This window comes from Chaetodon trifascialis, chromosome 24, assembly GCF_039877785.1.
Source record: "Chaetodon trifascialis isolate fChaTrf1 chromosome 24, fChaTrf1.hap1, whole genome shotgun sequence".
NCBI classification, from domain to species: Eukaryota; Metazoa; Chordata; class Actinopteri; order Chaetodontiformes; family Chaetodontidae; genus Chaetodon; species Chaetodon trifascialis.
In genome coordinates this window covers 13165542-13304065 of record NC_092079.1, presented here as the reverse complement: position 1 = coordinate 13304065, position 138524 = coordinate 13165542, and the positions used below count along the sequence as shown (strand labels likewise).

At 46.1% G+C, this 138524-nt stretch overlaps 7 protein-coding genes across 10 annotated transcripts; 5 read left to right on the top strand and 2 right to left on the bottom strand.

Annotated features, from left to right (window-relative positions):
* Positions 1-469: 469 nt before the first annotated feature.
* hpxb (hemopexin b) lies at positions 470-3796 on the bottom strand. Its single transcript, XM_070994041.1, has 10 exons — positions 3732-3796; positions 3071-3096; positions 2797-2892; positions 2548-2705; positions 2290-2443; positions 1716-1928; positions 1529-1621; positions 1010-1140; positions 777-924; positions 470-696 (listed from the first exon to the last, which is right to left on the bottom strand). Exons 1-10 carry the CDS (start codon positions 3794-3796, stop codon positions 470-472), a joined length of 1311 nt encoding a protein of 436 aa, XP_070850142.1.
* A 25448-nt stretch (positions 3797-29244) lies between these two features.
* On the top strand, positions 29245-32945 carry nhlh2 (nescient helix loop helix 2). Its single transcript, XM_070994066.1, has 2 exons — positions 29245-29829; positions 30605-32945. The coding sequence occupies exon 2, from the start codon at positions 30644-30646 to the stop codon at positions 31013-31015; it is 372 nt and encodes a 123-aa protein (XP_070850167.1). The 5' UTR covers positions 29245-29829; positions 30605-30643; the 3' UTR covers positions 31016-32945.
* Positions 32946-41334: 8389 nt separating this feature from the next.
* LOC139352018 (vang-like protein 1) lies at positions 41335-80226 on the top strand. 2 transcript variants are annotated; one of them, XM_070994032.1, is made up of 9 exons: positions 41335-41467; positions 50020-50288; positions 56207-56333; positions 67285-67716; positions 68215-68390; positions 74177-74337; positions 76908-77055; positions 77181-77415; positions 77543-80226. In XM_070994032.1, the coding sequence occupies exons 2-9, from the start codon at positions 50218-50220 to the stop codon at positions 77801-77803; spliced, it is 1611 nt and encodes a 536-aa protein (XP_070850133.1). In that variant the 5' UTR covers positions 41335-41467; positions 50020-50217; the 3' UTR covers positions 77804-80226. The 2 variants fall into 2 exon arrangements, with proteins under 2 accessions (XP_070850133.1, XP_070850134.1); XM_070994033.1 differs by having other exon boundaries at positions 41357-41467; positions 74177-74310; positions 77543-77838.
* Positions 80227-82396: 2170 nt separating this feature from the next.
* Positions 82397-88159, bottom strand: LOC139352021 (calsequestrin-2-like). Its single transcript, XM_070994037.1, has 10 exons — positions 87668-88159; positions 86127-86211; positions 85783-85883; positions 85048-85156; positions 84294-84367; positions 83864-84040; positions 83694-83748; positions 83513-83613; positions 83288-83362; positions 82397-83208 (listed from the first exon to the last, which is right to left on the bottom strand). The coding sequence occupies exons 1-10, from the start codon at positions 87908-87910 to the stop codon at positions 82999-83001; spliced, it is 1230 nt and encodes a 409-aa protein (XP_070850138.1). The 5' UTR covers positions 87911-88159; the 3' UTR covers positions 82397-82998.
* Positions 88160-88611: 452 nt separating this feature from the next.
* Positions 88612-92998, top strand: poglut1 (protein O-glucosyltransferase 1). Its single transcript, XM_070994040.1, has 11 exons — positions 88612-88688; positions 89147-89237; positions 89406-89549; positions 89650-89785; positions 89878-89999; positions 90105-90164; positions 90340-90439; positions 90554-90612; positions 90701-90868; positions 90976-91032; positions 91113-92998. The coding sequence occupies exons 1-11, from the start codon at positions 88616-88618 to the stop codon at positions 91267-91269; spliced, it is 1167 nt and encodes a 388-aa protein (XP_070850141.1). The 5' UTR covers positions 88612-88615; the 3' UTR covers positions 91270-92998.
* A 180-nt stretch (positions 92999-93178) lies between these two features.
* Positions 93179-99423, top strand: timmdc1 (translocase of inner mitochondrial membrane domain containing 1). 3 transcript variants are annotated; one of them, XM_070994054.1, is made up of 8 exons: positions 93179-93721; positions 94502-94824; positions 95691-95856; positions 95956-96044; positions 96314-96381; positions 97063-97141; positions 98378-98488; positions 98591-99423. In XM_070994054.1, exons 2-8 carry the CDS (start codon positions 94523-94525, stop codon positions 98739-98741), a joined length of 966 nt encoding a protein of 321 aa, XP_070850155.1. In that variant the 5' UTR covers positions 93179-93721; positions 94502-94522; the 3' UTR covers positions 98742-99423. The 3 variants fall into 3 exon arrangements, with proteins under 3 accessions (XP_070850155.1, XP_070850154.1, XP_070850156.1); XM_070994053.1 differs by having other exon boundaries at positions 93186-93359; XM_070994055.1 differs by having other exon boundaries at positions 93192-93359; positions 94440-94824.
* Positions 99424-103089: 3666 nt separating this feature from the next.
* Positions 103090-111897, top strand: LOC139352012 (ATP-binding cassette sub-family C member 4-like). The gene is made up of 30 exons (XM_070994025.1): positions 103090-103160; positions 103253-103373; positions 103499-103723; positions 103799-103888; positions 104035-104198; positions 104285-104410; positions 105782-106031; positions 106181-106288; positions 106367-106456; positions 106541-106732; positions 106986-107080; positions 107278-107364; positions 107439-107535; positions 107655-107873; positions 107965-108090; positions 108181-108218; positions 108294-108403; positions 108522-108668; positions 108755-108834; positions 108915-109065; positions 109156-109275; positions 109359-109469; positions 109548-109648; positions 109732-109923; positions 109994-110149; positions 110235-110324; positions 110405-110577; positions 110734-110839; positions 111154-111288; positions 111409-111897. The coding sequence occupies exons 1-30, from the start codon at positions 103105-103107 to the stop codon at positions 111421-111423; spliced, it is 3771 nt and encodes a 1256-aa protein (XP_070850126.1). The 5' UTR covers positions 103090-103104; the 3' UTR covers positions 111424-111897.
* Positions 111898-138524: the final 26627 nt, after the last annotated feature.

Sequence of the window (138524 nt, the reverse complement as noted above, 5' to 3'; positions counted from 1 at the left end):
TTTCAATGAGTCATGCTTCTTCATGTTATTAAGATGGAGTTGCATTAAATCTCTATTAAGACTCTGTTAATGCTGTTGATGTGTGATAGTTAATCTGATTCTCTCATTATTTCTAGTGTAACACATTCATTTGTGCAGTAGGTCCTCTAGTGGCCAAACAACTGCATTACTTTTAAAACGTTAGCTCTTCGTTTGCTCAGTTTGTCAGATGTTTCACATGCAGTGAACCAATAGAAATCGACTTTCGAATCACTGAAATGAACACAATAGCTCCAGATGTCCACTTTTTATTCATCAAAGAAAAAATCCAATGACTGCCTGATCTACATGTTCTTTTAGTGGTTTATTCCTGTGGTTAACGCTCTTTCATCCGGACTGAACCACTGTGCGTTTGGCTGTCACTGTCAGGTGCTCTTGCTCTTTATTGGTCGGATCAGATTAATGTGAAATATTCTCTCATATCTGGTTCCTAATCCTGACATCCCATCAGTGCTGAGGTGATATTTTTAGCCATAGGGAGGATTCTGCTCATAGCCAGTGTCATGGCGCTCTCGTATTGGTAATACTGTGAGCCCTTGAACAAATCAATTCCGTTTATGCCGCACAGACCAGCATCAATGCCAGACAAGGGCAGGGGGATCTCTTGGGTCACGACCCTGGGCGTGGCGGTTAGGTCAACATCCCGAATCCTGTCTCCTGTTGGAAGAAACACGTTTAAAGATGTTTGTGAATCACTCGCCTGGTCAAACCCAAAATAAAGCACTCTGTAACCTTACCTTGGATTATATGAACCATGTGTTCATTGGGACAGACAAAAGCAGCGTCCACGTGTCCTTCAATGCCGAGTTCCTCCTTCAGGCTTTTAGGGTAACCTTCAACCAGGGTGTAATGAGCAGGTCCTTTGTAGATGTACACCTGATCACTCTGCAGTTGTTTGGCAGAGCAGGAGCGTTTAGTTTCAACTTCAACACGGCTCATTGTTTCTAATGTCAGCTGGAGGGAGGTCTACCTTAATCAAGTAGATTTTGTCAGTGTAGGAGAAGACAGCGTCCACTCCGCTGGCCACCTCCTTCCATGCCCTGGTGATCGGGAAGGCGTGAAGGCCGTCACGACGGGTGTCCAGACGCATGTACATGGGGCCTGAGCAGATTAGTGAAAGCTTTACAACAAACTCGAAAGACAGACAATAAAATCCAAAGGAGTCGTTTCACATACTGGGAGATTTACTTATTCACCTTTTTTATGAGGAGTTAAATCAGATGATTGATAGCTCTCATGCATGTGAATTAAAGACGCCATTTAGCTCGAGCCTGCAGGCAGTTAGCTTAGCTTAGCATAAAGACTGGAAGCAGGTGGAGACAGCTCGCCTTGCCAGTTTCTCTAGCATCTTTATGCAATGCTAAGCTAATCGCTTCCTGGCTCTAGTTTCTTCATAATTTAACACTCTGAAAGAAAATGAACACTGTATTTCCCAAAATGTTATAAAAGTTAAACTTTTTCTTTAAAGACAACTTTTTTTCCACTTTACCTGCAAAGAAATAAGTTTTGCCTGTATCATCAGTAGTGACGGCGTCTAATTTGACATCACTGCATTTGGGGACTTTTGAATTCCCTCCATGACCTGCAGTCAAATACAGAAGATTTATCAGAATCAATAAAATGAATAATGCAACTGTAAGATCTGAAGCACATCTGACTGCTCTCGGTGAACTCACCAAAGTTGGCGCATCTCATGAAGTAATTGCGGGCGTCCTTTGGGTAGGTACCGTTCACCTCTCCGGATACCGGGTTGAACCTGGTGAAGCTGTGTCCGTGGAAACAGTAGTAGTGCTCCAGCCAGCGTAAAGCAGAGGTGCAGGCAGGCAGGTGGGACCACGTCTTGGTCTTCACTGCCTTTGTGGTAATGTCATAAATGTGAACATCGTGTCCTGTGGGGGGAAATGGATTGATATGCTTAAATCCTTACTGCTTGATAGATGCACTGTTGGCATGCAGCATTTGGACACATCAGATAAATCACTAATAAATTCATGCAATTTGTGTGTGAAAGTTAGTTACAAACACGACAAACAAAAGCTTGCAAATATTATTTTACCCACTTCAAAGCTACTTGCAAACTTTCTCCTGCTGCAGCTCATGTCGTCCACTAGGGGGCAACATTACCTGTATAATACTGAGATAACCCACTGTTGTAGTGGAAAATGAATCTCTCTTCACCTCATTCCCTTATTTCTTAATTACAGTCTTGATTTATTGAGCTGTATATTTTTGCAGTGAATGCTGAAATACCCTTGAAGAAGAGGACCGAGTCGGCCGTGCACTCTCCTTTGGGACACTCCACCGCTGCATCCAGGTGAGAGGGAACTCCTGGGAAGTCCTCCTGGATCTGTTTTGGATACCCGTCTTCCAGAGTGTGATTATAATAGCTGAACACCTTGTCATCCTGGAGATTAGATCAGAAGGAGGTCAGCAGCAGGTATTGCTCTGCCGCTCTGTTTTAATCTATAGCAGGATCTGATCACAGTTGAAAGCATCTCTGCGTCCTACCAGGAAGAAATAGATGTGATCGTGGTCGTCTGGGTTGTCTGCGTTGTGCATGCGGAAGGCAGCGTCAACGTGGCCGATATGATGGATGTCATCAAGCTCCTTGAAGGACTCATTGGAGAGCTGAGCTGGACCGTGGTAACCCTTCCACAAGTGGGGGCCTGAAAGGAAAATATGAGAGTAGTTTCTTTACACTGCAGTAAATTTAACAACATTTAGGATATCCAAACCTCATGTGAAAGAGACTCATACCTTTGAAGAAGTAGGTGTCCCCTTTCTCGTCTGGAGTGATGGCATCAAACTCAAGACCTTCACAGCGGTCTGGCAGAGCAGCATGAGCATGTCCATCTGTATTTCAGGGTTAAAAATAGGAACATTAATGTGCATTAATGCACTTGAAATAATGGTAAATACAAAAAAATGTGCATTATTAGACAGACAGCCTGCAGAGGAATGGCTCATTTCTGTGACCGATGAGAAACTAATGAGAAAGCTTCTGAATTTAATACGTTTATCAAAAACTCACCATCTACTGCTGCGTCGTGTTGGTGCCTGTAGGAGATAAAATCATTTTTCTGCAGTTACATTTCATGTCCACAATCCTTGAGCCATGACAACTGGGGCTCAATCAGTGGCACACCATCAAGGTGATACGATGACTATGCACTCTTTGTGTTTGCTCAATCAATCGAACAGATGAACTTTGTTAACAACAGTTTACAAAGTCGGTTACGAAATGACTGAAGGCTGACTTGGGTGTTTGCACTGCACTGTTTAAACTGATGAGAGTGCATACAGAACAGCAGGAATGATCCAAATCAGTTACAGAGGGTGGACAAAATAATGGGAACACCTTACAGTTAAATGTAATCCAATGCAACAAAACCACAAAGTTCAGCTTCAAAAATTGTTATAGTACATCTTTGTTTGCATTATATTCTATTTTTAACACATTTCTATTTTACAGAACAGACAAAATTTTATAGCAAATATGCATATAAGCACATATCAGTTTCTTAGCCTAAATAAACGGTCAGCACAAGCACACAAAGGCTTTGAAAAACTCTTTAAAATTTCTTGGAACATGCACATGGTGTTAGCAGTGGAGGATTTGAGGATCAGGACAAGCGCATTCTGACCTTTTGAGAGTTATTCAGTACGTGATGAAGAGGTTCATTAATACTCACGCAGGTGCTCCATTAGTGAGGGCAAGCACTGAGCACAGAAGCAGGGTTTTGGCGAACAGCTCCATGCTGAAGTCCTCTGATGTGAGTCTCGCTGTAGCTGTGCAGGAGCTGAACCTGCGCTGTTATACCTGGACGTGTGTGTGGGTGGACATGTTAGGAAACTGTGTGTGTGTCGTGTGTGTTTGCATTGGAAGGGTGTTGGAGTTTCTGCTGTTGCAAAATGAGGCTTTGGCATGATCATCTTCACATTACAATTTGCTCATTTTGCGATATTTTCTATCTCAAGTGACGTTCTGCACAGTCAGTAGCTGTCTTGAGACACCTCCTCTCTGCTTTGAGAGGAGGTGAAAAGGAGAAGCGTTACTTTGCCTTGCGATGTGGATTTCGTTTTACATTATTGATCTGTCTGGTCAACAATTTACAACATCTAACTATGTTTGAAGCTTTGTGTTTGCTGGATCAGGGTCAGCAAGTTCTCTTTGTCTGATGACAGACTTTCTGGTAATACAGATATTTTTGGGAAAACAGGGAGACCAGACTGTAGCACTGATGACAAAACCATGCTGACACAACCACGTGGCCATCAGGGAGCAATGCAAGGCCCCTTGGGCTGTTCAGGTTCTCACTCACTAGGGGCCAGCCCACTCCTGTGGATGGGTAGAGAAGAACACGGTGGTGCTGCTTGCCCCAGTCCGCCACCAGGACATCTCCATCGCTGTCGATACAGAGCCCCCAGGGGCAGGTCAGAACAGGCCCCAGGCCAGAGCACACGCCCAGGATTCGGATAGTGTTCCAGCCAGGCTCCAGGACCCGGATGCAGGGGACACGTCCAGTCTCATTTCCTCGTTCGGATAGTGCAATCAGCCCAGTGGTGAGACAGGCTGCCACCAGGTAGGGTCTGTGGTACCCGGTCACCACTGTGCGCTCCAGTCTAGCCCCAGTTTTAGGATCAAGCTTCAGGGAAGTTAGGGAGCCACGCTTGATGTCAGCAACCAAGAACTCATCTTGACGAGTAACAGTCACCCCTCTTGGAGCGTCCAGCTCTTCAGTGTTGGAACCAATCATTGTGCCTCCAAATGTTTGCAGGAGGCGTCCATGACGGCTGAACACCAGCACAGCTCGTTCAGCAGCACAGGTCAGGGCGATGAGGCCCTTTGAGTTCACAGCCACATCAAAGTAGTTGCAGATGCGGGAAGACCTTTCTGATCCCGAAGGAGACACCTGCTGCACAACGTTCTTCTGGAGATCAGTCACCTGAATGCGGGCGTTTCCACAATCCACCACAAATAGCTGCCCTTTGACAGCTGCATGGACGCCGCTTGGTAGGTTGAAATCTGTGCGCCCTGATCCTTGTTTTCCAAACTGTTTGACCAGATAAGCTGAGTCAAGTGCAGTCGAACCACCCTCTTCCTCCAGTTCCTCCAAAGCTGGCACTACTCTCTCTTTCTTGCTGTATTGCTGTGATTCCTTGACTTGGTGTAATTTGTCTCCTTCAATTGCTGACATGGACAGAGACCTGCTGACACGGTTTAAACCCTGTGAAACACGAGTCTGGGACCTTGATGGTCGTTCATCAGAACTCATGGTGTTCCTGTCAGATTCTGTGCCATTTCCTTGGCTTTGCTCAAGAGTTGAAGGCTCAGAGGCAAGACGCATTCTGTTGACCTTTCTACGCTCACCCTTGTTAATCAAAGGCTGAAGTTTGCCAGAGAGGTCAGCAGTGGACAATGAGCGGCAGTGCTCTTGCTTGAGGGATCCATTGACTGGAGTATTCACAGTATAGGTGTAACAGGAATCCTCACTGTCCACTGGGGATGGAGGGCTTCCACTGTCCATCGAAGATTCATTTGAGCTCTTTTTCTTGGGTAGGGTGTGTTGAGAAGGTGGATGATGTCTGGGGGAAATATCTACAACACTGTGCCTGGATTGTGATCCTTTGTGCTTTGTCTTTGGAGACATTGCCACATCACTGCATTTTTCATCTCTTTCTTCAGGAGGGCAGGATGGCTCTTCACATGAGACCAAGACCAGGGCCTTTTGCTTCCTCTTTCCCTTCAGTGTGGAGCGCCTCTTTGCTCCATTTTGTCTGCCATCAGATTCATCACCTTCAGATTCTCCTTGACTGGACACCGGTGGGATTGCAAGGAAAAGGTCTTGCCCCTGTGTGTCCGAACACACAGACTCCACTTCCTCCTCTTGCGATGACTCTGATACACCACGATGTCTTGGTGGGGGGGACTTTAAGGTGGGTGATTTACGATCGTCCTCATTCTCTGTAGAGCTTGACAGACGTAGTTTCCGGACAACACGCATGCTCCCACTGTTTGCCTTATTGCTCTCCTCTGGACTGCACCTTTGCCCAGCTCTGCTTGTTTGTGGTTCTTTTCTAATTTCAAGAGGGGTAATGTTTGAAAATGCTGCATCTCCTGAGTGCAAGGCACACTTTTGTCCTTGGACACCGCAGACACCAATTGGGTAGGTCATACCTTGCTCACGGACATTGACTTCCCCTAAGCTGAAGGTTGTTGACCCAGGGCTTGGTGAGAAACTGACCCTTTTCAGGGTTAGAGAGATTTCCCAAGGTTGTGTGACCTCTGCCACTCCTCTTTGGAGCTGATTTTTGTTGGATCCACCAGCAGTACTTCCCCATCTCTGTATCTGCTCTTTCAGTTGTCCAATTTTTCGAAGTTGCTGATCAACAAGCGACTGCACAACTCGTGCCGCTGCAGCATTCTCCCTCTTCACCTGACTAAGGTGCCGCTGGGCTTCTCTGTGCTCCTGCTCAACCTTCTCAAGAAGCCGACGCTCCTCTCTCTGAGCTTCAATCACAGCGTTGTCCAGCTCACGGTTCACCTCCTCCACCTCAGCCTGCTGTCGCTCCCTGAGGCTCTGCAGCTCTCGTTCTCCTTGCTCCAGGTTGGAAAGGGCCTGAGTCACCCAGGGAGGTGGTGACATGAGAGATACTGGAGCAAAGATGGACTCCCGAGGAGTGAAGGATTGGGGAGGTGGAGAGGTCTCATCTCTCTGTTTTGGAGTGCTGTGTGTCAGCAGGGCTGAAAACCCAAGCAGGGCTCTTCTCTCTGAATGAGATCGCATTAACATCGTTGAGGGCAGACTTTAACAGTCCTCATGGGAAATGGGGTTTCGCTTTTCACTGTGTTTTCAGTATGTGTCTGCAAAATCAAAAGGAAAAATTATCATCAAACCATGTAGTTACCATGGCATTAAAAACACCCAAGTCAAAAATTACAACATTTAAAAAGTAAATCTGACACAAAACTCAGGATTGTAGGCGATACAGAGTTCTCAGTTCAGAACATCAGTCATTTCCTCACCGAAATATTCAACCTGTCATGTTTTGCAAATGCACCTGTTGACTCAGGTGTATCACAGAAACCCTGTGAGGACTTGTGTACATTTCTGTTTTAAAACTGGGACACAGGCGCCCTTTCGTTGCAACTTTATCCGTCCCACACAATATTCAGTTTCTCACGAGACTCTAAAGTGCTCTCAGGTAACCGCTGTCCTGTTTCCCTGAGGTCGACGCTGTATTCAGACGTCAACGCTGCTGGCAGCCACTGCTCACTTTAACCATGAATGCTCTAAATTAGATTTTGCCGTCAATCACCAGAGTAATCTAAATTACACAATTTAATCAACTATTTCTGCCATTATACGATAATTGAGTGGTCATACAAGTTGCAGCAGAGGGGCTCGCGAGTCTTTGTCTGTCAGGTCACTTCTCTTAATGTCAGTCATCATGAAACCTCAAAGGTCTCAAATAGTTGCTTCCGAATGAAGAACAGACTCTCATTGTTACTTCAGGGGGAAACAGCAGCGCTTATCTGCTCAAGGCACTGAAACTGAGCTCTGTCTTTCAACACCAACACAAGGTATGTGACAGAGTGCCAGGAAAGGGGTCAGCTCACTCTTTTTTCTTACCGAGTCTTTATGACCATGCAAAATGGATCATATTCTGAGTTGTGAATTGTAGGTACCAGCGTGTATATGTTAACAGTGTAGACCTAGTTAGAGAGACCTAAGCCCCCCCCCCCCCCCCCCCCCCCCCCCCCCCCCCCCACCCCCGGAGCAAAACAACAAGGCTTTTGCAAGGATGAAAGGGTGAGGTGTCAGTTTTCCTCTGCATGAATAAGGTCCCCCTGGAAACATGCGACCTCACAGTGTCAAAGGATAAAATCTGTTTCCCATGTTTTAAAAAGATGTTTAAGATTTTATCTATGGGTGACATTTGCTGCATGTGGCTCGGGGACTTTTACTGAAGGAGAAAGGAGCCCGGGATTATGGAAAACATAACGTCGGGTACAAGCTCGATGTGGAAACACTTCATGCACAGGTAAAAAGGTAACGAGCGATCAATCTGTTTATTGGAATGAAGGCGAATGCAGGTTATGTGTCAATAACAAATCCCTGTCACTCTCCAGGAGTGAGGCCGCTGGGTCTCCTCACGTTACATCACTTCAATGTTGAATGAGCAGCACTCGTTGCTAAGTTACCGGACGGCCTTTGCTGAGGTGCTGAGACTATAGAATAAATGATACCATTCATAATTGAGAGGATTATGCAGGATGTTCAGGAGCATTCCAGCGTAACGAAGGCAAACAATGGAGCCATTCAGCGCGAGCCACAGAGACAAAGCTCGCAGGTAAAGGCCTCTTCAATGAAAGCTACATCAGTCAGTTAAAGAAAGAATTCGTCTGCAGGTGGCAAACTGCCCCAGACAGTTTAATTCCTAATTATTTTAGGCTTTTATTCAGATTTTAAGATGCAAAAAAAAATCACACGCATGCACAAACAAAATTAACACTTTAAAAAAGAAGTTAAGACCTACCTGAACTCCAGGTGTGTGCTTCTTCCTCCGCTGCTCTGTCTGCTCTGTCCTGCAGCCTCCAGCTCTTCCTCCCTCCACCTCTCTGTGTTACTCCCCCGTCTCACCCCTCATCCCTCCCTCTTTCTTTTCATTCTGCACAGGTGACTGTCTTATATGACTCAGAGCAAAACAAATTCATCTTTGACTTGAACACGATAAACTTTGTATGCATTGATTGAATATATAGACGTGAACAAACTTTACTTCAGGTGTCAGTTTTGGGAGTGATGGCAGGTTGACTGTTCTCAGATTCTGTAGAGAGGCATTCAGAGCCTTGAAGCGTAAAAGGTTAAACGAATAACGCAAGAGGACATCTTGGGATTTCATCTGAGGAATTGAGTCTGGTGATATTTCTGATGTGGACTTTGAGTCTAAAAGCAGACGGAGGCTGTTTGTTTTGGTGCTTCACAAACATTACTTTGCACCCGAAAATGGAAAAACTGACACCACCATCAAATAAAGGTAGCTTTACAAACTTAATCTTTAATATTTTGGATATTTGTGCAAATATTATCTATGAATAATTACTTCCAGAAAAGGGACATTAAACTTCAGAATTCAAATTCTGAAATTCAGCCGACAAATGTAAATCTGAAATTTGAATCTAAAAATAGGAGAAGTGGCACCAGATAAAATGAGTTCTTACTTTTGACTTTCTTCTTAATATGTTGGATATACATTAATATATTACACATTACTTCATATGCTGCCTGCTGGTGAAAAACCACTTGTTCTCCAGTCTTTTTACATTGACATAGTTTAACTACTTTTCAGTCTTTGGCCACTAGATGTCAGCAAATACAAAGCTTCAAAACGAGCACAATCCGTGCAGTTAATGCATTGTTCTCTCTCAAATCAAATGGGCTTTAAATAAGAGATTATATATTACAACAAGTATAACAAGTCCTTGATTGTAAGTTTTATGTTGTACTGGCTCTAAAAAACCTGAATCCTGCAATAAAAGCAGGAACCATAACTTTAAGTGGTTTGATGTGCAGAAAGACATCACGTCACACATTTAAATGCAAATTAATGAGAGAAATGACTTTTTAAATTGAAATAATGTTACACCAGTAAATTTCAGGTTGCATGAATTGTTGCTGTTGGCTGACTTGTATGTACTGCAGGTGATATTCGCTCAGCTGTAGTTTAGCAGGAATCTGTCTGAACGCTCAAAACAGATTTTTAAACAAAGTTTGGTCCCAATTAGAAAATCAGACATATCTACCTTCATATGCTGGCTTGTGCCGTTCCATTCACATTTTAAAATCTGTGCAGGGTGGAAGCTCTGGGGCAAAAATAAACGTGAAACAAATTCATTTAAATCAGTGTTTGTGATGCAAATCTGCAGGTTTCACGACTGATGTCAAAGCTCTGTGTGTTCAGCATCTTACTGTCGATCTTCAGCTGCGTTCAGGGACCATGTAAGCTCTGATCGGGTACGGCAGGTGAAAACCAAGCTGCCGCTGGGCAGTTTTCCTCCTCACACAGTAGTGAGATGTTGTTTTAACACTGTGTGAAAGAAGAATGTTCTCATAGCTGCTAATCTTCATCTTCTGCTATCTGAATGCCTCTAATCTCACCCCCGAAACATGGCAAGATAGTTAATTTGATTTAATTTGTGACTTTTAAAAGCAAGTGTTGAGTAAAAATGTCCCTAACCTACTGCTGAGCTCACATAAAGGCCACTGATAAGTCATTCTGGGTATCTACTGTACAAGCCTTCAAGCAGTGTAACAGATTTCTCTCTTTCACTCGTCTTATCGGATCCAACATCTTCTCACCAATTATCCTCACACACACACACACACACACACACACACACACACACACACACACACACACACACACACACACACACACATGCACACACACACGCACACACAGAGCGTTGCCCCCTGGACACAGATGGGTCCGGAGCCATCAGTGTTGTTGGATGTCACACGAGGTCCTACAGGCTGCCTGGCTGGTGTTGTGACTGATTATTTCTATCTTCCGCTCTGTCAGGAGAGATGGAAAATTATATCGGCCTAAGGTGTCGCTCCGTTATTGATATCACTGTTAAAACTCTCCAATCCAGCTGCTCGCCTCGCCTGCAACATCACTGCAATTAAATCTGCACGCTGCTTCCAGCCTGTGTGTGTGGCAGAGAGTAATGGGCCCAATAGTTACTGTAACAAAACAATAATGTGATTCAGCATGGCAGCATAACAACCATATATATATATTTATATATATAAATGTGTGTATATATAAATATCAGTGCGATCTGTGACAGGGAAGTTAATGGCTTATTATTGCCACTCCCGAACAAATGGCAGCATCACAGCGAAGCAGGTATAAGTGGACTTGTTGCAAACAAACAATTAAAAAGAAGTCTGCGAGCTTTCTCGGACAGAATTAGAAAGGCGGTCAAGAAAGTCATATTGCACTCTTCTCTTCCACTTTGCATACAGCAGGCAATATTAGGTGATGAATATGGTAATGGTCCTCATTCTAGTGGGACTATCTCCTTTCAGAGGGGAAGATCTGGTTGTGCTGTTAGATTCGATTAATTCCTCTTCATGCCACTCCTCATTTTTGTGTCCCCCTCTCTCTGCTGCCACCCCCACCCCTCCATCCCTCTCTAACACTTTCAGGCCTATGATATTAGATGAACAATCGCAGAAACAAAACGAGCTGGAACAACCAAGATGGGAACAGATGGCACGTAATTGCCTGGTGGAGGAAGCCAGGGAGTCAATTTTTACCCATCCTGGGGGAGTTGCAGTTGCAAGAAAGGAAAAAAAAGTGCAGGTGCATTTGTTTTGATCAGATATGGCCTCGAGGAAGCATCTGAAAAATATTCATCACATGCACATTAGGGAGAAGAATTTAACGAAAGTGTTGTGGGCGAGACCTGGGATGCAATGGTGAGCCTTCATCAGGGCAAGGAGGAAGAAGTGAGGCTGAGTCAACAGCAGCAGATGCATCACAAATTAAAATCACACTGAAGTGTTGCAAAAACTGTAAAAACTTTCAGATGGAAGCAGTCTGTCCAACACTTGGCAACCTCATTTTAGGATTTTGTGATATAGAGGCAGTATAAATAGTGGGTGCACTTCCTGTATTCCTGACATTTCTGTTCAATTCCTCCAAGAAACAATAATTATGCATTCATTTAAACTGTCTTATTTTATCGTCTTCCAACAACAAATCATTTTAAATACTTCCAAATCAGACTCTGTAGAAACATTTACCATAATTCCTATTAAATCTTAAATTTATGCAATAGTCTACATGCTATTCCTAAAGGCTGAACATCGTCCATAACTGGCCACACTATGAAAAACCTGTTAGAAACCATGAATGGGAGCTGGGTACATAGATTCAACAAAAGCATTAAAATTCAAAATGCAACGATCTTCTACAGAAAAAATAGAAACATTTCTGAATAACAGTTAAATATTTTATTCCACTTGCTCGTGCTGAAAAAAATCTGTCACACTCTACAGTCTGCAGTCATGCTAGCAGCTCTGCGAGGCTGCACTGAGGCACAGTGGTGCTTTGAACTGTGTGCTAACGTCAGCATGCTAACACGCTCACGATGGCAGCGCCAAGTGATGTTGCTGATGTTTAGCAGGTGCGATCAGAGATGCAGCTCTTCAGTCTTTTCCTTTAGGCCACACGTCGCTGTGATGTGTTGTTTTGATGTGTGATGTAAAGCAGTGCTAAAAAGAGATGGAGGGTGGAGGTGACCACGCCCACTCAGGAGACAGGAAGTGGACCATTACAAACCATCAGCTTGTAATGCCTCATCTTTTCACATAGTTGTTGTTGAACTAGTTGAATAGAGGATCAGCAAAGTCCTTAAGATCGACCCTCTGGGAACCATGAATGCCTGTGTGTGTCGAAATAGCCGATAGCTTAGCATTAGCTTTGGACAGAGCGCTGTGTTTAACTGACAAACGAGTGCGGTATCAATCAAACAAAAATGGCAAACCAGTCCTTGAAAACCAGAGGGAACTACTTGGATCATATTTTGCTTTTCGTTTATTTTTCAAAAAATCCTTTATTTCAAGATATGTGTGAACTTAATCAGTCTGATGCAGAACTGTATAATTTCCTAGCAGGGGGGCCATGACTACAAAGCTTGATAATACTATTTGTCTGCACCCACTTCATCCTTGGACATGAATCAGTCACATACTGCACTAAGATGAATTCCTCTTTCTCCGTCCTCTAAGCTCTGACCACATCTGTTCAATTACCAGCATGGAAAGTGCATTACCATTGGCTTTGTTGTTGGAGATGCTTGATTTTCTTAGTAAAAAGCAGATGAATTTATAATGTTGTGATCCCCTCTGTTGTGAATCTCTTCAGCAGACTGAGGCCCGGGATCAGAATAAGCATTTTGATGAGCTATAGGCCGTCTCTTCTTTTTACAATCCCAAACTTGCGCTGCCCGCCCAATATCAAACTAATAAATTACAGCCCCCGTCTCCCACATAACTCACTGATAAATAAAAAAAAGGGTCTGCCATAGTGTGCAGCTGTGACCCAGGGTTACCTAGCAACAGGTCATGCCCAGACGTGATGCACAAGGTAGAGATACACCTCTGAGGAGCGGGAGAGGAGGGGGGGGCGGAGATGGAGGAGATGGAGGAGCTGGGGGAGGGAGGGAGGGAATGGGTCTCATCCTCACTCTCTATGACCCTTGACAGATAGAAAACGCACTCAGAGGAAACGGCGTTTGATTGACAGGGATATTTGAGGAACCTGAGACTCCTTGGTTTCTCCATTACTGCTTCAGGCTGGACTTCACCCTGGAAGAAGTAGCCAGAAAGCTGATTTGAGCAGTTTTATGAAGCTATCGTCAATCCTGTGCAATCAGCTCAGCCGCGTCAAGTCGCTTTAATTTGCAGCATGAAGAAAGCGATCAGACTGTGTTGTTCTTATTTCCCTCTGCAGGCCCCCCCGTCTCGTCCTCTATCTCCTGTATTCATGCATTAGCACACACGGAGAACACGTTTGCCTCACTGAAGTACACAATCAGCTTTCCAGCCTCTGCGCCCAGAGAGTTGTCTGATGAAAACCCTAACTGACAGGCCTAAAAAGATTGAGCAATAGCACAAGAGACGCACATCCACAGCGGTGTACAATGTCTTTGCCAGAACAGTGCGGCATGGAAATGAGTGTTCAGTCCATGCTACCCCCCCCGCCCTTCCTCTGTTGCCTGTGCGACAAACCCTCAAGGGGACTCTGCAGCTGTGTGGGGTTAGCACATGGTCGAGTTAGGGGCCACACACACAAACACACACATACACACTGACAAACACAGACTTTGTAAATATGGAATATTTATGCTGTGTAAACTGCAATAAGTTGTGCTTTACTGCTGCTGGAAAGCTGCAATTTAAAGCTGCTATACTCAGAATATTTACGTTAACAGTGGATCCGATGAGCATGTGGATATAAAGTGTAGCGTATGGAAATGAGCCGACAGAGATGTATGCTATAAGGAGCATTTTCACGTCTTGTTTTGGTTTTGCAGCCCGTAACTTCTCATCACGCAGCAGCTCTGATAAACCTACTGAGCTCTACCTGCTCACCGTCAAACAGGCGGCAGACACGGTTAGCAGCTAGCTGGTGAACAAAGTGGAGCATTTAAGAAACCAAAATGGAGCTAAAACATGCTAATGTTGCTACATGCTAGATGCGTAAATGCCATCTTAAAGGTGATGATGTGTCAGTCGTGTGTTTACAGCTTGTTTCCTCTGTTTCAAAGCAAACAGAAAATTAATTCATGCCGATTTAAATACTTTTCTGGATTGGAGCAGGTGTGAAGGTGTCACTTTATTTTTATTAATAGTAACTCCACTCTTTTCTCACTGGTTTGGTCTCTAATTTCAGCACTATTATGCACGTGCATGTCCTGTGCGGCTTTGTAGAAGACGAGGAATCAGCGTCAATGTCACCGTCAAATCTTAGTTTTATCGATGAAATCTTAAAATCAATCTGAAAAACAGAGTGTGAGGCGGCATAAAAATGCTAAAATATGTGCGGTGCGGTCATGCCATTCATTTCTGATTAAAGGAATGACAGCTGAGTTCTGTGCAGTCTGTAAATGGTCTAACATGTCTTAGTCTCTCGATACTGGGGAGCAATCTGTCATAATAATAGCAATAATCAAGGTGTGAGAAAATACAGAGGAGCGTGTTTGACCATGTTTAAGTCTCCACGTGGAGTCTCTGTCACTCATTCCACACGAGTGAGAAGCAGGAAACAGAAAAGGAGGAAAAGGCTGCTGTGCAAACGCTCTGACCGTCCTTCCAGAGCGAGCGTCAAAGCCATGTGTGGCTCTCACCTTGTGCTCTCACAGACAAGTTCTCAACTTCCCAGAAGCTCAGCATACAGCAGTGGAGGCGATGTGGTGGTGGTGGGGGGGGGTGTGTGCGCCTCCTCATGCAGTTAATGGACAGCACACACATGGTGATAATTCACAGCTAGCAAACATGACGTATGCCATCAGAGGCTGGTGTGAGTAAAATGGGCATCCATCACAGATGCTAACAACTCTGATTAAAAATACATAATCTGCAAGCGGCCCCCTGATACCGCCGTCAAGCCATTTTGGGTCTAATTGCAATTGGTCTCCGTTATGATCAAAGGCAAGTCACACCTGCTCGCCTTTAGCTTTCGTTTCGCTGATTACACTTTCAAATTTCATCAACGTCAAGCTGATAGATATGAAATTATGGGCTAAACCTGTTTACTCCTGGTCAACAGCATCCCAATCCCAAATCCCATCTTCCTCCTGGACTCTCACGCCGCCTCTCTTTGCTTTTCTCTGGAATCGAATCAAATGCTTCATAGTGCATCAAAAAAAAGGTAAAAGGTTAAAGAAAGAGCAGGCGTGAAAGACACAACGGAGTTCACAGTCCTGACACGAACAGAGGAGGGAGTCAAACTGCGTCTCCCCCTCTGCATCCTCACCTTACCCACCACCTGTATCTCATGGGGTGTGAGTGAGTGACAAAGCATCGAGAGGAAGAGTACCAAGCCTTCACTCACAAGGCTTTGCACCCAGCGCTCACCCAATTTACACCTCTCCCTTTCCTGCAAACCCCACCCAGCATCCCCTGGTGACAGCACCATGCTAACCGTCACCTCCCTGCTGGCGTGACAGTGTGCGTGTGTGAGGGTGTGTTTGAATGTGTGTGTGTAAGATAGAGTGGAAGAAAGCGGAGGAGTGTGTGTGTGTGGTATCCTTGTGGGAAGCAGGTTCAACCTTCAGACTGGGAGCATTTTCTGCACGGAGAGGCCATTTTGTTCCCTCTCCTCTTCTTCAGTGGACGCATGGAGAATGAAAACTCGGGTTTAAGCTTCAGCTTAAGACTGAGTGAGGGTTAAAGCTAACATTAGGTTTGGGTTCAGGGGATCCTGTTTGTCGAGGCTTGTTATTTTGCCTGCTTGCCTGCCACCAGCCTTTCCTCTCACATTCCCTCACCTGCCAGCAGTGACCCTCACCTTTTCCCACCAATCCCCAGTCACCTGATCCTCACCTGTCTTCACACCTGTGCCTCTTCCTCTTAATCAGCTCCCTGGTTAGTATATATATCAACCACTTTCCGTCCGTGTCTTGTTCTCTGCCTGTCTGTTAGGACCTCTTTGTTTGGACTGACCTCCTCACAACAAACTTTCTTCTTTTGTTTCCCCTCTGCAGCCCGGTGTCACATGCAGTATCTGCGCGTGGTATCGCCAATAATAACATCAATCCTTTATGTGGCGAGGCGGACACAAAGGGTACCTCCGACACCTCCCTCACAGCTTTCTGTGTCTTTAAAAATGTGGATGCTACCATCCAAGACCCTTGATTAACTTTCACCTTTTTATCAACCTTAGTCACGATCATCCCTAACCTTAACGTTGCTGTAGTAATCCAGAGTGTGCTTTTACTGTCTTAAGATGTGGGAGGCGGTGCAGGGGGCTGGAGTTTCAGCTCCAGGATGACACCCCTCCACAGCTTATGTCACTGCAGGGGCTGAAGCACGGAGACTCTCAGCCGCCTCAAACAATAATCTGCACACTCACACTAAACCCACTCCCCCCCTGAGCTGAATCCCAACTTTACATGATGAGTAAAGGGGCTGAAAAAAACCTAAAAAACTCACTGACAAGGTTTGAAATGATGTACCTACTGTACGCAAGGCCTGTTTAAACATCTTGACAGGATTAGAGTGGAGTTAAACTGCTTTGCAGGCGCAGTTAATTGAAGCGGATGAGGTTTTTAATAAAGCGTGCAGTGTTAGCAGCTGACAAATGGCTGGGCTGACACACAGGGGAAATTGCATTTAATGGCATCAGGTATGTGCTTTGCTGGAGCTTATCACATTACACTGGTGGGTGCACACACACACACACACACACACACACACACACACACACACACACTTGCACACAGGCACACGTGCATAAACATACACACCCTGCTTTCAGGGTGTGCACGCTGGCCCACATAAACAAACACGCACACACATTAATTTACGCTTACCTGAGCCAGTCAAGGTGTTTTCCCTCGTGGATTTCAATTATGGCTCAGCAGGATGCCTCGTGTGGAGCAGATAGGTCGGTATATGGATAGATGGACAGGCAGAGACACATTGGACCTACTTTAACAGGAGTTTCAGGTCAGCTCGGGGACAGACGTGATTGGTGGAAAAACTCAGAGGCTGCATTAACGCTCGCATGACGTGTGTTGACTTTATTTAACCTTGCAGAGAGGATCCTCCTGAGACAACGACAGCACATTCACTTCATAAACATCAGCACGACTCAATGAGACAATGAGAGGAAATACAGAGGCAGGGCTTCAGAATAACTGATGCTTTCATTAAAGCATCGCCACTGTTTTTAAGCAGCTACATTTCATTTATTTTCCTTATTTTTTACTGATGCACCTCGTTTCACCGCAGCCGCACCCTGTGATTGGTTCCTTGCTTGAGATTGTCATGAGTACACTGCAGGTCCAAGGCTGGAACGCTCAGTTCATGATGGCCAGTATGTCAAGCGTTCTCGAGCAAGAGGGAACATTTGTCGGGACTATTTTTATCTGTGGACTAATGCACATGTTTTGCTGTAGTGAGTGTCTCCCTGTGCGACGCCTCTTTCATGTGTTTTTACTTACTTGGCATTAAAGTCCTTTTCCGTGATGTGCCTGGCTGGCCGCTGTGCACACACACACGCCTGAAGGAGAGCAGAAAAAGTGTTTGCCATCTTTCTGTTTTTCATCTGAGAGCTTGTGTATCCATTTCTCTCTGATAAAGTTGTGTCTGGATCCTCTGGACGCAATAAAGGCAAGAAACTGTCAGAAAGGACAACAAGACAACATGAATTATTTCAAGTGATATGTCGGGAGACCGCTGCATGGATGCCCTTTAGGAGTTGTCAGTTTGATATCTCACCCAGTGGTGCACACACACACACACACACACACACACACACACACACACACACACACACACACACGCGCGCACACACACACACACACACACACACACACACACACACACACACACACACACACACACACACACACACACACACACACACCCACAGATGCATACACAACACACACCCGCACAGCATCCAGAGTCTGGGCCCATCACAAATTCCTCATATAAGAGCACAATTAGAGTGTCTCATTTTCCCCTAATATCAATCACACAGCTCATGAATAAAGACAATTAGGTCCTCATGATTCCATACAATTGCATCTGCCCTTTGAGCTCCCCCTCCGATTTGGGAGCGATGCCTCTTGGGTATATGGCGCTCTCATCACCGCGACTCAGTGTGAGCCACCGCAGTCAATAATAGGAGACAAAACAGAGGAGGCAAGGGCCCGGTCTCAGACTAGATCAGATCCTCCGGACGCGTGTCACTCTTCATTAGGGAGGCGGGGTAGCAGGGGATGCCCTTAAGGTGAGGATGGCCACAGAGCGGAGGGGGTAAAGGGAGGAAGGGAGGGGCGGAGTGGCAGCTGTGGACAATGACAGAATCTGTGTCCAAGGGCCCCTCAGGCCAAACACCAGCTCTCCTCCACCCTGAACTGATCTCTCGCCTCTAGACCCATGGAGGAGGGAGGGAGGGAGGGAGGGGGGAGGAAAAAGAGACAGAAATAGACCAGTCACACTCAGTGGACTTTCTATCCAGACTTGCTGTACTGAAGACTCGGCTGACATTGATGAAACACATCACATCAATGTGTCTAATGCCATATTCATAGAAATGTGATTGGTTTACCTCAGGCATGGGTGGTTCCCCTCACAGCACAGCAGCTTGGATAATGTCAGGTATTAATCTTTCATAGCCTCCATTAAATTTAGCACTTTGATTCACTTATTATTAATTTATACTGATTGCTGCAATGTTGCCATACATGCTGGCAAAGGCAGTTACTGAAGGATATCCCTCCCTGGGATTGCCATTTGGATAGACAGTGATCTTTATTAAGTGGGAATCAACGCTTCTCAGTCCAAGCATTTGCACTAAGTTTTCACTGCAAATGACAGATCACAGATCTTCTGTTGGCTTCTAATCCTTCTGGATGCTCTTTTAATGACACAAACATTGAAGTTGACATTCTGCAGATACGACAGCAGTTGTGTTAAATTTTGGCCCCATCCCATCATGCATCGCTCTGAGCCCTGCAATATCAAGGCAACTGATGTTTTAGCAACACACAGGTTTTTTTGTCATCAGCAATGCATCAAGCTAATAACCTCATCTAAAAGTGGACAACAGAGCCCGTGACGGAGGCTGCGGCGCTCCGCTGCCACATGTAGGTGGCACACACTCGCCTTATTAGCCAGGTCAAACATAATCAGTGATAGACACGGCAGGGCTGCTTAATTATGGCTGGCAGCTGGCAGCGGGGGCCTTCCTTTAGGGGCCGGGTTATGCCCATGCATGAACCCCTCCTCCATCACCACCACCCACCCACACTGCCCCAAATGAAGAATAAATCTAACCTCCCTTTTGTTTGGAGTGAAGCATGTGGCAGCCCCTTCATTTAAAGCGAGAATAAAAATGTGGACAGAATCCGGGATTAATAGAGGGGAATGGGGCATTAAATTAGTGTAATTGTGGGGTAACAGTGGTGCATGCGTGTGTGTGTGTGCTCGTGCATCTGTGTGCATAAAGGTAATAAAAAACATCCCTCCAACAAGAGCAAACCTTCTTCTGAGAACAAACCAACAAAGCACCTGAGCTATTAAAGAGCTCCGATTTTTCAATTTCATAACACAGAGAGCCGACAGCCTGTTTGCTGCACTTTGGATGACACAACAGATGTATTCACAAGGCAGCTTCCTCCCAACTAGCAGCAACGCACCCTGAAAAGGCACCTAAGCTCCTGTCACAAAAAGCTTGTAAATCTGCACTTAAATGAGAGCAAGCGAGAGGCCGACTGCTGCCTGCCTGCTGCGCCGCTGAAGAAATATGGCTCCATGAAGTTTGCAGCCAACACAAGTGGGAGACAGAAGCAGTGGCAGGCTGATATACTGTGTGGTTATACTGTTTCTGCACCAATATGCTGCTCCGATCAAAACTCCATGCTTGTGCATGCAGAGAAAAACAGCTGTGTGTGCGAGAGACAGAAAGAGAGACACTGCTTGAAGCCGCAAGCAGTTGTGTGCTCTGATCTCCCAAGGCTGTCTGTCCACACACACACACACACACACACACACACACACACACACACGCACACACACGCAGACCCCCTGATTCAGCCTCCTCTGGTATATTGATCCATTTTATTCTGCATCAATGAGATGCAGACAGCATCCCAGCGCCCACACCGCTCATAATCATGATATAACACTCAGCTGCACTGAAACCTGCCATAGGAAGGCAGCGGCCGGGATAATGAACAATATCAGGTGACATATCGACGTTGTCATGCACAGCCCATAATGGCACATAAATGTGATGTTAGGCTTGGGTTGGTGTGTCCGTGCAGCAGCAGGCACACAGCTGCAGACATGTTTTTGTCCTTAACACTGCTCAATACAGCGAGCAGGGAAGTTATGAAAGAAAAGGAGATGTGCACTTTTCAAGCTGGACCTTGGACAGCTTCATTCAGACGCTCTGCTGTGTGTGTGTGTGTGTGTGTGTGTGTGTGTGTGTGTGTGTGTGTGTGTGTGTGTGTGTGTGTGCGTGCGTGCGTGCGTGTGTGTGTGTGTGTGTGCCTGAACTTAAAATCCACTTTCCCCTGCTCCCTTTTCCCTTCAGCCTCTCCCCATCACATCCCAGCGTAGCCATGGCAACCATCCTGATCGATCCAGTGCCATCTAATACCAAATGTTTCTCCAAAGCAAAATTTAACAATCAGGCAGCCGTCAGCGGCTCGCCGGTCAGGTGACGGCTCCAGCAGAGGAGGATGATGGGAGCAGGGTCAGAGGCAACGTGCTGAGTTCAGCTCAGCAGAATTGAAATGATTGTTGTCCTAAGACAGAAATGCGCAGAGGAATAAAAGAACTGCTGAGACAGAGATCATTAATTTACTGTGAGTTTATGTGGAATTTAGAAACACAGAGTCTCCTGCTCCTGCAGCCTCTCTGCGTTTGGCTCTTTGTTTTTATTGGCCTTTGTGCGTTTGATTGTGTTTTCTCACTTTGCAGCTTTTTGTTTTTCTAAATGCTCCGCTTGAGTTCTTAAATTGGTTCAGATGTTGTCTTCATTTGCGTGTTTCGTGCGTTAGCTAGCTGCCAGAGCCACCATATAACACCAATGAAACAAAGAAAATAAAATGTAATGCGGGCCAGCAGCTGGAGGGGGTTTGGGTTTGTGCGAGGAGGGATGTGTCACGTTTACTTTATGTCAGCAGCCATGGATAGCTGGTCAGGGTTCAGGGTTCATGCTGTGATATTTCACCATGTCTCTGTTCCCTCCACTCACAGCGTTTGTATCCAGGAGCAGCGCGCGCTCTTCAGCCACGTCTCTCCGTCTTTCTGCGTCTTTTCATGTCTTTTGTGCGCGCGTGCGGAGGGCAGAAACCCTTCCAAAACACGAGTGGAAGCAAACACGCAACACAGACAGGAAGAAGACGTGGAGACGAGGGAAAGAGAGAGAAAGGATGAATGAAGAGAAAGCTTATTACCAGAAAACAGATGGCCCCCCAATTCACAGCGGCCCCGCGGGGACCTGGAGGGACAACTCTTTGCACCTCCGGGTTACCGGTGCTGCGGAGAGGGGTGGGGCGCTTAAACACCACTCCGTGTGTGTGCACTTTTGTTTGTTAACTTGTAAACAAAAAGCAAATTTGTGACATCTCTGGCAGGGAGCCACTCCGAGCTCCACGCGGTTTTTAAGATTTCCCAGGAGCTCGTGTTTAAAGAGCGTTTCATTCGGATCCGCAGACGACGACGACAACTCCGCTGCCCCTGAGGAGGAGTTGCCTCTTTTTCCACCACGGATGCTGTGAAACTGTCGGACTTGCATATTCAAAACGGCGGAATAATCCCTTAAAAAAAACCCCACACACACATATTTGGCGTCACCTTTTATTTCATCAAACCCATCAGTCAACATCATCGCTGGACGAGCTAATGTCACAACATCCGTAAAATGAGATCTCACACGCGCTCAGACATTCACACCCTTTCAGTGTATGTGTGCATATGCAACTGTACGAGTGGACACACGCACGCACGCACGCACGCACACACGCACACAGATGACAGGCAGCGAGTGGAAATGAAGGATTTGGAGTTCTATCCCGTTACATTATGCAGCAGATGGCGTTCAGGCCAAGCCCGGCCAGGCCTCTCCCAGGAGAGAAAGAGTGAGAGAGAGGGGAAGAGAGAAGATGGGGGAGGTGTAGAAAGAGGGGTGAGGGACAAAGCTGTTGTCTTTTTTTTTTTTTTTTAACTTGCGTGGATGCACGTGTTTGTTCCCTGTTTTTTGACGGGCTCCCTCTTGGGTCGCCTGTGGGACAGAATCCTCGTCGTCTCCTCTCCTCTCCTCACCTCTCCTCCCCCCCTCCTGGCCAGCTGAGGCTCCACCTGAGCCCAGCCACGGAGGCCCCGACCCCAGCTGACCCACTGCCAAGAGGAAGGAAGCAGAGGACAGAGGCGGGAAAAGGTGAGAGTGGAGGGAAGTAAAGAAGTGAGGCGGTGAGGCTGAAGCTGCAGGTGGAGCGCTGCATCAGAGGTAATGGACGGAAAAGTTGCATTTGTGTCATTATCTCTGTCTGAAAAGAGGAATCTGCCTGTCAGGAAAGCAGCTGTATACCTCCACTAATTTGAAGAGAATTCACACACACATGCACCGCAGTTGACTTGATCAAATGCCACAATCAATACGCACACACACACTGATAGACACACATACAAAGCGGCCTGTTAAGTCCCCCCAGATCTTTGCCCCCAGCGCTTTTTGTTTTGTGTTTTCCGAATTAATTGAGCCAACGCTCAAGTGTGGGGCCAGATGTCACTGTGACCTGTGGGGATTATTAGAAATCTGTTTCCCTCATTGTTTATGTGGACCCCTTCAAACCACGATTCCTCGCGCTCTTCCCGCTGAAGTTTCAGGGAGAAACAAGCCCCAAACCAGATTGCTAATGTTCAAAATCACAGTTTCCGGCTCCAAGAGCGGACACAGAGCCTGAATATCGACATCTGGGACATTCTGGGACTTTTCTGTCCTGCCTCCAATGACTATGGTCTGTGCCCAATGACCACCAGGGGCCCCCTGATGGCCTCCTGGTTTGGCCCGAACAGCGCTATGCTCCTTGGCAGAGCTCTGGGCCTAATGAACTCATCAGCCAGCTGGAAGCCCTGGATGGAGCAACGGGGGCCACTTGGGGGAAACTGGGGGGCCACAGGGAGAGAGAGAGAGGGGCAGCCGGCCGGGGTGCTAGGTATGAGAAATATGGAGGTGCGGGGTGGATGAGGAGAGCTCAGCTACTCGGTAAATGAGGCAGGTGCAGCTTGAGAGTGGGGGCTGGGGGCCAAGACAGGGGGGTCAGCAGGCAGGAGGAAGAGGTAAGGGAGGCGCTGGAAACAGAAAATGTAGGTCTGTGCAGAACAGGAGGGGAAGAGATGGAGTCAGGACTGGATCCAGTCTTCACAGGTCCAAACTGGACCTGTCTATTACTTGAAAGCTGGAACTCAGACTCATACAGAGCAGTGAGAGAAGAAATGTCAGCGCTGACTTCACAGCTGATCAAAACTAAACTTGTCGTGTCTTACCTGATGTGACGTTAGCTGTGCTGGCCATGACGCACAATTACCAAGAAGGATGCAGGCGTCCTGTTACTCCTCCTGCTGATTGAAACACCTGGTTAACATGCTCCTTATTCCAGCTCAAGACTCCACTTGGTGTCACGGTGACCGATGACAAACTGATTTAGAACCAGCTTTGCAGCATAACGATATTTCCATGATGATGAGTGTAAAATGTAAGAAGTTGTTGACATTTGCTGAAGCAGGACACTGGCTCTATGTGAAATGCAAACAACTCGTGATCTTTATTTATGGCGAATGTAAGCTGGCATAAGTTTTTCCGTGTAACGAGGGAGTGAAACGTGGTTTTGTGTGAACTGCCGAGCACAGCTGGGCCGTTTGCTGACTAATAACGCTTCCTCTTGCTCTCTGAAGTCATCACACTCATGTCAGCATCGTCAACAAGACGCTATCATCCTGTTCGCTGCACAATCAACAAACTCATCATCCTTCCTCCCATCGCTCACTGTTCGCTCCCAAGTGTTTTCTATCTGCTCCCACTCTGTGTGTGTGTGCGTGTGTGCGCCTGCACATCCATGCGACAGAGCGAGAGAAAGTGAGCACCTTTGTGTGTCCATATGTGTCTGGGTGGCGGAGAACGCACTGGGCGCCCTGCTGGGAGCACAGATGGTGCCGAGGCCTGCCACGGCAGCGCTGACGATGGCCACATTCTCACATGGGACCCCCAGCTTTCTGGATCCCACACCTCCTGTTCAGGCCTGAACTGACACTCCCCCACCCCCCTTCCTCTACCACACACACACACACACACACACACACACACACACACACACACACACACACACACACACACACACACACACACACACACACAAGGCCAGGGTCCAGGCCACTGCCTATTTCACTACCCTGGAAGAAAAGACAGAACACAACACATGGACGAGTTGGCGGTCACACACTGCCCAGAGTGTTCCCCTGTGCGTGTGTGTCGCAGTGATGTAAGCGATGCAAATGTGACGAGTCGAGCTTCATCACTGTCAGCTTTAGAGTTTCTGGGACTAAACGCTCAGTCGCCACAACTTTCTCCTTTTTGTGTCTTGCACTTGGTCTTCATTTCTGCACTCTTTCATTTTTCTGCTCCTCTCTCCGGCCTCCGATTCCCTCCCTCTCCCCTCTCCCCTCTCCCCTCTCCCCTCTCTGGTCCCGGATGCCCCCTGTGGCTTGCCGTGCACCTGAGAGAAGCCTCATACATCTCCTGACAAAGTGACTAATCCTTCCCATTTCACAGCTCCATCCCACTGCTCCCCGAATGTTCAAAACTGTGTGTATGTGTGTGAGTGCGTGATGGGTGACAGGTGGGATGTATGTCACACAAGTTCAAGGTGTTTTTTTGTCGTAACAAGCGGCTCAGACAGCTGTGGGGTCCGCTGAGCTCTGACTGATTAGAGAAATAACTCCATCGCAGGCGTCTCATCAGAGTGGCATCTCTTCCTGATGACAGCTCCTTTAAAATGACGACCACCCACACGCACGAAAAGGGGATTTTTACGCTCTTTAAAGTATTTCAATTTTGGATCCTTTCCAAAAAATCAGGTTTCAAATTTGCATCTTATTTCTGCAGAAACTCTGCAATATTAGGCCTCAGCTGCATTGGTGATATAAGCCCTGCAAAGAATAATCATAAGCACAAATCAGTGTGCAGCTTCCTGCGTGTCTGCCAGTTCTCAATGATTATGGGAAGCACAGCGAGGGGGCGTTTCAGCCCAGACTAAACTTCTGTCCCTAAAGTGGTCTTTTTAAAGGAACATTTCACCCTGAAATGTATAAATGCAGCCTTTTGTGTGCTTTTTACAGGTGTAACAAGTTGGATTTGTTCATTTCAATAGCTTGCAAGAGCCGAAATGAAACATTTCACCACGCAGCCTTGGGGTTGAAATATTCCTTTAATGCAACAATAGTGACCTCTTTGAGTTGTGTGAAAAGCATCAGTCGTCAATAGGCTGCTGGATCAGCCGCGCTGAATGAGTACGCTGGGTGTGTTTTTACATATTTGTGAGCCGTGTTGAAGACAAATTAAACATTGCTGTAAAATAAATGAAAAAGAAGAGAAGAGATAAACGTTTTCCTTGAATATGGAGAGCGTCTGCTATCATCATCTCACATGTTTTATTGGATAAATAGAGACAAAGTGATCTGTGACCTTATTCCTTTAGACAGGGTGCTGAGACGCACTCATCTTTTTCTTGACTCAAAGGCCTCGCAGACGTTCTACCTCCCAGCATTCACTCTCCTTTAAGCTCTGTGTTTGGTCTCCACCGGCTCCTGAAGGAAACATGTGGCTCTTCAGCTGCTGAACGCTCACCAGCGAGCAGCTAACTTTGCCTTTTTGCTGTTTGCCAAAACTGAAACGTTGCAGACAGTGAAAGAAAAACACTGAAAGATGCTGAAGAGGCTCCGCTGAGCTGAACCGCAGTGTCGGGTGGTGTTTCTCTGTGGGTTTGTCACTGCAAGTATAATTTTTCACACACAAGTTGTCATTTTGATTCATTGTTAACATCGATCAGAGCAGCCTTAACTACAAGATGAAGCCTCGGAAATTAAAAAATACTCAATCGTGTCATTAATGTTCACAGTCTTACGTCCGATCGCTGCCTGTGTGTCACAACAGTCATTGTCTCATGCAGAAGTGTGGCTTCATGTGAGCTTCAGTGCATAAAAACAAATGTCTTTTCCCAGCAAACGTCATGACTAAAGCGAACGTCATCCTTCTGACTGAAATGACCGCTCTCTGGTGACTACACCTCCCTGCAGTTTGCCTCCCTGTCCACACAGTCAGTACATCAGCTGGGGGATGTAATTGCAGCAGGCACAAACAAAACAGCCTTGGAGGGGTCCTTCATGTCTTTGGCCGAGGGCCTTACGGACTGAGGAGGGGTCCGGGCGACGCAGACCACCAAGCATCTCCACTTCTCCGTCTGTGGAGCAATTAGGGTGGTGGGGGTGTGTGTGTGTGCTGTGTGTGTCCGTGGGCTCCAGCTGTCAGGAGGCCTCTGTCTTCTGGTCCTGACATGTCTCCGATACACCCCGCTGTGAGTCTCTCTGTGTCACACACACTCCACGGACCGGCCGGAGCCCAAGGCGAGCTGTCCGTCATCTCACACACATGTGCACATTCTCTCTCACGCACGCACGCACATGCATGCTGAGCCTTCACTGATATGGTCCTTCTGGCACTGTTGTAGTACTTCTCTCTGTCCCTCACAGTGTGTGTGTGTGCGCGCGTGTGTGTGTGTGTGGTGGCAATAAGCATGGCGGTGGCTGCAGGCCACGGCAAGTCATCCGTGCTTCCCCTTATCGTTTTAATCACCTCGTTAGGCGCAGCTAGTCCCCACACTCACTGGCCACTGCCCCTCCTCTGGAACCATGCCCTCCTGACCCAATGCTGGTGGTGCCAGTGGGCACAGGGATGCATGATGGGAAGAGCGGAGCAAGAGAAAGAGAGAAGGGAAGGCTCGGTCAAGATTTCTTTAAAAATCGTTGCTCTGGCGCTGCAGATTTGTGTCTGTGGATAAATACAGGCAACGTCAAAACACATAAATCTACATTATTACAGCGTTAAAAATACTGTCAGTTTGATCCCAGAGCCAGGGAGGCTGTGTCTCTGAGCGTGTGTGACAGGTGGGCAGCAGGACTTGAATAAAAGTAAAATATGATGCGTCTGCTGATCGTATGAAATTACCAGCAGATAAACCTGCAGTAAGCAAGACAGCGTGCAGGAAAATGGGAACGTTTCTCCCCGTTGCTTTAAGAAAAGTACATTTCAAGCCCAAACCGGCAAACTCAGAGTCTGCTCTCAAATATTTTGGCAACAGCACCTGAAATTTATTATTAGAGTGTGACAATTATTTTGAATTTGATCAGATTTGCTTTTCCATGAGCCTAAAAAACCATCTTTGCACACCTGAATGTGTGACAGATGCAACAGGGGGCAGCAGGACGCGTTAGTCCCACCCATAAGTGTAGCCACAGCCATCTGGATAAGCGCACACATCCAGGGAAAATATTCCTCACAAATTAGCAGAGTGATTGCATTTTCTGCCACTTTGCACTGAAATTCAAAAGGAAATGTTGCACTTAAACTGCATTTATTTGACAGCTGCGGTTACTTGTTACCTTGCAGATTCATATCTAACATTAAAGTCCTATTTGAAAACATGAAAATACGACGTAATGCTGAAGAAATCCAGTCTCTCCTCTCGTCTTTAATCCTCTCATGACCCTGCAGCTCTACCTTGTGACCCTGGAGGGGCCCGACCCACAGGTTGGGAACCACTGGACTGAACTAACTGCATATAAAGTAGTTCACCTGGCTCCACCTGGAGCACCTCCAACAGGAAACACACTGATGCATCAGCCAGAGAACACAGTGATAACACATCTGTACTTTTACTTTTTATCCTATTCTATTCTATTATTTATATCATCAAAAACTAATACAGCGATCACAAATATATTTGAAAGATGTGAAGAAAAAATGTTTAATTTTATATGAAAACGAGGAAGCAAATATGAAACGTTGATGTGTGTCGTGTGAAGAAAAGGAAAAATGATGCAGATCTAATGACACAAACACAAAAGGTAGAATTATTGTTTTAATCCCTGCTTTTATTAACCAAAGCACAATGCTCAGGTGTGTGACTCAGGTGTGCCAGTGAGGAAATAAAGGTCTTGCAGTCCCACCCACAGGTGTAGCAGTGTCCAGCTGCCACAGCTGGTAGGAATCATTAAGGACTAACAGTGACAAATCAAACACGTCGATGAGTAAACTCACCATATCTCTATGAAAACAAGGAATCAAATATGAGCAAAGAAGAAGTTTCATTTCAGTCTCTGATGCTCTCACTCACAATCAAATTATACACTTTGATCGTTTTCCAAAAGCTGTTGTTGAATTTTACCCCCTGGGGAAAATGATCCCTTATCTTATCTTATCTTATCTTATCTTATCTTATCTTATCTTATCTTATCTTATCTTATCTTATTATGACGGTGGAGAAAAATAAAATCATTTTTGGAGTTAATTTTTTTAATCATCTCTATGCACCGACACCATGCGCACGTGCACAAACTCACAGCGTATTTTACTTATTTATTTATTTCTTTAATTTTTTTTGGCCATCCTTTATCATGCACACATCTCTGCTTTCCCTTTGCCCACTACTCCCACGGGAGGGAGAGCGCTTGAGGGCTGAGGGGCGTGAAGAGAGAGGGAGGGAGGAGGTGTGTGTTTGTGAGTGTGTGTGTGTGAGAGAGGGGGGGGGGGGGGGGGGCGGAGGGCGAGGGAGGGAGGGGGGCGGTGTTAGACAATACCATTCCTCAAATATATTCCATCCCCTCCGTCCCTGAAGTGAGCCTTTATTAGTCGGGATCGTTTGGATCTTATCTCGCATATGACACTCGGTGGAAGAAAGACTGGAGGAAAACAAGCAGAGAGGCGGATTATCTGCGCGCCGCTTCCGATCCGCTGCCTCCCTGACGCGGCGAGCCGCGCTTATCTCGCCCCTTTATCTCCATCTTCCACAGGCGGATGGACGAGTAGCCCCGGCCGCACTTTCTCCACTATCTGCCCACCTCATCTATTGTCTCTCCATCGCCGGCATCACACGGGGCGCTGACTGATCCCCGCGCACACCCTCATCATCCTCTTCCTCTCGCCGCCTGATCGCGTTCCTCTCACTTCGGGACTGTTTGACGCTCGGCCTCGTGCGATGCCCACGCTGCAAGTTCGCGGGCTGAAAAAGTAAAACTAGTTTGTTTTTCTGAATCTTCTCCATCTCTCGTTTCCGTGAGGCTCGTCCGTGTAACACCTGATGGTTGTTTGCTCGCTGGAATATGAGTTAATTTGGAGTTGAAGCTCCGCTCAAGAGCGTTTTTTAAGTTCGTTTCCAGACATTTTTTTTTTTTTGCCTCCCAACTCTTTGTCAAGGTGAGTCTCAAATGTGGGAAAAATCTGCACACACTTTGTTTTAAAATATCTGTCCCTCCATCACCTATTTGTGTCTTTTTCTGCTCCACTCGTTCTTCTTATTTTTACTTTCCTGCTTCTCTAAAAACAAACATCACGTCCAGCAGATGTCAACATTATTTTTGCCGTCTTATGCCTCCATGCTGTCAAGTCACTGTGGCCTCAGCCAAGCAGATGTGTTCATCACACTGTGACAGATGGCCAATTCTGATTATGTTAATTCACAAAAAAAGGGGAGTTTCTCCTTCATAAATGATCACAACCTACATTATCTTTATCTAAAAGGCGAGCAAATAAAAAATGAAGCAGAAATCTGATCAGACACTTTGAAAATGTCGTGTTTTTACCGATTGCTCGGCCCTTTTTAAGGCCTCGGGCTTTGATAAATTAACCATTACACGACTTTTTCGAGCCATTCATTATTTATGGAGTTTAATGTTATTATGCAACGAACGTCGACTGCTTTTGGATTTATGGGGGGCCCTGGCACTCAAACAAGCACCCGCTGTGGGATTTCTCAAACTGTGGCCCCAGGATGGAAAAAACACCCAAAACATTTACATTTAACTGACATTTTTAATATTCTTCGTGAGTTTCGATCAGACGTATTTAGAGGAGATGCTCTGCAGGCTCCGTGCAGAAGATTCAGAGCACGCAGGTGCAGCTCACCTTGGGCTGCGTGGGGAGAGAACAGCTCAAATCAGTGTTTTAACTCTTGGTTTTGTCCACATTGCAGCTTCTTAAGGAGGAGTGACTGCCAGCGCCGAGAGCAAAAATGATGCTGAGCCCGGACCAGGCTGAGGCGGACCTCTCCTGGACGCAGTCCGACCCGGAGACGATGCTCAACGGCCTCAAGTCGGCTGGCTGCGGCTCGGACGAGCCGGCGGAGGGCGAGGAGAGGGCCAAGTGCAAAGCCGACCAGCCCCTGAGCAGGGAGGAGAAGAGGAGGAGGCGGAGGGCCACGGCCAAGTACCGCTCGGCCCACGCCACCAGAGAGAGGATCCGGGTGGAGGCGTTCAACGTGGCCTTCGCGGAGCTGAGGAAATTACTCCCCACCCTGCCCCCAGACAAGAAACTCTCTAAGATCGAGATCCTCAGACTGGCTATATGCTACATCTCCTATCTCAATCACGTGCTGGATGTCTAAAAGTGAGACAGAAACGGCTGGGTTGGTAGTTTGGACTCAAGCGCGTGCTGGGCGTCAATTGGCCAATGGCAAGGTTGACTGATGACGGGGAAATTTAAAGCTGGTGTTTTCAGAGCTTCCCACAGCTGAGGGTTTGCGCAAACCTTTAAATTTGATCCATTTCCGGGTGAAACGTCATGAATTGTATTCTTGACAGCCGGCTCCCCCTGAGATAAATTACAGAATCAAAATAATAATAATTCACGGAAGACAGAAAAATTACACTTTGCCCGAGATTTGAGCCTCGTGATTGGCTCATTAGGCTACATATGCGCTGTGACACGAGCTCCCGGCTTTGACTTTAAGGACTTTAATTAAATCTTTAATGACACCACACTAACAAACTTGAAATCCTTTAAAAAAAAAACAAACAAGTCCACCAGTTCAGCCTTCAGGGCCTAAATCTATCCATCAATCTGACGCCCACCTGTTCCCGGATGCTGGGACTTTGCCGTACCTTGATTTGACAGAGCTGACCCCCCCAGTCTGAGTCCAGTGTTGCTGACTGTGGCGTGAAGTTTGCTCCGGGTGAAAGCCTCCAGACGCCCACTGAACGAGCACGAGTCGTTTGAGATGCAATAATGAGAAGAAAGATCCTTTTCCGTTCATACAGTGAGGGAGGACGAGCTGCACGAGCCCGCAGGCTTTCATGACCCCCCCCCCCCAAAAAAAGATCCAGTGGCGAGAATGCGTGTGTGTGTGTGTGTGTGTGTGTGTGTGTGTGTGTGTGTGTGTGTGTGTGTGTGTGTGTGTGTGGTGGGGGGGTTATCATGAATGTCAAACAGAAATTTCCAGAGAAACTTTAATTTGATCTCCACATTAATTGATCAGTTTAATCCCACCTGATGTCACGAATATACAAAAAAAAAGCCCCCCCCCTCGCGCCCCCCCCTCCTCACTGTGTCATTTCGAGGTGTCATGAAACAAACACTGGGGCATTTTTCAGATCGAAACGAAAGGATGTAAACGAGATAGCTGCTTTAGATCTAGTTTAGACGATGTTTTCCGTAAAGGAAGAAAAAAAAAAGGATTCAATGCGTAAGTGCCACTTATGACATATAAAATTGTGACCTTAATCATTTTTAAAAAGTGTATGAATTATTTATTTAATTGTGTTAATATTTAAGGCTGATTTATTTATGTTGATATCATAGGCTGGCGTCTTTTTGTATAAATGTATATTGTTTGTTGCTTCTATATTTTAGGCTGTGAAATTGAACTTGGAAAGTGATGGTGTTCTCTTAAAAATGGCACTTTCTGTTAATCCATAGCATAACTTATTCGTTTGATGTATGTTTGATGTCTTATTTTTTTTTTAATTTGGGGTTTTAATGTCACGTCTGTTGTCTATCAATAGCAACGATAAGCACTTCAAGATGGAGCTCCACGGCCCCATAAATGTTTGTTTCCCTAATTTGTTGTGTTCAGAGGTTGCTCAGAAAACGAATTGGGCTGCTTAAAAAACAAATCATTCGATTAAAAAATGACAGAATAGTGTCATCATGCGGAGAATGATTATGTCAAACAGTTTCTACCACCAAGGGGTTATCACACCGTTCAGAGGCAAACCTCTTTTTGCTGTTACCAAAAAATAATATGAATAATTTCGAAAAATAGCCTGAATTTATCCTCAATGTTTTGATGTTTTTACTTTGATGGATCGGTTTATTTATTTGTCTGCTTTGTATTACGAAATTCAATAAGTAATTTTATAGTGAAGAAGAAAAAAAACATATCCTCTATCCAAAGATTTTTTGTCTCTTCAGGGTTGTGTAGGCTACTTGTTGCTTTATGCAGATCTTTTGTAGTAGAGGTATCGTGACAGCTGGTTTCTAATGGACAAACTTTTCATATTTTCCGGTGTTATTTTTAATTAAAACGGAAATACTTGAAAAAAAAAAACCTTTCCTGTCTTGAAACTTTTTTTTTTTTAATGTAGAAAATAATGAGGGAGCAGCTCTTATTCAGCTGATCGCGGTGATGGCGCACGGTGACGTCAGGGTCACGCTCCTGTAGAACGCGTGCGCACACGCACGTGTGCCGAGGTGATATAAGTTCTCATGCAAATCAGCGCACAAGCTTTCAAATGGCTTCCTGAACACACACACACACACACACACACACACACACACACACACACACACACACACACACACACACACTCACATTTAGCCTGTTGTACACACACATACACACACACACACACACACACACACATACACACTGACAGGGCAAGGTGAAATAAGTGCAAACCAATGCAGATAGCAGAAAACTCACCCTGCACACACACAGTGGTCAGCAGCTAAAGGCAGTGGTAGCCTACATGTGTGCTCCTGGCTGAAAGGCTCTCTGCCTCCCCAGAGAGGGGGCAGGTGTTACTCCAGACGAGCCAAGACAACCAAATTACTGGCCGTCTGGCACCTCCCGTGGGAAACCCAGGGAGAGAGGAGGGATGGGAGAGATGGAAATTTATGAGCGAGCGAGCGCCGAGATGTAATATTGCCAAATGGTATGAACAAAAAGATCCAAATATTTATATTCATTGGTGATATAGACGCCTATTCCCTTCGACCGCGCTATAAAAAGCTTGTAGATGAGCTGCAGAAGAGGAGACGTGGAGGATGTGCCAATGCTTTTATCCAGGCTTCATTAGATTATCATGAGTGAACCTGTTTTTTCCTTCACAAGCACGGGTGGCCCCAGTGGGAATCGAACCCTTCACCCTGGAAATGCCACAGTTAATCTGCTCCGATTGAGCAACAGAATGCATTATGTCAAAGATGTGATTAGACACCATAAAGGTCCATCTATCTATCTATCTATCTATCTATCTATCTATCTATCTATCTATCTATCTATCTATCTATCTATCTATCTATCTATCTATCTATCTATCTATCTTGAGGTGGCAGCTGCAGCGGTTTTAGCAAATCTTTTTATGTGTGGAGACTGAAGGCAGCATGAAACGTCCTTTGCTTTCAGCTCAAGGGCCTCCTGCCTCGTCTTTTTTCTGTTTGGCATCTGTCAGTTTGTCACTCACCTGGCCGACTCTCTTCTTCTACCTTCGCTGCGCCCACACAAACTTTGTACGCTGACAAGGCTGCTTTTACTTGTCAGGCTCACATTTTGGAGATCAACTTAAAGCGAGACTGTAACTTTTGGAAGAAGAAATAACACGTTCCTCTTCTTAGGAATGAAAAGTTCAATTCATTAGCGACACAACACACCTTTGCTATATTTCAGTGACTCAGGGGTTTTGCTGCTACAGCACCAGTTGGTCTGGTATGACCAGTAGCTGCTGGCTAACATTAGCAAAAGCCACATACAGTGTGTATAATTGCTATTTTTATAATAGCAAAGGCTCAAATTCACCTGAACCTGCTTTATGGAGATTCAAAGTGAGTTTCAGCTCGTTGTTCAGCTGCAGTCTTACTGTTTTGTTTCACCCTCATCGCTCTCATGGTGTCGTTTTTTGACTGTTTCCTGCAAAGACAGCTCTGAAAACCCACCGTGCACCACCTGCTCAGCAGCAAACGGCAGGCAGACACAGTTACAGGCTAGCTGGTGAACACAAATATTAGTGTGGGTGGAGACCAAAAGCAGAGGTAAAAGAAGAGCAGAAACAAGAGGAGCCAGTTCAGCATCGGTCTGCTCTCAGGCCTCAGCAGAAACTCTGCTTCTTCTTCTCGCCTCTTTCGCTCGACTTTACATGCAGCGGCGCCGCCTCGACGACTCACTTGGCGCGCCGTCTGATAGCACAGTAACAGAAACATGTCTCCCAGCAGAAGAACCATCACAGGAGCCGCAAAATAAACCCGAAGCTGGCACCGGCGTCAGCCCGCATCACTTCAAATGTTTGCTAATCATTTGATTTTCATTAGAACATTGAAACGTGACTGGCCCAATATTTCAGACAGCCCCGTCGAGGCTTTTACCAAAACAAAAAGAAAGAAAAGAACGCCAATATGTTGCATCAACAGATTGTCCTCTTCAGAACACAAAACAAGCTCTGCGATTCTGGCATGGCGTGGAGATAGACTTCTGCTCAAGCTTATTGAATGGAGGAGTCCATCTGCACGTCGCCGTGAAGCACTACAAGGCCATTTGTGCTCCTCATCCCAAAAGCTTCCGCAGCATCAGTCCTCTTCAATTTATTCTTTACAAACCCCCAGAAGGGGCAGGGGAGAGGAAAGTGACAGGCGAAGCCCAAACTGCTGAGGGCACTGAACAGCCTGGCTGACAGTGTGGCCGGTGCACGCCTGTGTGTGTGTGTGTGTGTGTGTGTGTGTGTGTGAGAAAGTACCACGTTTCACCACAACCCCCCACCCTCCTTGCACTGTGGGCTTATGTAATGGTGGAGGCCGCGGAGTGACCATATGTCAGGAGGTGTGTGCAGACAGCAGGGGATTATACAGCGGCCATTATCAATGTTTGGACATCCTTCTCCTCATCATCATTCAGGTATACTCAAAGCCAGGAGGAGACACACAGACACACACACACGGCGCTCGACACACACCCATCTCATTCTGAGAGCTCACTAGCTCTGTGTAAATTGGACAGAAAGAGTATGACAACAAACAGCCATATGTTCGCAGTGCGAGGAACAACATTTGGGCTTTTTGTGCTGCCTCGTTTTTTCGCCCTCTCTTTTATTCTCCATGTCGTCGGGTATTATGGAAGTGTTCATGTTCAAGGCGAGAACTCCCCCGTCAATATTGCATCTCTGCCCCCCCTTCCTCCCTCTCTCATCGAGGTGTGTGTTTGTGGGAGTGCGTGAAGCATGCACGTCCCTGTGAGGGTGTGTGTGTGCAGCATGAAGGGTGCTCGTGTGCAGAAGTACAAAGCCTGGTCCATGTGTTGAAATGCAGCCCCCGGGATGGGCCGTATTATCCCTGCCTACTTCACCAGCAGGGTCCCGGGGCTCGAGCTGGCTCGTGGCCTTTTGTCTCCAAACAGATGGAAATGGGCAGAGGAGAGGAGAAGTGGAGAATCGGGGGGGGGGGGGGGGGATAGAATGGACAGAGGAAGGAGAAGGGGAGGGGATGGGAGGGAGAAAGAGTCAGTCTGTTCTCATTAAGTGCTGTATTGAAGACGACGTCCCCCAACAATGCGTCAGCAGCCGCGGATGGTCCCCCTCTCATTCAGGCTCACGCTCGGACCATCTGTACCGCCGGCCTGTCGTGAGGTGTGTGTGCATGCATTAGGCCCCGGCACACGGCCCAATCTGGCGAGTTAAAACGCGGATATTCATTGGGTTTCAATTTGGTTAAGATCTTTTAAATCCAATTGTTCGGGCCTTTGTTGTGGACGCCTCATTGGTTGTGAGTCAGCGTGAGTCAGAAGAGGAGTTTATTCAACATCCTGCTGTCCCTTTTTGGAGTCTCAGAGGGCACACACACACACACACACACACACACACACACACACACACACACACACACACACACACACACACACAGCCAAGATGCAGATTTATAATTACTGAATCATAAAGACATTAAGGAAGAATTATCTCAACTTTAATCCTCTGTTATTATGGCTGAAAAATGAATTATTTGCTCATCGCTGCCCCGTCTTGATCTTAATTCTCTCATTTTATCATTATTGCAGAGCAGAATGGTCCATTAGGACTGCAATTAATGACTGTTTTCACAATCGGCTAATCTGCAGATTATTTTCTCCATGAACCCGTGAGTTTTTCAGTTCCCAGAGACAGAAAAACCGAAGAGCTTACTCTCATAAAAGTCAAAGAAAATCAGAAAATACTCACATTTGAGAAGCTGGAAGCGGTGAATTTTACACCAATCTTACTTTACAATTCAGGTGCATTTTAAAATGCATTTTTATTGTCTCCCCACATCACTTCCAGGGGCCTGTTCAGCCTGCTAGCCGTGGGCCCCTAGGAACTAGCTAAAAATGCAAGAGCTGAAGGCCCCTTATCATTTCACTACTTTAGTGATGCATATTTGTACTACACAGGTTTGCAGTTAAGAGCTCATCAACTTAAGGCCTCAGGGCCCCTGAAGGTCAGGGGCCATTTCCCCATTTTGGTGATGCAGCCTTGGTTATTTGTCACTATTTTTGTCTCGACTTTACAATTACTATTGATGTCAGCGTATGTGCATTTGTAGCTTTTATTGCATCATGGTATTTTTTCTTTAAAGTGCTGGAGATGAAATGATAAAATGAAACCTATAAATTACAGCTTATACATATTTTTTCATGTCATTCCGTCTCCATGGCCCACTCTTAACCATTGCATACAGTAAATATACCCACTCTGGAAAAATGCGGGTTGGGCCTTTAAAGCTAATTTGTCACACACTGAGCGTAATTGGCCCCTGAACAGAGAGTCTCATCTGGCTGACTGTGAAGACGCCCTGAAAAAGCTCTCGCTCATCCCGCTGCAGACAGAGTCTCTGGATGTGTGTGCATGCGTGCGGTCTCATAAACTGCATCTCTTCCCACTTCGTCTTCATTTTAATGCGCTTTCATTTTTCTCCTCTATTTACCAAAAACCTCTCTAAACTCATAAACTCCGTGTCTTTGGGGAGGAATCCATCCATCTTCCGGACACCAAATTGAATTGATCTCAGGGGCCCCTACCTCGCCTTCTCAATAGGGGCCATCTGCGCGCGCGCTTCCCACTTTGAATAAACATGAAAAAGTGACAGCACGTGCTGCTGCTGCTCGCCGTCACACGACGCGCGTGCCTACGAGGGTGCCTCGCGCTCCCAGTCAGCTGCGTAATCTGATTTCACCGCTTTCACTGCAGCTGATTGATTCACACATCCGGACATGGAGGTCTTCTCTTATGTGGTATAGATGATATATTATTATTCTAAAAATAGTTTTAATTAGTCATTTCATCATAGTATTATTATTATTTTACTTTTAAAATTGCAAAATTATTTCTGAACAAACAAGCAGATTGACACAAGAAGAACACAAAAAACTGTGATTTAAGTCAAGAGGCGGATTTATTATTCATTTTAAAATACTCAAAGTGTAAAAAACAAAAACAAAACATATTTAGAAACCATTCATTAGTCATTTATCTAAAATGTTTTGATGAGCATTTTGAAGCTCGGGTCATGTGATGGCGGAGAAGTGCCACATGGTGGCGCACTAATGTTAAACTAGGATGCTTGAAAGCTGCTGATACAGATATCCTGGGAGAGAATCAGCATGGAAGAGATGTTTATCCATAGAAAATGAAGCTAAACTATAATTAAAAAAGAAAACAGTAGCCTGTATGAGAAGTCATTTTTAAATGATTAATTTAACTGCTGAATTCTGAAATCTTATTAAAGTAAACGTTGATACTGTTCATGGTCTTTGTTTCATAAAAGTCGAATACATAAAGTCACTAAAGGAGAATTAAACTTACCCCTGCCCATCTCCCATCCCCCATCTTTGACACTGCACTGCTGTTTATTTGGCTCTCCATGGGGAGGGAAAGGGGTCGTGTCCCAGTCATGACCTCCATTGTGTTCTGGAGGGGATGAGATATATCTAAGGGTGTGTGGTGTGTGTGTTAGAGTAAGCATGCAGTTCAGAGGAGGACAAACTATTGATTCATACAAAGCCGTGTAATTGCTGGAGGCATCTGTTGCCTTGTGGTTTGAACTTTCCTGTGTGTTTAGACCTGAATGAGCCGGCCTGAGAGCCACCTTTGTCTCTTGACACGATAGAGGACGATTGCAGAAATAACAGAGAGATGTGAAATCAGTCGGTGGGGATGTGTGCTGTGATTGATTTTGTGTAACCTCAAGTTAATCAGATGTACTTATAGAGGTTAAAGGGGCCGTAGTGTAGGAATTATAAATCATGTCTAAATGTAAAGAAACAGCATTCTTACAAACATGCAACCTTTAACAGGCTTTTTGTTGTTGTTTTATTATTGAGTGCAACAGCTAAAACCTACAAATTAAACAAACAAGGATTTAATAGTAGACATAATAATCATTATAATAACAGACATCATGCAGTTACTGTGATTTAAATGAGTTTAATTTAATTATTGGTTTAAATGTTAGTGGAAGTGTGTTAAATACGGCATGTGTTTTTACATGTAGGCTGTGTGTATAGTAGTAAAGTATAATGATAATAGATATTGAAACATAAGTAATCAATAGGTAATAATAAGGGAAGAATGGAAATAGCCGACTATATAAACAGTTTGTATGCATATGAAATGTCAGTTATTGAATGAGATCCTGGTATGGGTTGAGGGGCGGTGTGTGTGCGTGTGTTTGGATGTTTGTATGAGGGGCAGTGACGTGTGTGCACTTGTGAATATTATCATGCTGATAAAAGTGTGTAAGTACACAGTTTATTTTAAGTCCCAGGGGCCTTTTGTCACAGGGACCAACGCCATGCTAACATCCAGGTTAGCCTACAAAGGGACGTCATCCCCGCCGCTCTGTTCAAATCAACGCCTCACACCCTTAGGGGCGTCCTGAACCCCAGGTTGAAAGCCACTCCTTTGAACAGACATTTTAATCTACTATTAAACTGAACAAAGTGACAAAGTCTCTTCCTCGTGAGACACTCTGCAAATAAAACATTCCTGTGTTTCACCTCAGTGCCCGAAGCTCTTTGTGTAACACTCAATGCGTGTTTAGTGAGTTATGGTGGTTTTAGCAGCAGGGGAAGGTCAGCGCAGAATATCAAATATTCCAGAAATTATCTGACAGAGAAGATTGTTTATATTTCCTTTGAAGAGCTACTTCAAGGCCTCAGTGACTTCATTGTGTCCTGTTCATTGACTGTGTCCAGACCAGATTGCTATCATTCAACTGTTTACCTTTTTCAACTCCATGAGCTGTGACACAAACACTGCCAGCGAGTGCGTGGAAGGAGAATAGGGACTGCTGCTTTTGCTCTTGTCTAAACATTAAAAAAAGCCGAACTCTGTGAGTTTAATATATAAAAACTCCCTAAAACTGCTCCTGTCCACATAATGTTTTCAGTTCCTTCTTTGGAGACAGAACAGATGCTGTTCCAGCTTGTTTCCATGGCATCAATCATGTTATTGATCAGTGTCAACATGTGTGATATCAAGAAAAGAAAATGACGAGAGGAACGTGGTGGTTTATGGGTAAAATGTGCCGTTTTTTTGTGGACTTTCCACAGGCTGACCTCCAAGAAGGCAGAGGTAATCAATTTAAGTTTTAATTATGAATACTGTAACTTGAACCCTCATTCTTCTGAATTTTTTTTTACAAATGGGGAGTGAAAATTAAAATGATCAAATGCGTACCAAATGTGAAATGAATGTAAATGTGAAGAAATGAGTTTTGCAGTCAGTTTATTGTGTTGCAGTTATCTACTAAAGCTAGCATGCTAACCAGCTAGCTTGAGCATGCCCTGCCTCGTAACTTATAGTATAATTTATAGACAGTATAGCCAGGCCTCGCCTGTAGTTTCAGCTGGCAGATGTAAACAGGCAACTAGTTAGCTAATTTCACAAGCTCTCTTCGCATTTTTAGTCAAATAAAAAAGCAAAATACTGCTTCTCTCTATATTCTTAGCTGTAGCTATCTAGCGCTAGCTAGCTGCTGTTAGCAAGTTAGTTAGCTCAGCTGTGCAGCCAGTGGCTGCAAGTTTATTTTGTTTATTTATTAGACTAAAAATGCTAAGAGGGCATGTGAAAGTATCAAACTAGCTGCTTGCTTACATCTGCCAGCTGAAACTACAGGCGAGGGCCGGCTATACTGTCTATGAGTTATACTATAAGTTACGAGGCAGTTAGCAAACCACAAGGGGGCAGCGCATCATCAGAGGAAACGCTAACTGAGCTAACTAAATAGCTAATAGCAGCTAGCTAGCGTTAGATAGCGGCTACAGCTATGAGTGTAGAGAGTAGCAGTTAGCGTTTCCTCTGATGATGTGCTGCCCCCTTGTGGTTTGGAATACCTACTACAGGTGGTCAGTTTTTACACTGTAAACCTTTTAATTTGAGTTTACAACATATAAATGTGGGATGATTTTGTGACCTAATTAGTTTGGAAGCTCATCATGGTCCAGATAATTTAAACCACTTCTCACTGGGCGCCCACTTTGAGAACCACCAGAATAATCCCCACTCCTGTACACAGCACATCTGGAATAATCCACCTGGAGACACAGCGGGTCACTTCTTCTTCGTGTTTTGTAGGTTGGAACACTGGCTGTGGCAAACTGGGGGCTCTCCAGTTGAAGACGCCCCCCTAGCGCCATGTTTGCGTACTACACCCCATTTGCCGAGAAGCACTGCCCCCTGTGAAATTCCTGACTGCCAGGGTGATTCCTACGGTTACCAAGGGCTGCTTCCTACTGTAGCCTACCGTGTGCTGTGGGGCAAAGTATTTTATAACCTCTGGATAAATTATCAACCACGGGGAATGATATCTCCGCCGACAAAGGGTGAGTTATGTCTTAATAACGCGGCAGATAGTGTCGGTCATACGTATTCTGCAGATGTTAGTGTGCGGGCTCAGTAGTGTGTGGAGCTGTGCCTGACAGGCTTTAACGTCCTGCCTTCATTCGTTAAGGCTACAAAAATCCACAGTACCGTGTCTACCTGTTTGTACACACACGGAACAAAGGCTGTTGCTCAGATGTTAGGCTGGACGTGTGTTTTGAGGGAAAGACTTGGGAACACGCCCTTGCTGTCTTGCCTACCTGTATGAAAGGGAACGCTTTCAACTTCATGTGAATGCCCTGAAACTGCGGTCAGAGCCGCGCACAGCCCCACACCAGGGAAGTGAGCCGCATTTGTCAATTTTTCGCTCTACTTTCGAGTTTGTTGCAGTGTCACTGTGGTCAAATGTACATTTCCACGGCGCCTTTCACCACCAGAAACTTCCCGAGCCACTGTGAGACCTTGTAAAAAGTCAACTCTGTTTCACACGGTTGACTTGATCCGCATTACCCCGGCTGGTGCACCGCAGCTCAGCTGTAAACTGTAACCTGCGGCGGTAGAGTTGACGCGGACGGATACACGGTAGCAGCCCCCCCGGCATCTGAAAGCAACCAGGAAGCCAAAAAAGCGTACCAAACCACGTTTGAAACCACCGGTTTGCGGTGCTTTTGGCTTTCAAGTAGTCGCACGAATAGGCTGTTGAGGTAAGGGAGACCAAGAGGGGGGGCTTTCGAGGCCACGGCGAAACCAGGGAGTTTCCTGCCTCCAGGTCCGCCAGCCTGCCGGGTCACAGGTAGGGGCTGGGCGGGTAAACCTGCTCTGGAGCTCCGCCAGGCAGATAAGTGATAACGCGAGACGTTTATTCTTCTCGTAGACTTTGCTTAAATTATTACAACACGACCTTTCCTTTTGGCCTGACTGTCTTATTTTCCGCAGGATTTGACTTAAATTAAAATGAATTAAAAAGCCAGTGACCCCCATGGTCAGTAATATTGGTCAGAAATGCTAAGCAGGTGCTGCTGTGGCACGCGCTCTTGACCGTTAACTGATTTGAATTTGACCCATGTGTGACGTCTGAGGGAAGAAACTTTATTTAAACAATTGTATAAAAACAGTATGGTGACTTGTTGGGCCAAGGATTATTTTCTTTATAATTTGATCCATTTTCTGAGCAATTAGTCATTTGGTCTGCTGCTGAAATGTCAGGAAAAACACGTAGAAAGAGCCCATGATATGAAACATAGAAGAAAAGCAAATTTCACATTTTACCAGAAATATTACTATTAATCAACTGTCAAAATAATCAGTCTATTCATTATAGGTTGTCAACTTATGCTAAGCAAAAAGCAAAGACTTTCTCTAGTCATAGTTTCAGCTGATGATTTAGTTGTTAACTTAATCGCTTCTGAAGTGCACAAATATGATAAACAGACTGCTCTTAATTTAGCCATCAGAGTCATATCGAGGTGTATTGTCCACATGTTGTTGCTGTGTAGTAGACAAGTGACACTATGCAAAGGCTGCCTGGTGACATAGACCGACATCAGCCTACATCCCAGAGCTCAGAGCCGTGCCGAATGATGACAACTTTTTCATCTTCTCCATAAATTTTGCAAGACCCTCATTATCAGGAGGTCTTGTATGTTCTGGAGGAGATCAACATTTGAGAGTTGTGTGATTCGTCTTCACTTTCAGCCCCAGAAAAAGCTGCAGAGAGCACGATCGCAGTGACGACACCTGTTCAGAGCTCTCGGATGTGAGGTGTGTGGTCGCCATGATTGTTAATAGTAATTGAAAGCATTTAATGTACAGATTCCAGGGTCGTTGTTGGACGTCTGAGCTTCTGGTTTGTTTTCAGTGTAACCATACATTAGAATAAGAAGCTACAGAAACACCCGGAGTATTGTCCAAATGCTAAAAGCATGGCTATAAATAGGAGTGACCTTTTTTCATGGAGCTCCAATCAATAGTCCAGAGTGAGCGTGGAATATAATGTGTTATTTAAATATAATTCAGCAATTTTCCTCTGTGCTTGTTTTGTCACATGATAAACAACCATCATGAATGACATCATGTTTAAGTAAAGTCAGCTGTTTCTGCTGCCAAAGTAGAGGAGAGAAGAAGAAAGCAACGGCATCTTAGTCTGCTAATTAACAGCCTTGTTTTGGTATTTACAGTTCAGTTCACTTCAATTACATTTCAATTAGCAGCAGTGATGGAATAAGAGCAGAACATCCAGCACTCCTCTTGGGAAAGAACGAAGCTATAATCCTCATTTAGGTGTTAGTTTAGTGAAATAAGTTTGTTAGAAACCTTGTTTTAATCTCAGAGTGAACATCAGAGCAGTCCTTCTGTCGTTTACATCATTATCATGAAAGGTCCGTCAAATCTGACCAGACCAGACCAGAGACAATGCACATGTGTTTCTATTCAGTGTGACTTTCATCGAAGTCATAGCGAAAAAGACGCACCTCATAATTACAGAACTTGCCTGAGAATCATCACATTTTTAAGTTTTCTTCAGTGTCAAAGTAACCCAGTGATGGCTGTCCGTACGTCCATCAGCACACTGCGAACAGGAGCTGCTGGTCGATAATTCGGCAGCTTTTAATCCTCCAAAACTTTGAAAACCCTGGTTCATAACAGCTAGACCACCTCACTCCAGCTAATGCAATCATCCACAGCTGGTTTATTGACTGACCACTCAGGTCAGCTCATTGTGGTTGCCTAGTAACTCCAGCACAAAGATGCAACAGGTAGAGGCTAACAGCGTGAATCAAGCGTGAGGTGTGGAGTCAGTGTTCGTCAGACATGCTGAAGGAAAGTGAAAGCGCAGTCCAGCCTCTTTAAACGCTCACAGAGACTGGATTTGAATCTGTTGTTGTTCCCCTGTCACAGTGTCTCTGCGTCCATGTGCCTCAGTCACGTCTTCCAGGACACCGTAGGGGTTAATTTCAGTGTCACTCGAGAATGTTGATTGAATTCCACAGAATTAATGACCCTAATTTACTCCATCATGGACAGCAACAGAGAGAGCATGTGACCGGGCCAGACTTCCAGAGTGACTGGCCTTCATGTCCCGGCATGTCTCATGACTGCAGCCGTCACAGGGTTACCTTCACTCGAGCTGAAGTGAAGTCATTATGTTGCGGGAGCTGGTCGCCTCTTATTATGGTGCGAGGAGACGTGTTATCACGGTGATAATAGAGGCAGAGCTACGAGGGCGTCGTGGATGAGGTGATGGGGAGAAGCGTCAGCGAATCAGACGTTTGAGCTCCACGCTGACGGCTGGAGGGAACAGAGCAGGCTAATTTCATTTTTGTGAGTCACAGAAGCAGATATGGTGAACAGATTATGTCAAAAGTGCAGCGAAATCCCACCGCCTGGTTATCCAGAATAAGTCATTTGGTAATTATGTTAATCCCCCGTTTTGCATGTAGGAGAGCTTTTCCACTGAGTAAACATAAGTCATATACACCATGAGCTCTAAGCACCGATGAGCTTTAAATAGCATCTTTGCTCAAACTGGCGTTTCTCCAAGACCACATGTTGCATGCAAATTCAGCCCCGATGAGGAGAAACCTGAACTCTTCTTCGCTGTGGGTTATTATGTTTCTCGCTGTTGTTTCTGTAGCAGATGGGTGTCAGAACTAGTGCTGGAATGGCGCAGGAGTCAAAGACGTGCCATAAAAGGCGGTGGGCTTTCAGGATTAATCACAGCAGAGTGTGAATGAGCTGCAGGGGTCTTTGCTCTGCTACTCTGCAAAAAAGGAAGAACGGATGAACGGCTCGCCTGAAAGGAGGTTTCCAATGAAAACATGACGGATCATCTTATCTGGTTCATTAGATGCTTAATTTTCCGCTTGGACACATGGAAACTGGAAGTCTGCCCCCTGCTCCTCGCTGACTCCTGCTCATTCATTGAATATTGGAGTCTTCGTCAGTGTGTTATGGGGCCGGTAAGTGCAGGAGGTAGAGTGTCAGCCATGTGCTTCAACAGCTTCAGAAAGGTCAGCCTCATAAATTACTGTAACGAGTCCTTACAATCAGGTTTTTTAAATAAATCCGTCTGTGTTTGCTGGTTTTGTCCAGGTCCTTCGAGCTGGTGTGAAAGCAAACATCAGACCAAGACCCTCTTCTTCAACTGTCTCTGTTGTTTGTGACGTGGGTGGCATTTAGGTGCATCAGTGTGTGGATCTATCACTGTCCCGCATTAATTTTACAGTACAAGATGCCTGTTTTTGTCCCGTTTGGACCTTGTTTCAACATTATTTGTGGCTCCGCTAATCATGCTCATAATCAGGTATTTGTTTGATCGTGTCATTATTAAATGATGACTCAGGATGACAGAATGACGTTACCTGCCGGCCTGATGGACTTGGTGCTTCCAGCATATTAACATGTAATATGTGGTGTGATAACGTCTATTTTCTACATAGAGTGGGTCGTGTCTGTGTGAAAATGAAAATATTGAGAGTAATGATGTTTGAGTTGTTACACTTCATGCTGCCACAGTCGGGGTGTCACGGCGTCCATGAATTCACTGGAGCCGTTGATAATTGAATGTGGCCACGCGGCACGCTGATGCTTTCACTGGACGTGATGTGAAAGGTGCAGCCGGGCAGCACTGATTTGTTTGTGGCAGCCGACAGCAGATGTCTCGTGGCCCCAGTGCAACTTTGCTCCAGCTCTGCGCTCACAGATGAAAGTATTTTCTTGGGCTGTTTACGTAAGGTTGTGTGTTTGCGATCCCAGTTCAGGCCGCTGGATGTTTGTTGTGTCGCCGTCCCTTCAGCCTCCGCTCAGGTTGTTACACCTGTTAGCTTTGCTGTATTTTATTCATTTCTCGTAGGACTCTTTTTAGTGTTTTGTTGGAGAATTTGAGCTTTGTAGTAAAAGGCCCAGGTGTTGTGTTACATCAAGTTTTCCTGAACAATGACTCATGTGTTCACAAAGTGAATAAAACGGCCCTGTGAGAGATCATACCCTCCATGTTTGATCGCTGCTACGATGTCGCTCTTCCTCCTCTCTCGGCCCTCGTTGCCAGCGTTTGCCAGGACAAACAGACAAGCCGGCAGCTCAGCGGGGGTCTTGGATTACTGTGAAGAATCTAGCAGGGCTCCCTCCCCTCCAAAGCGGGGGATTCCTGTTTCAGCCTCGGACTCTCTTTGCAAACTTGAAGTGGTTCCACTTACCAATTTTCTCTGCCGTGGAAAAGACAGAAACCACATGTGAGGACAGCCACATATCCTGTTTCACTGCGGCGTGGACCTCGGAGCCCGGCCTCTCGCTGGGTGGGTGTAGTACATGTGCAGGACGACGCTGCACAGTTTGCTCAGCGTAAACGGAGAGGACGTGTGGACGCAGTGAGTCCTGCATTTTGTGCGGAAAGACGCTGAAGCAGGAAGTAATCGATCAGCTTTTAACCTCGCTGCTGTCTGTACTGGCGGCTGCACTCTGACTGAACCTGGACCACGCACTCATTTAACCCTATTAATCCCTGATTTAGCTGCGTGCCCTCGCCTTTAAGAGGATTACAACAGGTGATGGAAATGCCTTTGTGCTTGTGTTCAGCTTGCTTGGCAGTTATTACTCAATTGAGAGAATGAACCCCCCCAGACCACCAGGCCCACAGCACAGTTTTATATGACGCCCCACTGTTAATGATTTATTGTTGTTTTTAAGTCAAAAGCCACAGAATCCAAGCATAAAAATGGCTTTTCAGTTGTTTTTAACTCACTTTCTTGCTGAAAGTTAGATGAGAAGAAAGATATCGCTCTCATGTCTGAATGCTAAATGTTCACATGCATTTATCCCAAAATGTGGAACGTTTCCCTCAGCAAGATGAAACATGGTATTTTCTACCGAGTAAGCCTGCACTGCAGAGCGACATGACCCGTGCACTCTGGGTAATGGGAGTTTGAGACCCCTGCTTTAAGGTTTGGGATGGGCCCACATCCGAATTACCGAAATAAGTATAAATGAAAAGAAGGTTATCTGTTGGAGGCATTTGTAGATCAAGAGGATCGAAGCGTTTCTTCTGGTTACAAAGGCTGTTGGAAACCCCTGCTTCACTGAAGTATTCAGTGGGATCAGCGAAGCAGCTGGCTGGCAGCGGGACTGAGGAGAACCAGTCGAGGGAGGATTTGTCACCATGCGAGGATGATTCAGACATTTAAAAATGATTTGCAGAACGAGCACATCCAAATATGCAGTTGCACAACCTTCAAAGCATTTGCAGGAGTGTGTGACAGTCACGCAAGCATGCGTACAACACACACATCCACACACAACACAGATGCGCCGACACCACGCTCCTCAGAACTGGGTCAGGCTGCATGTTTTGTGCCACAGAGTATTTTAGGACCCGGTGATTTGTGCTCCCCTCCGAGTGGCAGATAAGGATTGTGCTTTGTGCACTAAATCTGGCTAAGTGACTCTTCTTTCCTGGAGTTGTGAATGTGGAAATCAGGGATATCTTTGCTTCAGTTTCTCACCAGCTCTAAGGCGACTGGAGCCATAAATCAGCCATAAATCTTTGTGTTTGTGCTGGAAACCTCTCCTGAGAGTTTCAGGGCAAGTTTCGATCGGAGGCGTTCTGCAGCCTCAGACTGCGGCGGGGCGGAGTGGCGGTATGACAGAGGAGATAGGGAGGCGTTTGAAGCACTCTGGATGATGGATGCAGATATTACAAAAAAGAAATGTGTTCATGCTTCACTTAAAATACTGCTGATATATAACTTTAATCCCAAACATGGTGCCACTTAACCTCAGAGTGTTGTTGGAGAGAGCCCTCTGGTTAATATCAGCTCTGATTTAGTGGCGGCTCCTCTCCGTGTTCGGTTCATGGCTGTTCAATGCCAAGTGTGGGCGGCTGGCTCAGAGTGCACATGCACAGAGAAGTGAGTGTTCTCAAAGCATAAATATGATTTAGGTCTTTTTGAGTTAAGGTTTAACTACCTGTGTATTTCACGCCTCGTGTTTTTCATCTCACCTAGAGCTGTTTGAGGAGCAGTGAGTGAGTGTCGGTGTGTGTCATGCAGGTGTGATACACGAGTGTGTTTATGGCATGCCTCGAGCTACTCATGACTCACTTTTCTCTCTCTCTCGCTCGCCTTGTGCAGGCACTCAGATGTGTGCTTTTAATCTGAATCTTTGGAGCCAAATTTATCTCATTGAGACGCCTCCCTCTTTGCTCACTCACTCTGACCACACCAAATCAGACGCACTCAATAAACGCCCTCTGATCATCCACCACGTCCCTTATTGCAGTCTTTAAACCATCCACCTGCCCAGGGGCCGTGCGTGGCATCAGCCTGCGGGCTTTTACTGAGTCTTTGGTATTGCAAACTATTTGATGCATCTGCACACGCTGCCACCAGCTTTTTTACTGCACGTCGACCCTCTTAGGGAAAGAATGCAGCTTGATTTACTGGAAATTACCTAATGGACGTCCAGCTCATTCCCATCCTTCAGGATAAAAGCATCTGCCCAGCTGGAAAGACTTTGAGTAAAGTTCACGTAAACTAAAGTTGCATGCTTTTAGCAGAAGTTGGTTTGGTGCATCATGTTGACGCCATAATTAACTGTTTTGATGTATTTATACATACTGTGTGTATGTTGGATGGTACGGTTTAGCCTCGACAGGAAGTGCTGCAGAAACTATGCAGGATTAAAAAACTACTTGCCCTCATCTGCCTGTTAGTGTAGTAAAGTGTTTAGATTTACAGATAACAAGTCCAGGGTTTATAAACTGATCCAGGAGTCAACTCATTTCATTCATTTCTACACGATATGAGCCTTTGAATGTGTGGACAGTAGCTAAAAATGCTAATAATCAGTGTTATTAAGAGCATTTTTTTGTCATAGTGCTGGTACTAAAAGCTCCATCATCTTCAAATGAAGCATGTCCAGGCCACACGAAAACTCACCGTGCAGTACGCTGATAGTCACCCGTTTATTAAAAGTAATGACTTGTAGTGAACGAGGACCTTCTTTCTCCTGACTTCAGTCTGCTGTCACGACTCCCTGAGACTCCCAAACTGGCAGCACCTGCATCTTATTGAACTTCTCCCGTGAAAAAGCACCTTTTATCTCCACCAGACTCCGGCTGCGCTCGTCATCTCAAAGCTCGTCAGTGTCGGCCTTAAATTGTTTGCTGTGTGTCAGAGACTTGAAGCGGCCTCTGAACAGCAGTTGTCAGCCGTGTGGGAATAAGAGCAAATTGCTGTTTCTCGGTCGCTGTGTTTCTTTCATCTGGAACGCTCAGCTGTAACCTCCTGAGAGCTGCCTGTGACGCCGAGTGTTGTCACTGCACGTTAGTAGCTGGAACATACTGATTGTGATGCAGCTGCAGATAAACACAAGCACACCTGAGCATTTATGCATGAGGGGCGCAAACACATAGAAATCGATGTGATGAAAAAGCCTTTAATGACTGCTCTTCATTCCATTTCAGACAGTTGGCTCCTCCTGCCTCTAACAGTCAAATCTGGGCAGGTTTCCCAGATTTTTCACATTTTCAATTCAAATTTCCTGTCTGCCTTCCCTCCAGGTTAATGTTTCCTCACCGGGCGCCCCCAGGGTCGCTTTCAAGCCTGACTGCCGACAGCTCGCCACCTCCGTCAGCCTCTTGAGCGAGCCGATTGATCGCCTCTAGCGCAACAAGCGTCTGCCAGCGGTCGAGCCGAGCAGCCTCCGAGTTGCCCCCCTCGCCCCCGAGGCCCAGCTGCCTGGGAAGGACTGCATCGCCATGGACACAGAGTCCACCTACTCGGGCTATTCCTACTACTCCGGACGCTCCCGGGGATCCCACAGGCACGGGTAAGACTAAATCCTGCTTGGTCAATAATTCTGTTTCCTGTGTATCTGCTTTGACTCGGGGTTGGTATGTGTTGTGCAGTGTGCAAGTTAAAGCACATCCCCCTCTCTGGGAAACATCTGCCCTGCCAGTGTCCTTTACAAACCAAAGAAGAAGAAAAAAGGGCAGCAGAGAGCCTTGACGATCACACATATTTCAGCTTTTTATTCTAGAAATCACGTTTTGTTTGTCATTTTGTCATATGGCTCTAAATCCTACAATACCCATGAACCTCTGCCACCGTCCCTACTCATGTCCACCCCCTGTCCTTCTGTCCGCCTCCACGCCCCCACCTCTTGTGCGTCTTCCTCCCCGGCTTGCATGTGCGGAGCCTCAGCTCGTGTAGGCGCATTAGTCTGTCAGCAGTGAAATGGCCGTGGCTGACAGGCCTCAGGAAGGCGGCGGCAGACAGGTGCTGAAGAGGCCTGACTGACTGATGGCTCAGCGGATATGTCGAGAGCCTCGGAGGAGATGAGAAGAGGAGGCTCCTGTTCCACAACAGCCCCTCCCATGTCACTGACGGCCCCCTCCTGCTTGCTCGCCGTATATCTCTGTCGGTGCTCCGTAGCCGCTCCCTCTCTCGCTGCCACCTGTTGCCGTTTAAAGGACTTTGAGTCTCACGTCGTCGGCCTCGTTCTGTCTCACTCCCCTTCACACTTTCCCCTTCTCGCTCTCCTTTTCCTCATCGTGCCCGTTTTTTGCTCCCATGTGTCCGTCCTGATATGAATGCAGCAGCTGCCCCCGCTCTCGTTTGTTCTTGACCTCTCCTCTGCGGCGCCCTCGCCCTCCTCCCCCCATCTTTAATGGATTCCCGGCTACTCTCTGAGGATGGGTCGGCGCAGGCGTATCACTTGTTCCCCACTCGCTCGCGTTCCCCCGGACAGGAATGTGCCCTTGTAGCTAGAAGTTACACAGAGCGAAAGGGCTGGAATCAAAGATGGGGGGAGAGGGTGGGGCTTTGGAAGTAAGTGGTGGTGGGAGTTACTCTCCCCTGCTTCTGTGCTGTTTCTGAAGCCTTTCAAGTGAGTGACAGCAAATTGGGGAGGAACATATGGGCATTCCCGCCAAGTGCCTTTCCCGCTCCTCTGCTCCCACCATGACTGTGCCAAAGCCACCGGCTGGCCTCTAATTTGATATTCAAAAACAAAAAAATTGTTGCCTTTGAAAGCCCTCGCCGTCGTCGTATGAAGGTAATCTTTTTACGCCGAGGGGTGCCACGCGTGGGGCAGTTCTGGATCACTGTCGCCTAATTACACTGATGCCGGGAACAGATGCAGGCACGTGGGAGTGTGTCCGCTGAAACACTCACACACACTGTTTGTATGTGTGCGTGTTTGTGAGTCAGCCTTAAACACCATTTGTCAGAATATAACAGAGGATTGGGCTGGGATTGGCGGAGGTTTTTCATTAACAGACGGTGCAGGGTATTTGGAGTTGTTTCCTCTCATAGTTGGCTTTTTGCCCCCCTCCTGTGTCAAATAATCCTCCGCCGGTGTCCAAGATACTTCCACCAAAAATTCCCCTGGCTCTTCAGCGATGGCAGAGCGGCGGCTCTGTCTGCGGATGCCACTTCCTGCCAAAAGCTGAGACAAAACAAGCTGATGACACCGATTTCTTTATTTGCAAGCGTTTTATCCCCTTCTGACCGTGTTCAGTCGCACTCGAGCGAAACACCAATGCCTGAGAGAACAGTCTTAACTGTGGATATTGCAGTGATGCCCGTGCATTTTTGTTCATGCCTTGGTTATAATATTCCATCACCACATGACTTATTGAAGTGCAAAGAGGCTGACATGTTTGCATGTGTGTGTTCTGTTTCCATACATTATTCAGTGCAGTACACAGTCATTGACTTTCAAATGAGGCTGCGTGTCTTAAATGGTTCTCGCTGGGTAAATCAGAAGAATCAGACTGGCTTATTGTGATTTTTGTTTTTTCTGCCAGCACAAATTATTGTCAGTATTTTACATCTCTGCCGTACTATATGTTAGTTTTAACCACAGTTAGGAGCGAGTGAGCTGAGCTGCTTAACTTCAGTTTTTCTCTCAAAAGTTGCCCAACGCTTGGCTCCTCCACTCTGTCAATTTTGAGCGTTTAAATGATTTATAAAATTGCAAATCTCATATTAGCAGCCGTTCATGTGGAAAATTGGTTCTTTTGATTGGTGCAGCTCCAATTATAGGACAGCACGCAGCGTTCGCACGGGACCGAGTGAGTAATTTCAACTGATTCGTTCACATTTCTGATAACAGTAAGAGGCTCCTGCATGATTCTCCTCATAAAGGAGACGTTTTGTGTAAATAGATTTTTAAGTTGAAGTTGATTTAACCGGCCTAATTAATCAGAATTCTGTGATAGCAAAATGTGAAGATCTTTCACTACATTTAGTATTATAACACCAATACGCTTCAGGCTAGGCAGCTGAAGGACTCTTCCTACTCGCTGGAAGGCCTGTGTCCGATCATTTATATGTCACTTTGTGCATCATCCGACCGTTAACAACTGTACGGAAACCACTGACTGTGTTTGATGGAGCTTACAGTATCTGCTCAAACAGAAAAACAAAGTTCATGACTGAGAAAGCTTTCTTTTTTAACAACCTTGTCACACGACCGAGTGTGTGGTTGGTCAGTTTTTATTTGGCTCCGCGGCTCGACCCATTTGGCCGAGGCTGGACCATCCACTGGCGCCTCGGCTCAGATGGCCGCACTAACACAAAGCTGTGTGTCACGCAGGTGTGTGGGTTGCCCTGCCAGGCAAAGAAGGAACAAATTGGTCCGCGGACAGTTTGACGTGCCATGCTAGTTGGCTGCGCCTCTTCGGTAGCCGTCCTGCCATCGCTCTCCCTCCGTGTGAGGTGGAGAATGCGATCACAGCCACACTCATCCTCAGGTGTTCGAGGGAAACCGGGCTTCCAGAGTCTAATTGGCAGGACTCTGCCTCAGCTCACCAGGCATCTCCGCCCTCACAGGACCCCCCTCCTCCCTCCCCTCCCATCCTCGCTGTTCCAAAAAGCCGTACCCGTTTCAGGGATCCTCGCTGGAAGTCAAATTCCATTAATCAAATCATAGCGCGGCGCGCTGTTGGAATACCAACGAGCCGGCTGCATGCTAATGAAGCAGGAAGAGGATATGGGAAGGAGGGGGAAGGTGTGTGTGTGTGTGTTGGGAGCGAGGTCTCCACATAGTGCGATCACCCCAGAAGCTTGCTGAAGGGGGAAATGAGAAAACAGGCTGGGGGAGGGGAGGGGAGGGGCTGGTGGACAGAGGCCGATCTGTTCAAACCCACAGGTCTGTTTTTCCAGTCCGTGTGGATCCACAACGGCACATTTCAAAGTGCTCCTTGTTCATCTTCTCACCTTTGTCTTATACATTTGTAGTCTCACCAGCACGCCGATAACCAGGTGTTACTTTACCTTTTGTCCTTGACTCTCACGGTGACTCATGCTTCGCTGGGATACACATAACACGAGTTGTGTGTTCAGACGCACAGTGACACACTGTGTGCTCTAAAGCAGCCAGGCTTTTCAGAATGAGGCACATGTGACTGGTTATCATACTGTGAGCTATGAGCAGTGATTCATGCCTCAAACTTGTCTTCTTTCACTCTCGTTCACTCATTCAACGTTAGCATCCTCACTGTGGGGAAATACGACAAAGCGGACGTGCTAGTCTTTTTTTAACGTCACCTGTAACCCCACAAACTAATGTCATTCTCAATGTATCTGAATATATAGTTCATTTCTTCTTCTTCTTCTTCTTCTTCTTTTTCTGCACTCTCTGCTCACTGTAGCTGTTACTCTTTCCCCAGAGCTGCTTGTTATTCTGCTGATGGCTGTGAGGTAGGATCACTGCTTTATGAGCCATGCTGCCCCCCCCACTATCCTCCGTGTCCCCCTCCTACAGCACTCCTCCCCAGTTAATAATCGTAATCACTGGCAGTCTTTGAGTGATGACCACTCCCGCTGGAATAACCATCACGACATAATGTTTAAAGGAATAATGATAGCTGTAATATATTTAAAGGCTTACGTCAACTTCCTAATCTCCTGGATTCATTAGATAAGCTTATGTCAGTCACTCTGTCAGTGAGAGAAGTGGCTGCAGGCTATTGAAAATTAGCTTTCCCTTTCTTTGTGCAGATGTGAAACAATAGTTGCTGGTTTTTTTGGTAGGAAATAGTGTCCACTTTCAAAAGGAAGTACAAGAATAGAGGCGGAAAGCGGACTTGTTAACGCCCTTTAATCCGAACACTTGGATCCAGTGCAAATGTATGACTGTCGCAGCTCCACAGCTGTCAGTCATCCTGATTCTCGCTCCTGCAGACAGGATATCCTACACTTTATGCTTATGAATTGTTATCGTGTGAGAGAGTATTCAAGGGTCACATGAGTTGTGTTGTGTCGTTTAGAGTTCAGAGCTCCGGTTCTTATTTCACAGCAGACAGACAAAGTTAGCAGCTAGCTGGTGAAGCTAGCTATCTGAAGAGCCTAATGTTTGTGGACACCAGGCCAGAGCTGAAAAAGAGACTGAATGTCAGACTTACATTCGTCATTAATGCAAGTGTTGCTCCGTGTTTGTTGGATTTGTAAATCCACACAAGTGGCCAAAAAGTCATCTTTAAACCTGAAATAACAGCACCTTGTGCCTGAGTGTCTTAATGGAGAGCACGCTGTGCAAATTTGATTTGTTTCACTTCTGTTCTGGTGCCGCTCCTACAAAAGAAGTGATTACCATGAAACAACATGCTCAGAGACAGCAGGAAACTCAATTAGCATTCACAAGACAACAGCATCTAGAAATGTCCTTTGTCCTCTTCAGACATGCAGCAGAAATGGACTGCGTGACGTCTCTTTGATTCACTGGACGTCCAATATATTTGTCCAGTAATCTCTTTACAGCATCTCCAGCATGTGATATCTATATGAAATCTGACAGCGTGGCTCTGCTGTTTGTCTGTCCCTCATTCAGTGTCAACAGCTCTCAAACACCAGGGAAATACAGCTGCTGTTGCTCAAATTTAACTTAGATATTTAGCATTTTGCTGCATTAAACCTCAAAAGAGCCCTTCTGTGTAACCAGTTCAGCAGCGTTTTGACGTGTGTGCTCTGCTCCAGCTCTAAAATACTGTATGTACTATGTCCAAGATGTCAGCAGCTGGAGGGGGAGGGAGACAGATGAGAGATTAATCTGTGGTAATGGAGCTTCAGAGTGGGCACTGTGCCATGTGGCAATGGCGATGCTGGGTGGAGGTTTGGGGGGGGGGGGCCTGCCGTTCATGCTCTATACAGGATTAGGGCTATAAGTGCAGGGGTAAGTCTGGCTAATGGAGCTCATATGTTAGGGACAGAGGACCTTGTCGAAAGAGTGATGCATTGATGCAGAGAAAAGGGGGGGCGGACATAGGAAGGATGTAGTGGAGGGGTTTATGTGGGGCAGAGTTCACTCAGGCTTTATATCCATTCGGTCATCGGAAATTAGACAGAGACTGAAACAGAGATTTAATTTCTCCACCTTCGCACAGCGAGCTGTTCGGCTCTTATCTGACTGAAACAGCAGCTGGTCCCTGCTCCTGTTTGTATGTACACTCTGTTTGTAATGCATACAAACAAACATGTTGTATGTACATGTTGTTTTGTGTCTGTTAAGCTGTTCTGCTGTAAAATAGGACAAATTGAAAAGCCGTGGGAAAAGTCAAAGAGCAGAGTCTTTATGTAGATTACACTCAGAAACGGAGCGCAGAGGCTGAAGAAAGACAAAAACACACTGAAAAGGTTCCTTCCATAAAATTTAGAGACTCACAATTAAAACAAGTTTGTTCAAAGCTCTTCAGGACATCGGTGCCATGCTAACCATGATTTTTGCTTTTTTCTGTTTCGCAGGGAACGCAGCCGGGACCGTCACAAGTCCCGCAGTAAAGACAGCCGCTCTGAAAAGTCTGTAACCATTAACACGCCGCCTGCAGAGCCGCTGCTGGGCGACTCGGCCGTCCGGGGGGAGCAGGTCCAGGTAGGCCTGAACGCAACACTGCACCGAAACACTCCCGAGGCCTCCTTAACATGAGGAATCACCTCAAAGTTTGCATTATGGACGCCCCCAGAACACGATGAGATAACTCCGCTAGTCTGATTTACAAGGGATTTAGAGCACAGGGGATTTATCAGTCGCTTGTCAAAATGAGTTGGAATGATAATCAGCCTGGGCTGGGAGAGGCCATCTGGTATTTGAGGGCAAAAGCCAGAAGGACCAGTCCACTTTTGGTGAGATCTGGGCCGTCGCTTTCAGGAAATCTGTCACTGACAGAGATCTGCTGCAGGGTATGGATGCAGCAGGTTGCCTCTCTGGTCTGCACAGCTTCGTTTTATCCCCTTTGTCAGATGCAAACATACTATTTCCCTGCAGGGAGCGAGTCAGTCGATGACGTGCTCCTGCGCAAGGTAGCTGCAGCGGCCCCCGCCAAAATGGACCAAGCCAAAACAGCAGCTTAGCTGTTTTTGACTGTGAGTTAAAATTCAAATCTGCCCTCAGAAATCATGCTGGCTTTGATGGCAGCGAGTGCAAGCTCAGAGAATGGATTATGTGATGGAGTATTTGATAAGAGAGAAATATAAGGTAGGAAACTCGAATAACTCTGGCGTCTGCTGAACGTAAGGTCATGCATAGGCAACAGGATGTGTTGGTTTGGCCACTGGTTCACACGTGCTGTTCTTGCCAAACAGACAGTCTGACTCATTTTAATGTCATGTAGCAAGCAGCCGTGTGATTGTGTGTCTTGGAATAAGATAAAAGGCAGAACAAATAAAAGACAGGTCGATCAGATAGCGCCGTGTCAGCTGGGCAGGTTGGCTGCAGGTTGGCATGTTACGACGTGAAATCCACTGTAGCACTTGAGGGATACACAAGTTCTTGGTCGCCACTTTATTAAGTCTGTGTGTTATTGTTGGGCCAAAGCACAGTTAATTTTTATGATCCTTAAAGAAAGACAAATGTTAAGTGATCATTTCTTCCCCAGAGGTTGAATTATAGCCACATTTGGAGCTTTTTAAATGAATGGTAAAACGCTGAAGTTTCTTTAAAGCGGCTGTCATCGCCGTGTCTTTCATGTGTGATGTGTTATTAATTCTGGAAACAGCATTTATGTTGCTGTTAGCTGCAGGGGAATGCCTCACTGCTTGTTCCAGCGGTTTGGTCTAATTGCTGGTGTTTGAGACTGTAAGCAATTGCACTCTGCTATTTGATATTGATGCCACAGATGGTAAACGTAGTTTGTGGTATTTCCCGTGTTTGCTGGCACATTTTACAGCAACAGCATGAAAATACACATCACCAGTGTGTGCGTGGTTGGATGTAAAGTAGCCTAGCCCAGTTTGGCCCTGTTTGGGACTGTCTCAAACAGGGCCAAACAGGGCTTTGATTCATTATCCAATGAGGAAATGTTCCAATTGTGATCAGTGCATGTTTATATCACTCTAATCAACACATTTTTCAGGGATGCAACAATCTAATACCTTATTAAGTCCGTTTTTATTTGAGGTATTGGAATCTGTTTCTTTTCTGGTGCATTATCGCTAACACATTTTAGCGTACTTGTATAACTGTGCAGCTGGTGGTAACAGACTAAAACCTGGACAGGATGCTTCCCACTGTAGCTTTCTGTCTTTCCTCCTTCAACACTCAGTGACACCTGAAGCTTCTGTCCAGCTTTGTTTTCTCATCGATTTGATCTCACAGTTTAGAGTTGCACTCTGTCTGTGTGGGAACGCTCAAAGAGGCCGTCGGTCGAGGCTTTCATGGAATCTTTGCTGAGCGCTTGATTTATTTTCTGTCTTGTGAAAATGAGAAATATGCGCGGTTCTTCCTCCAGCAGGCTTTGAATGCTGCAGGCGCGGGTCGAATGCATTCAATGGAAACAGAGATGGAGATGTTAGCGCGCAGACAGCGTCGGCTTACCCAAGACTGACCTGCTCTTTTAGCCAAACAACTGTCTGGCACAGTGGCCTGCGTCAAGTGTTCGTCTCAACCCGCTGAAGGGAAAAGATGACAAACTCAAACACGCGCAGACGCTGCAGCGTTCACCGTCATTTACTGACCTACTTGGCGCTCGTTTCCCCCCCGTGGCAGGACTCGTTAGCAGTGCCCGTGTATGTGCGACTGTGTTTTTTTGTATGTGCAGTGTGTCTAATTTTAACACATGACAGGATTTGCCACAGAGCACAGCCACCCTTAGTATTTTGCTCTTCATGTCTTATTCATGCCGTGGCCTGCAGTAGTGCTGATGACAGGGCGGGGAGTGTTTGGCTTTAGTTTGAGTAATCAGGGCCACCAATTCTACTGAGAGAGGCTCAGCACAAATCCTGGTGTGTGTGTGTGTGTGTGTGTGTGTGCGTGTGCGTGTGTGTGTGTGTGTGTGTGTGTGTGTGTGTGTGTGTGTGTGTGTGTGTGTGTTTATGCGCTCTGCCTCACATATGCTCCTGTATGTGAATGTTTTGTGTCTCTGTGCGTCAGCCTTGTCTAACTGTGTGCAGTGCTGCGCTCATTACTCCACTGCTGGGACTTAATCAGAGTCTTGGCTGACGGAGCAGCACATCGCTCCGAGCAGGGATGTCCTCACAATCCAGCACAAAAGTTTCTCGTGGCTGTGATGTGTTTGCGGTACGTCACCACAGGAATTAGAAGAAAAGAGGGGTTTGCTCTGCGTGTGAATGTGTCGGAAAACACGGCCGGAGATTTGAGATTAGCACCGAACCAGCCGGAGAGTTGTTCAGAGGATTTGCCTGCTGTCAAGAGATGATGTTTGTGTGTGCATTGCTTTTTTTTTTTTAACTTGGCAGCAAGCGCTCATAAAATGTAGAAGACCTATGAAAGCAACTTTGAGCAGGGGGAAACACAATAAGTCCACCAAACAGCTCTAGAGCTCACTCAAAATGTAAAAACATCATTTTACAGGGGATTTCTATCCGGGTAACAAGCAGCGATGCCTGAAAGTTACTGTGGTTTTCACATGTGATATGTTGAGTTCAGCTTTAGAGGAGCTGGTGGTGGATAGTCGTGGCTCTTTGTGTAACCTAAGATCGTTTGATATGTTTGAACCCAGCAGGTTGCTCCAACATCAAGAGGCAGGCAAAGCTCCAGGGTGTCTGCTAATGCATGCATGTGAGAAAAACTCTTCAGGTGCTTCTTCTGCACTAAAATCTTTAGGCGGGAACGAGTGGTATCAGTCAGTGTGTACAGGAAGTGAGCCTCTGCTGTGTTTTGTTGGCTGGGTGAGTATAGCCTGGACCAAGGCATTGACCTTCCACAGGTGGACTGACACTAAATCATGTGAGTAATTGGGTCAATTTATCCTGCTGTTATTGTTGTGTGAAACTGGATATCGGAGTGGATAGTGAGAGGTGGACTGGAGACGCTCAGGTCAGTGTAGCACGGCTGCTTTTCAGCTTAGCGGTGTGATGTGGAGTGGCATTGTATGAGGTGTCAGGCAGGAGAAATGCGATATGTTCAAGCCACGAAGCGTTCTTTGAGCATTAGCGCCGTCCTCTCCCAACAAATGGAGAGAGAAAGTGGAGCTGGCTTTATTTTTAGGTGTCCATGTGCATTTTAGAGGAGGGAGCTCCTGGTGTGCTTTGTGATTTGCATCGATGGATCAGTATGGTCGCTGGTGTTTGAGTGCTTTAGGCGAGGATGCAGCGGAAGGTTATTTGGCTCAAAATGCTCTTCAACCGGTCTGATTTGCATGACACAAGAGCTCTTGTTCTGTGTCCTCTTCTTGTATCCAAACTTGGTTTCCTTTCTCACCACAGACAGCACGCTGCTGTTGTTTCCAGCCATACTGAAGTGGTGACTTACAGGAGTCAACAAAACGCTGATCCCCTCAGCCTCCCACTGCTTCACCTCACTGTCCCCTCCCTGCAGCTCAGTTCATTCAGTGCGATTAAACTCAGCTGCTTTGTGATCTCAGCTGCTCGCTCACTCGGACCTTGGCGTGGTAACAGCGGCACCGCTCTTGACAGGTATTCCTTGACAGACTACGGCGCAGGTAGCTCGGGCCATGCCGTGCTCTCGGAGGAGGCGCGGCGCTTGCGTTCATGTCTGGGATCTCATCCCCGTGGTGAGTGCTGCCTGGCTCAGTCTCCTGTGAGACAGTTCCTGCCGAGCTTCATGGTTATCCCGGTGCTTTGTGTGTGTGTCTGTGCTTGTTGTAAGCTGCTTGCCACAGCCAGACTGCAAACTGTGGGTGGGCAAATCAGGAAACTGAAAGCAGATAGAAACAGTGGGCTTTATGGTCGTTGTCATAACCTTAAGGCCACCAGAGTGTCACCAATAAGAAATCAATAGGACAGCATCGTATTTATCCTTTTAAGACTTGTTGTTCTACTGTACATCAGTTGGTTGGATGAGCAGGTTTTGTCTTACCTTCCACACATGCATGTGCACACACACGCACACACACACACATTAACACACACTTAGCCTGGCCAGTGGCAGCACGGCGACACCACAGTGCTCACTGGGTCAGAAGCAATTGACAGAGAGTGGTGCTGAGGCAAGAAACGAGCAGAGAACGAGCAGAAAGAGAGAAGACGCCTCGAGGGAAGGATGGATAAAAGGAAGGGAGGAGGGAGAGAGAGAGAGGACGGCTCCCTGTACTCCTCTACTCCTCTTCCCCCTCCTCTCCTTCTCCATCTCTCCATCCACCCATTCCCGCTGCTATCAGGACATCCCATGTGATCGCCTCACCCCCCTCCTCCCCCCTCCTCCCCCCTCGCCACACTCCTTCGCTCTCTGCCTTTCTCCATAAAGCCCCTTACATTATGTGGCAAGTGAGCGCACAGTCCCATACAATGCCTCCTGAGGCATGATGGGAGAGATTTCTATATAAAGGCGGATAAAGCGGGGCTGGGCTGCAGATCAGGAGAGTCAGGGAGGTCAAAAACACACACACATATTCTGGGATGGATCAGGGGATGGAAAGCAGCAGCCGAGTACGGAGACAATGGTCGTACGAGCTGGACTGAGCTAAAGTTTGGTGGTTGAGGACTTCAGGATGCAGTCGCCAACAGAGATGGAGGCGGGAGTTGAAGTGTTGCAGGTGCTTGAAGTCTGCGAGTCCATAGAGGAGATAAAGGAAGTGATTGTCACCACCATAGAAGAAGACTCTAATACTAACTCGCCTCCGGTGGCCAGCTCTGGCCCAGCGACTAAACCAAGCCAGGTAAGACCAAGACGTCCAAATGGATAACATGCTGTTTTCTGATGCTTGTAGTCTAAATGATAATTCAGTTATCTGAGAAATAATTACAGATATAGTGAAGATAATCATTAGTTGCAGCCCTCATGGAGATATCTGACAAAATTACAAGTCAAAAATAGTTTCTGCAGCCCAGGTTTGTTCTCTGATCCGACATAATCGTTGCACCGGAGTCTGCGTTTTGTTCAATTTGAAGATCTATATTCCCCTCATGGTTACCTGTCGTTTGAGTGAATAATCCATTTCAACCATACACGTAATTTACGTCTTAATCGAGCGCTGCTCAGCTGTCAGTCTGCCATTGTCACACAATCACTCCTCTATCCGACCAATTAGTCCGGGAACTTTCGAAGTGCTTCCTCTCCTTGTCCTGACAAGTTCTGGGCAGCCTCGCACGCTGTCCGCACGTTGAACAAAGGTGGTTTTAAATGGCTGTGAAGAGCTCTTCGGGAATGTGTGTTGCTGTATTTTACACAAACCCACACACACACACACGCACGCACGCACGCACGCACGCACACACACACACACACACACACACACACCTTGCCTCCCAGGAGTGAGCGGAGTGCACTCACTGAGCTTTGTTTGCAGCCCTCGTGCAACAGAAAACAAGCTTTTAGTGGACATTTGATTTACTGTGAGAGACAATAGCTGTTATTTATACTCAGGTGGAGAAAGTGCAGAAAACACTCTGCTGAAAGCTTTGTAAATGCACACTGGCTGACATAGCGTGTTAGTGCACGTACTTGCCGGAGTGCTATATATACCTGCACACACATGCAAACACACACAGTGTTGTCCGAGCATCTTTGCTGTGGTATCAGCGCTTTACTGCTCAGCCATTTGTCTTTTTCACCGGACAGAAATGTGGCTCGGGGCTCAGGTTATTAGAGAGTTCAGTGTATTTTCATGATAAACCAGTTGAAGACTTAAAGATTTCCTACAGCTCAGTGTGCGCTAAATAAGCTGGTTTTAAAGATGAGCTGTTGTTTCACCTCAGACCCTCTGAGCAAGAGCCCAAACATCAGGAAGTCCCTCCAATCCCAACAGGCAGTCGCTGTAACGCAGCGCCTGTTTGCAGTTCACGATGTGTTTAAAGCCCATCACCTACTGTATCATATTGCAGCACTTAGCGTGCAGCCTTGCCAAAATTTCCTGAAAGACATACTTTGATGGCACAGTGTGCGTCTTATCAAACCGTCCTCGCTGTGCTTTTGAAACTGCTCGACCGTTTTCACTGCTGCCGGATCTTTGGCTGGGTGGCTGTGGAGAAACTTATTTCCTGTTATGGGTGCTTGCCTTAGTGCTAGATTACTGCTCTTGTCAGATGCAGTATTTTTCTTTGCTTTGCTTCCCTGGAATAATTGCATTGCATAATTACATCATTTTCAGGCTATCTTTTCTTTTGGTTTTGCAGGCCGCTGGAAAAATGACCAGTATTTTGCTTTGAAGCCGAAGTCACGGCAAGATTTTAAGACGTGCGTTACTGCTTACTTTGCCTCATTCACTGACGCTTATTAAGTGGGCAGTTTGATATTTTGGGAAATATTTGTTGTCTTGCCAAGAGTTAGGGTTATGCTCTCATGTCTGTACGCTAAATACGAAGCTATAGTTAGCTTAGCTTTGCATAAAGGCTGGAAGTCGTTGGAGTGTCCCTTGAACAGAGCCAGGCTAGCTGTTTCCCCCTACTTTCGGCCTGTATGCTAAGCTAAGCTAACAGACTTATTTGGTTTGTCATCTTGTTCTCTCCCACGTATTCTGTCGATTTACATGGTCTTGAACCCTTTTTCCTTTTAATCCGCCTTTTTAAAACACCGCTCTCTCGCCCCAGCTCTTCTCTCTTGCTCAGTGGTATGTGAGCACACGTCATATCGGATGTTGCCGTTATTCATGCTGTTTAGCTTCTCCCGGAACGCCTCAGCTCCTCCCAGAGCAGAGGAATTGCTTGTAAAACATTGTCTGGGTTGAGTAAATCACTGCAGACGTAGGACAAGAGTAGACCTGACAGGTGTTTAGTTGTAGTGCGTATAGTCGTGACACACGTGTAGCTCTGAGAGGAGGCTTTCACATGTTGGTTTGTCTGTGTGGTATCAGCTCTGGCCCTTGAACTGCCGCTGCCCTTCCTGTCCCTCCCTCTCCAATCAATCCCTCTCCTCTCTTTAATTGGCTGTCTCGTTATCGAACATCTCTGTCTTGCCTTTGCTCCCTCTCTCTCCGCTGTTCCTCTCCGTCTCGCCTGTTTTCATGTGATGAATGGGACTGGGCCTCCCGCAAGGCTGCTGGTACTGAACCAGATCAGCCTGTGGTGATTGGTTAATCCCGTGAGGAAATGTGGGTCACTACCGTCTATTTTTAGTCGTGCCGGCAGAGGGAAAGCCCAGGTACAGTAGTAAGGATCCAACAACAACAGCAGCATCACAAACTTCATTAGCATTGAGCTAAAGTGAGCGTCACATTCATGTTGAAGTAGTTGAAACATCAGGTAATATTCTGCTAACGCACTTCTTGATGCTTACAGGTAATAGTGATATTTACACACGTGTTGTTTGGAGCCATGAGCAGCGAGTTCTTAAAGGAGTCTTTGAACAGTGTGTGATTCAGAGGTAGGAAACAAGGCCGATGAGCGCTGATGAGTGTCGGCATGAGAGGTGGTGATTCATGCCTCCCCTGGGTGCTCTTAAGGTACACTGTGATCCGAGTAGAGGCACTCTTCCTTACACCTAATGCCTATTGATTTCCTTTCTCTCTCTCTCTCTCTCTCTCTCTCTCACACACACACACACACACACACACACACACACACAGATCATGCTTGTCATCACCAGCGACACGGTTTCAGATAGGATGAGGAGTCCGTGAACAGGACAGATGCCCTGTGCTCGACACCGCATGGTTCAGCTGTGTCGTATTTACTCAGAACAACATTCAAACACTATATATTTAAAATATTACTGCATGTAAACGGCCTGTGTGTAAGCTAGTTGTCGCCCCTGATGATTTGTGAATCCCTCTATCTGTGAATCTTGGCCTTTTGTGCAGCACTTATCTCTGCAAACTCAAGATGAAAATAATGAGGTTTTGCTTACTTTTGTTCTCTGTAGGCTATAATTGCTTCATGTGGGTCTGTGTGGAGAGGCTGAGGCCTCCTCAGTCCGCCTCTCTCATTATTAATGAAGTGGCTTTCGCTGTTCTGTTTCAGAATCTCCACTCATATTGACCGGACTGAAATATGTGTTTTTGCTCGTGTGTGCTCGTGTGTGTACACTGCATTTCATCATCAGACTTTATTCTATCAGATACAATCATATTTTTAGGAATTGCTGATATTAAATTCAATGTGAAATGTGGTTTCTCCTCACTTTTTGTGAAAGGAATCGTAAACTCTGGCAACACTGCAGCTATTACACATATTTCTTTTTTGTGGAAGCTAGTTAGCCTCACTTGCTAACATTAGCACTAGCTGTTCTATTTGGTCCATGCGCTCAGTGCTACGTGGGCGTTTAGCTAGCGTTAGCCCTGTTCTTAAGTCCTGTTGTGTTGATGGCAAATGAGCAGATCAGCAAGTTAACCTTTAACCCCAGCACTCTGTATGTTACCCAGTGATTTACTCCCAGCAGACCAACATAGGGATTAACGTGCAGAGTGCTTCAATCAAAGATGAATAGTCTGTCTATTTTTGCTGCGTTTGTAAAAGAGATGAAGACACTTGTCTTCTCCAGCACACCTGAATGTCAGGGATGTGGTGACACGTTTGGCCTTTTGAACCCACGTCGTGCATTCCTCTGTCTGGTTTACTGCTCATCAGATCCGCCGGTCGTGATGTTTGGCTCTTTCTAAAGGAGTGCAGACAGTGAGAGGAGTATTTACGACCCCGTTGTGATGTCAAAGGTCAGATGAAACTGAGACAGTTTGGAGTGCTGGACCTCGTCACAGAGACTGTCTGAAATCTAGACGGACGAGTCAACGGTTAACATGAATGATAGCGCTGCTATGAATAGAAACTGGTGCATCATGTTTAAGGCTCATCATCCCTGTTTTTCATTCGTTTGCTGCTGTAAAATGATTTTAAATAATGACCTGGCTAAAGGTTGCTGGCTTTGTCAGTGTCGCCATGTTACCATACTGATATTAGCATTTGCTCAGAGCACCACTGTGCCTAAATGCAGCCTTGCAGAGCTGCTAGCATGGCTGTAGACTGTAGGTCTTTGTAATAAAGGCTCAGGTGGGTGGGAAATTTCACAAATATAGCTGCATTGGATTAACGTGCCAGGATGCAGTGCAGCTGTGTGGCTCATTGGTGTGTTTTTAAGTTTTTGGACAATGGCACAGAGGATCAGAGTGGGATCTATTCATTGCTGGTTTTGCTTTTAAAAAATATAGAATACCACCAGCTTCATCCTGTAATACCACCTCAAAGATGTGGGAGAAAAGTGATGGAACAATGATGGGTTTTTCTATGTGTGTTGATATCTTGTACAGCAATGAGATTTCTATTATTAGCAGACACTCAGTAGCTTCTTTCCAGCTTCAAAGACAACCTGAGCAGCTCTGCCTGGGTCCTCCCGTTATTCTGCTTCATCTTGTTCTCTGCTGTTTTAACCCCTGAGGCCACTGGGATACTCTCTGTCCCACTGCACCATCCTCCTCCTCTACCTCCCAACCCCCCGCAGTTTAAAGTGATCACAATGCACCCCCTCCACCATCCCCTCTCTGCTAATGTCACTGATGCGATCCTTAAAATAGGATTCATCTGGCACGGTGCTGCATTTTGGTAACCTCGTCTTTGGTGATGGAAAAACCTGTTTCTCAGTGTTTTTGTCGCTGATGGCAGTTCATTGCCTGTTTTTTTGGCAGCACTCAGCTGCTCACAGAGCCACGTTAGCTGCCTGTAACGACTACAGTGCAGAAAGACCTTATCTTTCTTTTTCTAAAGGCTCCGCTCTGACACCCCTGACCTTCATTATCTGCGGATGCAGTTGGACCTAGACGTCAGTGTGTAGCCCGGTTGGCAGCTCACTCTGTTTACTTTTTCCACTTCCTATCTTTTATTCCTTTCTTTCTCACGTGCTTGGAAATAACCTCCCTTGCTTTCTCTGAGCTGACGTTTCAGTCAACAAACAAAGAGCGATGTGTTAAAGGAATATGTTGCAGTAAAGGGGGTCCGCTCACATGGAGTACAGTGAGATACCAAACTGTATTCCAGGAGCACAGTTCAGATAAAAGCTTTCTCCTCTAATATTTTCAGTCCTCTGATGCCCTCTCTCACATTTTCCCCTTGAGCAGAGTAGCTATATTTGGCCCAAACCCCACTCTATTGTTGTGGTTTTGTTATTCTGCATTTGCTAGACCTGCTGAAGTCATTGGGTGCGTCTCAGTTCCCGTAAATACATCCCTCACTTGCCTCTTTTCGTCTGTGCATAGTCCCTTTCCACGCGAGGAAGTATACATGGCATTCAAGTAAAGTAACATCTCCTTTCCTCTCAGGCATCATCTGGATCATAGTGGTCTTTAGGGCCACATGTAACTGAACAGAAATGCTCAAGTCAACTGGTAAACTGTGTTTATTGTTGACAACATACTCTCCTCCTGTCCCTGAATATAATGTCTGATGTTGTCCATCATGCAGGTTTAAAAGGAGAAATGATGAAAATCTTTTTTCAAGATCAAACATCATGAATCCTGGTTTGATTTCCTCCTCCATATTTCCAGGATGACAACTGGGGTGAGACCACCACAGCCGTCACGGGCACGTCAGAGCACAGCCTCTCTCAGGAGGACATTGTTCGCATCACCAAGGACCTGGAGGACAGCGTGGGGCTGGACTGCCGCCGTTACTTCACCCTGACCTTGGCTGTGATCCTGGGCCTGCTGGTGTTTCTGACGCCGCTGGCCTTCCTGGTGCTCCCCCACCTCCTCTGGCCGGAGAAGCTGCAGAGCTGCGGCACGGCCTGCGAGGGCCTCTTCATCTCCGTGGCCTTCAAGCTGCTCATACTGCTGCTGGCCGTCTGGGCGCTCTTCTTCAGGCCGCCACGGGCCGGCCTCCCGCGGGTGTTCGTTTTCCGAGCGCTGCTCGCTGTGCTGGTGCTGCTCTTTGTGGTCTCCTATTGGCTCTTCTACGGAGTCAGAATACTGGACTCACAGGTAAGCTGAGGGAGGACTCAGAGAGGGGAAGACAGGCATGAAAATGTATAGCTATCATTTGTTGTAAGTGCACACCCTGACTAAAAATACACACACACAGAGAAGTATTTCCAATAGCAGTCTCATATGTTGCAGTCACATTCATTTTTAATGCTTTTAGGAGCTCAACACAATCACAAACAACCAAAACACAGCATATTTGGTTTCCCCAAGCTCATTGTTTACTGTGTGAGTCATAATTTATAATTCCTGTCAGTCCCTCGCTCAGACTGCTTGTAGGAAAACACACACATGCAAACACACACGGCTCGAAAGCTTGCAATCCTTTGAAATGTGTCTAAATATTCATATGCTCTACATGTTGTCTTACATGCGTGCGGTCTCTTCTCTTTAGCCCTGCAGGAGTGTTTTCTGCTTGTTTTTTTCCATTCATGTACTGTGTATATTCAGTATTCTGCTTTATGTGTACATGACCCCGTAAAATGTCCTCGTCCACAGGATGAAAACTACCAGGGCATCGTGCAGTACGCCGTGTCCCTCGTGGACGCTCTGCTCTTCATCCACTACCTGGCCATCGTCCTCCTGGAGCTGCGGCAGCTCCAGCCGTGCTTTTCCGTGTGCGTCACTCGCTCCACGGATGGCGAGATGAGGCACTACAACCTGGGACAGCTCAGGTGAGAGGCCCATTCAGGCTGAAGTGCTGCTGGTGTGTTGTGGAGGCTCATCAGACACCAAAACTCTGCACAACGGTTTATATTACTACAAGACGGGATTTCACAGCCCTGGAAGGTCATCACACTGGCAGTTATTTAGTCAGCCAGGGAAACGCTGCATTCTCCTCATGTAATGTAAGCAATGTGTGCCTGCAGTGCTCTGCTCTTGGCCCACTCATTCATACCGAAGACGTAAATCTTGAAATATGAGTCATGCGTACGTGCTCAGTCGCCAGTTTATTAGGTACACGTAGCTAAAACCAATGCAGTCTAATTCAACAGCCCTGCAATAAATCCTACCTTATTATAATGTTGGAACTGGTTTAGAGGGTTCTCTTATCCAGTTTCACCTGGCAACCTTCATACAGTTAGGATTGATTGACAGCTGTATTGGACTGCATTAGTTTTGTACTTAATAAACTGGCAGCTGAGTGATTTTTTTTGCAAAGGCCCAGTAATTTCCTTAAAAAGCTGCTCACTATAGTTTTTATCAACAGGAGGAAATAGTGTGTTTGGGGACTATTTTCAGCTGCGGATTAATCCACACTTAGTTCTGTAGTGAGTATTTGAGGGAGTAGAATGATGTAACATGCTAACCAGTGCGACTGTGTCTCATTAATGTGTTTTCTTGGACAACGATGGAGCTCTATGACACAGAAGAATACAATATCAGCCTTAGTTTGGTGTCGGCCTCTTCAAGGGATTTGTTGGCAATAAGGAAAATATGGAATAATGACAGATTTATCCTCAAATGTCTGGTGGCTGACTTGCTCTCAGGAGAGTGTAAGCTGTGTGTTCAGGCTTGCTACCGAGAAGGTGCCAGAAAGATTTATGGGAGCTAGCTGAAGCTGACACTGGGAAATGATGATGGCAAAAAGTGTAAAACCTCGCTGTATCAGTAGGTGGAGGTGGGAAATTATCAGGTGTCATAGCTCCGCCTTGTAATTTAGACTGAAAAGACATGCAGGCGCATATTTCTGATGACCGGAGGGGCTGCTGTTAGCATTAAGGGCAGTCCCCACATGACTGCCGTGCATGCAGAGGTTGAAGACAGAAGGAGTAAGAGGAAGGGACAGAGGGTAAAGAGAGCTAGTGCTGACGTGAGCGACTGGAGGATAGACAAGGAGAACGTGGGGGGATGAAAGGGAGGGAAAAGAGAGGACGTGTGGGCGAGATGGAAGGATAGAAACTGGGACACCTCAAGTGAGAGAGATGGGAAAGGAAGAGGGAAGTCACTGGCTATATACTCGGAAACGGGACAAAGGAATTTGTCCAGGAAAGACTTCGGGAAAGTCAAGAAACCGAGGGACGTGTCTGAAGGAAAAGAGCGGCGATCAAGTAGAGAGGGAGATTGAATGTTGTGCCAGAGGTGGAAGAAAACGCAGAGACGAGAAGGCGCGCAGACAAAGTGGCTGATGGGAAGGGGAAATCGTGCCAGGAGAAAAAAGGGAGAGGGTGGGGAAGACTTCAGAGAGGAAACTCCTCAGAAAAGAGCTGCAGACAGAGGGCGGAGTACAGAGGGAAGACCCAGGAGAGCGCTACAGGAGCGGGTGAAAGAGAACAGAGAGCAAGGAATTAATAGTTAATGGGAGGGTAGTGTTGAAGAATCCTAAAATGTATGTGGGAATAAAAGAAAGGAAAGGCGTGTGTGTGTGTGCTGAGGTGTGTGTGTGCGTAGGAAAGAACAGCTCAGACTAGACCAACCACGTTTTTATGACCGTACGGTCTCTGAGGAAAAACAGGAAGATCCCATTTTTAGCCAAACGCAGCAGCTGTCCCGTTGCTCCCTGCTATCAATATGCAGCCCCCCGTCTCACGTATAGGCTCACTTACAGGCGACTAATAAACATGATGGATTGATACACTGACCTCCTGTATGACAGGATGGATGAAATGTCCAGTATCTGCTCAGGGTTTTGTCTTCCTGTAGTTTTGCAGGTGGACTGCGTCGTCGTTTAAAGAGCGTGTCGGGATGAGTGCGTTTTCCATTGATAAGAAGCTCACAATGAATTCATTTAACTGCATTGAAATGCAGCTAATCTAACCAGATGCTGCTAGCTGTGTTATCCCGAGCATAAACAGCAGGATGTGCAGTGTAAAAGACGCTAAACATGCAGCTGAGCACATAACAGGAAGTGCATGTGCAGTAGCTGAATTTGTGCATATTTTACACAAAAATCAACTTGTCAGTGCTCTCTGGTGGACAAACTGATCCACTCATGCTAAATCTGTTTCCTGCCGCCCCCCACCGCCCCAGCCTCCCCCTCACTCTCTGTGTTTTTATTATTACTGATTTAATCTTCTGATGTGTGTTCATCAAAGCTCTCCCAGCAGAATCTGCGCTGCTGCTCAGAAAGGGCTGAGGGCTCCTTCTCAGAGCTCCAATCTATGAGCATTTGCTATAAATAGTCAGTTCCTTGAGGTGTCTCTTGACTGAAAGTATATTGCACAGGACACAGGCGTGGGGGGGCCGCAAGGTGAGCAGATTAATGTAGTTTGTGAGTAAACACTAAATCCGAAAGTGAGCCGTTCTTCACAAGGCAGCACTTCTTATACTCTTTTGTGTATCATGTATGCAGCCTCTGTAGTATATGTGCGTGCGTGCGTGTGTGCGTGCATGCGTGCGTGCATGCGTACTGGTGTGGTTGGTGTGTCTGCTGGCTGCCCTGGGGGTGTTGTCCTTTGTAAGCCGTGCCATTCATCCCTGCTTGGCCGGCAGCAGGCCTGGCCTCGCTCTGTTGTCCGTCTGTGACTGTAAACACACAGCTAATTAGTGCTCCCTGCAGACTGGAGGACAGCATCTGGTCAGTCTGACACACATGCATGGACACGCATGTGCGTGCGCGCTCGGGTAATTGCACCATAAACATGCAAATGACAGATTCCATTCACATGTAGCCACAAACATGTATCTCGTGTACCTCTATCACCAGGCAGCTGCTGCTCGCGCTCCTGTTTTTCTGGCGTCCTTATCATAATGGAGACCAGCTCTTGGCCCTGACGGCTTGTCTCGGTCTGCCTATCCTCTGATGCCAATCTGAGGGCCAGAGGACGCCGTTTTTGTCCCCTTGTCAGACCAGACAAGCTGAATGCATTCCTTACAGCCGGGGAGAGTTGTTGCAGAGGAGGGTGGGGGTTAAACACATTCACAGCTGGGGACTTCCCAGTTTACATTCCCTGACTGGTCAGTCCAGAACAGCGACTTCAGACAAGATAATGGTCAGCTACCTTGGCCTCAAGGGGAACTGGTTTACGAAGTGTCCTGCAGCGAATGCAGATGCTGCAGCGAAGGCCACGGAGTTCGAATGGTTTTGTGTCATGTTTGCTCGGCTTAATCATTGATCGAGGTTGGGCAGCAGCAGGAACTCTGACTCAGCACTTACACGAGTGGCCACTAAACAATGGTCCCGTCTGTAGAGGCTCTGAATGCTTAATGTTAGATAGTTAACCAAGGGAGTCACTATCACATTCCCCACGTCCGCTTTGGGGGAAATGAACAGCAAACATCCTATGAAGTGTTTTTCTGCAGCGATCTGACTTCTGAGTGACGCGCTGCTGCTGAAATCATTGAGTTCTGGCTAATTTAAAGGCCTGGGAACAATCGAGCAAGTGCTCTGTATGCAGTAAGTGACCGTTTGTGGGATACAGGACAAAATAGCCTTTATTTATTTGTCACGTTTGATGTCATATTCCCTCATAATGACGTCTCTGACATACTGTTTTAGAAGCTCAGCGATCTAGTGATTATAGCCGCAGGGCCAGCTGGTGAATTGCTGAAGCTGGTGAGCTGATGTGAGCCTTTTAGGAGGCATTGAAAACTTGTTTTTACCATTTTCCATTCTTTTTCTTCAGATACAGTGAAATTCTACAAATCAGCATGAGCAGACAGCCACTACGTTCTTTTCAAAGTTGTTTATTTTTAGTCTGAGCCGCTCTGAACATCTGTCTCGTAACTGCGTCGGCCTGTCATGATGCTGCTGTCGGCTCTTGTACATGTGACTGTCACCAGATGGCGAAGCAGTGAGAGTGAGTGACGCTTTAATGCTGATTGGGTGCCTGGGTGGTTTGTGTCTGTCCGTGGTGTTTCAATTGTTCCTGTCACTTAATGCAGGATTTGTTCTGAGAAATTGAAGTTACAAGGGTGCTCTGAAAGTGCTTTCATGAGCGGCTCAGGGGCCGCACTGTCATCCCTCTTTGGCGTAATGGGAAGCGCATGCCACAGGCTAGCATGTTCATGTGTATTGAGTTTTCTCCCCACGTGCCCTAAAGAACAGGACACAGTGAAGACTCACACACCTATGGACACAAACACATGAGCACACACACAATGAAAAGGGTCCAGTGTTCAGCGGATGAGCTGTGGGTCAGTTAGCAGCTGGCAACATCTGCTGTCCTCCCACCATCCGAATGCAGGTCATAGAAGCTGCAGCAGTTATTATTTTGGTTGAATTTGTTAGCTAGAAGAAAGAGCAACAGCATTCATATGGAGTCATTTTAGTGTCCACCAGATGAATTCAGGTCCTGTGTTCACCCTCCTTTCAGCTCTGGACGTCTGTGTTAGAAATACACAACAATATCTACCTAAAGATTGCTAACAGTGGCCAACATGAGCTGCTGGTCAGACCAGGCTGGAGCAGCAGAGGCATACTGAATTGAACAAAAGTGATTTTTATTGCTTATAGATTAAAACCTTTTCGATCATAAGAGAGAGAGTGTGTTGAATCTTCTTTCAGAGGTAAAATAATCTCTCTTTGTCCTCCAACGAAGCTCACCTCCAGGAAAAGGAGGCAGCATATCATAAAAGAGCCAATGATTTATGTCGTTTAGCGTGTGAACACTCGACTTGTGTACATTTGGTTCAGTATTGGTCTTGTGTTGTAAGGACAGGACCCGGCATGCTCTCAGGTCCACGCTGTGAAGGATCACAGCTCAGAGATCAGAGGCTGTTTATCGAGTCCAGAGAGCAAAAAACAGCAAGGAGTCGTATCTTTTCTGTCCCAAACCAGGCCTGAAACCTGTGTATTAAACATGTGTGTGTCAGTCCACGACGGTTCGGGAAGCAGTTTACATCCTAGAAATGGATGATGAAGAGGAGGAGCTGCTGTTCATGAAGCAAAATCACATTAAAAGGGCAGCGAGGATGTGCAGAAGTCTGGTTCGCTGTCAGGAGGCGTGACGGGAGGACCTTTGAAAGTGTCCTGATGTGTTCGTCCTTCTGTGGTTTGTCCGTCTTTGGTGTCACAGCATGAAGGGAGTTTCCCTCTAATGCATTAATTGCAGTTTTACCGTCAGATCTCTCCCTCCTCCAGTGCCACCCTCAGTCCTCCCCCCGCTCTGTTTTTCCACATGCAGCTTCTCTTTGTTTATGTTTCATCGTTCTCAGTTTCTCTTGGTAAGTGGGAGCCACATTGCTGCCGGACTCGGAAACCTTCCACCTCCTTGCTGCCGCTCAGCAGATGACACTGGTATCCTCCAGATATACGAGAGGGATTTTGTTAGCCGTAGCAAGTTTTCAAAGAAGGCCAGAAAAGATCTCTGGGCTAACACTTCCCCCTGTTTTTGCCTTCTGTCTTCTTGACTGTTTGTCTGCGTTCAGCAACAAAGGGTGTAGGATTACTGCCGGGATTTCCTCCTGTTTTGTTTTACAAGTCAAAACTGTCCTGTGGCTAATTTTGCTCTCGTTCTTTGTCTCAGCCTCTTTCCCGTGGCTAAAGCTCATCTTAATTCTTCCATCCTCTCCTCTCCAGCATCCAGCGGGCAGCTCTGGCCATCTTAGAGCACTACTACTGTGACTTCCCGGTCCACAACCCGGCGTTGCTTTCCGCCTCCAAGTCCCGTGCAGCCAAGCACCTGGCCGGCCTCAAGGTCTACAACGTGGATGGTGAGTTCCCAGCAGCCCCCGCAGAGGGTGAGTGGGATGGTCTTTGAACTCCATGTTGTGTCTTTGTCAGTGCTTTGCTGCAACGTCCCAGCTGATATTTTGTTTGTTGTCATAGATGTTCATGTTTGAGAAGCTGGAACAAGTGACTTTCTGGCATTTTATCTTAAAAAAAACGATTCAGTATTTGTGGGTTTGCATGTTTTAGTCCATTAACTACACATTGCATAGAGTTGCAGAGGTTTTTGATTTATTTCTTCCATTGACAGCCATTCATTTGCAATCATTTCAGTGTCACATTGACACTCAATTAATCCATTTATCTGAAGCAAATACTCACATTTGAGAAGCTGGAAACAGAATTTTTGTTCTTCTTTTTCTTCTTTGACCAAAACAGCTAGCAACCGCATTAGCTCGCAACAATAATTCAGCTTTTCTGAGTCGTTCCCTGTGACGGATCACTGTCTCAAGCACATTTCAAGTCTGTGCAAGTTGATTTTCATACAGTACTGGAATGTGCCAAGAGAAATGGCTGCCTGAAGGAAGGAAGGAAGGAAATTGATCCACAAACGCATCATAATTGGAAAGTTGTCGACAGCGATGTAAAGCACAGGTGATTTGTAGCTAACGTGTTAAAGTGTGGCTACTTGATATCTGCTGAAAACTCCTTTGAGCAGGTGGGAATGACATTTGAGCAACTTGGCCTTCGAATTGTTGACTTTCTCTTCTCCTCATGTGTCTCTTTACGCCGACGCTAATCTTTTAAGATGTCTTAAGAGCTAAACTGAAAGCCTACCTTTTGGACAGTAAGTAAATGCGATGCTGCCTCTGACTGAAGCACACTCACGTCACTGAATGTGTGGATGCGCTCACTCTTCCTCTCACTCTGCACGCCACAGGTTGATGATGAAGTTCAGCCGTCCCTCCAGCAGCTGGCTGGATGTAACACAAACCCTCTGTTAAATTATCACTCTCCCTTAAGTGTGCTCAAGCTTCACTCATGCACTAACTTGAGTCCCTCTTTTTTTCTTCTTCCGTTCGTCTTCCTCCTTTTTGATTCTTCCTCTCAAATGTTCGAGGCTGATAAATCAATAGCTATTATGCTGCCGGTCGTGTCTCTTCTCTCCCGTGTCTCATCCTCCTTCATTTGGATCCTGCAGTGGCGGCTCAGGGACCTCTCCGGCTCTCCCGTCTGGAGCTTTCACTTCCCACTCCTTCTTTCTTTCCGCAGCCGCGCCGACATTGTAATAAATAAGTCGAACTCAGGGACAGACAATAATCTTGTCTTGATGAAAGAGCGGTGAAGCCCGGAGCGCAAAGCGGCTGTAACACTCAATTACACTCTGTCCAAATGGGCTCAGGTGATTTTATGATTCCTGACAAGCCATTTGGTCTCCATATTGGTTTTTCGGCTCTAAATATTTGGAAATGAGCCCCAGCAGATTAAAGGTGTTCTCTGCAAAGAAATCCTCTAAAATACGGAAGAAATACAATGAACGTTGTTATACGTGAAAAGGTTAGTTAAAGTTCGAGTCGAATGAATTTTCCATGCCTCCTTAAAATTAATCCTTTTTCATATGTGCTGCATTGTTTTGGGATACACTTCCTGTATGCAAACGTGAAGAGGGATCACATTCAGTATAACAGTGTGTCCAGAGGAGCTTCTCTGACTATGTTGGACTTGTTGGAATAGTTTTAATGCAGCTCATTACTTTCAATGTTACATTTTGATGTTAATTGCTCTGTTTTATTTATTATTTTATGCATTTATGCACCTTAAATTAAGAAGCTGCTGCTCTGCTGGCGCTCTGTTATCCTCCTGCAGCCACAGCCCCTCAATATTGGCTGAAGCTGCAGCAGGAGATTCAGAGTATGGCTTTCAAATAGCACTCGCAGCTAATGTTAGCAGACTGCAGCACAGCGTGCAGAGAGCTCCAGTTGTTGACGCTGGTCTGAGAGCACGGTTTAATATAAACAGCTGTCTTTTTAGCTTTTTAATTGTGACAGGAGACACATATAACAATGTTTATTGTGTTTCCTTGTTTGATTTCTCTTTATTTAGGCATTTCAAATCTTCCATACGGTGGTTTAAAAACACCTAAAAATGTGCCCACTGCTGACATTCAACACATGGCTTTCAACTTAACAGTCTCACTTATAAATCCCACCTAAGTGCAGTGATACCAAGAGCAGGGTGTGTTGAAAACTCCCTCCTCTTGTCCATGAATTATTCTGTTCGTGCACGATCCCTGCCCCGCGTTAATAATTCACCAGCTCTGCCTTCTTTTAACCTGCATTAACATCAGGCAGCGTTCATCAGCAGCCTCCTACCCTAATTCCAAAAATGTAAACTTTTGAAGCGGCCCGAGATGCTTTAATTGGACGCAGCGTGGCTCCAAAGGCAGAGCAGCAAAGGGAATGTTTGAATATCAATAGCCGCGTGTGGCGGAGCAGTGTTTTTCAGGTTCTCCAGTGATCACAGTGCTTGGAACAATTTAAAAGTGCACCTTGGTGTGGCTAACCACATCAGCTCCTGTGGTTTTGATGTTGCTGGTAATGAAAAGAAGGTTTATGTGCACTGATAATCTGCTCCCCCACAGGTCCGGGGAACAACGCTGCAGCAGGACTGGCCCACTCCCAGTCCAGAGCCATGATCGCAGCAGCTGCCCGCCGCAGAGACACCAGCCACAACGAGCTGTACTACGAGGAGGCCGAACACGAGAGGCGCGTCCGCAAGCGCAAAGCTCGGTAATCCACGCATTCAGCTGTAAAACTCTACCTATGAGCTAAGAGCAATGTCTCCACTCTGATGCAACAACTGGATCTCTGCATCATTAGACCCTAACCCGAGCGTCTGCCGTGTTTCCTCGCAGGCTGGTGGTGGCAGTGGAGGAGGCGTTCACACATATCAAGCGCATGCAGGAGGAGGAGCAGAAGAAAGCTCCAGGCGACGTGATGGACCCCCGAGAGGCGGCACAGGCCATCTTCCCATCCATGGCTCGCGCCCTGCAGAAGTACCTGAGGACCACCAAGCAGCAGCACTGCCACAGCATGGAGAGCATCCAGCAGCACCTGGCCTTCTGCATCACCAACAACATGACGCCCAAGGTCAGAACACGCGCTGCCGACATCTGCAGTCAGGGTTTTATTAGGCTGTTGATTTGAGGACGGGTCAGACTCAACACTGCGTGATGCGACTTATTCCAAGACAAACCTGTATTTCTGTATATTCCAGGCGTTCCTGGAGAGCTACCTGACCCCGGGTCCCACCCTGCAGTACAGCCGGGACCACTGGCTGGCCCGCCAGTGGACGCTGATCAGCGAGGCGTCGGTCACCAGCGGCCTGAAAGACGGCACCGTCTTCCTGCTCAAGTGCGTGGACTTCAGCCTGGTGGTGACCTCAAAGAGGATCCCGTACGTCCAGATGTCGGAGGAATACATCGACCCCAAGTCGCACAAGTTCGTCCTGCGGCTACAGTCCGAAACCTCCGTGTAGGACTCCAACGTTTTCTTTTTTATTCCTCGCCCTGTTTCATTTTGGGTTTGCAGTTTTTATTTTTACTTTTTTGGATTTTTTATATATTATATATGAATCTATATATATTACACACGTTTGAATATATTGATCTGTTCATGTTTGATTTGAATGAAACCAAGAGAAAGAGTTGAGGTCGGATGATGCTCGCGGCGGTTTGACTCGGATGCCTCGGACACGGCGTGCGTGCACACACAGTATGTGTGTATGCACGTGTCACTTTGTGTCAACACAATCACTCGTTCCTTTTCTGTTTGAGATGCTGTAGCCCAACACGATGGGAGCATTCGAGGTTTCTGACATCCTCACAGACGCTTCGATGTCTCGCTCACTCCTTTATTTTCATGGGACAGACGAACCACTCAGGACTGCGATGGTGTGACATTTGAAGCCTGATGGAAATACACGACAAACGTCCTGCCTGCAGTCTTTTTTTTGGAACAAGTGTTCAGGTGCTTTGTGGACGTCACACTCTTCTTTAAAGCATTTGGCAGAGATGAAACTAAACTTCAGTCATACTTTGCATTCAGTGCACATTTATGGATGTTTATGAATTAAAAGAATCTGCCTGGAAAGGGTGCAACGCATGATGTCAGCCTGCTCAAAAAGGATGTCGGACTGTGTCATCATGTCTCCTTCGGGACATCTGTAGAGCTCCGGACAGACACTCTCTGGACAGTTGAGCAGTCAGACTCCAGCCCGCCTCATGTCCAGCCTCAGGCACACAGTAGCACCGTCGAGTGCTAATCCTAGCAGCCAAAGTGGCACGCTGTGAGCGTGTCGGTCCACGGCTCCTCTCCAGGTGCAATGGAGCAAAATCTGAAATATTTCCACTCCAGTTGGGAACAACACACTCATGCCATGTTAAACACAGAATGAACTGGATCATAAGAGACGCTCAGAGGTGGATTCATGCCCAAAAACATTTGCCCTGCCTCATCTGTTCAGTAACCTTCTCAGGGCTTTCATGTCTGCCGCGTCCGCCTGACATGATGGAAAGGGAAGGCGGCGAGGAGGAGAGGCAGCCGCGATGTCAGAAATGAGACGTACTACTGATCACGTTAAAGCAGAAATACCCCCAGAAATCTAAAACCTGTAGAGAAACTGGTATTCAAATAAGCATGGCCAATTTGAACAACAGCACAGTCGTGTTACGTGTGTTCAGTGTTAAGCTGCTGTCAACGGAACACAACACTTCCTGATGTTTTTCACATTAAAAGCCTTCCTGTAAAGGAATACTTGTGGCAGTCAACAGTAGGGAGACGTTTATGTCGTGAGCACCTTCAGCATTAGGCCATCGGGACGCCTCACGCTGTGAGACCTCATGTGGACGTCTGGAGGAAGTGTTGGGTTTCATTCATGGCAGCGTAACATTGAGGAGGAAAAGGCAAAGTCGAACGCTGTTCACATTAGTGCTGTGGACAAATGGCTGCCTAAAGGCCACTGTTTGAGAGTTTACTGCATTTAAAGTCCGGTTTCTTCTTCTGGGGCTCGCAGGGTTTGCTTGTGTCAGCAGAGGACGTCACAGATGAAAATGTGAGTGTGTGTCAGCAGTGAGAACAGCAGCAGGGCGGAACCTCCCTCCCAACTGGACCGTCTGGTTTTCCTCTGCTGTCTGACAAACATGCTCCCAGTGAACCCCCGAGGTCGAAAGGAAAGCCAGACAAATCCAGTGAAGTTAAGCTAAAAGCACTAAAATGACACTTTCAGATCCCGTCAAAGCTCAAATCTGATGCCTCTGTTCTAACTGATCTGCTAAACTCACCAAAGTAGTGAAAGAGTCTCGCTGAGCTCATGTTCATCTCACTCCAGAAGAAGAAATATGTGGCGGTGGCGCTGAGCACGGTTATCCCCTGCTGCCCCCTGGCTGGGAAAGCAAACACTGACAGCCTACCTGAGGGCAGCAGCAACATGCTTTCACAGACACCGTCAAGATATCGTTCATTTTCACTGTAAACTTGTAACTTTAAACCACCTGGAAAGAAACACACTGCTGTTTCCTGCAGCAGCAAAGACCTTTTTTACGCTCCTGCCACTGGTCGTGTTTCGTACCTGCTGACGGATGAACTTTGTATGATCCCAATGTGACTGTGCCTCCTGTTTTTACACTGTATCTATTTATGTAAACAAGCATGTGTGTGTGTGAATGTATGTGTGTGCGTGTGTGTGTGTGTCTGCCATTCCAGTTCACATGAGCAGCCTTTCTCCTTCCTCCACATCACCGCCATCTGTCACGCTGTTGCCAGGTTACACTCCTCTGTCATGGTGTGGGTTTTGTTGGACGGCTTTATGATGAAGGCGTGACGTTGCAGTGTAAGACAGGTTTCAGTCTCACGGCGTTAGCGTTTGTTAAACAAAAAATAAACATTTTTATGAACATTTGTAAAACTGCTCCAGGGGATCGTGTTGGTTTGTCTCCCAAAGGTCGTTTTTTCTTTCTGACGGTTTTATGACGCTGACACTTTTTACAGCACAAAAAGGTTCAAACAGTGTCCAGATGCCAAATTAACATTTTGGGTATTTAGTGGGAAGACTTGGCCTAAAGAGTTTAGCGTGCGTGTGGAGCAAGTTAATCAGTGTCGATGCACTGTTTTGTGCTGCTCTTCTAGTTTGACCTGTTTGTGATTTCCTACATGTCCCAGAATTCACTACTGTGAAAGTGAGGCCTGTGTGCTCTAACCCGCATGTTTGAAGCCTGCATTGCATTGTGGTCCGTTGAAGCTCGTTGAGTGATGTGTTATGTCCTCAGTTTTTATTGTTTTGATTGGCTCACTGTTTGGTTTGAGGGGTTCAAACCTCCTAAAATTATCTTGACATGATGCAGCCCCCATTGATTGATTCATGAATTATCTCCATATTCGAAGTAAATTTGCAAAATAAAGCTCCTTTTGGGTACAAATGTAATATAATCTGGTAACTGAGGTGGTTTTACCTCTTTTAAACCCCTTAAACCGTGCAGATAAGCCATAAAAAATGCCTTTACATATTATCAACAAATGAAGTTAAGGTGTAAACGCCTGAATGCTGGTTGGAATACAAACCCAGAAAATATCTCAGACCTCCAGTGACTCCAAAGGACTTCCTAAAATAAAACCCCAACACTGTTCAGCAGGGAAGCTAACGCTAATTAACTTCTCTCGGAGATAATGAATAGAATCAGGTTATTGCATCCAGCTGTTCTACAGAAAACAGTGTTGATGATTAAGAATCCATTTTCCTGCATCCAGACTGGAAACCATCACAGTGAGCAGGTCAAAGCATTTGCAGAGGATGCTCCTTTAATTCCTCTGCTGGAGCTTCAGTCCACACTGTCCAAACTTAATCCTCAGCGTCTCCATATGCAGGAGTTTGCTGCCCTGGCTGGAGTCTCTCCATTCTGTCGCTGCCCATTAAACCTGTGACACTCTGCAGCAAAATTCAGCTTTTTTGGCCTCATTTTGGCGGCTTTTTGTTGTCGTGGAGCTCAATGGTAATTGGCTCGCCATCAGCCTGTCAGAGCGGCGCGGCCGGGCCTCATGGGTAAATGAATGTCAGTGTCAGTGTCCGGTGCTGGAAACAAACAACCTCATCCCACCGCGAGCTCAGGGCGCCGAGCCGCCTGTCGGAACTCATCTGTCCTCAGCTTAATCCCCCCCCATCCCCCCCCCCGCACCCGTCCGCTCCGTGCAGGACCGGGACGAGCCGGAGAGAGGTGGACGGAGAAGAAAATGAGGAGCATTTGCATCTAAATGGAGTGTTTTTCTTCCCGTCATCCTGCCTCTCTGTTCGTTTGGTAATGACTTGGTTATGTGCAGATCGAGGCCTCTCTCCCTCTCTTCCAACAGAAATCTTCCCTCCGTCTAACTCCTGTCTCCTCTTTGTTCTTGGCTGCTTTACATCGACCCTCACACCCACCACGATGCTGTCATCCTTCCTCTCTTGGGAGTGAGGAGGCGTGTGTGTGAGACGTCCGTCCTCCTGCCCTCCTTTTAGTCGGTGTTCATGTAAAACACCATCACACATGACATTCACAGGATTATGTAACCCCGCAGAACATCGACACTGTCTGCCTCCTCTTCCTCAGGAGAGAGCGCGAAATGTCTTCTCGCCTCGGGTCACGTTTAAGTGCGCACGCACACACACACACACACACAGCTGAATGTTCTCATGTCTCAGCTATGGTATGGATTATGTGTAAATCCCACAGCATGGTACAAACATCCTGTTTACACAGCGCATCACATCCACCTCCAGGGGAATGATGATTCCTGAATGGCCCTCCATTATTAATGTCCAGCAGAAGTGTGTGTGTCCGCCCCTTATGCAGTTTGGTGGGCAGCGTCTCACCCCCAGCCTCACTGTCCAGGTCCCGTCTCCCATTAGGGGACATAACGATGCTGAATTATTCACCGATGTGTTAATAATTCAAGGTGGAAACGCTCCTTGACTGAGGGAGAAGATGGTGCCAATCTGCTGTCTGGAGCATCAGTCTGGACCTTCGTAATGAGGGTCTCACACACACGCACACATACACACACACACACACACACACACACACACGCCTCAAAACAGATTGACGTTAAAAGAAGTGCACGCGGTTGTTGTGTACTTTTATTAACTCTGTTTGACATGAAAAGTCTCGTTTTAGTCTTTTAAAATTAAATGTGGATCACTCTTCTTTTTATTTTGTCCTGCATTGATCACAAAATAAACAATTCAAACACTTTTCTCCTTAGAAGAACAAAAAACATTACTATTACATTATTTTCACACACACAAACTAATAGGTTTCCTCTTAATTATCTAATCAATCATGACAACCTTAAAGCTGCTATAATCTACATTTTTCTGTTAAGATCTGTGTGAAGTGACAGACTCAGCAGGCTCTGCTCTTATTATCGTTTTGATTTTACGACCCACAGCTTTAATTTAATTTATTGTTTGGATTGACTCTCGCAGCTCTCGTCAGCCTCGTCACTAATAACCCGTTCCCGCTTCAGGCACTGTGCTAACTCTATCATAAACTGGGCCAGAAGTTTCCCATGATGACCTTTAATCAGTTTTCTTTTATCTGCCTAACTATTTAAACCACAGTCTACAGAGTCTAGAATATAGTTTGGGAGACCGTACATTTTTAATTTCACAGATTTGTTCAGTATTACCCAGAATTCTTCAGGTTAGTCGTCGCCGTCTTCTTCCTCATCTGGGTCGCGGCTTTCCGAGCTGCTCTCTGTGACGTAGCTGTCGAGGTTGTCCTGGTCGTCGGCAGACTCGTCGTCGTCCTCCGTGTTCACCCTCCCCGACAGGACGTCCTCGATCCAGTCCTCCAGCTCCTCGGCGGTGGGCAGGTCCTCGTCGTTGGACATGTCCAGCCACACGCTGTCTGCCTGGAAGGCAAGGCGCAGAGAGAGTCAAGGTAATAAACACTTCACTTGGCTGCAGTCTGAGATCGTAACCGTTACTCACATCTGTGACGTTGACCACACCGATCTGAGGCCTAAACAGGTCCAGCTTAAAGGTTTTTTCCCAGTAAGTCGTCAGCTGGAGGGGCAAGACAACGCGGGTCAGCTTAGCCTATCAGTGACCTCTTTCACATTTGAATATATGTTCAAAGCGGTGAACTTGGTTTGTTTGTCAAACCCATTTAGAAAGGTTTTTGTTAGAAATAGTTAGCCAAGGACGAGGCAGAACCAGAGGGAAGTCATCGGGGTCGATCCAGACGATGCTCAGCTCTGGGTTGTTGGTGTTGTCTCTGGCCACGTCTTTCAGGATCTCCAGGAACTCATAACCATCTGGGGGCGACAGAGCAAAGGTCACCATCAGGTGCTGACAACCATAGCAGCCGTGAAACCGAAGGAGAAGGAGCACAGACCTGGATCTTCCTCCTCTGCAAACGCAACAATGTGGATTCCATCCATGTCGTCCTCCTGGAAGAGGAGAGTTTACAGCACAGGAGTTGTAAAATCAGCTCTGTATATGTACGTTTTGTCCTGATGTGGCGCCCCAATTCAACACAAGGGGCAAGAGGGGCCGTCTGCTCACCCATGTTTCAAACATATTCTCTGCCCGGAGCTTCCTCAGAGTCGCCCGTCTGTGCTGGTTGACGAACTCCACGATGTCCATCTCTGACAGCGGTCTGCCGGGCAGGATGGCCGGCTCCTCCATGAACGGCTCGTAAAAATTCACCTCGTTCATCTTGAGGGAGAGATGTTTGGCCACCTAAAGCACACAGCGTGCCAGGATTTCATCACCATCAGCAGGTGGAGGACGTAATGAAGGGGGTTTGTTGAATGAGTGGATGAAGCTCGTTAAACAAAGGATCTGAAGGATTTCATTAGAAAAAAATCATTTTCTATTAAACATATTTTATTACTGCCTTTAAAGAGGGATTGAAGGTGGGTTTTACAGCAATATGTGATCATTTGGATGCAGCAAATCCAGATTATGACTTTATTTTCTACGTTATACTCACAGATTTATCAAACGTAGCAAAGAACTTGATGTAAGGTTGAAAACGCTCTGAGGCCTCCTGAAAGGCTTTGTAGTCTAAGAAGAAGGGAGACAGACAGAGCGAGAGACGGAGACTGATGAGGGACTCGAGAGAGAAGGACTGAAGCCAAAGATGAGAAAGTGAAAAGTGAGTGTGGAGCTTCGTCTTTCACATTCTGGTCACATCCTTAGCCAAATCGACAATATGTGATCAGGAAGGCAAGCAGCGAAACTCAGTTGCTTCATTCAATTTCCAATCATGATTGTACTGTCTTCACCCAAGTAACAAAGTCTCCCTTAATACAGTTTTATACGCTTGTAACGCGCTCCCGGCTCTGCTCCCGGCAAGGTCACAGCCAAGGACCAACCCATCGCTGGACAGAAATAGGCTCTGTAATGAAACTTCATGCCACTGTCATATCGGAGCAGATAGCATCTTCCCTGTCTCCCCTTTATCCCTTTTTTTTGAGAGGAACTATAATTGCAGTTTGACCTATTAGACAGAGAAGCAGGAGCTATTTAAAGGCTCTCAGGAGGACTGAGCGCCACAGTCTGGAATCAGGTTTCCCTTCAGCAGCCAGTTAGGCTACATGGTAATGTCCATTAGCCTCCTCAACCCGTTAGTGTCTGGGGAGCAGAGAGAGACACTTTTAGGGGCCGAGATGTATTTTCAAGCCATCGCACACAACCTGCCCTTGTGAAAACAAATGCATGAACAAATGAAGTGGTGAACTAACATGAATCCTCTCCTTTGAAGTAGCCAATGAGGCGGATGTCTTCCTCCATCCTCTCAAAGGCTCGCAGCTCCATGGCGCTATTGATGATTTCCACTGGGTCCTCCAGCACCTAGAGGGCGATATCACACTGCTAGTTTCACTTGCAAAGCAGCAGAACATAAAGCAATAGATGTAGATGGATGCCACTCTCATGCTACAGCTAGCAGCCGGGGTTAGCTTAGCTTAGCTTAGCGCAAAGACTGGAAGCGGAGGGAAACAGCTAGCCTCCCTCTGTCCAAACTGGACAGTTTTCTGTCAGCTTTCCTGGACATGCAGTTGTCCCTGTTAAATCTGTCTGCATAAAAACTTTGAGGTAGAAGTTGACTTTAACTCCCATGGTGCATTTCACCAAGCAACAATCACAAGAGCTTTTAAATTCTGGGTAAATTGGATGAATTCAGCAGCTATGGCGTTGTGTTGTGCTTCATTGCATCACCCGGGTCCCATTGAAAATGTCATTTAAAGGAAAAACTCTCACACTATTACCCAAAATGTCGAATTATTCATGTGACAACATCACAGATGATCACTTTCTTCTCTTCATCTCCACCTTCGGCGTTAAAGCTGCTCCTGCTGAACCTTGTCTTACTGCCAAATACATCATTTACAAGACTTCTAATGAGGCTGCAGTTAATTGCTGGAAGGTGTCTTCTCTCAACTTAGATCACAGTCCAAAAAATCGGATTGTCCACTCACATCCAACAGAAACTCCACCAGCGTGTCTGATGAGAGCTCCCCATCAAACTCAATGATGCGGTCGTCCTTGAAGACGTACAAGCTGCCCACCTCCTCCAGACCTAATTAAACAGCAGGAGTGTAGAGCTGTTTATGACTTTTAAAAAGCTCATTTGAGGGCTTTGAGACAGAACATTACAGGCAAAGAGCGTGAAAAGAAGTCAGTATTGTGGCACGACAAGAAAGCATAAGAGGGGATTTTACAGATCTGGAATAAAAGCAAAATCTGATTTTAGACATTTAGCACACAGTAATGAACTGATACTGTAACAGGCTTCACTGGAAAACAAAAACGTGAGTCTTACCCAGTTTTTTGGCTACTTTGGCATCCTTTTGGGAGTCCACCATCCCAAAACCGATGTCTTTGTTCTCCAGGACCTGAGCTGTGAGCTGAGTGTTCACACACAAACGTCAGTCAGCATGAGGCTTTTTGACAATGAAGACAGGAATCAAAGTAATTTCAGCAGCCCTGTTAAATGAATTTATCCTCACACAAAATGTGCTGAATGATAGCACTGAATCTACACTCAGTCATCAGTCTGTACCTGTTAATGCTCATAACTGAACTGTGATGCAGCGGACAGAAATGTCTCACTAATGGAGAGTTTGTGGATCACAGCACTTCACACCAGCACCCCCCACTCTGCACTATGCGTTTAGCTCGGCACTTCCACGCTGTCTGTGTGACCTGGCGTCCACAGCTGCTGCTGTCTCCATCCATAAATCCCTTCATTACCGAGGTGTGTGCCCCCTGTGGAGCTGCCTTGTTAGAGGGAAGCTGTGAGCCAGGACTGCTTGCCTTTTAGCTGCCGGTTCTTGAGGAAGGAAAGCAGATTTAGAGATAGAGACGAGACTTAACTGAGCCTGCTTTCAAACAGGAACGCAAAAGTGTGTCTGAAAAGGTGAGAGGGAGCTAACAAAGCTCATCAATAAGAAGGGATGCAGGGGTACATCCACTTATTTCTAGTTCACAGCCTGATAGTAAAGCGTTTTGGGAACACGCTATAATTAACAGAATGACCTAGAAACAGTCCCTGGATGCACGTGAACCACAGAGGAGGGCATGTAATGGGATTACAATCACTGCTTGCCAGTTAGGAGCCTGTGCAGGTGAAACTCTGCCGTCAAACTGTGACAGCCTGACAGCTACTTCACTTCACTGTGTGGTTAAGTCTACACATCAGGCAGCCGGAGGGAGAAAGGCATTCAGGATGTGGTCTATACGATGACTTGTTTTGACAGCTGTGAGTCAGATGAGCAGGGCGGTGAGGCTGTGAGCTGTGGCTGATTGAGACATTTTTATCTCATCAGTGACATCAGATCTTTGATTCAGGTGACTGGAAAATGATGGATTTGTCAGGATGTGGAGTCATTAATCAATGAGCTGTAAATACATGATTGTTTATGGCATTTCTCAAGGAACAAGACGAAGAGTCGACGGCCATGCTGCAGTGGTGCACACTGGTGCTTTGAGCTAAATGCTAACATCAGCGTGCTGATGTGCTCGCATTGACGGTGCTGATTAATTGCTGGTTAATTAAAAGACTTCTAAACCATCAATAGCAACAGCCAGTGGGTTTCCAGGACACTGCAGGCTGGTTTCATTAAAATCCCATTTATTCACAACTGCATTATTACCACATAGATAAAGGATAAACCTGCCAGAGGGAAGGTTAGGTTAACAAATGCTTTACCAAACATCAGCAAAGGTGTTAGATGAGACTCATTTACCTTTTACAAAGTGGGATTATTGAGATTGCTCTGTGAAATGTGGAAAGATGGCTGGTTTTTAGGGGACCGTGTCCTCAGCCCCCCTCTTCCCACCCCTGCAGACCCTCTTCCTTACCTCCAGCACCAGCTCTGTCATCTGGAAGCGCTTCTGCAGGCCCTTGTTGGCGGGCAGTGGCTCGTGGTAGAACAGACACAGCAGGTCGTATCTCTTCAGAGCCTTCTTGTAGTTGCGCTCGCTGATGTCCAGCACCCTGTCCTTCCCGTCAAAATTAGGGAACTCAAGTCCTTCCTCAGCACTGCAAAGGAAAACCAGGCCAAGGCAGAGGCCACATAGTAGAGGAAGCCACATCTGCTGCATTTTTGTTCAGTGCTGAAGGTGTTTGCAAGCAGGAATGAAAGTTGCAGAGAAATCAAAGAACCTCTCAAGGCCCAGCTTGAAGAGTACAATAAATATCACACAAAGGAGAAATGTGAAATATTCTCACAAATATTTAATTATTATTGTCTCTCTCTGTCTGTGCGTCTCTCATTTGCTCTCCTTCGATATCTCTCCCTCTCCACCTGTCCTCTGTCTCCTCCTCTCTCCGTCACTCAGTCTTATTGCCCCATATCTCCCAGGAGGGTCTCCTCCGTTCCTCCTTTTCTCTCCCTGACTGAGAAACTCACCTCAACAATCCATTTATAGGACGAATCATCCATGTGATAGTCATTCATGCCCTTGAAATAAATTCTGAAATCAGAGCAGAGAAGCTGTGGGGATTTCATCAGCCATTAAAACAGCATATCAAGGGCAAGGTGGGGTGGCTTTGGGTCTATGCTTTGTAAAATAAAGAGTTGATTGATTGGTTTAGTCTGGCAGAACGTGAATGTGAATATGAAGAGACAGATTTTCCCTTTAATGCCAGTTGGACCGATCTTCCAAACGTTACGGTAGCTGATCTTGCCCTGTAAATGAATTTCGTGGTGCGCGTTACCGTAAAGACCGCAATCAGGCAGAAGTAATAGATCACAGATCGCCGCTTTGTTTCTCCACTTCAGACCAAGCTGGAGGATAGAGAGAAAAATGGAGCGCTTTGGGCTGTGGAGGTTTTTAATAGTGCTGCAAGTTTATGATTTGTGTTTGGTTCCGGCATCAGGTAATACATTTTTAAACCAATAAGACCCGTGAGACCATTTTAGAAGTGCTAGTAAAACTTTGCTGCGCTTCGTTTCGCTGTAGCTCCTTGAAGTAACTACAGTAACTTTTGGTGTAACGTTGGTCATTCATCACAGGCTAGCTAACTAGCCTCCGAGCTAACTCAACTAAGCTAACTTTAAGGTTTGCGTGACTTGCGGCTAAAAGTTAGCACGTTTGCTTACGGTAACATCGCCAATAAGATTTAAATTAATGAAATTATTATATTTATTTAGGCTGGCCGCGATGTTGGTAACAAGTCTGTTAAGGCTAAGTGGGTTAGCAGTAACAAATGTTTTCTTTGGGGTGTCCTCAATGGGGGTCCTGGCCCGGAAAGCCCCTCTGTCCAGACCCAGCGGGAAATTGTAAGATTTGTTCAATATAACAACCTTTTCTGACACCGTTTGGCATCATTTGTAGGGAAACAGTGGAAGAAAGTGACAGATAAGATTTCTGATGCTGTTAAAGAGTACACGCCGTGTAACCCCGTCAACTGCAGCTGCCATCTAAGGTGGGTGTGATGTCCGTCTGTGTGTCTCTGCATGTCCTCACACTGAAACACAGACTTCCCCAATCAGACCAGCGGTTATTGCTGCAGATTCAGGTTTTTTAAGCATTCATTGCACAACGTGGGCTTGATCTCGTGCTCTTCCTCTGCCACTCCTCATTTCTGTCTCAGTGTCCTTCAGCATGACTTGCAGCCTTTCAAAGGGAAAATCTCTGAGGATGTCATGGCTGCGACTGTCCAAAGAGGGGTGGGCACCCACTACCAGATCATTGGACACAAGTTGTACAGAGAGCACAACTGTATGTTTCCTGCCAGGTAAACTGAACCCCCAGTTAATCAAAGCAGACTGAGACAGAATATATATTTATACTGCAGTCGTTTGATGACATTGTGTCGTCCTCTGTCCTGTGTTCAGGTGCAGCGGGGTGGAGCACTTCATCCTGGAAGTGATTGACAGGTTACCTGACCTGGAGATGGTGGTAAATGTCAGGGATTACCCTCAAGTCCCCAGCTGGGTGCAGCCGACGCTGCCTGTGTTCTCTTTCAGTAAGGTCAGACTCGAGCTTACACACTTTACGCACTTGAAAACATGCAAGTGTTTATTGAACGCAGTGTTTTTGACATGTATGTTTGATTTGAGCAGACGGCGGACTACCAGGACATCATGTACCCTGCATGGACGTTTTGGGAGGGCGGGCCTGCCGTGTGGCCCATATACCCCACTGGACTGGGAAGATGGGATCTGATGAGGGACGACCTTCAAAAGTAAGGTCAAATGTCAGATCGATAAGTGTAGACAGAGCTTTGATACCACAGTTTCACGTTCCAGAAGTGCACATCATCGGTGAATCTTATCCACATGATGTGTAGGTCTGCAGCCCAGTGGCCGTGGAAGAAGAAGGAGTCCAGAGGATTCTTCAGAGGCTCCAGGTCCGTCTGGTTTCATTTAGCATTAATTAGCTGACGTTAAACAAATGTTTTCATGTTGGTTATCTAATCTTCACTCAGCCATCCTCTGACCACAGTTGGCTGTGGGACAGACACTAACTATTAATTATCCATGTTAATTATTTGCTTTCTCTGATTTATTTTTATTTTTTGATAGAACCAGTCCGGAGCGTGACCCCCTGATTCTTCTGTCCAGAGAAGCTCCAGACCTGGTGGATGCTGAGTACACTAAAAACCAGGCCTGGAAGTCTGAGAAGGTCTGTCATACCCTCACCACTACAGGGCCAAATGCTTTGGTTCATATTGAGGGAAAAACAATGTGAGAGTCAGTCTGTGTCAGTGATCAGCCCATGGCTTTCTCTCTGTTTTAGGACACCCTGGGGAGGCCGCCAGCCAAAGAAATCCCACTGGTTGATCACTGCAAATACAAGTAAGCTAAATTTTGGATGAAGGGATGATGATGATGATGGACACGTCACATCTGAGCTTCCTCCTTACCGTCATTCACATCTTTGCAGATATTTATTCAACTTCCGAGGTGTGGCAGCCAGCTTCCGCTTCAAACATCTCTTCCTCTGTGGTTCCCTGGTGTTTCATGTGGGGGACGAGTGGCAGGAGTTTTTTTACCCTCAGCTCAAGCCCTGGGTCCACTACATCCCAGTCAAGCAGGATCTCTCTGATGTCAGGTGCCACGCTGTGCTCCGTAATTAGACTTACAAAGTTTTGCACCGTTGGATTTGGCTGGTCTGAATCTCCTTTGTGTTGTATGTTTTAACACGTTCTGTCTCCTCAGGGAGCTACTACAGTTTGTCAAAGACAATGATGCCGTCGCACAGGAGATTTCCACCAGGTGACAGATCACATCTTCTGATTGAATCTGGATGTTTTTGTGCAGCCAGTCTGACTTTGTGTGTCTGTCCCTCCTCACAGAGGTAAGGAATTCATCCTGGACCACCTGCAGATGCAAGATGTTTCCTGCTACTGGGAGAGACTCCTCACTGAGTTCAGCCATCTTCTCACCTACAAACCCCAGAGAAAGAAGGAGTACAGCCAGATTGTCCACAGACCCAGCAGGACGGAGCTGTAGGAGAGACGCTCTGCGGGACCAGGGCAGCTGTAGTGAAGGGAGACTCCCAATAATGAATGTAATCACTTCAGCACTACATATGATTTCCACATAAACAACTTTGGACAGTACGTCCTTACAGGAGTCACAGTGACAGGGCACGTAGCTTAGCGTTACACAGGCATAGTGTCGTTTTAGTGTGTCTTCTGTGGATGCTGCCATACCTACAGCTGCCACTAGGGGGCTCTTATGACAGATCTGAGTCATTGCTCACTTTATTCTAAAAATAAATTCTCTTTTTTTAGGCTGCTGTCTGTACACACCAGCAAAGTAAGATCCATGTGAGCTGTGTTTTTAGACTTTTAGAAAACAACCCTGATGATGTCACAGTGATGTCATCAGGGGTGTTTTCGCCCTGGGCTTGGAGACGTTTTTACAGAAAGTCTGTGTAAACTGAGGGATGTGGGCTTTGAAAGAAGTGGGTGTCTAGGGTGAAATGCCAAGTTGCATTATGGGAAGTGTAGGATCCACTGTTTTTGGAGCTAGAGCTACACTAAGGACTGAAAGTCAGGATAACTCGGCCTCTGCTGCTTCAATTTTGACCATGCTTTTTAATAATCTGTCTTTTGTGAGTCCCCAAACCACAAGACTTTTCACTGTGGTGTAACATTAATCACATCTAGGCAGGGCGTCCCAGAGTGTCATGAAAATCAGACCTTTCTTGGATTTTATTTTTTTAGTTGTTTTGAATTTGTATTTGAAGCTCAACTGTGTTATCCTCATTGACCTTCAAGGACTCATTCGCGGCCTTGTAACCTTTCCCTGAAGACCTCTCACCAAATTCTAATGAACTTACTGCACATCCAGCTGTGGAGCACCTAGAGCTCTAATTTTAAATACTTGAATCACAGTGCTGCAAAGTGTGACGTCGACTATCCAAGATCTAATCATTATCTAAAAAAATCCATATCCACTAAGGTTCTTTTAATATGAAGAAAAGCAATGGCTGAAAGTGAAACTTGCTTGTTTGATCGATAATATCAAGAGTCTGTTGTTGATGGGGAAAAAGTGTCATCAGTGCATCACTAATATTGAATATTATAGGCTGGTGTTGAAGTAGTTTATCTCTGTGCCACTGACCAGTTGAAGCTCACACAGGACGTCAGCTTTACCACACTGTCCTCTACTGGACAGCTGAAAAAGCTCCAGCTGACTTTCACCAATCTCATTGCCACAAGTCCATATTCTGTTTGATTTACTTCTTTATTGCCACAGTGATGTCTGCCAGCATTTAGATGGATTCTGCCATAAGTTTAATAACTTCAAAAGCACAAAAATACGTGGTTGCAGTCAACATTTCATTCCACACTAAGTGCCAACAGAAAGCAATAATCACTTTAGAGTATCCCTTTAGAGTTCTCTTTTGATGTGTAGAGTTTCAAAGAAACATTCATGTTACTTGTTTTTACCTTCGGATTATGGTGTGTAGTTCATGCAGGAGAACGTTGAATATGTTGTAGTATTCACATGTGAACAAGCAGATTCTCACAGATGTAAGGTTGTTATATTTTACTGTCAAGAACTGTGGTAAAGGTGGGCTATTAGCATGTTGATTTGACCACAAAGCTGCGATCGTGTGCCTGGTCAAAGTGTGACTTTCAGGTTGTTGTCACAGCTTGTGCAACAATTTTTGTTTTAATGTCGATAAACATTTGGTTCTTAAAATGTCTCAGAGCTTCTTTTTTAGTGACACGTGTACAATTACACACACAATTACAACATCTGCAACAAGCGTTATATACAGAAATTATCTGCACAATGGTGCTCGTACATGCAAAACACTGAGTTCCTCAAATCGCTTCTTTTTACTATCTGAAGTAGTGCGCGCTCGGTCCTCCACCGACAGGCGGCGCTGTCTTTGCTGCGCTCTGGCCGAGGTCAAAGGTCGGGACGCCGGCAGGATAGAGGAAGGTCACCGTTGAGAAACAGCAGAAGGGCAATAATGGAAAACACAAATGTAGACACTAACTACAGTTAATATGAATTTAGCAAAGTTTCGGCATTTCGTAAGACAAACCGTTCATTGTTGAGGAATTCCGTGCCGCTCGCCGGTAAGCTGCTTTTCCGCTGTGATAGTAGGGAAGCTAATAGCATGCTAAGTGTTAACGGTAAAGCTCCCATTATCGGACAGACGTGATAACTTTTTAGCTGTACTTTATTGACAACCAAAGGTGTGTAAACAAGTGACTGACATTCAGACCTCACTTTCACGTTTAAGTAGCTCGTAAAATGTAAAGTTGGTAGGTATATGTTCCGCAAATAGGAGTGTTGAGCTTTTAAGCTAGCTTCGGTTAGCTAATAGCACCGGAAAGTCAGCCTGACACAGGTGTGCGAAATCAAGCTGATTGAGGAAAAATCAGCAAGTGAACGGACGCTGTGCAGGACGCCGTTTAAGACAGTATTCGGGCTTCAGGTGACTTTATTTTCATTATTTATTAATATTTAGAGTTTTTGTTAGTCAGAAATGTGTTCTATGAGATGACGCTGATAGTCACAAATGCCCATGTCAAATGACCACCGGCCAAAACACCGTTAATGAGTGCTAGCTTGCTAACCTCGCTCGGCTAATATGGATAAAGCGTCGACGTATAACATTTCGAAATGATAAAAAATAAAGGCAGGCAATTGTTCATATTGTGTGAAGTTGTGAGCAGAGATGTTGTTATCTGAACTGGACTAAAGATAATGTAAATTATTGGTTCGTCGACTTTTTTTGGTACCACAATCAAGAGCAAGTCCGTAGTAGCCGAGCGAGGTTATCGTACAGCGGCACGTGTTTAAATATTTATCATTCACTCTTAACAGAAATGCTTCACAGTTGTTGCTCTCATGTCACTTTTAACAGACATTATAACCTTCCCGAGTCTTTTAAAGTCATATAAGTAAAGATACAGAGATTTATCTCTGACCTTGGACCAGCCAACACAGCCTGCTCAGAGGACCTGCGGGTCCCAGCAGTAAATGAAAAGCCCCGTGACTCATTTTGAAATGGAGAAAGAAATCTTTTCCCACAAAGTCTGCTTGTGTGCCCAGCGTGTTTTGATATGACTGCACCATTCAACAGCTGCTGAGTTGGACGGCCTGTGTAGCCCTGTCAGGATTTCATTTGCCTCGCGGCTGTTTATTTTGAGGTTGGAGCTCAAGTCGAGGTAGTGAGTGCAACATCCCAACCCGTGGCCATGTGTTTCTGCAGCCCAGCGCCAGCTGAAGCGTGATGGATCCAGAGCAGCACAGAACTGGCCTCGCCCTGCAGAGACGTCAGGCAGATTCAGCCCCCCGGGGCACGCTGAGCACCGGCCTACTGCAGGGCCTCATCCAGAGCGCCAGGCCTCCGTCCTTCTGCTTCCTGCTCCCCAGGGTCCACGCAGCCGATGTGGGGCCTGCACAGATGCCCTCCTCCTCCACCAGTTCCGCTTCTCCACCCATCCCCTCTCCTCACAGCGTGCCAAGCAACATGGTCGGCCCAGAATTCCCAGACACAGGATGGGACCGCATCAAGGACCTCTTTAACAAAGAGTTAGTATTTCTCCTTCTTCCTGACTTGTGGTATTTAACTCAATAACTTGTCGTGTTTTGTTGAGCTGAAAGAAACTGTGATTTTTGTATTGTGGTGAGTTTACACTCCTTTTCATACTTTCACTGCAGTAGTGACACAAGTTTGAATGTTATGCCTCCTTTAACACAACTGTCACATTCAAGTGTGCAGAATTTATTTTACATTTGCTTTTTTGATGACGGCTGTAGAATTGTTAGTAGCCCTTGTCAGATCCCCCACCTGTCTAAAGTAATGAGACTGTGGGTGTCAAGGTGTGTTTATTTCTAATCACACCTTTTCACCTGTAGTTCAGGTGTGGAAAAGGCAGAGATGCCTCAGTGCTACATTAGAATACAGTGCACTCTGTCTTGTGAGGCTCACCTGCTCTGGACTGAGAAAGCTACATTTTTAGTGAAATGCCAGAATATGTGTGCAGTGTCTCCATGCACGTAGAGAGAATAGTTATACAAGTGTAAAAGCACAAGACCCCCATCCTCATGAACATCTCATCGTGTATAATTGTGTAAGAATATACAAGGGTGGAATTTATTTGTTTTTAGTTCCATAATGCACAATCCAGTTATATTTCTACTTTAGCATGTACTCACATATACTAATTGTTGCCACATGCTTACACACATCTGTTCTTTAGTGAAACATTTTTGTTCCCATTAGACCCACCGTGCAGTTGTTTGCAGCCTGTCCTGGAAAGGAAAATGTTTATAAGTACAGGACATCTGCATTATTCATGGTTACAATTGTGAGAAGTGCTTTTTAATACTGTGGAAAGATGAGGGCCAGGTGGCACTGAGCTGATGCTCAAAGTGCTCCTCTTGTCTCCTTGCAGTGCGACACAGAGTTACCCTGAGGAGCTGACCAGTGTGGTAAAGAGCGGTGTATTTGCTGCGCTCGCAGGCTGGATCTACGGAGGCCTGCCAGCAGCTCGAGACGCCAGGCAGAGGTACATCCAAGCCAGCCAGGCGGAGATCTACACCAGCCGAGTGGACGCAGTGGTAAGTGGGTGAATGAATGAAAGGCTGATGTGCATTTGTGCTGCAGAGAGTTTCCAGGAAACAAGACATGTTAAATAATGTCCTTTCTGTCTAAATCAGCGCTCAGCCCACAACGCAGCGATCCGTGGTTTCGTGAGGTATGGATGGAGGTGGAGCTGGAGAGTGGCTGCTTTCGTCACCTTGTTCAAGTAAGCAAACAAGTCGATTACACCAGTTTGGTTTAGAGTTTTATTTGAGAGGAAGTTTTGTTGTTTGGAAAGGAGACCTTGAACATCTCGCAAAAATAAGTTGTTGTCAACTGTTTTTAGCTCCAGCTGCAGTCTGTTGTAATAAGGCTGAGCAAAATCCAACTTATATTAGATTGTGTATTTACTGGATTGTTTTTATTTCCAGTGATCATCCTCCCTGAATCTTCAGTTTCAGTCTCTTTCCCTTGTGTGTTCCCTTCCCTCTGTAGTTCTGTCAGCACGGGGCTGTCTGTGTACCGAGACGAGTACACCCTGAGCCACTACGCTGCAGCCGGAGGTGAGTCCCACGGGCTTCACTGGGGTCAGCAGAAGAGTGAAATGGTGACTTTGTCTAGTCTTTTTGAGTGAATCCACTGTGGGTCATGTTCTCAGAGCAGATGTACACCCAACAACCCCTGAATATTTACCTTGAGCAAAATAGTCACGTTTTTCCTTCCTTGCGAGACCAGATGAGCGGGCAGGTGAGGGTCAGGGTGCCAGCCGTGAGCTCCACCGTCCCCCCTTCACATCTGCCTGAGGCCCTCTGTTGCACCTCATTCCTCTCCCCTCCTTTCCGGTCATCTCTCTGCTGCAGCTGTCTAAATAAAGGCATACAATAAAAATAATAACAAAAGATGGATTCAGAAATTCGCTGTGTGGAAAATGTGAGTTTATATGGTGTTTGCTCTCTGGTGCTGACAGTGGTGATGGAACTTTTCTAATCTTTGTTTAACCTTATGACACATAGTCGAGCGAGTGGAGCACACATGCCAGCACACTGAGTTTTGTGTGTGTGTGTGTGTGTGTGTGTGTGTGTGTGTGTGTGTGTGTGTGTGTGTGTGTGTGTGTGTGTGTGTGTGTGTGTGTGTGTGTGTGTGTGTGTGTGTGTGTGTGTGTGTGTGTGTGTGTGTGTGTGTGTGTGTGTGTGTGTGTGTGTGTGTGTGTGTGTGTGTGTGTGTGTGTGTGCGTGCGTGTGCAGCTGTGACTGGAGGCCTTTTCAGACTCAACCTGGGCCTGCGAGGGCTGGTGGCGGGGACAGTCATCGGCACAGTGCTGGGGTAAGGTTGGCCTCTGCATCCGGTCCGGTCTTGCCCATTGATCACCCAGATGTTGAGCTTTTTCCAGACGCTGTAGTTTGTGCCCTGAAGTCGTCACAGATTCCAGCGACATCGTCAGAAGCTGTTGTTTTTCACAGACGTGCATATTTGTTCATGTGTACGTATCCACAGTGATGTCCGTGTGCTTGAGAGCAGTGAGCACTCTGGCAGCCAGCTGCGCCCCTCCCAGCTAGCCTCTGTTGCCCAGCTGAACCCCATCCCACCCCCACCCCCCCACCTCCAGTTCTGTTCACAGTGCCAGAGGGACTCATGTGCGATGCAGAGGGCCATGTTTTGGGTACTAGAGCAAGGAAGCAGGCCAAGGCAGCAGCTGCCCCTCTCCATTTATACCCTCTCTGTTATTCCAGCCTCTCATCTCCATCAACCATAGTCTGATCTGGACTTATGCTTCGGTCTCCTCAACCCTCTCCTCTCGCTCTGTCCCACTTTTCAGTCTGGCCACTTTGAGCTGAGCGCACAGAGCCAAGAACAGATTTGAATTTGATCGTGTAATCGAGATTGATTCTGAGGTGTTTGATGGTGTAACAGACTGGGGGGACTGCTTTGGATTGTCTCTGATCATCAGCTCCATGTTGGCTCAGCCTCGCTCTGCTCCTGTGGGCTCCACCCCCCCCCCCCCCACCATGTTTGCCCGAGGGACCAGCCACCTGGAGCATTTGATGTGTGCAAACAGCCCCAGCCCCGGCTATGCCAGGTGCAGCAGGGGCAGAAAGGGTGAAACGAAAGCGGGAAACTAATCGGAAAGCACATCACGCTCCAGATCTCAGCCCACAATCAGCCCCTCGTTCAGGCATGTGGCAGAGGTGTGACTGGAAGGTTTGGGTGGGGCTTGAAGACTTTTATGACTTTTTATTGTTTAAAATAAAGCATGGAGAAAAGGTGGTTAAAGGTTTTATGTAGTTAGTGTCGCAGATTTGACAGAACCTAAATGTGACAGCTCGCTTTGCTTCAAAACAGATCATGCAATCAGGATCCAAGAGCTTCAGGAGCCTCTTACAGACCCCGTTTCCCCAGAGTTTTATTTTATATATGTACAGTAGCTGATGTTTTTGTCTGGTTTGCAGGGAGTAAAAACGGTGCTCAGGTGATAGAAGTATAACGTGTTTTTCTGCTTCGTGCTGTTTTAATGCAAATGTGCTTTATAATTCCTGATTATACAAACTCACCTCTGCTCAGGATTCCCACTGGTGCTTTGATCATCGGCATGCAGTCTCTGGCAGGAGAAGCCGTCATAGAGAGGAGGAGGCGGCAGCGCAGGGAGCTCTATGAACTCAGACTGAAAGAATGGTTTGAAGATTTGAATTGTTTTCACTCGTTTGTGGGCTATTTCACTAAGCTTTTACTGCTGTCTCGATGTTCACCAGTCGCTCTCCTCCTTTCAAATCTAAGGACGGCGCGTCTGCAGCTGACAGACGACTTGATTGGAGATCTGAGTGCCAGCGCTCAGGCGGAGGAAACCAAGAAGGACCTGCAGAGGATCCATGAACTTCTCAGTTCACCACCGAACGAGGACGTGACTCAAGATTCACGCAGCCAATGACAGTAGCTGCCTTACTGCCCGTTAGTGCACAATGAAGGTGGGACTTCACACACCTGTGGGGATAAATGGTTCACTTCTTTGCCTGGACTCCACACACCTTCTCTTCTGACTGACTGGAAACTGCATCACATCACAGTTACGGGACGCTGCTCGTCAGCAGCTCCAGCTGCTCTGGGTACAGTGGTTGCACTGGTGTGAGTGTGCTTGTGTTGAGTGTCAGACACTGGGAAGAAGGACATTCTGGGGAAAGTGAGGATATTTTGGCCAGTTGTCATGGTTACGGTTAAGGCGAGGAAGCGCATTAAGTGATTGAAGGTCTTCACAAATGAAGCTGTGCAACTTTCTGTGTGAGTGTGAGGCAGGTTGATTAAAAAAAAAAAAACGACCACACATGTTCATCTTCTTGACAAAAACATATTTTTTAATTGAACCCTTCTGCAACTTTCAAATGCAGCATCTGATCAAAATAAAACACTGGGTGAGTCAGAAAAGGGAGCAGAGGAGCACAGAGTTAGATGAATTCATATTGTCTTTGTGATTCTGAAGCTTTACTTGGACTCCATCGACAGCGGCTGAACTTTAAGTTTGTATTTGTCATTTTGACTTGATTTGATATTATACAGCATTGAACTCATGTGACCCAAAGTCGCCACTGTAATGTATTCAACCTAATAAAATACTGAAAGAAGCGCAGCGTCTCCTATATTGAGATCAGAATCTCGATTTGATCTCTGAGTAGATCAAGTTGAGAACTTATCTCAACGCAAACATGAAGATAAGACGCTATGACACATCTTTATATACCCGTGTGTTGTGTAAAATGATACGTTAATGAACCTTGTTTCATCTCCTGTCCTCAGGTAAGTGAGTAAGAGTCCAACACCGACACTGACCCGACCTCGTGTGTTATTTTTGGAGCTCCTGACTTTCACTCAGTATGTTCACGACATGGACTCTTACAAACGTCAGTTCCTGTCTGTTACCAAGCGGCTTCTTTCTCATGTCTGTGTGATGTGTCGTGTGCTTTTGACTGTGCCTCTCGGGCTTTTCAACAACTAGGTCAAACATAGCCTTGGTCCCTGGTGTAAACAAGATGTGACACAGCAGCAGCTGGGGCCCAGGATGCAGCAGTGACTGCTGACGTGCAGGTGGACAGCCAGTAGAAACAGACTGAGGAAGCCTTGCACTCCAGTGCGTCAGTGACGAGATCTTCAGGTAAATTTAAAACGTTAGAAAATGCAGTTTCCTCTTTGGTGTGAAGTCAAACTGAAATAACAGAGGGGAATATCTGGATGCAGATATTTCAATTTAAGGCCTTTTCCCTTTGTTGAGTGGCAGTGTTGGTTTAGCTAACCTTAGCTAAAGATGTTAAAACCTGTAGGCTTCAATGGACACTGGTCCCCGCTGCATTAGAAATTATCAGCAGTGAAAAATGCTTAGAAAAATGTCAGCAGTGTTGTCATCCCCTCCACAAAAGATGAGATAAAACCTCTAATGATCCCGAGTAGCACACTGACAGAAATACGACAAAACAGAGAAACTGACACAGATTGAAACTGAATGCAGGCTGGAGAGGCTGTGGCTGTCAGAGCTTTGATGTTTCCAAATGGGCCTTCACTTCCCTCTAGTGGTGGCTTTGTGAAACTGCACATGCTCTTTACATTATAAGGAAAATCAAAGTACATGATGCCACATTTATCTCTGCGGCTTTTAGACATGACAGTTTTCCTGCTATCCCAACCCAAACCAGCTATTCACAGCCAGCACGTGCAGATTTCCCCTAATCTCATGCATTTAAAGGCATCAGGCCAAATTAAAACCAGTCAAAAAGACGCTATAAATGAACCAACGCAGTGTGCAGCATTAATGCCTGTATAATACTCTCATGTAGTGATAGTTGAGCACACAGGCCTCGTTTCTAGACTATACTTAAACTTAACACTTAGACTAAACTTAAACTTAGCACACACGCCGCTCCGCTCAGTTGCTGCTTGGACTCCACCCCAAGTGCCCGCGCTTGTAAACTTCGGTTAAAGCACGTGAAAACGCCTTCATCGGTGATGCCGCCTTCAAGTGCTGTGCGTGCATATGGACTCTCCAACGTATGGCGCGTGCGTTAAGTCCAATGCGGCTGACCCGGAAACTTTTCTGTAGTTCCTTTGCTTACTTTGTGCTGGATCCCCGCTGCTGAAAGCAGATCAGACATAAGAAATATAACAAAGGGCCTCACCAAGGAGACTGGAAGTATTTTCCTGTGAACAGTAACAGTGTGATAAACAGCCTTTCTAATAATGACGCAGGGCCATCCTTTCTCAAGGCCAGAGTGTTTTTATCCTCTTGTGTACAATGTGTACAGTTATTCTTAGTGTGTGTCCTTTTTATTGCTGTGTTGAACTGCTTAGTTTCTCCCACGTGGGATCAATAACCTCTTATCTAATCTCACTCACCCTAACCCGCTCCAAATTCATCATCTCTGACAGCGACACCCTCACCTGTCACCGTTTCGGATTGACAACGCGTCGAGCCGCACGTGAACACGACGCGAGCCTGATAAGCTGCAGCGACGTTATTGGCCGAGTTGGCGCGAGTGCGCATGTAGTGCCTGAGGCTGGGGGTGAGAGTGAGTGCTCCTGAAGTTCTGCACATGTAGAGTTGTCTCCGTTGAGGCGGGGGCGCAGCAAACCTCAGTGAAAGCCCAGACGACCATGACGATACGCAAGACAGATGGCAGGCAAAATCCGCTGGGAGCTGCCAGCTTTCTGTCCAGGCTCTTTCTGTGGTAAGTGCTTCTCCGTTACTGTATTGAATTGTGCTGCATGCTGCGAAAACGCCGGCCAAACAGTGAGGGTGGTGACCCAGTCAGCTGATTTGGTCTAAAGTGCTGCTGTCAGTGTTGTTGTGCAAAACAACTCGGTTAAACAAACAGTTTATTCTGACACATTCAGCCACTTGTTGCAGCTCAACTGCAACGTTATTTTACTTAGATTTTTTTTTATATATAGCTGAAGTCTCTGCCTGCAAGCCCTGGAGGTGCATTCTGCTCGTTATTTGGGGAATGTATGTTCCAGCTGCACTGTACTTTACAATTAAGTTGGCCCCCTGTGTCAGCAGTCCATATGTGACAGTCAAAATCAGCCTCAAAGAACAAGTCTGGACTCAGGCCAGTGGTGGAAACCGTGCTTCAGTCGGGGTTCACAGCATGTTTTCAGGTCAATCAATGTGTAACATTCAGGGAGAGAGATGCAGAGCTGTGCTGCAGAACTGAAACAGGAGAAACTCAGTGACACCTAAAGTCCTACCCAGGTGAAAAAAGTAGTTTCAGTTTGAAGGTTTACAGTCGTGAATGTGTTCACAGGCAGCGCTGGTAGATAAGCCCTCATAAAGCAGTTATCTCAGGCTGATTAAAGAGTTCACCTAAACAGATATGTTTTTAACGCCCTGAGCAGATCTTGCTTCTTCCAGGTGCAGGTTTGAAACTCTGCGTTTCTTTAGATTTTGCCTCAGGGCAAACCGCTCCTCGTTACCAATTAGCCGGTGAGTGAGGTCAAGGAAGTCCAACCTTCTATGTCTGCTTTACTCTGGTCTGCAGGAGGGAAAGACACAGTGTCATGCAATGGACGTTTTATTTTTTAAAAGTTCTGAATCTGCGAGCTCCTGAAAACATTTAACTTGTCCCCACAAAGAGGAGATGATTAGATCAGCTCCACACATTCTTGTTGTTGTTGGTGTGTTTTGATTAGATCTGCACTGCAGACAAGCAGTCAGATGTGCATGTCTGGGGACTCGTGATTCACCTCATTCACCTGCTTACATCTCAGTGTAAAGAGGGCAGGAATTGAGTTGTATTTTCAGTTTCAGTTTGTACATCAACAATAAATGCAATTAAAACAGACAGGAAAAAGCCTGTTTGAGGAGCTCCAAAATCAGCCGGTGGGAGGTTGGACACACGGTCACGCATGCTCGCCCGGTAGAAATGTTGGTTAAGATGAGCTTCACTGCTCATGTCACCTTCAACGGGATATTAAAGGCATGTTTGACAGTATGTTTGAAATATCTGCCTGCAAATCAAAACCTGCTCTACAAGCAGTCAAGTGTTTGCAGAAGCCATCTTCAAACTGCAGGTTAAACAAGTTGCCTTTCCCTACCACAGGTATGAGATGAGTCAGGCACGACGCTGATCTGATCGGTACAAAACAATTAATGAGATGTTTTAGCATTGCATCCATGGACAAAGCCTGTGAACTGAACCAAATGCATTATTACTTGTGTGTCTGCGTCCTGTTTGACTTGAATCCTCCCTGCTTTCAGCTGGTTAAGCCCGCTGCTGCACCTCGGCCAGAAGAAGAGGCTGGAGGAGAGTGACATGTACCGCGTTCTTCCAGAGGATCAGTCTGAAGTGCTGGGAGAGGAGCTGCAGAGGTAAAGGTGTTCGCTGAGACGCACCTGTTGTCCTGGCTCGTCCATCACTGCTCCAGTTCAGTCAACGTGCTGTTTTATGCCCTTTGCTGCAGATGTTGGGATCATGAGGTCAGAAAGGCTGCAAAGGAACTCCGGAAGCCCAGACTCGCCAGAGTTCTCATTCAGTGCTACGGGAAGTCCTTCGCTGCGGCCGGGCTGTTTGTGTTTTCACTGGTATGCTCGAGCTGTCTGCTTCACTCTTGTCACATTCGCAGGTTAGACGCACTGGTTTTGAATTGTGATGATGCTGCAGTGGTTTAAGCTTTCCGCTGCCTCGTGTCTCTTCTCACGCTCGTCAGGAGGTCATTAAAGTCGTCCAGCCGCTTCTTCTGTGGAACATAATCCATTACTTTGAGAGTTACGACCCAGACGACCAGAGGAGTCTCAGCGCCGTGTATTGTTACGCTGCTGCGATGTCCCTCTCCGCCTTCGCACTGTCCATCCTCCAACATCTCTTCTACTACCACCTCCAAAGAATGGGCATGAAGATGAGAGTGGCCGTTTGTCACATGATCTACAGGAAGGTCAGCGAAGGTGCAGAAATATGCCGTGAGCTCTTGCAGTCGTACTCTCCGGGCTGACCAGGTTTCTCTCTCCAGGCTCTCGTTCTCAGCAGTGAATCCATGGGCCGGACCACCACCGGACAAATCGTCAACCTCCTTTCAAATGACGTCAATCGACTGGACGAGGTACAGAACAACACGTTCACATGAGCACATAAAAAGGTCTCTGCATGTTTAGAAATGTCGTTGAGAGTGCTGACATTATCCCAGATGTTTCCAACAATGTTCAAACCGGCAGGGTAACGTTGCATTTCATCGTCTCCATCTTGCAGATTACTCTCAATCTGCACTACCTGTGGGTGGGACCTCTTCAAGCGACGGCCATCATGGTTTTGCTTTGGTACGAGATCGGAGCCTCGTGTCTGGCAGGTGTGGCGGCCATCGCCCTCATGATGCCAGTGCAGACCTGGTTTGGAAACCTCTTTGGCGTCTTCAGGTAGGGAACAAGATGAGACGGCCGATCTGTCCGCTCGACAGCGCGGTCGAGTATTCTTCAATTTGTCGTTATTTAAATGTGTGCAGGAGCAAAACGGCCGTTCTCACTGACAGCAGAATCCGCATCATGAACGAAGTGGTGTCTGGCATCAGGATCATCAAGATGTACGCGTGGGAGAAGCCGTTCTCAGCTCTGCTGACTGAAGTCAGGAGGTAAGGAGAAAATCTGTAGTATGCAATCTTTGCTGGGCAAAAATGGGAAATTTTAGGACTTAAACTGGGACCACTGGGGCATGTTTCAACCTCCCCTCCTCCACTCAGAAATCTTGTCTGTGTAGAATTATTTTTAAGAGGCAGGTTTACGGCCATGATTTGTGACATCGGAAATATTTGACAAGCCAGTCGTGGTTCAAGGCTGAGACAAGGAGAGGTTGTCAGACTTTTGAAAAGACATGTATTTGTGCAATGGTAGATTCAGAGGTTGACTGGACGTCTTTGCTGTGGAACCAGTTTGTGTGTCATCATAATCATCTCTGCTGTCTGTCGTCAGACGCAGCCATTGCAGAGGTTGCTCAGTGCGCAGTATGGCCAGGGGCACTCTGGGCCCCCTTAATGAGAGCTCCACCCTCCCCCCTGTTGCACATGCATAATAAGACTTTCAGGTGCTGCTCAGTCTCAGTCTGTTTTCATTCAGAGCCTTTGGAACAGTCTAGACTTTAGAATCCAGGTCCTGTGGGGTCTTTAACTGGCTTTAGCTGCTCTGCCACAGTAAGCAAGACACTGACTTCAAAGCAGACAGTGGAAGGTTCACGTCACGTCAATAGCCTTATGGCATGAAAAGACAAACATGACATGTAAGTTGTGAGAAAGCTGTTGAGCATAAGAGGATTATTCAGATCAAAGTTCCAACTTTTTAGAGCGAGCTCGTGGAACATTCCTTGTTGCTGTGGTAAAACAGCTGGGTGGTCTCAGAGACGCTGAGATGTTCATTTTTCTTTGTTAATGATAACCCTTTACACTTTTAATACATCATCTGCTAACGCCAGGAAACCTCTTAAAGGGACAGTGCACTCAAAATACATCACGCTCCTCAAGCCATTTTGGCTTGAACATTGAACTTTGCGAACATATTTGTGCTGAAGTGGATTAAGCTGCAGGGTTTGAGCCTCTTTACTGTGCTGACGGCCTTTTACAGCCAGACTGATATGCTCAGTGTCTTCATTCTCATTTACACATTAACTCTGTGAAATCATGGACCTGAAGACATTTGCCTCCCAAACACACAGCGTTTGTTTGGAAAACGGGGCTTAGACAGACACTGCAGTGCCATGAAGAACAAGGCCTGCTCTCATTTAAAAACAGAGGAGCAAACATCATGAACAAGAAAAGAAAACAAGTATGGACCCACAGAAATCAATGGTGCTTCCAGCCCTCCGGGCTTTATTACTACTATGAATAGAATTTGTTCAGCATTCTTCAAAAGTGTTAAAAATGCAGTTAAAACACCATTTGGGCATTAAACAAAGTTCACCAATGCAGCCAGCTCACCGTGCTCACTCCTCTGCATATGTTGTCTGTTCCCAGGAAAGAAATCAGCCAGATAATGAAGAGCTCCTATCTACGAGGACTCAACATGGCCTCCTTCTTCGCCAGCAGCAAGATCACCGTGTTCGTCACCTTCACCGTCTACGTCCTCCTGGGCAACAGCATTGCCGCCAGCACTGTGTTTGTCACGGTTTCCCTCTGCGGGACCATCAAGCTCACGGTCACCCTGTTCTTCCCACTGGCCGTGGAGAAGCTGTCAGAGACGATAGTCAGCCTCCGCAGGATTAAGGTAATTCCTCTAGTCTTTATTGCATCACATACATTCATGTATGTACATTCATTTCTGGAGTTAATGCTCGTGAGAATTGTGGCATTTTAGTGCTGGAGATGGTTAAAAAGAGTGTATGGATCACTGCATGTGTCATCAACCCCCCCCAGACTTTTCTCCTGCTGGAGGACCTTGAGAGGAGAAACCTTGGACTCCCTCTAGAAGAAAAGAAGGAAAACTCTATTGAGATTGAGAAGCTCACCTGCTACTGGGACAAGGTGAACGAAGTGATGTGAAATCACTGCCTAAAGGCTGGTTTGGTTTCTTCAAAGTCGTATTTCTTTGTTTCCTGCCAGAGTCTGGATGCTCCATCTCTGCAGAACGTCTCCGTCACAGTGAAAACAAACCAGCTCCTGGCTGTGATTGGCCCGGTGGGGGCCGGAAAGGTCAGTGCGACCGTCTCTAATAAACTTCATCTGAGCGCGCGCAAAGGAAACTGTGTGAAACTGTCCTGTACATGTTCCCACCAGTCGTCCCTGTTGAGCGCCGTACTGGGAGAGCTGCGTCACGACACAGGAATGCTCAAGGTCAAAGGTCAGCTGTCCTACGCCGCCCAGCAGCCCTGGGTGTTCCCAGGAACCATCCGCAGTAACATCCTGTTTGGGAAAGAGCTGAACCCCCAGAAGTACGACCAAGTCATCAAAGCCTGCGCTCTGAAGAGGGTGAGCTCCAACACAGTACTAGGTACACCCTCTGGTGGCCATGTTGGACGTCCTCTGACTGTGCGTGTGTTGGATTAATAGTGTATTTTTTGCCACTAATACAAACATATTGATGCCACTCATCGTATTTCTTGTCATGCTGTAGCACTGTGAGATGGACAGTTAGTGTTATGCTAATAGTGGCTAATGTAGCTCCAACTGGAGACACTGAATAACACCAGAAATATCGCCTCATGTTTGTCTCTGAGCGCAGGACATGGAGCTGCTTCCAGATGGAGACCTGACGCTGATCGGGGACAGGGGGGCCACACTCAGCGGGGGACAGAAAGCTCGAGTCAACCTGGCGAGGTCAGAACAGAGAAAGCACGAAGAAACAACCACCAGTCATGTTTGTTTCCTGACATGACTGATGCTGTGTGTGTGTGTGTGTGTGTGTGTGTGTGTGTGTGTGTGTGTGTGTGTGTGTGTGTGTGTGTGTGTGTGTGTGTGTGTGTGTGTGTGTGTGTGTGTGTGTGTGTGTGTGTGTGTGTGTGTGTGTGTCTCAGGGCTGTGTATCAGGATGCAGACATCTACCTCCTGGATGACCCTTTAAGTGCTGTGGATGCTGAGGTCGGGAAACATCTTTTTGAACAGTGAGTGGCCATCCCACATTAATTTAGACTTCTCAAACAGTTTTACAGTGTGTGTGTGTGTGTGTGTGTATCAGGTGCATCTGTGGCCTGCTGAAGAACAAGTCTCGAGTCCTGGTCACCCACCAGCTGCAGCATCTGAGGGCAGCCGACCAGATTGTGCTCCTCAGGGAGGTTTGTGCCCCGGCAGAGGGAAATATTTCTCCTGCCTTGAACATTTCAAGTATTTCCTCATAAACCAGTGAGGACAAATATGCTTCACTCTGACGTCTTCAGCTGTGTTTGTCTCCCAGGGTCACGTCCTGGCTCAGGGCAGCTACAGCGAGCTGCAGCGCTTGGACCTCGACGTCGCGTCGCTGCTGAGAAGCGACGAGGAGCAGGATCAATGGTCTCGAACATTCGACCCCGACAGACAGTCGTTACACAGCCAGAGGACGGATCGCTCGCACGGCTCCCACTGTTCCAACAGCAACCTCCTGCCACCTGAGAGCAGCGGCTCTGACCAGCTTCCTGTAGGTACATTTTCAGAATAACATCAGCATTATTTGACCAAGTCTTTCCTCGACTGTATCATCATCAGCACTGATCGGTAATGGCCTGCAGGTGCCTCCTGCAGAGGAGACGCGAGTGGAAGGAAACGTTAGCGGCCGCGTTTACCTCCAGTACTTCGCTGCAGGCTGCAACCCTCTGCTGTTAGTGTTCGTAGTGCTGCTCAGTGTCGTCGCTGAGGTATTCAACACCTGCAGATAAATAAACCCATTTTCATTTGTGAGGTGTCATTTTTCTGCTTCACATTAAATGCTTTGTCTCCATTTAAAGGTTGCATACGTTCTGCAGGACTGGTGGCTGGTTTACTGGTGAGAGTTTTACCTGTTGATTGATGGGAAATTGAGTAAATCACTGTAGCTGACATATTTGTTATTAACCCACAGGGCCAAAGAAGAGTTCTTCAACAGCACAGCCGACAGTGCGAAACATGACTTTAATGCTACTTGCTCGAATCAACAGTTGGATCTCACATTTTACCTCAGCATTTATTCAGGTAAGCCGTCCAATCCGTAATCTGTCCATCCGTCCGTCCCTGTGTTGACGCGGTCGGCCATGTTGTGCTCTGCTTCGAACCACACCTTTAAAGGTTGTCGTGCTGCTTTTGCTCTCAGGTTTGACCGCTGCTGCTGTGGTGTTTGGCTATGCCAGGAGTTTAGTGATCTTTCACGGGTTGGTGAGATCATCTCAGACTCTGCACAACCGCATGTTCAGCGCTGTCCTCCGCACACCTGTCCGCTTCTTTGATGTCAACCCCATAGGTGATCCAGTTCAGAGAGCCGCTGACACTTAAACAGTCAAAAGTAGAGACCGTGTCTCTGAGGGACTTTGCTTTTCTGCTTTCTAGGAAGAATTCTCAACAGGTTTTCCAAAGACATCAGCCAGATGGACTCAACGCTCCCCATCACCTTGGTGGACTTCTATCAAGTGAGAGATGGTTCCCACACCGTAGAACGTCTGAACTCCAAACCTCCCTCAGTGTTCTGACGGTGTGTCGTGCTTCGCAGTTATTCTTGCAGAATGTTGGCGTGGTGGTCGTGGCGGCCTCGGTCATCCCTCTCATCCTCATCCCTGTCGTTCCTCTGCTGTTCTTCTTCCTGTACTTGAGGCGTTTCTACCTCTGCACTTCGCGAGACATCAAGCGTCTGGAGTCTACAAGTACGCATCATCCCACCAACACAAAGATCTGCTGACTCTTGCTATTAGAAATAGAGCGGCTTTCACCGCTCTTTGTCATGTTTCTTGCAGCTCGGAGTCCAGTCTTCTCCCATCTGTCCTCGTCTCTTCAGGGCCTGTGGACGATCCGAGCCTTCAGAGCTCAGGAGAGGTTGCAGAAGGCGTTTGATGCTCATCAGGATCTGCACTCAGGTTCTCTGTCTTAGCCAACATTGTGACTTCATAGAAACCTCCACTGTCTGCTGAGCGTGCTCTGTGCTTTCTCTCTGTGTCAGAGGCGTGGTTTCTGTTCCTGATGACCTCCCGCTGGTTTGCATTTCGCCTCGACAGCATTTGCTCCTTATTTATTACCTTTGCAACATTTGGCTGCATCCTTCTTAGAGATGGTGAGCAACGTGTGCACAGAAACACTGCTCATGCACACCCAGCATGTGGTCTTTATCTGGTGTGTCTGTGTTTGGAAGGACTCGAGGCCGGAGAGGTGGGCCTGGTGCTGACCTATGCTGTGACCCTGGTGGGAAACTTCCAGTGGACGATGAGGCAAAGTGCAGAGGTGGAGAACATGGTGAGACCTGAGTGACGGTTTTCTCATGGCGTTGTCAAAGCCCGGTACATCACCTGTGTGTGCTGCATCTCTTCTGTCTTCAGATGACGTCAGTGGAGAGGGTGGTGGAGTATGCGGAGCTGAAGAGTGAAGCACCCTGGGAAACTGAAATGCGTCCTCCTGCTGATTGGCCCAGCAGAGGCCTGGTGACCTTTGACCGGGTGAACTTCTCCTACAGTGATGATGGACTGCCGGTCCTCAAAGACATCAGCGTCACCTTCCAACCCAACGAGAAGGTGAGATATCTGAGATATCTGACGCCGCCGCAGTCGGATGATGAGTCATAGTCTGCGTTTCCTGTGTCAGGTCGGCATCGTGGGAAGGACCGGCGCTGGGAAAAGCTCCCTGGTCTCAGCTCTCTTCCGCCTGGCAGAGCCTCAGGGGAAGATCTACATCGACGGCGTTTTGACCTCTGAGATTGGCCTCCATGACCTGCGCCAGAAGATGTCCATCATCCCTCAGGTGAACAGACGCTGACCTCCTCTGAAGACTTCGGCTTGTGTTGTATTCAAGTCTTAACGTGGCCTCTGCTCCCTCTGTAACACAGGACCCGGTGCTGTTCACTGACACAGTGAGGAAAAACATGGACCCTTTCAACCAACATGCTGATGAAGACCTGTGGAAGGCTCTGGAGGAGGCAGGTGTCCAATCCGCTCTCACGCTGTCGGTCACACACTCTGCAGGTTTCCCCTGACCTGCTCTCCACGTTCCCCGCAGGTGCAGCTGAAGGCTGCGGTGGAGGAGCTGCCTGCTAAGCTGGAGACAGTTCTGGCCGAGTCAGGCTCCAACTTCAGCGTGGGCCAGAGACAGCTGGTGTGTCTGGCCAGAGCCATCCTGAGGAAGAACCGCATCCTCATCATCGATGAGGCCACAGCCAATGTGGACCCCAGGTACTGCTGACAGCGCTCACTCCAGACAGTAGACAGCAGCAGAATCTGCCTGGACAACTTCCAGTTTTGTACCAAAGTGTTAACGTGTTTTTTAACAACTACTTTATTGATGTTACATGTGGTAAAATAAGCTGCATGTCTCTGATGTCTCTGCAGGACGGACGAGCTGATCCAGAAAACTATACGGGAAAAGTTCAGAGACTGCACTGTGCTGACCATCGCCCACCGCCTCAACACCATCATAGACAGCGACAGGATACTGGTGAGTCCCCTCTTTTTTCTGTTTAATATTTTACTTAAGAAAAATGGCATGTAATATAGGGAGAGATATGAATACACATTGAAAGTATTTTTGACACAGAATCAAAGTAGCTCTGCCAAAAACGAAATAATAAGAAAATAGGACAGGAATAGAACATATGAGTTATAGCAGTTATAGTTAGTCCTGCCAGTTCTAGATAGCAGGATGAAGCATGACAGTCCCTTCTTCTGACTCACTGTCAGAATCAATATTTTAGTTGTTGTGCTTTGAGCTGTTAAACCACAGATTAAGGATTGTCTTTATCCTGCTTTAAGGTGCTGGACAGTGGGACCATCCAGGAATTAGACTGCCCCCTGACCCTGCTGCAAAACAAGGAGGGTGCTCTCTACAAGATGGTGCAGCAGACGGGTCAGGCTGAGGCCGCCGCCTTGCTGGAGGCCGCCAAACAGGTGAGGTGGAAATGCCACATTAAACGTGTCTGAAAATGTTCCTGTCTGTAAAATATGCTTCTGGTTAGATGCCGTGTAGCTATTTGAAATTACAAATCATCTTTTTCCACTCTGTGAAAGGGAGCACAGTCCTGACAGCCTGAGGCCACCTGGGCTAGAAGATGTTCAGACTGCTTGTCCACAGTCTAACAGAGTCCAGATGTAAGTACTGTGACAACACCTGAAGGACCTGAGGCCTTCATCCATCAGACCTGAAGGATCATGTGTTTGATCTCCAAAGATACCTAATAAAGACAACTCCATTGGCCAAGTTCTGGCCAACAAACAGGTGGTGTCAGATTGTCATCGTTGCATCACTGGTCTGAGGCAGGGTCCTGCATCTACGACCTGGAGATAAAACCAGATATTTGTTTGCTGTGAGTGCATTTTTGTTCAGCCTTATGCTAAGCTAACCATTCCATCTTTAGCTCTCCATATTTAACATACAGACAAAAAGATTTTTTTCCTGCAGTTGTTTCTATCTTTACCTGTAGGTGGTGATGCCTGCAGCTATTAGTACTTGGTTATTTTACCACAAGTTACATCAATAAAGTGGTTGATTAAAGTGTAAGGATGTCTGCATGACCTCTGATGACCTGATTCCTATGTGTTTTTCTGTAATGAGCAGAATATGAGTGACAGAGAGAGGGGTAACCTTACGGTGTCAACAAACTCTCAAAGTCCAGACAAACTGGCCACAGTTGGCCAGGTGTTGTTCAATGTAATGTATTTTCTGTTTTCTATTGTTTATTTTCAACAGAGAGCGAGGATAGAGGGAGTAGTACAGCCTTGTGCCACTAGGAGGCAGTACATGGCAGTGCATGTGTCTTATGTTTGTCAATTAATGGGCTTCATAAAATGTCACCTGGATCTTGTTTTTTTCAGCATAACCCCTTACTTGTACATCTCCAAGTTACCCAGGGGGCAGAAGCCCCCTCCCGTAACCCCCCACCCCCCGCTTTAGCCATTGGTAACCCCGGGTATCGTACCTCACTGCCTCACTGGCAGGTGCTTCCCAAGCATGAGAGGTACCCATTGAGCTACCGAAGACTTTGCACCAGAGACTCTTCACTGAGGGACTTTGACTCAAATCTACGTATGCATGTATGTCTTTGTTTGTATGCGTCTTCGTCTGCACGTATGTGTGTGTGTGTGTGTGTGTCTCTTCGTCTGTTTTCGTCCTTGTGTCTTCTTGTACGCTTGTGTGTTCTTTTGTCCTTGTATGTATGTATGTTTGTGTGTGTGTGTGTGTGTCTTTTTGTCCTTGTATGTGTGTGTGTCTCTTCGTCTGTTTTCGTCCTTGTGTCTTCTTTTACGCTTGTGTGTGTGTGTGTGTGTGTCTGTCTCTTCGTCTGTTTTCGTCCTTGTGTCTTCTTTTACGCTTGTGTGTGTGTGTGTGTGTGTCTCTTCGTCTGTTTTCGTCCTTGTGTCTTCTTTTACGCTTGTGTGTGTGTGTGTGTGTGTGTGTGTGTCTGTCTCTTCGTCTGTTTTCGTCCTTGTGTCTTCTTTTACGCTTGTGTGTGTGTGTGTCTGTCTCTTCGTCTGTTTTCGTCCTTGTGTCTTCTTTTACGCTTGTGTGTGTGTCTGTCTCTTCGTCTGTTTTCGTCCTTGTGTCTTCTTTTACGCTTGTGTGTGTGTCTGTCTCTTCGTCTGTTTTCGTCCTTGTGTCTTCTTTTACGCTTGTGTGTGTGTGTGTGTGTGTCTGTCTCTTCGTCTGTTTTCGTCCTTGTGTCTTCTTTTACGCTTGTGTGTGTGTGTGTCTGTCTCTTCGTCTGTTTTCGTCCTTGTGTCTTCTTTTACGCTTGTGTGTGTGTGTGTCTGTCTCTTCGTCTGTTTTCGTCCTTGTGTCTTCTTTTACGCTTGTGTGTGTGTGTGTGTCTGTCTCTTCGTCTGTTTTCGTCCTTGTGTCTTCTTTTACGCTTGTGTGTGTGTGTGTGTGTGTGTGTGTGTCTGTCTCTTCGTCTGTTTTCGTCCTTGTGTCTTCTTTTACGCTTGTGTGTGTGTGTGTGTGTCTGTCTCTTCGTCTGTTTTCGTCCTTGTGTCTTCTTTTACGCTTGTGTGTGTGTGTGTGTGTCTGTCTCTTCGTCTGTTTTCGTCCTTGTGTCTTCTTTTACGCTTGTGTGTGTGTCTGTCTCTTCGTCTGTTTTCGTCCTTGTGTCTTCTTTTACGCTTGTGTGTGTGTGTGTGTGTCTGTCTCTTCGTCTGTTTTCGTCCTTGTGTCTTCTTTTACGCTTGTGTGTGTGTGTGTGTCTGTCTCTTCGTCTGTTTTCGTCCTTGTGTCTTCTTTTACGCTTGTGTGTGTGTGTGTGTCTGTCTCTTCGTCTGTTTTCGTCCTTGTGTCTTCTTTTACGCTTGTGTGTGTGTGTGTGTCTGTCTCTTCGTCTGTTTTCGTCCTTGTGTCTTCTTTTACGCTTGTGTGTGTGTGTCTGTCTCTTCGTCTGTTTTCGTCCTTGTGTCTTCTTTTACGCTTGTGTGTGTGTGTGTGTCTGTCTCTTCGTCTGTTTTCGTCCTTGTGTCTTCTTTTACGCTTGTGTGTGTGTGTGTGTGTCTGTCTCTTCGTCTGTTTTCGTCCTTGTGTCTTCTTTTACGCTTGTGTGTGTGTGTGTGTGTCTGTCTCTTCGTCTGTTTTCGTCCTTGTGTCTTCTTTTACGCTTGTGTGTGTGTGTGTGTGTGTCTGTCTCTTCGTCTGTTTTCGTCCTTGTGTCTTCTTTTACGCTTGTGTGTGTGTGTGTGTGTCTGTCTCTTCGTCTGTTTTCGTCCTTGTGTCTTCTTTTACGCTTGTGTGTGTGTGTGTGTGTCTGTCTCTTCGTCTGTTTTCGTCCTTGTGTCTTCTTTTACGCTTGTGTGTGTGTGTGTGTGTCTGTCTCTTCGTCTGTTTTCGTCCTTGTGTCTTCTTTTACGCTTGTGTGTGTGTGTGTGTGTCTGTCTCTTCGTCTGTTTTCGTCCTTGTGTCTTCTTTTACGCTTGTGTGTGTGTGTGTGTGTCTGTCTCTTCGTCTGTTTTCGTCCTTGTGTCTTCTTTTACGCTTGTGTGTGTGTGTGTGTGTCTGTCTCTTCGTCTGTTTTCGTCCTTGTGTCTTCTTTTACGCTTGTGTGTGTGTGTGTGTGTCTGTCTCTTCGTCTGTTTTCGTCCTTGTGTCTTCTTTTACGCTTGTGTGTGTGTGTGTGTGTCTGTCTCTTCGTCTGTTTTCGTCCTTGTGTCTTCTTTTACGCTTGTGTGTGTGTGTGTGTGTCTGTCTCTTCGTCTGTTTTCGTCCTTGTGTCTTCTTTTACGCTTGTGTGTGTGTGTGTGTGTCTGTCTCTTCGTCTGTTTTCGTCCTTGTGTCTTCTTTTACGCTTGTGTGTGTGTGTGTGTGTCTGTCTCTTCGTCTGTTTTCGTCCTTGTGTCTTCTTTTACGCTTGTGTGTGTGTGTGTGTGTGTCTGTCTCTTCGTCTGTTTTCGTCCTTGTGTCTTCTTTTACGCTTGTGTGTGTGTGTGTGTGTGTCTGTCTCTTCGTCTGTTTTCGTCCTTGTGTCTTCTTTTACGCTTGTGTGTGTGTGTGTGTGTGTCTGTCTCTTCGTCTGTTTTCGTCCTTGTGTCTTCTTTTACGCTTGTGTGTGTGTGTGTGTGTCTGTCTCTTCGTCTGTTTTCGTCCTTGTGTCTTCTTTTACGCTTGTGTGTGTGTGTGTGTGTGTCTGTCTCTTCGTCTGTTTTCGTCCTTGTGTCTTCTTTTACGCTTGTGTGTGTGTGTGTGTGTCTGTCTCTTCGTCTGTTTTCGTCCTTGTGTCTTCTTTTACGCTTGTGTGTGTGTGTGTGTGTCTGTCTCTTCGTCTGTTTTCGTCCTTGTGTCTTCTTTTACGCTTGTGTGTGTGTGTGTGTGTCTGTCTCTTCGTCTGTTTTCGTCCTTGTGTCTTCTTTTACGCTTGTGTGTGTGTGTGTGTCTCTTCGTCTGTTTTCGTCCTTGTGTCTTCTTTTACGCTTGTGTGTGTGTGTCTGTCTCTTCGTCTGTTTTCGTCCTTGTGTCTTCTTTTACGCTTGTGTGTGTGTGTCTGTCTCTTCGTCTGTTTTCGTCCTTGTGTCTTCTTTTACGCTTGTGTGTGTGTGTGTGTGTCTGTCTCTTCGTCTGTTTTCGTCCTTGTGTCTTCTTTTACGCTTGTGTGTGTGTGTCTGTCTCTTCGTCTGTTTTCGTCCTTGTGTCTTCTTTTACGCTTGTGTGTGTGTGTGTGTGTGTCTGTCTCTTCGTCTGTTTTCGTCCTTGTGTCTTCTTTTACGCTTGTGTGTGTGTGTCTGTCTCTTCGTCTGTTTTCGTCCTTGTGTCTTCTTTTACGCTTGTGTGTGTGTGTGTGTGTGTGTGTCTCTTCGTCTGTTTTCGTCCTTGTGTCTTCTTTTACGCTTGTGTGTGTGTGTGTGTGTGTGTGTGTGTGTCTGTCTCTTCGTCTGTTTTCGTCCTTGTGTCTTCTTTTACGCTTGTGTGTGTGTGTGTGTCTGTCTCTTCGTCTGTTTTCGTCCTTGTGTCTTCTTTTACGCTTGTGTGTGTGTGTGTGTGTCTGTCTCTTCGTCTGTTTTCGTCCTTGTGTCTTCTTTTACGCTTGTGTGTGTGTGTGTGTGTCTGTCTCTTCGTCTGTTTTCGTCCTTGTGTCTTCTTTTACGCTTGTGTGTGTGTGTGTGTGTCTGTCTCTTCGTCTGTTTTCGTCCTTGTGTCTTCTTTTACGCTTGTGTGTGTGTGTGTGTGTCTGTCTCTTCGTCTGTTTTCGTCCTTGTGTCTTCTTTTACGCTTGTGTGTGTGTGTGTGTGTGTCTGTCTCTTCGTCTGTTTTCGTCCTTGTGTCTTCTTTTACGCTTGTGTGTGTGTGTGTGTGTGTCTGTCTCTTCGTCTGTTTTCGTCCTTGTGTCTTCTTTTACGCTTGTGTGTGTGTGTGTGTGTGTCTGTCTCTTCGTCTGTTTTCGTCCTTGTGTCTTCTTTTACGCTTGTGTGTGTGTGTGTGTGTGTCTGTCTCTTCGTCTGTTTTCGTCCTTGTGTCTTCTTTTACGCTTGTGTGTGTGTGTGTGTGTGTCTGTCTCTTCGTCTGTTTTCGTCCTTGTGTCTTCTTTTACGCTTGTGTGTGTGTGTGTGTGTGTCTGTCTCTTCGTCTGTTTTCGTCCTTGTGTCTTCTTTTACGCTTGTGTGTGTGTGTGTGTGTGTCTGTCTCTTCGTCTGTTTTCGTCCTTGTGTCTTCTTTTACGCTTGTGTGTGTGTGTGTGTGTGTCTGTCTCTTCGTCTGTTTTCGTCCTTGTGTCTTCTTTTACGCTTGTGTGTGTGTGTGTGTGTGTGTCTGTCTCTTCGTCTGTTTTCGTCCTTGTGTCTTCTTTTACGCTTGTGTGTGTGTGTGTGTGTGTGTCTGTCTCTTCGTCTGTTTTCGTCCTTGTGTCTTCTTTTACGCTTGTGTGTGTGTGTGTGTGTGTCTGTCTCTTCGTCTGTTTTCGTCCTTGTGTCTTCTTTTACGCTTGTGTGTGTGTGTGTGTGTGTGTCTGTCTCTTCGTCTGTTTTCGTCCTTGTGTCTTCTTTTACGCTTGTGTGTGTGTGTGTGTGTGTGTCTGTCTCTTCGTCTGTTTTCGTCCTTGTGTCTTCTTTTACGCTTGTGTGTGTGTGTGTGTGTGTGTCTGTCTCTTCGTCTGTTTTCGTCCTTGTGTCTTCTTTTACGCTTGGTGTGTGTGTGTGTCTGTCTCTTCGTCTGTTTTCGTCCTTGTGTCTTCTTTTACGCTTGTGTGTGTGTGTGTCTGTCTCTTCGTCTGTTTTCGTCCTTGTGTCTTCTTTTACGCTTGTGTGTGTGTGTGTCTGTCTCTTCGTCTGTTTTCGTCCTTGTGTCTTCTTTTACGCTTGTGTGTGTGTGTGTCTGTCTCTTCGTCTGTTTTCGTCCTTGTGTCTTCTTTTACGCTTGTGTGTGTGTGTGTGTCTGTCTCTTCGTCTGTTTTCGTCCTTGTGTCTTCTTTTACGCTTGTGTGTGTGTGTGTCTGTCTCTTCGTCTGTTTTCGTCCTTGTGTCTTCTTTTACGCTTGTGTGTGTGTGTGTCTGTCTCTTCGTCTGTTTTCGTCCTTGTGTCTTCTTTTACGCTTGTGTGTGTGTGTGTCTGTCTCTTCGTCTGTTTTCGTCCTTGTGTCTTCTTTTACGCTTGTGTGTGTGTGTGTGTCTGTCTCTTCGTCTGTTTTCGTCCTTGTGTCTTCTTTTACGCTTGTGTGTGTGTGTGTCTGTCTCTTCGTCTGTTTTCGTCCTTGTGTCTTCTTTTACGCTGTGTGTGTGTGTGTGTCTGTCTCTTCGTCTGTTTTCGTCCTTGTGTCTTCTTTTACGCTTGTGTGTGTGTGTGTGTCTGTCTCTTCGTCTGTTTTCGTCCTTGTGTCTTCTTTTACGCTTGTGTGTGTGTGTGTGTGTCTGTCTCTTCGTCTGTTTTCGTCCTTGTGTCTTCTTTTACGCTTGTGTGTGTGTGTGTGTGTCTGTCTCTTCGTCTGTTTTCGTCCTTGTGTCTTCTTTTACGCTTGTGTGTGTGTGTGTGTGTCTGTCTCTTCGTCTGTTTTCGTCCTTGTGTCTTCTTTTACGCTTGTGTGTGTGTGTGTGTGTCTGTCTCTTCGTCTGTTTTCGTCCTTGTGTCTTCTTTTACGCTTGTGTGTGTGTGTGTGTGTCTGTCTCTTCGTCTGTTTTCGTCCTTGTGTCTTCTTTTACGCTTGTGTGTGTGTGTGTGTGTCTGTCTCTTCGTCTGTTTTCGTCCTTGTGTCTTCTTTTACGCTTGTGTGTGTGTGTGTGTGTCTGTCTCTTCGTCTGTTTTCGTCCTTGTGTCTTCTTTTACGCTTGTGTGTGTGTGTGTGTGTCTGTCTCTTCGTCTGTTTTCGTCCTTGTGTCTTCTTTTACGCTTGTGTGTGTGTGTGTGTGTCTGTCTCTTCGTCTGTTTTCGTCCTTGTGTCTTCTTTTACGCTTGTGTGTGTGTGTGTGTGTCTGTCTCTTCGTCTGTTTTCGTCCTTGTGTCTTCTTTTACGCTTGTGTGTGTGTGTGTGTGTCTGTCTCTTCGTCTGTTTTCGTCCTTGTGTCTTCTTTTACGCTTGTGTGTGTGTGTGTGTGTCTGTCTCTTCGTCTGTTTTCGTCCTTGTGTCTTCTTTTACGCTTGTGTGTGTGTGTGTGTGTCTGTCTCTTCGTCTGTTTTCGTCCTTGTGTCTTCTTTTACGCTTGTGTGTGTGTGTGTGTGTCTGTCTCTTCGTCTGTTTTCGTCCTTGTGTCTTCTTTTACGCTTGTGTGTGTGTGTGTGTGTCTGTCTCTTCGTCTGTTTTCGTCCTTGTGTCTTCTTTTACGCTTGTGTGTGTGTGTGTGTGTCTGTCTCTTCGTCTGTTTTCGTCCTTGTGTCTTCTTTTACGCTTGTGTGTGTGTGTGTGTGTCTGTCTCTTCGTCTGTTTTCGTCCTTGTGTCTTCTTTTACGCTTGTGTGTGTGTGTGTCTGTCTCTTCGTCTGTTTTCGTCCTTGTGTCTTCTTTTACGCTTGTGTGTGTGTGTGTCTGTCTCTTCGTCTGTTTTCGTCCTTGTGTCTTCTTTTACGCTTGTGTGTGTGTGTGTCTGTCTCTTCGTCTGTTTTCGTCCTTGTGTCTTCTTTTACGCTTGTGTGTGTGTGTGTCTGTCTCTTCGTCTGTTTTCGTCCTTGTGTCTTCTTTTACGCTTGTGTGTGTGTGTGTCTGTCTCTTCGTCTGTTTTCGTCCTTGTGTCTTCTTTTACGCTTGTGTGTGTGTGTGTGTCTGTCTCTTCGTCTGTTTTCGTCCTTGTGTCTTCTTTTACGCTTGTGTGTGTGTGTGTGTCTGTCTCTTCGTCTGTTTTCGTCCTTGTGTCTTCTTTTACGCTTGTGTGTGTGTGTGTGTCTGTCTCTTCGTCTGTTTTCGTCCTTGTGTCTTCTTTTACGCTTGTGTGTGTGTGTGTGTCTGTCTCTTCGTCTGTTTTCGTCCTTGTGTCTTCTTTTACGCTTGTGTGTGTGTGTGTGTCTGTCTCTTCGTCTGTTTTCGTCCTTGTGTCTTCTTTTACGCTTGTGTGTGTGTGTGTGTCTGTCTCTTCGTCTGTTTTCGTCCTTGTGTCTTCTTTTACGCTTGTGTGTGTGTGTGTGTCTGTCTCTTCGTCTGTTTTCGTCCTTGTGTCTTCTTTTACGCTTGTGTGTGTGTGTGTGTCTGTCTCTTCGTCTGTTTTCGTCCTTGTGTCTTCTTTTACGCTTGTGTGTGTGTGTGTGTCTGTCTCTTCGTCTGTTTTCGTCCTTGTGTCTTCTTTTACGCTTGTGTGTGTGTGTGTGTCTGTCTCTTCGTCTGTTTTCGTCCTTGTGTCTTCTTTTACGCTTGTGTGTGTGTGTGTGTCTGTCTCTTCGTCTGTTTTCGTCCTTGTGTCTTCTTTTACGCTTGTGTGTGTGTGTGTGTCTGTCTCTTCGTCTGTTTTCGTCCTTGTGTCTTCTTTTACGCTTGTGTGTGTGTGTGTGTCTGTCTCTTCGTCTGTTTTCGTCCTTGTGTCTTCTTTTACGCTTGTGTGTGTGTGTGTGTCTGTCTCTTCGTCTGTTTTCGTCCTTGTGTCTTCTTTTACGCTTGTGTGTGTGTGTGTGTCTGTCTCTTCGTCTGTTTTCGTCCTTGTGTCTTCTTTTACGCTTGTGTGTGTGTGTGTGTCTGTCTCTTCGTCTGTTTTCGTCCTTGTGTCTTCTTTTACGCTGTGTGTGTGTGTGTGTCTGTCTCTTCGTCTGTTTTCGTCCTTGTGTCTTCTTTTACGCTTGTGTGTGTGTGTGTGTCTGTCTCTTCGTCTGTTTTCGTCCTTGTGTCTTCTTTTACGCTTGTGTGTGTGTGTGTGTCTGTCTCTTCGTCTGTTTTCGTCCTTGTGTCTTCTTTTACGCTTGTGTGTGTGTGTGTGTCTGTCTCTTCGTCTGTTTTCGTCCTTGTGTCTTCTTTTACGCTTGTGTGTGTGTGTGTGTCTGTCTCTTCGTCTGTTTTCGTCCTTGTGTCTTCTTTTACGCTTGTGTGTGTGTGTGTGTCTGTCTCTTCGTCTGTTTTCGTCCTTGTGTCTTCTTTTACGCTTGTGTGTGTGTGTGTGTCTGTCTCTTCGTCTGTTTTCGTCCTTGTGTCTTCTTTTACGCTTGTGTGTGTGTGTGTGTCTGTCTCTTCGTCTGTTTTCGTCCTTGTGTCTTCTTTTACGCTTGTGTGTGTGTGTGTGTCTGTCTCTTCGTCTGTTTTCGTCCTTGTGTCTTCTTTTACGCTTGTGTGTGTGTGTGTGTCTGTCTCTTCGTCTGTTTTCGTCCTTGTGTCTTCTTTTACGCTTGTGTGTGTGTGTGTGTCTGTCTCTTCGTCTGTTTTCGTCCTTGTGTCTTCTTTTACGCTTGTGTGTGTGTGTGTGTCTGTCTCTTCGTCTGTTTTCGTCCTTGTGTCTTCTTTTACGCTTGTGTGTGTGTGTGTGTCTGTCTCTTCGTCTGTTTTCGTCCTTGTGTCTTCTTTTACGCTTGTGTGTGTGTGTGTGTCTGTCTCTTCGTCTGTTTTCGTCCTTGTGTCTTCTTTTACGCTTGTGTGTGTGTGTGTGTCTGTCTCTTCGTCTGTTTTCGTCCTTGTGTCTTCTTTTACGCTTGTGTGTGTGTGTGTGTCTGTCTCTTCGTCTGTTTTCGTCCTTGTGTCTTCTTTTACGCTTGTGTGTGTGTGTGTGTCTGTCTCTTCGTCTGTTTTCGTCCTTGTGTCTTCTTTTACGCTTGTGTGTGTGTGTGTGTCTGTCTCTTCGTCTGTTTTCGTCCTTGTGTCTTCTTTTACGCTTGTGTGTGTGTGTGTGTCTGTCTCTTCGTCTGTTTTCGTCCTTGTGTCTTCTTTTACGCTTGTGTGTGTGTGTGTGTCTGTCTCTTCGTCTGTTTTCGTCCTTGTGTCTTCTTTTACGCTTGTGTGTGTGTGTGTGTCTGTCTCTTCGTCTGTTTTCGTCCTTGTGTCTTCTTTTACGCTTGTGTGTGTGTGTGTGTCTGTCTCTTCGTCTGTTTTCGTCCTTGTGTCTTCTTTTACGCTTGTGTGTGTGTGTGTCTGTCTCTTCGTCTGTTTTCGTCCTTGTGTCTTCTTTTACGCTTGTGTGTGTGTGTGTGTCTGTCTCTTCGTCTGTTTTCGTCCTTGTGTCTTCTTTTACGCTTGTGTGTGTGTGTGTGTCTGTCTCTTCGTCTGTTTTCGTCCTTGTGTCTTCTTTTACGCTTGTGTGTGTGTGTGTGTCTGTCTCTTCGTCTGTTTTCGTCCTTGTGTCTTCTTTTACGCTTGTGTGTGTGTGTGTGTCTGTCTCTTCGTCTGTTTTCGTCCTTGTGTCTTCTTTTACGCTTGTGTGTGTGTGTGTGTCTGTCTCTTCGTCTGTTTTCGTCCTTGTGTCTTCTTTTACGCTTGTGTGTGTGTGTGTGTCTGTCTCTTCGTCTGTTTTCGTCCTTGTGTCTTCTTTTACGCTTGTGTGTGTGTGTGTGTCTGTCTCTTCGTCTGTTTTCGTCCTTGTGTCTTCTTTTACGCTTGTGTGTGTGTGTGTGTCTGTCTCTTCGTCTGTTTTCGTCCTTGTGTCTTCTTTTACGCTTGTGTGTGTGTGTGTGTCTGTCTCTTCGTCTGTTTTCGTCCTTGTGTCTTCTTTTACGCTTGTGTGTGTGTGTGTGTCTGTCTCTTCGTCTGTTTTCGTCCTTGTGTCTTCTTTTACGCTTGTGTGTGTGTGTGTGTCTGTCTCTTCGTCTGTTTTCGTCCTTGTGTCTTCTTTTACGCTTGTGTGTGTGTGTGTGTCTGTCTCTTCGTCTGTTTTCGTCCTTGTGTCTTCTTTTACGCTTGTGTGTGTGTGTGTGTCTGTCTCTTCGTCTGTTTTCGTCCTTGTGTCTTCTTTTACGCTTGTGTGTGTGTGTGTGTCTGTCTCTTCGTCTGTTTTCGTCCTTGTGTCTTCTTTTACGCTTGTGTGTGTGTGTGTGTCTGTCTCTTCGTCTGTTTTCGTCCTTGTGTCTTCTTTTACGCTTGTGTGTGTGTGTGTGTCTGTCTCTTCGTCTGTTTTCGTCCTTGTGTCTTCTTTTACGCTTGTGTGTGTGTGTGTGTCTGTCTCTTCGTCTGTTTTCGTCCTTGTGTCTTCTTTTACGCTTGTGTGTGTGTGTGTGTCTGTCTCTTCGTCTGTTTTCGTCCTTGTGTCTTCTTTTACGCTTGTGTGTGTGTGTGTGTCTGTCTCTTCGTCTGTTTTCGTCCTTGTGTCTTCTTTTACGCTTGTGTGTGTGTGTGTGTCTGTCTCTTCGTCTGTTTTCGTCCTTGTGTCTTCTTTTACGCTTGTGTGTGTGTGTGTGTCTGTCTCTTCGTCTGTTTTCGTCCTTGTGTCTTCTTTTACGCTTGTGTGTGTGTGTGTGTCTGTCTCTTCGTCTGTTTTCGTCCTTGTGTCTTCTTTTACGCTTGTGTGTGTGTGTGTGTCTGTCTCTTCGTCTGTTTTCGTCCTTGTGTCTTCTTTTACGCTTGTGTGTGTGTGTGTGTCTGTCTCTTCGTCTGTTTTCGTCCTTGTGTCTTCTTTTACGCTTGTGTGTGTGTGTGTGTCTGTCTCTTCGTCTGTTTTCGTCCTTGTGTCTTCTTTTACGCTTGTGTGTGTGTGTGTGTCTGTCTCTTCGTCTGTTTTCGTCCTTGTGTCTTCTTTTACGCTTGTGTGTGTGTGTGTGTCTGTCTCTTCGTCTGTTTTCGTCCTTGTGTCTTCTTTTACGCTTGTGTGTGTGTGTGTGTCTGTCTCTTCGTCTGTTTTCGTCCTTGTGTCTTCTTTTACGCTTGTGTGTGTGTGTGTGTCTGTCTCTTCGTCTGTTTTCGTCCTTGTGTCTTCTTTTACGCTTGTGTGTGTGTGTGTGTCTGTCTCTTCGTCTGTTTTCGTCCTTGTGTCTTCTTTTACGCTTGTGTGTGTGTGTGTGTCTGTCTCTTCGTCTGTTTTCGTCCTTGTGTCTTCTTTTACGCTTGTGTGTGTGTGTGTGTCTGTCTCTTCGTCTGTTTTCGTCCTTGTGTCTTCTTTTACGCTTGTGTGTGTGTGTGTGTCTGTCTCTTCGTCTGTTTTCGTCCTTGTGTCTTCTTTTACGCTTGTGTGTGTGTGTGTGTCTGTCTCTTCGTCTGTTTTCGTCCTTGTGTCTTCTTTTACGCTTGTGTGTGTGTGTGTGTCTGTCTCTTCGTCTGTTTTCGTCCTTGTGTCTTCTTTTACGCTTGTGTGTGTGTGTGTGTCTGTCTCTTCGTCTGTTTTCGTCCTTGTGTCTTCTTTTACGCTTGTGTGTGTGTGTGTGTCTGTCTCTTCGTCTGTTTTCGTCCTTGTGTCTTCTTTTACGCTTGTGTGTGTGTGTGTGTCTGTCTCTTCGTCTGTTTTCGTCCTTGTGTCTTCTTTTACGCTTGTGTGTGTGTGTGTGTCTGTCTCTTCGTCTGTTTTCGTCCTTGTGTCTTCTTTTACGCTTGTGTGTGTGTGTGTGTCTGTCTCTTCGTCTGTTTTCGTCCTTGTGTCTTCTTTTACGCTTGTGTGTGTGTGTGTGTCTGTCTCTTCGTCTGTTTTCGTCCTTGTGTCTTCTTTTACGCTTGTGTGTGTGTGTGTGTCTGTCTCTTCGTCTGTTTTCGTCCTTGTGTCTTCTTTTACGCTTGTGTGTGTGTGTGTGTCTGTCTCTTCGTCTGTTTTCGTCCTTGTGTCTTCTTTTACGCTTGTGTGTGTGTGTGTGTCTGTCTCTTCGTCTGTTTTCGTCCTTGTGTCTTCTTTTACGCTTGTGTGTGTGTGTGTGTCTGTCTCTTCGTCTGTTTTCGTCCTTGTGTCTTCTTTTACGCTTGTGTGTGTGTGTGTGTCTGTCTCTTCGTCTGTTTTCGTCCTTGTGTCTTCTTTTACGCTTGTGTGTGTGTGTGTGTCTGTCTCTTCGTCTGTTTTCGTCCTTGTGTCTTCTTTTACGCTTGTGTGTGTGTGTGTGTCTGTCTCTTCGTCTGTTTTCGTCCTTGTGTCTTCTTTTACGCTTGTGTGTGTGTGTGTGTCTGTCTCTTCGTCTGTTTTCGTCCTTGTGTCTTCTTTTACGCTTGTGTGTGTGTGTGTGTCTGTCTCTTCGTCTGTTTTCGTCCTTGTGTCTTCTTTTACGCTTGTGTGTGTGTGTGTGTCTGTCTCTTCGTCTGTTTTCGTCCTTGTGTCTTCTTTTACGCTTGTGTGTGTGTGTGTGTCTGTCTCTTCGTCTGTTTTCGTCCTTGTGTCTTCTTTTACGCTTGTGTGTGTGTGTGTGTCTGTCTCTTCGTCTGTTTTCGTCCTTGTGTCTTCTTTTACGCTTGTGTGTGTGTGTGTGTCTGTCTCTTCGTCTGTTTTCGTCCTTGTGTCTTCTTTTACGCTTGTGTGTGTGTGTGTGTCTGTCTCTTCGTCTGTTTTCGTCCTTGTGTCTTCTTTTACGCTTGTGTGTGTGTGTGTGTCTGTCTCTTCGTCTGTTTTCGTCCTTGTGTCTTCTTTTACGCTTGTGTGTGTGTGTGTGTCTGTCTCTTCGTCTGTTTTCGTCCTTGTGTCTTCTTTTACGCTTGTGTGTGTGTGTGTGTCTGTCTCTTCGTCTGTTTTCGTCCTTGTGTCTTCTTTTACGCTTGTGTGTGTGTGTGTGTCTGTCTCTTCGTCTGTTTTCGTCCTTGTGTCTTCTTTTACGCTTGTGTGTGTGTGTGTGTCTGTCTCTTCGTCTGTTTTCGTCCTTGTGTCTTCTTTTACGCTTGTGTGTGTGTGTGTGTGTCTGTCTCTTCGTCTGTTTTCGTCCTTGTGTCTTCTTTTACGCTTGTGTGTGTGTGTGTGTCTGTCTCTTCGTCTGTTTTCGTCCTTGTGTCTTCTTTTACGCTTGTGTGTGTGTGTGTGTCTGTCTCTTCGTCTGTTTTCGTCCTTGTGTCTTCTTTTACGCTTGTGTGTGTGTGTGTGTCTGTCTCTTCGTCTGTTTTCGTCCTTGTGTCTTCTTTTACGCTTGTGTGTGTGTGTGTGTCTGTCTCTTCGTCTGTTTTCGTCCTTGTGTCTTCTTTTACGCTTGTGTGTGTGTGTGTGTCTGTCTCTTCGTCTGTTTTCGTCCTTGTGTCTTCTTTTACGCTTGTGTGTGTGTGTGTGTCTGTCTCTTCGTCTGTTTTCGTCCTTGTGTCTTCTTTTACGCTTGTGTGTGTGTGTGTGTCTGTCTCTTCGTCTGTTTTCGTCCTTGTGTCTTCTTTTACGCTTGTGTGTGTGTGTGTGTCTGTCTCTTCGTCTGTTTTCGTCCTTGTGTCTTCTTTTACGCTTGTGTGTGTGTGTGTGTCTGTCTCTTCGTCTGTTTTCGTCCTTGTGTCTTCTTTTACGCTTGTGTGTGTGTGTGTGTCTGTCTCTTCGTCTGTTTTCGTCCTTGTGTCTTCTTTTACGCTTGTGTGTGTGTGTGTGTCTGTCTCTTCGTCTGTTTTCGTCCTTGTGTCTTCTTTTACGCTGTGTGTGTGTGTGTGTCTGTCTCTTCGTCTGTTTTCGTCCTTGTGTCTTCTTTTACGCTTGTGTGTGTGTGTGTGTCTGTCTCTTCGTCTGTTTTCGTCCTTGTGTCTTCTTTTACGCTTGTGTGTGTGTGTGTGTCTGTCTCTTCGTCTGTTTTCGTCCTTGTGTCTTCTTTTACGCTTGTGTGTGTGTGTGTGTCTGTCTCTTCGTCTGTTTTCGTCCTTGTGTCTTCTTTTACGCTTGTGTGTGTGTGTGTGTCTGTCTCTTCGTCTGTTTTCGTCCTTGTGTCTTCTTTTACGCTTGTGTGTGTGTGTGTGTCTGTCTCTTCGTCTGTTTTCGTCCTTGTGTCTTCTTTTACGCTTGTGTGTGTGTGTGTGTCTGTCTCTTCGTCTGTTTTCGTCCTTGTGTCTTCTTTTACGCTTGTGTGTGTGTGTGTGTCTGTCTCTTCGTCTGTTTTCGTCCTTGTGTCTTCTTTTACGCTTGTGTGTGTGTGTGTGTCTGTCTCTTCGTCTGTTTTCGTCCTTGTGTCTTCTTTACGCTTGTGTGTGTGTGTGTGTCTGTCTCTTCGTCTGTTTTCGTCCTTGTGTCTTCTTTTACGCTTGTGTGTGTGTGTGTGTCTGTCTCTTCGTCTGTTTTCGTCCTTGTGTCTTCTTTTACGCTTGTGTGTGTGTGTGTGTCTGTCTCTTCGTCTGTTTTCGTCCTTGTGTCTTCTTTTACGCTTGTGTGTGTGTGTGTGTCTGTCTCTTCGTCTGTTTTCGTCCTTGTGTCTTCTTTTACGCTTGTGTGTGTGTGTGTGTCTGTCTCTTCGTCTGTTTTCGTCCTTGTGTCTTCTTTTACGCTTGTGTGTGTTGTGTGTGTCTGTCTCTTCGTCTGTTTTCGTCCTTGTGTCTTCTTTTACGCTTGTGTGTGTGTGTGTGTCTGTCTCTTCGTCTGTTTTCGTCCTTGTGTCTTCTTTTACGCTTGTGTGTGTGTGTGTGTCTGTCTCTTCGTCTGTTTTCGTCCTTGTGTCTTCTTTTACGCTTGTGTGTGTGTGTGTGTCTGTCTCTTCGTCTGTTTTCGTCCTTGTGTCTTCTTTTACGCTTGTGTGTGTGTGTGTGTCTGTCTCTTCGTCTGTTTTCGTCCTTGTGTCTTCTTTTACGCTTGTGTTGTGTGTGTGTGTCTGTCTCTTCGTCTGTTTTCGTCCTTGTGTCTTCTTTTACGCTTGTGTGTGTGTGTGTGTCTGTCTCTTCGTCTGTTTTCGTCCTTGTGTCTTCTTTTACGCTTGTGTGTGTGTGTGTGTCTGTCTCTTCGTCTGTTTTCGTCCTTGTGTCTTCTTTTACGCTTGTGTGTGTGTGTGTGTCTGTCTCTTCGTCTGTTTTCGTCCTTGTGTCTTCTTTACGCTTGTGTGTGTGTTGTGTGTCTGTCTCTTCGTCTGTTTTCGTCCTTGTGTCTTCTTTTACGCTTGTGTGTGTGTGTGTGTCTGTCTCTTCGTCTGTTTTCGTCCTTGTGTCTTCTTTTACGCTTGTGTGTGTGTGTGTGTCTGTCTCTTCGTCTGTTTTCGTCCTTGTGTCTTCTTTTACGCTTGTGTGTGTGTGTGTGTCTGTCTCTTCGTCTGTTTTCGTCCTTGTGTCTTCTTTTACGCTTGTGTGTGTGTGTGTGTCTGTCTCTTCGTCTGTTTTCGTCCTTGTGTCTTCTTTTACGCTTGTGTGTGTGTGTGTGTCTGTCTCTTCGTCTGTTTTCGTCCTTGTGTCTTCTTTTACGCTTGTGTGTGTGTGTGTGTCTGTCTCTTCGTCTGTTTTCGTCCTTGTGTCTTCTTTTACGCTTGTGTGTGTGTGTGTGTCTGTCTCTTCGTCTGTTTTCGTCCTTGTGTCTTCTTTTACGCTTGTGTGTGTGTGTGTGTCTGTCTCTTCGTCTGTTTTCGTCCTTGTGTCTTCTTTTACGCTTGTGTGTGTGTGTGTGTCTGTCTCTTCGTCTGTTTTCGTCCTTGTGTCTTCTTTTACGCTTGTGTGTGTGTGTGTGTCTGTCTCTTCGTCTGTTTTCGTCCTTGTGTCTTCTTTTACGCTTGTGTGTGTGTGTGTGTCTGTCTCTTCGTCTGTTTTCGTCCTTGTGTCTTCTTTTACGCTTGTGTGTGTGTGTGTGTCTGTCTCTTCGTCTGTTTTCGTCCTTGTGTCTTCTTTTTACGCTTGTGTGTGTGTGTGTGTCTGTCTCTTCGTCTGTTTTCGTCCTTGTGTCTTCTTTTACGCTTGTGTGTGTGTGTGTGTCTGTCTCTTCGTCTGTTTTCGTCCTTGTGTCTTCTTTTACGCTTGTGTGTGTGTGTGTGTCTGTCTCTTCGTCTGTTTTCGTCCTTGTGTCTTCTTTTACGCTTGTTGTGTGTGTGTGTGTGTCTGTCTCTTCGTCTGTTTTCGTCCTTGTGTCTTCTTTTACGCTTGTGTGTGTGTGTGTGTCTGTCTCTTCGTCTGTTTTCGTCCTTGTGTCTTCTTTTACGCTTGTGTGTGTGTGTGTCCTGTCTCTTCGTCTGTTTTCGTCCTTGTGTCTTCTTTTACGCTTGTGTGTGTGTGTGTGTCTGTCTCTTCGTCTGTTTTCGTCCTTGTGTCTTCTTTTACGCTTGTGTGTGTGTGTGTGTCTGTCTCTTCGTCTGTTTTCGTCCTTGTGTCTTCTTTTACGCTTGTGTGTGTGTGTGTGTCTGTCTCTTCGTCTGTTTTCGTCCTTGTGTCTTCTTTTACGCTTGTGTGTGTGTGTGTGTCTGTCTCTTCGTCTGTTTTCGTCCTTGTGTCTTCTTTTACGCTTGTGTGTGTGTGTGTGTCTGTCTCTTCGTCTGTTTTCGTCCTTGTGTCTTCTTTTACGCTTGTGTGTGTGTGTGTGTCTGTCTCTTCGTCTGTTTTCGTCCTTGTGTCTTCTTTTACGCTTGTGTGTGTGTGTGTGTCTGTCTCTTCGTCTGTTTCGTCCTTGTGTCTTCTTTTACGCTTGTGTGTGTGTGTGTGTCTGTCTCTTCGTCTGTTTTCGTCCTTGTGTCTTCTTTTACGCTTGTGTGTGTGTGTGTGTCTGTCTCTTCGTCTGTTTCGTCCTTGTGTCTTCTTTTACGCTTGTGTGTGTGTGTGTGTGTCTGTCTCTTCGTCTGTTTTCGTCCTTGTGTCTTCTTTTACGCTTGTGTGTGTGTGTGTGTCTGTCTCTTCGTCTGTTTTCGTCCTTGTGTCTTCTTTTACGCTTGTGTGTGTGTGTGTGTCTGTCTCTTCGTCTGTTTTCGTCCTTGTGTCTTCTTTTACGCTTGTGTGTGTTGTGTGTGTCTGTCTCTTCGTCTGTTTTCGTCCTTGTGTCTTCTTTTACGCTTGTGTGTGTGTGTGTGTGTCTGTCTCTTCGTCTGTTTTCGTCCTTGTGTCTTCTTTTACGCTTGTGTGTGTGTGTGTGTCTGTCTCTTTCGTCTGTTTTCGTCCTTGTGTCTTCTTTTACGCTTGTGTGTGTGTGTGTGTCTGTCTCTTCGTCTGTTTTCGTCCTTGTGTCTTCTTTTACGCTTGTGTGTGTGTGTGTGTCTGTCTCTTCGTCTGTTTTCGTCCTTGTGTCTTCTTTTACGCTTGTGTGTGTGTGTGTGTCTGTCTCTTCGTCTGTTTTCGTCCTTGTGTCTTCTTTTACGCTTGTGTGTGTGTGTGTGTGTCTGTCTCTTCGTCTGTTTTCGTCCTTGTGTCTTCTTTTACGCTTGTGTGTGTGTGTGTGTCTGTCTCTTCGTCTGTTTTCGTCCTTGTGTCTTCTTTTACGCTTGTGTGTGTGTGTGTGTCTGTCTCTTCGTCTGTTTTCGTCCTTGTGTCTTCTTTTACGCTTGTGTGTGTGTGTGTGTCTGTCTCTTCGTCTGTTTCGTCCTTGTGTCTTCTTTTACGCTTGTGTGTGTGTGTGTGTCTGTCTCTTCGTCTGTTTTCGTCCTTGTGTCTTCTTTTACGCTTGTGTGTGTGTGTGTCTGTCTCTTCGTCTGTTTTCGTCCTTGTGTCTTCTTTTACGCTTGTGTGTGTGTGTGTCTGTCTCTTCGTCTGTTTTCGTCCTTGTGTCTTCTTTTACGCTTGTGTGTGTGTGTGTCTGTCTCTTCGTCTGTTTTCGTCCTTGTGTCTTCTTTTACGCTGTGTGTGTGGTGTGTGTGTCTGTCTCTTCGTCTGTTTTCGTCCTTGTGTCTTCTTTTACGCTTGTGTGTGTGTGTCTGTCTCTTCGTCTGTTTTCGTCCTTGTGTCTTCTTTTACGCTTGTGTGTGTGTGTGTTGTGTGTGTGTGTCTGTCTCTTCGTCTGTTTTCGTCCTTGTGTCTTCTTTTACGCTTGTGTGTGTGTGTGTGTGTGTGTCTGTCTCTTCGTCTGTTTTCGTCCTTGTGTCTTCTTTTACGCTTGTGTGTGTGTGTGTGTGTGTGTGTCTGTCTCTTCGTCTGTTTTCGTCCTTGTGTCTTCTTTTACGCTTGTGTGTGTGTGTGTGTGTCTGTCTCTTCGTCTGTTTTCGTCCTTGTGTCTTCTTTTACGCTTGTGTGTGTGTGTGTGTGTGTGTCTGTCTCTTCGTCTGTCTTGTGTCTTCTTTTACGCTTGTGTGTGTGTGTGTGTGTTGTGTGTGTGTGTCTGTCTCTTCGTCTGTTTTCGTCCTTGTGTCTTCTTTTACGCTTGTGTGTGTGTGTGTGTGTGTGTGTCTGTCTCTTCGTCTGTTTTCGTCCTTGTGTCTTCTTTACGCTTGTGTGTGTGTGTGTGTGTGTGTGTCTGTCTCTTCGTCTGTTTTCGTCCTTGTGTCTTCTTTTACGCTTGTGTGTGTGTGTGTGTGTGTGTCTGTCTCTTCGTCTGTTTTCGTCCTTGTGTCTTCTTTTACGCTTGTGTGTGTGTGTGTGTCTGTCTCTTCGTCTGTTTTCGTCCTTGTGTCTTCTTTTACGCTTGTGTGTGTGTGTGTGTGTGTGTGTCTGTCTCTTCGTCTGTTTTCGTCCTTGTGTCTTCTTTTACGCTTGTGTGTGTGTGTGTGTGTGTGTGTGTCTGTCTCTTCGTCTGTTTTCGTCCTTGTGTCTTCTTTTACGCTTGTGTGTGTGTGTGTGTGTGTGTGTCTGTCTCTTCGTCTGTTTTCGTCCTTGTGTCTTCTTTTACGCTTGTGTGTGTGTGTGTGTGTGTGTCTGTCTCTTCGTCTGTTTTCGTCCTTGTGTCTTCTTTTACGCTTGTGTGTGTGTGTGTGTGTGTGTGTCTGTCTCTTCGTCTGTTTTCGTCCTTGTGTCTTCTTTTACGCTTGTGTGTGTGTGTGTGTGTGTCTGTCTCTTCGTCTGTTTTCGTCCTTGTGTCTTCTTTTACGCTTGTGTGTGTGTGTGTGTCTGTCTCTTCGTCTGTTTTCGTCCTTGTGTCTTCTTTTACGCTTGTGTGTGTGTGTGTGTGTCTGTCTCTTCGTCTGTTTTCGTCCTTGTGTCTTCTTTTACGCTTGTGTGTGTGTGTGTGTCTGTCTCTTCGTCTGTTTTCGTCCTTGTGTCTTCTTTTACGCTTGTGTGTGTGTGTGTGTCTGTCTCTTCGTCTGTTTTCGTCCTTGTGTCTTCTTTTACGCTTGTGTGTGTGTGTGTGTCTGTCTCTTCGTCTGTTTTCGTCCTTGTGTCTTCTTTTACGCTTGTGTGTGTGTGTGTGTGTCTGTCTCTTCGTCTGTTTTCGTCCTTGTGTCTTCTTTTACGCTTGTGTGTGTGTGTGTGTGTGTGTCTGTCTCTTCGTCTGTTTTCGTCCTTGTGTCTTCTTTTACGCTTGTGTGTGTGTGTGTGTGTGTGTCTGTCTCTTCGTCTGTTTTCGTCCTTGTGTCTTCTTTTACGCTTGTGTGTGTGTGTGTGTGTGTGTGTCTGTCTCTTCGTCTGTTTTCGTCCTTGTGTCTTCTTTTACGCTTGTGTGTGTGTGTGTGTGTGTGTCTGTCTCTTCGTCTGTTTTCGTCCTTGTGTCTTCTTTTACGCTTGTGTGTGTGTGTGTGTGTGTGTCTGTCTCTTCGTCTGTTTTCGTCCTTGTGTCTTCTTTTACGCTTGTGTGTGTGTGTGTGTGTGTGTCTGTCTCTTCGTCTGTTTTCGTCCTTGTGTCTTCTTTTACGCTTGTGTGTGTGTGTGTGTGTGTGTCTGTCTCTTCGTCTGTTTTCGTCCTTGTGTCTTCTTTTACGCTTGTGTGTGTGTGTGTGTGTGTGTCTGTCTCTTCGTCTGTTTTCGTCCTTGTGTCTTCTTTTACGCTTGTGTGTGTGTGTGTGTGTTGTGTCTGTCTCTTCGTCTGTTTTCGTCCTTGTGTCTTCTTTTACGCTTGTGTGTGTGTGTGTGTGTGTCTGTCTCTTCGTCTGTTTTCGTCCTTGTGTCTTCTTTTACGCTTGTGTGTGTGTGTGTGTGTGTGTCTGTCTCTTCGTCTGTTTTCGTCCTTGTGTCTTCTTTTACGCTTGTGTGTGTGTTGTGTGTGTGTGTGTCTGTCTCTTCGTCTGTTTTCGTCCTTGTGTCTTCTTTTACGCTTGTGTGTGTGTGTGTGTGTGTGTCTGTCTCTTCGTCTGTTTTCGTCCTTGTGTCTTCTTTTACGCTTGTGTGTGTGTGTGTGTGTGTCTGTCTCTTCGTCTGTTTTCGTCCTTGTGTGTGTGTGTCTGTCTCTTCGTCTGTTTTCGTCCTTGTGTGTCTTCTTTTACGCTTGTGTGTGTGTGTGTCTGTCTCTTCGTCTGTTTTCGTCCTTGTATGTATGTGTCTCTTCGTCCTTGTGTCTTCTTTTACGCTTGTGTGTGTGTGTTCTTTTGTCCTTGTATGTGTGTCTCTTCATCTCCTCGTCTGTCTGCACGTTCCTGTGTCTTTGTGTGTGTGCACACGTCTTCTTGTCTCCCACCATGCCTTCGGTGCTTGCTGCCCTTTTCTCAAAGAAAAGGCTTTTCTGTGTGGGGTTTGCATCTTCTCCTCATATTCACCTGTGCAACACCTGGTCTGCCACAGAAAAAGTCATGTGACATTGATAAATACATGTGCTTTTATGGACTGGCTCAAATACATCTCTTCTTCTTTTCTCTTGTGTTCTTGTTTGCTGCTTTTGCCCCCTGGAGATGTGATGCTTAAAAAAAAAAGATCCAAGTGACATTTCAGAAAAAAATGTTTTGAAATTGAATATAAACATAATATTTAGCGTGACAACTTCTTTAAGGTTATTAATATGAAAAAATACTATTCACTTCCTACAACCATCAAACACTTTATTTCCCCAAATAACACTGGGGGAGATCCAGGTGACATTTTATGAAACCCATTAATTGACAGAAAAAACACATGTACTGCCTCCTAGTGGCACAAAGCTGTATTATATACTGTATATATTTATATCATACTGTCACTATTTACATTAAACGTCCCCAACAACAAGACATTATAGGATCACTTTTCCATCTTGTAGTGTGTCCTAGTGGCACAAGGCTGTATGTACTACTATGTTTCTAACAAAGTGGCGACAGTGTGGAAAAGCAAAGTTTTGGTGTCCAAACATTTTCTTACTTGTGGCCAACCAGTTTGTATGGAGTTCACCCGAGCAACTGGTCCTAATTGACGAGTACTGCTTGCGTTGTCACCGTTAGGTTTCTGCGGCCAGAGAGTTTGTTGACACCATAAGGTTACCCCTCTCTGTTACTCAAGACACCACGCTTTCAGAAAACATTCTACTTATTAACCCCCCACTTCCACATCTCCCTAGGGGGCAGAAGCCCCCCTCCACACAAACGGCATGTGTCCCACCAAATTCTGCCATAGCCATCCTGAGGAAATATGTGAAAACATGACACCAACATATGAAGAAGGAAGAAAGAAAAGGGGGGGGGGGGGGGGGGGGGGGGGGGGGGGGGGCTCTTGGTGACATTTTATAAATTCATAATATGTACTGCCCCCTTGTGGCACAAAGCGGTATTACTCCCTCTACCCTCTCTTTCTATTGAAAATAAACAATGGATGACACCTCTGACAGAAGGATGCACATAATATAGGCAACATGGTTTGGACATCATACTGTCACTATTTACATTAAACATCCCCCAACAACAGCTCATTAACCCCCCCACTTCCACATGTCCCTAGGGGGCAGAAGCCCCCTCCACACAAACATCACAAAGGGTGTGTCCCCCACCACATTTTGCCATAGTCATCCTGAGGAAATATGTGAAAACATGACACAACATAACATGTTATTTTATTGGGGGGGGGGGGGGAACTCCAGGTGACATTTTATGAAGCCCATTAATTGACAAAAATAACACATGTACTGCCCCCTAGTGGCACAAGGCTGTACTACTCCCTCTATCCTCTCTCTCTATTGAAAATAAACAATGGATGACACCTCTGACAGAAGGATGGACATAATATAGGCAACATGGTTTGGACATCATACTGTCACTATTTACATTAAACGTGCCCAACAACAAGACATTATAGGATCACTTTTCCATCTTGTACTGTCTCCTAGTGGCACAAGGCTGTATGTACTACTATGTTTCTAACTTGTGGCCAACCAGTTTGTATGGAGTTCACCCAAGCAACTGGTCCTAATTGACGAGAACCGCTTGCGTTGTCACCGTTAGGTTTCCGCGGCCAGAGAGTTTGTTGACACCGTAAGGTTACCCCTCTCTGTTACTCGTCAAGACACCACGCTTTCAGAAAACATTCTGCTCACCCCACTTCCACATCTCCCTAGGGGGCAGACGCCCCCTCCACACAAATATCAGGAAGGACGTGTGTCCCACCACATTCTGCCATAGCCATCCTGAGGAAATATGTGAAAACATAACACCAACATATGAAGAAGAAAGAGAAGAGAAGAGAAGAAAAAAAAAAAAAAAAAAAAAAAAAAAAAAACTCCAGGTGACATTTTATGAAGCCCATTAATTGACATACATAACATGTACTGCCCCCTAGTGGCACAAGGCTGTACTACTCCCTCTATCCTCTCTATTGAAAATAAACAATGGATGACACCACATGCACATAATATAGGCAACATGGTTTGGACATCATACTGTCACTATTTACATTAAACATCCCCCAACAACAGCTCATTAACCCCCCACTTCCACATCTCCCTAGGGGGCAGAAGCCCCCTCCACACAAACATCACAAAGGGTGTGTCCCCCACCACATTTTGCCATAGTCATCCTGAGGAAATATGTGAAAACATGACACCAACATGTTATTTTATTTGGGGGGGGGGGGGGGGGGATGCTGAGGGAAAGAGGGAAGGAAGGAAGAAAGAAAAGGGGAGGGGGGAAAGAAAGAAAAAAAAAAAATCCAGGTGACATTTTATGAAGCCCATTAATTGACAAAAATAACACATGTACTGCCCCCTAGTGGCACAAGGCTGTACTACTCCCTCTATCCTCTCTCTCTATTGAAAATAAACAATGGATGACACCACATGCACATAATATAGGCAACATGGTTTGGACATCATACTGTCACTATTTACATTAAACATCCCCCAACAACAGCTCATTAACCCCCACTTCCACATCTCCCTAGGGGGCAGAAGCCCCCTCCACACAAACATCAGGAAGGACGTATGTCCCACCAGATTCTGGAAACATGTGAAAAGATGACAGCAACATACGTTGTTTTATCAACCTCTTCATTGAAACATGACCTATTTTTGTCCTCACCTTCTGACTTCAGTCAGCTGAGAAGGCTGCACATCTTGCTCATGCCACTTCGTTCATGCTGTGGACTCTGTTGTTAATGAGAACGGCTTTTCCTGCAAAAATTAAAATAATGACAAATTGAAAAATACTCTACAACACAGAGAAGTGGACAGATTGGCCATCTCATCTTGTTTCTTACCTGAAGATGCCAAAAAAAAGGTTTCACGGCTGTCCGTCACGGGATGCTGGATGGGGTACCCTGGGTAGAGAGACTCTACCACTGCAGAAGCTGTTTTAATTGTCAAAAACATCACAAACAAAGTGAATAAACTCAGATGTGGGAGCACTGCAGATGTAATGTACAAGGACTCCATAAGATGGCTGCACATGCAGAATAGGTATTTCAATGCAAACATGATCACTCAATGCACTGCCCTCTGTCTGTCTAACCACAATTCAATAAAGTTTCCAGCCCAAGATGGCTGCCTCACAACCTGCCACTCTCTCTGCACAGTCCACCTCCCATTAAAAAATAAAAAAATAAAAGTCTTTCCACTTGGCCTCACTGAGGCAGCTGCTTTCCAAGAAGCTGACCTGTGCTGTGTGAGACTAATGGACCAATAAATGACACACCAGGACATGAACGTCAACCTTACCTGCAGACTGGAGCCGCCGTCACTCATCTGCTGAGCAAGACTGTTTCAATAACATTAAGAAAGCGAAAAGTACGCCTACGCTATCAATTATCAGTTATCTCACAGTTAAGATGCACATCCCTTTTCCATTTTTTGTGATTTTTAACAATAGAAATGAAAGTTATCTTGCTTGAAATATTAAAGAAATGTTTTTGTTGCTGGGAGAACTTTATGTAAATTTTGCCTATTTGACAGCAATTTGATGAATTGCTCCATGCCTTTGTGACATTAAAGTGCACTTGTTTTGACTCTGAAGACACATTTTTCTCTTAATTGTGAGCTACAATACTGAGAACATGATTTTGTACTTCTGTCTTCTCTTGTTGTAGTCGACATTGTTCAATAAAGAAGTTGAAACGTCTTTGTGTCACCTGAATGTCGGACCTGCAGACGCTGTTTCCATCAAGGAGCATGTCTTCAAAAGAAGGCCTGGCAGACTAACAGCAGTTCATGTGAGAATACACAGTTTATTGCAGCTCCATCAGTTTATTGAGAATTTCCAGAAAATTTGAATGAATCATACATAAGTCAACACAGACTCATCTTTGTTTATATCGCTGGTTTGATATTTAATGTCTTTTCTTACTGATGCCACTTCGTTGCTGTAATACACCCTGAAACTTCTCTGCTGTGGGACTAATAAAGGTCTATCTCATCTGATAAAAACAAACACTATAAATAGTATAGAAATGAACAGACTACAAATATAAAGCAGGATTATAAGATTTAGCATAAAATTAGCTATTTTAGCTGTGGATCAGGTGGTTCAACATTGAGTGATTCTCCTCAGTGTCGTGAAGAGTTGTAGTGACTCAGTGTGACCACTAGGGGGCAGAGAGACAAACTGATTCATTCTGAGTCCGAATCAATTCAATATTCCTTTACAAATCAGAGAATTGGTGAAAGATCTTAAACTGACATCACTTTAATCACTCACTTAATAAAGTGTCAGGCGGCGCTAAAGACTTTATCATTATATTTCATCACAAACAACATTTCAAATAAAGCTCAACACAAACACAAAGGAAAATGTTTGTTTTGCTTCATATCCACGTGTGTGTGTGTGTGTGTGTTCAAGGCCCAAGCCCCCCCCCCATTCTTATTTTCTAAAGTGTAGATTCATACTGAAGACATCCAGACTATGAAGGTTCACATATGGAATGATGTCATAAACAAAAAGTGTTCAACAAACCAGAATGTGTTTTCTGTTTGCTTATTCAAAGTAGCCACCGTTTGCTGTGATGACAGCTTTGCCCACTCTCAGCCATCTTCATGAGGTAGTCACCAGAAAAGGTCTTCAATAAACATGATCAATAGTTCTAATCCATATTATGGCAAGAGCCATGAAGGTCAGTCAATGCTACGATGCAGCTGGCTCTCATGAGGACCGCCACAGGGAAGGAAGACCAAGAGGACAAGTTCATCAGTGACCTCAGAAACCACAAACGATTAGAGCCCACAAAAATGCTTCAGAGAGTTCAAGCAGCAGACACATCTCAACATCAACTGTTCAGAGGAGACTGTGTGAATCAGGCCTCCATGGTTGAACTGCTGCAAAGCAACCGCTTCTGAGGAAGAAGAAGAAAAGAAGTGTTTGGGCCAAGAAACACAAGGAATGGCCATTATCTGTCTTTGTGAGACGCAGAACGCAGGATCCATATACGTGGTTCCCACCGCGAAGCGTGGAGAGGGAGGTGTGATGGTGCTTTATTCACAATTCAAGGCACACTTAACCAGCATGGCTACCACAGCACGCTGTCTGAACAAGAAAGACAGCGATGGAGTGCTGCGTCAGATCACCTGACCTGAATCCAACAGAGATGGTTTGAGATGAGTTGGCCCGCAGAGTGAAGGCAAAGCAGCCGACTGAGAGAAGACCAAGAGTGGCAAAGCTGTCACAAAGCAAACGGTGGCTACGCTGAATAAGCAAAAACAGAAAACACATTCTGGTTTGTCTAACACTTTTGTTTACTACATCATTCCACATGTGTTCCTTCATAGCTTGGATGTCTTCACTATTAATCTACAATTTAGAAAATAAAAAAATAAAGCAAAACCACTGAATGAGAAGGTGTGTCCAAACTTTTGACTGGTACGAAGAAAAAAATAAATAAATTTAAAAAAAAAACAAAAAAACAAAGAACTAATTCAAATATTCTCGGTTTAAGAAACTAAATTTAGTTGTGATTTCATTGTATTTTTACAGGATACAAACATGGTCAACATAATGCCATGAATACTTACCTTCATCTTTTCCACACAGTATCTATCCTGTAACAGAGAAAACAGTCAATACAACTTATTACCACGGTGGGAGGGATGAAGACCGCCAGCTAAAAGTGCGACAGTAATATAGGTAATGTTAGCTGATGTATGTTAGCATCGAGCTATGTACACTGTTCATTGTACAAATTTTGAAATAAAGTGAAGTAAAGACATACAAAGTTGTCTTATTCAGCGACACAACAATATTGTATTCTGAGAGGGTTTTTTTTTCTATTTTTTTGAGCTGAGTAGGCCCTTATAATCTAAATTAAAATAGACTAAAACTGCCAAAAATAATTAACTTTTCCA

What these genes read in the sequence shown, in the direction of transcription:
- hpxb (XM_070994041.1), bottom strand. Translation starts at nt 3,796, where the DNA reads ATGGAGCTGTTCGCCAAAACCCTGCTTCTGTGCTCAGTGCTTGCCCTC. An exon ending in CTCGGTCCTCTTCTTCAAGG is followed by an intron (nt 1,929 to 2,289) that starts GTATTTCAGCAT and finishes TTCCCCCCACAG; the next exon opens with GACACGATGTTCACATTTAT. An exon ending in CATGAGATGCGCCAACTTTG is followed by an intron (nt 1,622 to 1,715) that starts GTGAGTTCACCG and finishes ATTTGACTGCAG; the next exon opens with GTCATGGAGGGAATTCAAAA.
- nhlh2 (XM_070994066.1), top strand. Translation starts at nt 30,644, where the DNA reads ATGATGCTGAGCCCGGACCAGGCTGAGGCGGACCTCTCCTGGACGCAG.
- LOC139352018 (XM_070994032.1), top strand. Translation starts at nt 50,218, where the DNA reads ATGGACACAGAGTCCACCTACTCGGGCTATTCCTACTACTCCGGACGC. An exon ending in TCAGAATACTGGACTCACAG is followed by an intron (nt 67,717 to 68,214) that starts GTAAGCTGAGGG and finishes CCTCGTCCACAG; the next exon opens with GATGAAAACTACCAGGGCAT. An exon ending in CCCAGCAGCCCCCGCAGAGG is followed by an intron (nt 74,338 to 76,907) that starts GTGAGTGGGATG and finishes GCTCCCCCACAG; the next exon opens with GTCCGGGGAACAACGCTGCA.
- LOC139352021 (XM_070994037.1), bottom strand. Translation starts at nt 87,910, where the DNA reads ATGCAGCAGATGTGGCTTCCTCTACTATGTGGCCTCTGCCTTGGCCTG. An exon ending in TGACAGAGCTGGTGCTGGAG is followed by an intron (nt 86,212 to 87,667) that starts GTAAGGAAGAGG and finishes GTGAACACTCAG; the next exon opens with CTCACAGCTCAGGTCCTGGA. An exon ending in TGGTGGAGTTTCTGTTGGAT is followed by an intron (nt 85,157 to 85,782) that starts GTGAGTGGACAA and finishes ATCGCCCTCTAG; the next exon opens with GTGCTGGAGGACCCAGTGGA.
- poglut1 (XM_070994040.1), top strand. Translation starts at nt 88,616, where the DNA reads ATGGAGCGCTTTGGGCTGTGGAGGTTTTTAATAGTGCTGCAAGTTTAT. An exon ending in GTGTTTGGTTCCGGCATCAG is followed by an intron (nt 88,689 to 89,146) that starts GTAATACATTTT and finishes CATCATTTGTAG; the next exon opens with GGAAACAGTGGAAGAAAGTG. An exon ending in GCACAGGAGATTTCCACCAG is followed by an intron (nt 91,033 to 91,112) that starts GTGACAGATCAC and finishes CCCTCCTCACAG; the next exon opens with AGGTAAGGAATTCATCCTGG.
- timmdc1 (XM_070994054.1), top strand. Translation starts at nt 94,523, where the DNA reads ATGGATCCAGAGCAGCACAGAACTGGCCTCGCCCTGCAGAGACGTCAG. An exon ending in CCAGCCGAGTGGACGCAGTG is followed by an intron (nt 95,857 to 95,955) that starts GTAAGTGGGTGA and finishes TGTCTAAATCAG; the next exon opens with CGCTCAGCCCACAACGCAGC. An exon ending in CCACTACGCTGCAGCCGGAG is followed by an intron (nt 96,382 to 97,062) that starts GTGAGTCCCACG and finishes GTGCGTGTGCAG; the next exon opens with CTGTGACTGGAGGCCTTTTC.
- LOC139352012 (XM_070994025.1), top strand. Translation starts at nt 103,105, where the DNA reads ATGTACCGCGTTCTTCCAGAGGATCAGTCTGAAGTGCTGGGAGAGGAG. An exon ending in CTGGGAGAGGAGCTGCAGAG is followed by an intron (nt 103,161 to 103,252) that starts GTAAAGGTGTTC and finishes CCTTTGCTGCAG; the next exon opens with ATGTTGGGATCATGAGGTCA. An exon ending in GCCCGGTGGGGGCCGGAAAG is followed by an intron (nt 106,457 to 106,540) that starts GTCAGTGCGACC and finishes TGTTCCCACCAG; the next exon opens with TCGTCCCTGTTGAGCGCCGT.